Source organism: Gopherus flavomarginatus, chromosome 11 (assembly GCF_025201925.1).
Source record: "Gopherus flavomarginatus isolate rGopFla2 chromosome 11, rGopFla2.mat.asm, whole genome shotgun sequence".
Taxonomy (NCBI): Eukaryota; Metazoa; Chordata; order Testudines; family Testudinidae; genus Gopherus; species Gopherus flavomarginatus.
In genome coordinates this window covers 14,802,122-14,946,300 of record NC_066627.1, presented here as the reverse complement: position 1 = coordinate 14,946,300, position 144,179 = coordinate 14,802,122, and the positions used below count along the sequence as shown (strand labels likewise).

Here is a 144,179-nt window from a genome sequence, read left to right as displayed (position 1 = left end):
GGAGGGTCAAAGTTGTGTGAGTGGAAAGTGGAAGTTTCCTTTGCAGAGTCCGAGAGGCCGAGGGGGGGAGAAAGAAGAAAAGCAGAGAACGGGTTAACTCAACACTGCAGCTAGCAAGCTCAGTCTGAATATAAGAAGCTGACTCCATCCCAAGGCCATTTGCTACCTGACAAGACAGAAGAGGGAAATCTAATCCCCCCCACCTCCCGGACTAGCCGTGGGAAGGAGAGTTGTTGAAAGAAATGCAGGGGTCTGAGAAAGGAAAGCGATGGCAAAGGCCAAACAGGAACAAACAGAACTGTCTCACAGCCCTGAAGCTGATGTATTTTGGGGAAAGCTGAGGAAGCCGTGGAAGGTTGGTTTGAACTGGTACACAGAGCATGGAGAACAAAGGTTCCTGAAGGAGACGCCCCGCGAAAGAACCCAGGACTTAAAAACCCTCCTGAGAGCTGAAGCAAATCGGAGAACACTGCAGATTCTTGGATGACCTGGGCCCAGGACAGCACTCCCATCCACCTTTCCCCCCTTCTTCTTTTCTTCTTACATTACACCCAGGCTTGGCCAGTTTTGGGTTGGGCATATGTGAATATGAAAGTGGGCTAGGACTTGGGGCATTAATGTTTTCTTCCTTCCTCTGAGTGATGTGGAAGCATTTCCAGTGCTCTCCACTGTTATTTTATTATTTTGTCAATAAAGCTTTAAAAATTAGATCCTTGGTGTGTGCTTTGTCATCTCCTCCCCAAAAGATCCTATAGCTCCAGCCTGATCAACTGTGGGCCCTGGGCAGATTAGTAATGAAAATCTGTAACAAGAACACAGACACAGCCAACAACTGACAACACCAGACAGGAAGTCAGGCTATCTGGCTGGCCAGTGTGTCTCCCCCTGGGGTCCTGTCACTCCAGCTGCCAGCCAACCTGCTCCACAACTGCCTGGCTGCCAGGCTCACGAATCCTTAGCAGTCCACCTCACAGGGCATTTGGTAGATGGGGCTTGCCAGGCAACTGCCTCCCCAAGCTAAAGGGGAGACTGCGTGACTGCCCCATGTGTCTCCCCAGTCCCATGACCCCTCCTGTCCCCTGCACCCAGCCCATGGCCACAGCGCTCTCCCCAGCCCATTTTAATTGTGGGAGGATGAGGGAGGGAAGGCTTCTGCCTATGAGAACCTGGTTGGGACACTCGCTTTCACATACACACACACACACACACACTCAACTCACCAGGGAGAGCAGCGAAATGTTCCAGAGGGAGGCATAGGGAGAGAAGAATATAGCCCCTCTTCTTCCCCGCCCATAGCAGGCCAATATCCGGTGGCACTTGACCCCCACTGGCAGGATGGAATTTCTGGAGAAAGAGCCATCAGATCCAACAGCCCAAGTGGTCACAGCTTGGGCTGCTCTGAATTAGGGAAAACAGGGACTCTCACAGGGCCCCCAGCTGTTGGCTACAGAGTCACTATCTTTGTCCCAATGAGGAGTTAATTATTTAGACAAAGTTGAATGGTTCCAACAAGAAAAATGGAGGAAAAGCCCAAGACTTTTTCCATCCTGATGTTTAGGACACTTGTCTGGAAGGAGGGAGAGCCAGGTTCAAGCCCTTGCTTCTGACATCTAGAGAAAGGTCCCTCCTGGGGAGGCTATAGGCATGTTTCTGGTGAGTGAGGGAAGACTGCACAGCTGCTTCCAGAGCTTCTATATGTTCTGTTGAAAAAATTAAGACTTTAGACCCTTGGGCTAATCATCTGGCCATGTAGGCTTAGGATGAGTAATGAAAAATAAAATACCAAGGGGCTTTTAGAAATCTTTCTGAATGAAGGCTGGGATATTTGAAAGGGTCTCCAGGATCTAGGTGGGTCACACGCATTGTTCAGTCAATGGGCACCTGATTCTTTTAAGCCGTTCTGACAACCCTTGTCACAGATCACAGCCTGTAGTAAGAATTCACTGTATTGTTCCAGACTCTGCAGCACCCACATCCCTTTGTTCCCACTCTAATTACACAAGATGCTGCAGGTCCCTCAACTGGGCCAACCTCGTTCCTGGTGCCTTTCCATGAAAATCAATGGATATGAACCTAGGATAACTTTGGCCCATCCTGATAAGATGTTTTCCAATAATTCCCCTTCTAATTCCCAGTGGGGATAATAACAGCTCTGCACTCCCATGGGGTTTTCCTAGGGGATTCTGCTCTCAGTCTGATTGCTTTGGTTGCTATCAGTACCTGAATCCTCAGGCTGATATGTCCCTTGAACACCATTCAGAAGCTTAATGCTGTGTCAAGGCCTGAGACTAGATTGTGCCCCCATAAGAAATCATTAGAAAGCAGGACAATTCCTGGCCTCAGCCCCCACTGGACGTGTGAAAGGACATGATGTCTCAGTTCATATCCCATTTCCATGTAACTGTTACAGACATCTCAGAGCAGGAAGGTACAGGCTGGCTTGGAAGATAAGAGATGAAGCAGCTGCTTTCATTCCTAGACCAACTGTCCCAACCCAACCCCACTGAGCAGTAATCAGATCCACAAAAGGATTTAGATACTTAAGTGGAAAATTTACATGCTCAAAACCTCTGCGCAACTGCTGCCTAACCCTGTAAGTGCCTATGTTTCCCTGGCTACAGACAATTACAGTTTCATGCTACATGAGTTTGCAGATGGTGACACAGTGGCCATATAAACCCAAGGTTTGTTCTATTAGGTTCTTTTGGCAAATCACAGGCTTAATATTTCTGAAATTCAGGAGAACCCCAGGCCTTGGAAGCTAACAAGATACAGACAGAACCAGGATTGCAAAAGGACTTAGGCACCTAACTGTTCTAATAGGTACCCAGTGGGATTTACAATTCACTTAAGCAGACTAGGTGCCTAAGTGCTATTGAAAGTGAACAGGACTTAGCCACCAAGCTCACATAGGAGCTTTGATAAAGCACACTAAGCGCCTGTCTCCACCTTAGGTGCCTAAATGACTTTGTAAACACAGAAGCTGGGCTGGAATCAGGAAACACTGCAGGAGATCCTAAGACTTGTACTATGCAGGGGTCAGACTGGAAGATCACAATGGTCCCTTTTGGCATGGAAATTGATGAATCTGTTAGTATGTAGGCCTGTTAGCCTGATACAGAATTTTGGGTTTTGTTTGCCTGTTTGACTATCGATGCTTTTATATCCTTACTAATATGTGTGAACAAAGAACAAAGACACTGTGTGTTGCATTTCCCACAACCAGATGGGGTTTACAGTACAATGAGAAAAGGTAAGGGATATAGTTAAAGTGATTCTGGGCATAGTGGGAGTGTAATATATGAGCATACTCTGGAAGACTGCCTGGCTCCTCTCTTAAGCCAAGGTCAAGAAACCAATTAGGAGGGACAAGGAGGAATGTTGTGGGGAGGCATAAGAAACATTAAAAGCTAAAGAAATACCTGTTCCTGACCAAAGCACAACCTCACTCCTTACCTCTTCCATGGGATACAAAAGAGGTGGTACTGAAGCCCCCTTACGCAAGACCCTCCAAAATGAAACATGACCATAAATTGTAAGAGGTGGGACTGAGGGCATGCACTGCAGGCATATTTGGGCATGCTAAAAAGGAGGGAACCACTTGATATCCCCATCTACACAAAATACCCCACCCTTTCAAACCCCTCCCCGCAAAAAAAAAAACCAACCCACCTGGAACAAAGAAATAAATCAACCAACCAACCAATGAAACAAAACAAAGAAACCAGAGATAATCAAGGAAACAAACAAAGCCCCTCGTGTCCTAGGTAGAATTCCCCCCACACACACACACTCCAAAAGAGATTCCAGGAAGTCCAACATGATTTAGCTATGGCTACTGGTTTTATCTGCCAGGCACTCTGATTGCCTGGTGGAAGCATAAAACCTATTAGATAGATAGATAGATAGATAGATTCATTCTGATCTTCTTTCCGCTGCTATAATTCTACAGTAACTCTAATAACTTGAGTGGTATTGGTGTAGGTTTTACCACTACCTAACCTGATTTCATGCTATGTTTTCATAGAAAAAGATATTGTCATCAATTGAATATATCCTAGAATATCAGGGTTAGAAGGGGCCTCAGGAGATCATCTAGTCTAATCCCCTGCTTAAAACAGAGCCAAGCCCCAAATGGCTCCCTGAAGGAGTGAACTCACAGCCCTGGGTCTAGCAGGCCAATGTTCAAACCACTGAGCTATCACTGTCCCACAATGTTGTTGAAACACAGCATGAAATCTTGTTCAAGGGAGAAAGGAAGCTGTTTTATTCCTGGTGAATAACCTCCACCTAGTCACTTTACTCAGGGCAGCTTTGGTGTCTTTGTTCCTCATGCTATAGATTCCAGATTTATCATTAGAGGCACCACAGAACACAGAACACCCATCACAAGATCCAGTTCTGATGCTGAGCTGGAGGAGGGTTTCATGTACGCAAAGGCAGCAGGGAAAAATAAGGAGATGACAATGAGGTGAGAAAGGCAAGTGAGGAAGGCTTTATGCTGGCCGTTCTCAGAGGGAATTCTCAGCATCATAGTGAAGAGCTGAACATACAACACAATTATTAAAGCAAAACAGATTAGGAATAGGGATATCCTAAAGAAAATAGCTTGAGTTTCACTGAGGTCTGAGTCAGAGCAGGCGAGCTTGGGTAGCTGGGGGATTTCACAGAAGCACCACTTCATGGTATTAGAGTGTCAGAAGGATAACCTGAGATGTTCCCGGTGTGCAGTGAAGCATAGACAGTACCAGTAATCCAGGCACTGGCTGCCATTTATACACAAACTCTCCTATACATCAGTCACTGATAGTGCAGTGGTTGGCAGATGGCAACATATCAGTCATATGCCATGATGGTGAATAAGGACATATTGGTCACAGCGAAGAAGCCAAAGATAAAGACTTGGACAACACATCTAGAATAAGAAATCAACCTGGTGTTCAGTAGAGAATTGACCATGGACTTGGGGACAGTGACAGAAATGGATCCAAGGTCTAGAATGGAGAAATTCATCAGGAAAAAGTACATGAGGGTGTGAAGGCGGCAGTTAAGGGCTACAATGGTGATTACAAGAAGATTACCTGTCAGGGATGTCAGATACATCACCAGAAACATGACAAAGTGCAAAATCTGCAGCTCAGAGAAACCCGAGAGCAGGAACATGGTCACGGTGGCACAGCTGGACATTTTCATTCTCAGTACATCGTGGAGGGGAGGAAAGGACAAAGGTCGGTCAGGATGGAGCAGTCCTCACCTCTGACAATCACACACCCAGTCAGATGCATTATCACACGAGTGTAAATAGATAGGGTCCTGGTGATAATCAATAACTGATCATTAATAATTTGTCGATATCAACAACCAATGACATGATAACCAATAATTGCTAAACATTTCAACTCTGATTATATACTTAGAGAGAGGGCTTTTCTTGTATTTAGATTCGTTTACTTGTAACAAACCTCGAAAAAGTCAGATTTGATTGGAGGTATTGATTAACAGTTAGTAAGGATAGCACACACAGAGGGAGGCATATAGTTACCAAGAACTGGGGAAGAACTTCTCCATAGTTCTCTGCAGATGGGCTCTACTACCTCCTCATTTTTCAGGGCAGTTATACCTTTGTTACCTTTGTTATACCCTTGTGTATGATTCTGGTCCTTTTCTATTTTTTTCTTTTTCGCACACACTTCTTATCTTAGGCTATTTCCAAGGTTCCCTGCTCCATTGGAACTTTCCAACTGTCTCAACATCTGTTGGTGAGTCAATAAGTATGCCCTTCTAAGAGACGTTGATTCATTTCACATCATGCGGTTAGAACATTGCTAAGATATCTCTATAAAAGTTCTGAAAATATGCTAAGGGTTACTGCTTGGCAAAATTCCACTCTCTAAAGTTAGCTTCCTCTTAACTGTGAAGCATCATAGGACTCTTGCAAGCCTTAAAGTCTTTCTTGGCCTATCTTAAGTGTCAACACTCCCTTAAAGTCAATAGAGTGCCATCTATTTCCACACTCTGGCAATCTGCTTCAAAATATGTTTGATAATATGCAGTATAAATATGGAACAAATTACCATCTCAACCCAACAATCTTGGAACAATAGTTGTTCTATTGCAACGATAGACAGCTTATTTTGTGAGAGGAAACTAAAAGAGTTAAGTTTGTTTAGCCTAGCAAAACACAAGCTGAGGCAAGATATGGTCACTCTCCATAAATACTTCAGAGGGACAAACACCATGGAAGGAGAAGGGCTATTGAAGCTAAAGGACAATATTGTTAGAAGAACAAATGGGGAGAAACTGTCCGTGGGTAAATTCAGTCTGGAGATGAGAAGAAGATTTGCACACATCAGAGGAGGGAGGGTCCATAAGAGCAATGGGTCAAACAACCTAAGTAATTTTAAGATGGAGCTTGATAACTGTATTGCCAGGTTTGTATGATAGAGTTGCCAGTGATATCAGGGGATTGGATTTGATGACTTGGGTCATGTCCAGTTGTATGTTCTTATGGTAAGCAGCAGGCTCACAACTTGGCCAGGAAACTAAAATTCTAAACCACTGGTACAGCCTGATTCCCTCTTCCCATTGAAACAGGACATGGGCGTGCCCAACATCTGAAGTGGTAGCTTGTCTGTGATGATTCCACCCAATGTCACGTCGATGGCCTGCTACTCGGCTGCGCACTGATTTATGGCACCTTCTGCTGCACTTTGCTATCACTGCAATAATGGGCTGATACCATCCCTCCACTACTGCCCTGTTGTATTGTTTCCCTCTGTGCTGAGTGGGTCAGTCACCCTCAGAAGACTTGGGTTCTATTCTTGGCTCTGCCACTGACCTTGGGCCTCTGCTGTGTGACCTTGGGCCTCTGTTTCCTCTCCCTCCATCCCATTTCTCTACCTTGTCTAGGAGGGCTGTGAGCCCTTTGGGGGATGGGCTGTGCCTGATTATGTATATGCTCCATCTTCAGATTTGTGCTCAGCTAACAGCAGTACACAGGATACAGTGCTAGACTAAAGAGCTCAGTTCTAGTTCTGTCAACTCCTTATTTGTCCTTGGGCAGGATACAGACAGACAGAAATTGTCTGCTTGGTTCAAATCTGTCCCTGACTGTAAAGGTGCCAGCATGTACAGAACAAATTCTGTTGTCTCTCAGCTTTGGTGCTCTGTAGTTTTGCCATCCTGCAGCTTCCCTGCAAAACTGAAATTAAAATGGATGCAATAGCATGAATAAGCTTGAAATTGTATTATTGGAAAATATTAGTGATCCCCAATCTTGTGGAAAGCTAAGCTTCCAATTAGGGGTGATCAGAAAAGTTCTGATTAAGCTGTTTTTAAAGGAAAATTGGGGGTTTGATTACATTTCCAGGTAAAGTCTCAGCTATCCTCCCTCTCCTCCGGCAGGGTGTGTGTGTGTGTGTGTGTGTGTGTGCGCGCGTGCGCGAGCGTGTCAGAAAAATTGAAAATTCATTGTGAAGGACATTATAGCTGAAATTTACATTTTCATATGATCCACATTTGGAGTCCTTTAAGCTAGGTGTTGCTGAGACATAAGCTATGAAAAAGGTTTCTAAGTGGTGATTTTTTTTTTAGGGGGGGTGGTATTTTTGGTTTTGTTTTTTCTTTTTGGGGGTCTTTTTGTGCAGAACTAGAGGTCAAATAATTGATGTGATGCAGTTCAAAATGCTCTTGATCTGTTGACTTTTACAAAAGGTAGATCATAACCTCCATAAAAATCTTTGGGGAGACCAAATTGAGAATGGTATTTGAGAAAATGTCCATTTTTAGTGTGCATGCACCAATGCAGAAAAATGGCTAGAAAGTTTCCATTCCCAGCAGTTTATATTCTTTAAAGCTTGACTCTTGTAGGTGTTCTAAAATATGCTTTGCTCTAAAGTTTGGTGAGCCACTTGCAGGCATGGGGTAGCTTTAGTGATCTAAATCTGGGGTCATTTCTCTGCAGGTATCCTGTGTTTCTCCTACCCTTCCCCCCAAAAAATGTTTCCTTCCGCTGTCTTGCACTGTTAAACTGAGAGGTACTAAGGACTAGATGAATCACAGAACATGTTGAGATGGATACCTGTGAACTCACCCTTCAGTTAACATAACTAAGAGTCAATTAATCACAAGTCCCCATCCACCACAAAAGGAGTTTTGGACTTAGTGGCAGGTAGTTACTAAATTTGTGAAGCCTGGGTGGCAATTTTATTTTAGGAGGAAGGCTATAGAAGGAGAAGGTGCTGGTCTTCAGGGGAAAGAGCTGGAGCTTCCATCTCCACCACTGTCCTATCCACCTCCACACACATAAAGGGCTTTCAAAAAGTCCCCTCAATTCCAAATAAATGAAGCAAACTCTAACAAGCCAGAACCTCAGCTGGTGTAAATATGGAGATATACCTACCTCATAGAACTGGAAGGGACCCTGAAAGGCCATCAAGTCCAGCCCCCTGCCTTCACTAGCAGGATCAAGTACTGATTTTGCCCCAGATCCCTAAGTGGTCCCCCTAAGGATTAAATTCACAAGCCTGAGTTTAGCAGACCAATGCTCAAACCACTAAGCTATCCCTCCCCCAGATCTTGACCAAACCTTGATTGAAATCAAAGGGCCAGGTCATCAATTGCATAAATAGCCCTAGCTACCCTGAAATCAATGGCACTATATCAATTTACACCAACTCAGGACCTGATCCTAAGTTTTTAGTCTTTGCCTCTGGATACCTCTTAGTAACCAACTTCAGACACCCAGGGCAGCCTGACCTGTGGGTTCTTTTGGTAGCTGCATCCCAAGAGCTGCTGATGCAGTGGAAGAAAAAGAATTCTCTTCTCCCCTGGTGGTAATCATGTGGAGTTAATGAAGGAATAGGCTGTCCAAGGACAGCTGGGGCTCTGGTGCCACTAGGCTCTTAGCTATTATAGGTCATATGTCTCTGATATATATATGTATTTGATTTGTCAAATACCTTAGCAAAACCTGCCTTGTTTTTAGCCAAGGGTCCTTCTGGGGATGTTGCCATTGTGCATGATCAAGGGCAAGTCATATTCCCACTCTGCGGAGTTAGGTTCGGTTAGGGCAGGTTGTCAGAGTGACTTGTTCAGAGGTCACATCAGAGGTGGGCATACAGCCCTGGAGACCAGATTCAGCTATTTAGCCCCAGAGCAAGGACATACTGGGATGTAGCCGCCTCTGGATGCTGCACAAGCTGGTATCAGCTCTAGAGTTGGGAGGCGCTTTCAGCTCTGATCCCATTTAATCCATCACGTCTCAGCCAAACCTGTCCAAGGAGGGGAGCAGGGAGCGCTCATTTGTGGAGTGGGTCCCTGACCGCTAGGAACTACAGAAAGACCCAGCAACTCAGGAGAACCAGTGACAGAACATGGAAACTGCTGCTGGATAATGAAGTGATGGCTCCATGAGAGAGATAAGGTGATAGACTGTTGTGCATGGAAATATATAGTTACATAGTGGCCAATAGTGTCTAGTACTGGAGGATCAAATGAATCGCAATTAAGGAAAAAAATTGTCCAAAGACCAGCACAGTAAGTTTTCTATTGCAACTAAATATGTTAGACTATTAATGCACAGGACAAATTTAAGAACGTAAATGTGAACTGCAGTTGAAATTCTTTATGATGTTTACTATCAATTCAATCAAACAAATAGAGCCAGTCAGATTTATTTATTTTATTAGAAAATTTTGACTTTTCATAGAAATCCATAAAATCCCTAAATGTTGGGGTTTCTTCTGAAAACTGAAAAATTCCAATCAAAATCCTCCACAAATTAAAAAAATCAGTTTTTGGATTGATAGATAGATAGATCGATAGATAGATCGATAGATAGATAGATGAGACCTTGCATAAAAATTTCTTTAACTGAAAACCCAAATTTTCTTTAAAAAGAGTTAAAGCAGAACATTATTGACCAGGGTGGGAAGTACTAATATTGTCCAATGATACCATAATTTCAAATGCTTTCATTCTGTTACATCCATTTTTATTTCTGTTTCAAAGACATAACTGCAGGATGGCAGAACTAAATAAACAGCAGAGCTGACACCCAGGGAATATGAGCTGTACCTAATAGACATGCTTGAACCTTGAAACTCAGAGTCCGGTTTGAATCAGATAGTCGTAGCCTGTCTACCTGGACCCTGCCCAAGGACATGGAGGGCACATCTACAGCACAGCTGGGAGCGAGTTTCCCAACACACCTAGGCAGACTTCTCCAGCTCTGTGTTAAACATTGAGGGGTAGATGGGGGCAGCGCAGGCAGCAGCTCAGTCTCGCCACTTCAGTGGAAACCCGGCTGGACTCTGAGGCTTCGTAGTCAGCTGATGCCCACGCTACCTCTGGCATTTCGGATGCTCAGCAAGTCTGTCCTATTTCCCTAGAATGTGGGAACTGGGCTGTCTTGGAGTTCTAGTACTTTAGCTTTGTGCCCAAGTTTTTCCTCTGTTGTTTTACAGATTTGAGGGGCCATATTTGCTTGATCTGAGGGTTTGGGTTGTAATTTTTTCCAGTCTTTAATGCATTTGATCAAGTGACGCCTTGGGCCACATCCTCAGATGGTGGAAAGTGATGCAGCCCCATAGCCTGTAAGGGCATTACACCAATTGACACTAGTGGGATAACACACCTGGGTTATGGTCTGATTGCATGCAGCAGTTGTAGCTGTGTTGGTCCCAGGTTATTAGAGAGCCAAGGTGGGTGAGGTAGTCTGTGTGGCTCGAAAGTTTGTCTCTCTCACCCACAGAAGTTGGTACAATAACAGATATTACACCACCCTCCTTGTCTCACCAGCGCTCGGATTGTAGGAGGTGAGAAGCACTCCCTGCTCCTAGTCAATTGAAGTGACAAGTGCTGTGCACCTTTGACATTCAGATCATGGGGTATTACTCAGAAGGAAATAAGAGTAATTCCCTCTGTCTCTCTAATCTTGACCATTGCCCTTCTCCTTCTCTCCACAGCCATCACACAATGTGCTGGGGAAGAAAATGTTCAACCGAACCACTGTGACCGAGTTCCTTCTGCTGGCGTTTTCTGATGTTAGGGAGCTGCAAATTTTGCACTTTGTGGTGTTTCTAATGATTTATCTGGCAGGCCTGATGGGGAATCTTCTCATCATCACAGCCATAGCCTTCGACCAACATCTTCACACTCCCTTGTACTTCTTCCTGGTGAATCTGGCCATCCTAGACCTTGGCTCCATCTCTGTCACCATCCCCAAACCCATGTCCAATTCCCTCATGAACACCAGGGTGATTTCTTATTCTGGATGTGTCGCCCAAGTCTTTCTCTTCATGTTCCTTGGTTCAGCTGATCTCGGCATCCTGACTGTCATGGCATATGATCGATATGTCGCCATCTGCCAACCACTGCACTACGAGAGAGTGATGAACAGGAGAGCTTGTGTCCAAATGGCAGCCAGTGCCTGGATCAGTGGTATTCTTTACTCTGCCCTGCACACTGGGAACACATTTGCAATATCCTTCTGTGGAGGTAACAGAGTGGATCAGTTCTTCTGTGACATCCCCCAGCTACTCAAGCTTGCCTGCTCTGACTCTGACGTCAATGAAAGTGGTGTTATTGCCTTTAGTGCATGCTTAGTCTTAAGCTGCTTTGTTTTAATAATTGTGTCATATGTTCAGATCTTCAAAACTGTGCTGAGAATTCCCTCTGAGCACGGCCGGCATAAAGCCTTCTCCACCTGCCTGCCTCACATCACTGTTGTCTCTTTGTTTATTTTCTCTGGCATCTTTGCCTACCTGAAACCCAACTCCAGCTCAACATCACGTCTGGATCTCGTGGTGGATGTTTTCTATTCCGTGGTGCCTCCAATGATGAACCCGATCATCTACAGCATAAGGAACAAGGAGATCAAAGCTGCCCTGAGGAAACTGATTGGACAGAGGTTATTCATGATCAATAAAATGTTCATCTTTCTCCTTTGATTTTAATTTCCTTCTGTGCTTCCAGGGGTGCTGGAACAATTTTTATAGCAGGGGTGCTGAGAGCCATTGAACCAAACTTTATAAACCCTGCATATAATAGAAACTACTTCAAGCCAAGGGGTACTGCAGCACCCCTCACACCCTTAGTTCCAACACCCATGTGTGTTTCTTTACAAATAAATCAACTGATGACATTTTCGTCTCCATGAGCATAAGATTTGCCATCTCTTTATACACAAAGGGGAATTTACATGGGGAAAATGAAAACACCACTCGAGTCAGTGGAGCTACCATAAATTTATACCAGTATGAATAATATCAGCATCTATTTGTCTGCCTGTCTATCTATCACAGGATTGTATACTGCCATCCATCACCATGCTATCTGAGCACCTTCTGTATAATACCAGTAGCCATATCAAAGTCCTTAGTGGACTTCATGGAGTCCCTGACTCTTCTTTTTGGGAGTACAAAATTGGATTGCAGTATCAGTGCAATAACGGTTGTTTTTTTGCTTCTGTTTCTGATTTTTAGTTTATTTTTTTTACCGAATCGGTAGGTGGGTTTATTTCTTTCATTGTTCCATTGTTTTTAAGGTGGGACTGACTGGGAAGATGGTAAGTGTTCATTGAGACAGCATTGTCAATGTTTTGTTACCTGTTGGGGGTGCCTCTACTTCACCTCTTTGATGGGGTTTTCTACACAAGCTGCAAATTTTCTTTCTACAATGATAAAGGTGTGACAAGTGTGTGCATGGCTGAGTTCCTATTGAAATAATTATATGAATAGAACTGGGTTATTACTGTGTTATTAATGATGTGTTAGGGAACCAAGACCCTTAGGTAGACATCTTTTTATTATTGTAACCTAAATAAATAAATGTATGCTGTGTCATTCGTGCTATGGTGGGAAAGGGTTGTTTGTTTGTTTGTTTGTTTCAGAGGAAGCTGTGGAGTATTTCTATGCATATCCTCCAGGAGGCTCACTACTCCCTGAAATTGTTCTACTCTTTATCTCTGGATCAGAGATCACAGCTGGGGGTCCCTGGCTTGAATGGGAGCTTCAGCTCTCCACTCTGCAGCCTGGAATTCCCAAGAACCCTGGCTCAAGACAGGGCTCTGAGGGCTTCCAGATTCCATGCCATGGAGCTGGGAGCCTGGAATCCCAGTGTCCACAGCTCTGGGCTAACCTTGCCATGCAGACTGTCCTGGGCCAGGAACCCAAAGGCTTCTATATTCCCAGGCCAACTGGCTGCTTGGAATCAATGCTGAGAGGGGAAGCCTGGGGAGCCAGGGTTCCCAAGAGACTGGAAGCCCTGGGGTACCCAGTCTGGGACAGTTGCATGGCTGGCCAGACCCAGAGCAGCAGTCCCTAAGCCCATTCCCTAGGCCCATTCCTGCAGCCATTGTTCAGACACCACTGCCAATGACTGTTGCCAGAACCATGATCAATGGCTGCTGGATCTAGCCCTGATATCCCAAATTCAGCCCTGAACAAGCACAGCTTCTCCAAGATGGAGCAACAGTAGGAGTTGAAAAACTATTTCAGATCCCTGCAATAGGCAGAGAAAGGGCTCTGGGTCCTCAGTGCAGGACACTGTGTCCCCAATCACATGGTCTTTGTCAGCAGGACTCTAGAGGCACAACACAAGACATGTTAGGCAGAGCTCTGTGCCCTTCAGGGGGGTTTGCTGAGCAATGCCCCCCCCACCCCAGGTGGAGCAGCCATTTCTAAGACGCTGCTTCCAAAATGCTTGAGTTTGATTCTCCAACAGGTCACCAGACTTGGTGGACACTGACCTGAGGAACCTCCAGTGACATCCTCAGTTTCCTGCCCCAGGTGAGGAGGTGGCAGTAGTGGCTGGTTGTTGTTTAGCTTGGGCCTTAATTTATGGAAGGTTTATCTGGAGCATGGTCCAAGCACAGGACTTAGAACCAGAACAGAGTTTTTATCAGACTCCTCTCTACCCAGAGCTATAGGATGTTTAGCCCATTCCCGGACGTGTGGTGCATCTCCTGTTGGCCATCTCTGTGATGTAGTTCCGTCACCTACACAGGGACATGGCACACTGAGGACCATCCAACAGCTCCCATTCTGTGGCCACCTCCAGGACTGATGATGAGCCGTAGACATGCCATAGAAGGAGAGGAGAGGGTGGTGGTCCTCAGGAGAAACTGTTGGAACTTCAGTCTCCAACCTCGCCCTATCCCCCCCTCCACACACAAAATCATCTTTCAAAAGATACTCCTAATCCCAACTAAACAAACTAAACTCTGACAGGCCAAATCCTCAGCTGATATAAATCGGTCATAGCACAGTTGAAACCAAAGGGCTAGGCCATCATTTGGCATAATTAGCCCTAGCTACTCTGAAATCAGTGGAACTGTATTAATTTATACCAGCTCAGGAAATGATCGTTCTTTTTTAGAGTTTGTCTCTGGCTACCTCTTAGTGATCAATTTCAAGCAGCCAGGGCAGCCTGGGCTGTGAGTTCCTCTGGAGGATGCATTCCAAGAGCTTCTGATCCAATGCAAGGGCAAAAAAACTCTGTTCCTCCAAAAGTAATTATGTGGCATGAATGAAAGAAGAGGCTATTCCAGGCCAGTAGAGCTTCTGGTGCTCTAAGCTATTGTAGGTCAACTGTCTGTGCTATAAATACATATTTGATTTGGCAAATATCTTGGGACACTCTTTGGGCCTCAGCTTTGCCTTGTTTTTAACCAAGGGTCATTCCAGAGATGTTGCCATTGTGTAAGATCCAGGCTGGGTTGTGTTCTCCCTCTGTGGGGTCAGTTAGAGTATATTGTCAGGGTGGTTTGTTCAGAGGTGAGATCATTGCTGGGCTCACAACCCTGGAGACATCATTCGACTATTTAGCCCCAGAGCAGGGACTTCCTGGGCTGTAGCCATGTCAAGCTGTACAGCGGGGAGGGACTTTCAGTCCCTGATCCTATTTAATCCTTCATCTCTCAGCCAAGCCTGCCCCAGGAGAGGAGCAGGAAGTGCTCATCTGTGGCATGGATCCCTGTCTACTTGGAACTGCAGAGAGACTCAGTAACCCAGAAATCCAGTGACAGAATATGAATATCAGTGCTGGATAATGCAATGATGGGTTTCTGAGAGCGATATATAGACAGTGGTCAATAATTTCTAGCACTGCAGGATCAAATGCTTTGCAAGTTGGGAAAATCTATCCAAAAACCAACACAATAAGTTTGCTATTGTCTTTTTTTCTTTATTAGAAAATGTTCTTTTCATAGAAGTCCCCTAAATTTCCAAACCTTGGAATTTCTGCAACAGGAAACCAATCATTCTCTGCTGAAAACTGAAAAATTCCAACCAAAATCTCCCCCCCTAAGAAAAAAATCAGCTTTTGAATAGATAGATAGATAGATAGATAGATGAGACCTTGCATAAAAATGTGTTTAACTGAAAACACAAATTTTCTTTAAAAAGAGTTAAATCAGAATATTATTGACTAGGGTGGGAAGTACTAATGTTGTCCAGTGATACCATAATTTTCAAAGATGTCATTCTGTTATATCCATTTTTATTTCTGTTTCAAAGACATAACTGCAGGATGACAGAACTGAATAAACAGCAGAGCTGATACCCAGGGAAAATGAGCTGTACCTAACAGACATTCTTGAACCTTGAAACTCAGAGTCTGGGTTGAATCAAGCAGTGACAGGCTGTCTATCTGGACTTTGCCAAAGGACACTAAGGGTTTGTCTACACCACAGCTGGGGGCATGCTTCCAAACTCAGGTAGGCAGACTTCACTAGCTCATAGTGGAGCAGATGGGGCCAGCACAGGGAGCGGCTCAGTCTAGTCACCTCAATACGAACCTGTCTTAACAGCATGGGTTCATAGTTGGATGGAGTCTGAGCTGGTGCCCAGCTACCCCTGGCTACATGGGTATGTTTTGTGCAGTAACTTGAGCAGACATAGCCCATGTCCATCTACTGGAGCTGGGAAGGTGTTCCCCTTTCCTGTGTAGATGGACCACCACAAGGTCAAGGGGACAGGAATCCAAACCTCCTGGTCTATCAATATATCCTGTGTGCAACACTGCTTCCAGCTGAGCACAGAGTCTGTAAATGGGTTCACAGTGCAGATATATGATAAAACACATCCCACCACCACAGAGCTCATAAAAGAAAAGTCAGAGAAAAGGAGGGAAAGGAAATGGAGACATGGAGAGAGGAAGTGACTGTCCCAAGGTTATACAGCAGGTCACTTGCAGAGACAAGAACAAAAGCCAAGTCTCCTGACTGCCTCTGACCCACACAGACCAGATATAAAGTCACAGAGGGAAACGACACAACCTAGCAGTAACTATGCAATGCTATCAGCCCATCTTTACTCCGAGATGGAAGTGCTGCTGGGATTGGTGCCATTAATCAATTTGTAACCAAGTGGCAGGTCATCTATAAACAGAGGTTGGAGAGGAATTGTTACAGAGAAGCTAGCACTTAGGATGCTCAGCGAGTGTGTCACATTTCCCTAGAAAGTGGGAAAGTCTTGGGGTTCTAGTACTTTAGTTTCATGCCAAAGTTTTTCCTCTGTTGCTTGATAGAGTTGAGGGGCCATATTTGCTCAATCTGTGGATTTATTTTGCAATTTGTTCCAGTCTTTAATGCATTTGTTCAAGTGACATCTTGGGCCAGATCCTCAGATGGTGCAAAGTGATGTAGCCCCATGGATTTTATGGGAGTTATGCCAATTGACACCAGTGTGATAACACACCTGAGTAGTGGTCTGATTGTATGCAGTACTTGGAACCATGTTGGTCCCAGAATATTAAATAGACAAGATTGGTGAGGTAGTATGTGAGGCTCGAAAGTTTGTCACTCTCACTCATGGAAGCTGATACAATAACAGCTTATACCTCACTGACCTTCTCTCTCTAATGCTCTGATTGTCAGCAGTGAGATCATGGGACAATTACTGAGAAGGGAATCAAGGCCATTCTCTCTGACAATCGAATCCTGAGTGTGGACCTTCTTCTTCCCTCCACAGCCATCAGATAACATGCTGAGGAAGAAAATGTCCAACGAACCACCGTGACCGAGTTCCTTCTCCTGGGTTTCTCTGACATTCGGGAGCTGTAGATTTTGCACTTTATGGTGTTTCTAATGATTTATCTGGCAGCCCTGATGGAGAATCTTCTTATCATCACAGCCATAGCCCTCAACCCCTATCTTCACAACCCCATGTACTTCTTCCTGGTGAATCTGGCCATCCTAGACCTTAGCTCCATCTCTGTCACCATCCCCAAATCCATGGTTAATTCCCTTATGAACACCAGGGTGATTTCTTAGTCTGGATGTGTCGCCCAAATCTTTTTCTTCATGTTCCTTGGTTCAGCTGATCTCAGCATCCTGACTGCCATGGCGTATGATCGATATGTCACCATCTGCCAACCACTGCACTATGAGAGAGTGATGAACAGGAGAGCTTGTGTCCAAATGGCAGCCAGTGCCTGGATCAGTGGTATTCTTTACTCTGCCCTGCACACTGGGAACAATTTGCATTATCCTTCTGTGGAGGAAATGTGGTGGATCAGTTTTTCTGCGCCATCCCCCAGCTACTCAAGCTTGCCTGCTCTGACTCAGACCTCAGTGAAACTGAGGTTATTGTCTTCTGTGCATGCTTAGCTTTAAGCTGCTTTGTTTTAATAATTGTGACATATGTTCAGATCTTCAGATCAGTGCTAAGAATCCCCAATGAGCAGGGCCGGCAAAAAGCCTTCTCCACCTGCCTGCCTCACATCACTGTTGTATCTTTGTTTGTTTCCATTGGCATCATTGCCTACCTGAAACCCAAGTCCAGGCCCATATCACATCTGGATCTCGTGGTGGATGTTTTCTATTCCATGGTACCTCCAGTGCTGAATCCAATCATCTACAGCATGAGGAACAAGGAGATCAAAGTTGCCCTGAGGAAACTGATTGGATGGAGGTTATTTAAAACAAATAAAAATATCCTAACAGGAACAAACCTGACTCTGTCAAGACCTTCATTGATTGACTTCAACCTTCTGGGACTTCTTCTGTAACTTTGGGCAAATCATTTAATCTCTTTCTTCCTCAGTTCCCCTTCTGTATTACAGGGGCAATGACATTTGTCTACTACACAAAGGTGTTGTGAGGACTAGGGTTGTGAAGTGCTCAGATACTCTGTTATGGAGGACATATAAGTACATAAAATTAAATGACTGAAAATCTTGGCCAACAATTCTATCTCATAGAACAGAGGTGTGCAAACTACAGCCTCTGGGCCACATCTGGCTTGCGTGACTGTCTTTTCTGGCCCTTGAGCTCCCAGCTGGGGAAGCTAGCCCCTAGCTCCTCCCTTATTGTCCTCCCTCCCCTGCAATGAGGATCCAAGGAACAGGGGGGGTTGGATGGGGAATTTCTGAGGGGGGCAGTCAGGAGGCAAGAAGTGGGAGGGGGAAGGGGCTAAGCTTCTTGGGGATGCACAGGTTTCCTACCCAGCCTTCCATACTATTTCACAACCCCAATGTCACCCTTGGGCCAAAAAGTTTGCCTATAATCAGGTTCTTTCATGCGAATCTTCTCCTGAAATTAAAATAAATATAATTTCAGATTGAAAGTTCAGAATCTCAAAGCTGCCTAAGGGTTTAAACATGCCTAAATCCCATGAAAATTAATGGAATTTGAGTATCCAGATAGCCAAGAAAGCTTGGAAGTATTTAGAAAGACAAAACACACAATTGGCCTGCAACACAAATCTGTTTGAAGTTTGCTTTCCTCTTTCAGCACAGGGACCTTTCCATTAACCTCTTGATGGCACTTTTCATCTCAGTGTTCCTCAGGGTGTAGATCATTGGGTTCAGCGTTGGAGTGACCACTGTGTACAGCACAGACACTGCCTTGTCCAGGGTGAATTTCTGGAAAGACCGATCATAGAAGACACAAGGCCCAAAATGCAAACTCACCACTGTGATCTGAGCTGCGCAATTGGACAGGGCTTTGTTTCCCTTCCATGACATGTGTCCTTATCTTGACAAGGATGATGGTGTAGGATATGATCAATGCAATGAAGACTCCTGTAGTGACCAGCCCACTGTTGGAGACCATCAGCAACTCCATTACGTACGTGTCTGTGCAGGCCAGTTTGATGACTTGGGGGACATCGCAGTCGAATCTATTTTGTGTGTTGGGTCCACAGAAGGGCAGCTGCATGATCAGTGAAAGCTGGACAATGGAATGGACAAAGCCACCAGCTGCATGCTCATACTTCTGTTCGTGATAGACAGGTAGTGCAATAGCTTATAGATGGCCACATACCCATCAGCTGCTTTCAATACTAGGAAGAAGACCACAATGCCCCTGATGAAGTGTAAGAAGAACATTTGGGTCAGACACACATTGAATGAGATGATTTGGCACTGGTACAGGTCGTCCTTTAGCATCTTGGGGCAGTCACTGAGGACTCACTGAGGTCCAGGAAAGCCACGTTGGCCAACAGGATGTACATGAGCATATGCAGGTGAGGGTCAGAGATCATGGTGATAATGATGGTGAGGTTCTCAAGACATGTAGTCCTGTAGACTAGGAGGAAGACCAGAAAGAGGAAGTGCTGGACCTCAGTGCTCTGGGAGATGTCCCCCAAAATAAATTCTGTCACAAGTTGTGAAGTTCTCCTGTTCCATTTAGGATCCTTAAAATATACCTGCAGGGATGACATAAATGAGAATGATGAACTCCTTGAGGTTCTTACTGTTAATTACTGGTAACCACTCACAACCTTATTAAAGTTTTTGTTTTGTGCATTATTTTGCTTAGAAATTACATTTCTGATTGAGAAAGCACACAAAAAATAGTATGTACCTGCAGTGGAAAAGAGTAGATGCTTAATTAGGTACCTAGGAAACCCTATTTGTGTTGGCTCACATGCTAGGTGAGTGTATGAACTATTGGGCAGTAGTGTCCCAGGCCCATTGTCTTTCATAATGGCAATTCATAGTGATTCTTAGTATTTGTGGCAGAAAGCTGGTGAGAATGATTCTATAGCCTGGTGGTTAAAGTAGTCATGGGCATACTGAAATCAAATCCTTGCTCCAGTCTACCTTTAATTATTTACACAAAATAGTGGAGTATTAAGAGTAGAGATTGATTAAACCCCTTATCCCAATATCCCATAAAACAGAGCATGCTCCTCTCTTACGGAAGATCTAAATTCAAATTCTTTCTCTGTATTAGGCAAAAAGGGAAACCAAACCCAGTTGTCTCTCCCCACAGGTAAGTCTGCGAACCACTAAGCTACAGCTTATAACAGAGGCACCACCTCCCCTGAAATGTTTGGAAATTTTTGATCCACCACCAACTTCTGAAAAATATGTTCACTTGCTTTTTTAGTATTACTATTTTTAAATTACTGGTAACAACTGTCAATCTTAACTGCAGCTTGGAAACGTTTGCATTTCTTGTTGTCATTATTTCCTTAAGGACTTCCCATCTTTCTCCAAACATTGTGAAGTTGACCGCTCCTGCAAACTCAGGAAGGAGACATAAACCTGTGCACTTTAAGAAGTTACACATTGCTGCATTCCTTTCACCTTTCTCTCTGGTGTTGGTCATAGACAGGAAACTCTACTAAAAGTATAATCATCAGATGATTCCTATATTCTATCTGTATGTAAGTTCAACAGTGCTAGGAGGTTTGTGTGCGTAGAGACACTAGCACTGAATCTAGAAGCATTTGTATAACTTATGGCACATAGAAGGGGTGAGGATCTTGTAATTACCCTCTGACCATTTCATTAATCAGAAATTTTTGATGCATGTCTTTATTTGTGTATACTATGTTTCCTAGTCAGAGTCAACACAACCCCTGTCCAATAAAGAGTAAAGCACAGTGGAGCGCATGAACCCTGATAAATAAATCCCCTATTTATGGATGAGTGAGACTGTGTCTACACTACAAGCTATGCCACTGCAGTGTAGATGCTTACTACAGTCACAGAAGGGGATTTTCCGTCACTGTAGTAAATCTACCCTCTTGAGACTTGGTACCGATATTGATAGAAGAATTCTTCCATCAACCACACTGTGGCTAGAGAGCAGATTGGGTAGATCTAACTATGTTGCAGAGAGCAAGACATTTTCACAGCTCTGAATGATGTAGCTAGGCTGACATCCATTTTAGGTGTATAGCAGGCTAATACTCTCCCAGAATGCATGTTTCATTATTTCAGAATGAAGCCAGAGGGGGATGGTTAAGGTTGTTTGGTTATTTTGAACTGAGCATTTCCATTCTTTCAAATATTGGTTTTCTTTTTAAGTTCAGTCTTAACACTGAATTTCCCTGAATCTCTATGTCCCTTTGTCCACTATGACTTCCATCTGTCAATGACTTTTTTCTTCCTTTCCTTAGGAATTAATGCTGGGACTTACAGAAGAGCTAGATTGTTAAAGTTCTTTAGGTGCCTAGTAGGATTTTCAAAAGAGCCTAGGTGTCTAATATACAATGAAATTGTTGTATTTTATGGACCTAGAGTGGGATTCACGAAGATATTTAGATGCATTTTCATAAGTGCCTAATGGCCAAGTTTTTAAAAGTACTTAGGCATCGAAAAACGCAGATAGGTGCCTAGTGGAACTTTCAGAAACACCTGAACAGATTAGGCATCTAATTCTTTTTTAAATCAATGGAAGTTAGGCATGTATGAATTTTAGGCACTTTAGAAAATCGCACTAAATCCCACTAGGTGCATAAATATTTTGAAAATCTGGCCCTTTTAAATTTTTGAAAATCCCACTTTAGGTCTGATGGAAGAGACTGAGAGCCAGGGTCTGATAACAGACCTGATTCTGTGAAATCAGGATCAAGGTATCTGAGAATGTTTTCATCAATATTTTTAAATGTATGATTAAAAATTGCAAAAGATAAAGTTTGAAATTTCAAAAGTTTTAATGAAACTGCTGTTAGGTTTCTCGGCCAGGTCCAAAGCAAAAATATCATCTCCTAAAGCCACATATGAATGGCCAGATTTTTTTCTGAACTCTTCAGTCTAAGAGATAATGGTATATCATTCCCCTCTATTTGACATTGGTGAGGCCTCACCTGGAGAACTGTGCCCAGTTTTGGGGCCCACACTACAGGAAAGTTGTGGAAAAATTAGAAAAAGTCCAACGGAGGGCAACAAAAATTGTTAGAGGGCTGGGGCACATGACTTAGGAGGAGAGGCTGAGGGAACTGCAATTTTTTATTCTGTAGAAGAGAAGAATGAGGAGGGATTTGATTGCTGCTTTCAGCTACCTGAAAGCAGATTTCAAAGACGATGAATCTAGACTGTTTTCAGTGGTAGCAGATGATGAACAAGGAGTAATGGTTTCCAGTTGCAGTGAGAGAGGTTTAGATTAGATATTAGGAAAAACTTTTTCAGTAGTAGGGTGGTGAAGCACTGGAATGTGTTACTGATGGAGGTGGTGGAATCGCCTTCTTTAGAGTTTTTTAAGGTTAGGCTTGCCAAAGCCCTGGCTGGAATGATTTAATTGGGGTTGGCCCTGCTTTGAGCAGGGGGTTGGACTAGATGACCTCCTGAGGTCCCTTCCAACCCTCATATTCTATGATCATTTCGAGGGGGTTTTCCGAGTGTGCCATAGGTTTGCTTTCCACAATGACCAAAGAGTAGAAAAGAGGTTTCTGTGTAGTTGAGTTCTCCTTGAAATTATGTCAGACTGCAGGGATATTACTGTATTATTGATTATATGCTGAAGTGCCTAGAGTCTTTATCATCATAATCATCATTCTTCTTCTTCTTATTATTATTATTATTACTACTATTATTATTATTATTATCTAATTAAAAATTAAAAAAATAACTAAAAGTTGTGTCATTCGTACTAGATTGGAAGAGGCTATTTTGATGAGGAAGGTTTCCTATTGTTTCCCAAAGTATATCTGACTTGCAATAATGAGGCCAAATCTGCATCCCATTGAAGTCACTAGAGATTAGCCTTCCACTTAAAAGACAGCAGGATTTGGCCAATGGCTTGGAAACAAAAAGACCCATTTTTTCTCTAATGTCACCCTAGAGAAAGTCAGTGTGACAGAGACGTAAGGGTAAAATTTCCCATGTTAGTTATACTAGCACCAAAGCAGAGAAGCTCCATTGACATCACCAATTTAATACCAAAGAAGGTTTGGCCAAAGACTCAGGGCTAAACTCAGTATTGCTATACACATTGATGTATGTGACTTTGATAGCTAGGCTTAGAAGGATCAGATTTTTATTGATAAATGTTGATAAGTTAGTAAGAGGACCAAAACAAATTCACCGTGGCTAAACAGCAAAGTAATATAAGTACTGTACTTAGAGACAAAAAGTCACCCTTTAAACAGTGGAAGTTAAATCCTACTGTGGAAAATCGTAAGGAAAATAAAGCTCTGCAAGTCAAGTGTAAAAGTATAATTAGGTACGCCAAAGAAGAGAACAAGAGTACTTCACAGTTTGAACTCATGGCACAGAGATGGGTGCATAGCTACTGCCACTTAGGAAAGTGGATTAACTACAGTCAGTGTAGAAGCATCTTCACTTAAGCACTACAGGGGTGCAGCTGCATCAGGTCACCTATGCCGATGCAGAGTTTTAAGTGTTGACTTGCACTTAGGTACCTGTTAGAGGGTGTGGCTTAGCACACACCTGTCTGGTCAGTGTTTCCTGCAGTTTAGTTAGGTGCCTCCCTACAAAGCATACTGGCTTCTCTGGATTCCATTTTTCATTGTCTGTCTCTCCCTGTTCATTGTACAGGAGGCTGGGCACCTAACTCACAGTTTGCAAATCACAGTGATTTTCTGGGTACCCAAAGGTTAAGTTCTGAGATGTTCAGAGTTGCAACACAAAATGTTCAACTTTCTAAATGTATTTGGGTGCCTTGTGGGATTTTCAAAAGCTGCTAGATGCCCAACACCCATGAAAACTATGAATTTTAGGTACCTCAGTCCTTTTACAAATCTTTTTGGCATCTAAAAACCTTTGAAATTGTGGCACTCAAATCCTTTTGTGAATCTATCCTTGAATGTCTGAAATCCCCTAAGAGGCTTTGAACATACACATTTCCAATATTGAGGGTTTTGGAAACTTCATCTGGTTTTTACCAATGGTTCCTTTCTTAGTAATGGGCTGAACATAGTCTCCAGTTTCAAATGCACTTGCTTTTAGGGCATTCAAAATTTAGGACAGGAAAGTGTTGGGGAGAATTTCCTGACATAAGTGATGGAGAAACAAACTAGGGGCAGAGTTCTTCTTGACCTGCTGCTCAGAAACAGGGAAGAATTGGTAGGGGAAGCAAAAGTACATAGGAACCTGGGAGGCAGTGACCATGAGATGGTCAAGTTCAGGACCCTGACATAAGGAAGAAAGGAGAGCAGCAAGGTATGGAGCCTGGACTTCAGAAAAGTAGACTTTGATTCCCTCAGGGAACTGATGGGCAGGATCCCCTGGGAAAATAACATAAGGAGGAAAGGAGTCCAGGGGAGCTGGTTGTATTTTATAGAATCCTGATTGAGGTTGCAGGAACAAACCATCCTAATGAGTAGAAAGAATAGTAAATATGGCAGGCAAGCAGCCTGGCTTAACAGTGAAATCCTTGCTGATCTTCTACACAAAAATGAAGCTTACAAGAAGTGGAAGCTTGGATAAATGACCAGGGAGGAGAATAAAAATATTGTTCAGGCATACAGGAGGGAAATCAAGAAGGTCAAATCACACTTGGAGTTGCAGCTAGCAAGAGATGTTAAGAGTAAGAAGAAGAGTTTCTTCAGGTATGTTAGCAATGAGAAGATGGCCAGGGAAAGTGTGGGTCCCTTACTGAACGGGGGAGGCAACCTAGTGAGAGAGGATGTGGAAAAAGCTAATATACTCAGTTCTTTTTTTCCTCTGTCTTCATGAACAAGGTCAGCTCCCAGACTGCTGCACTGGGCAGCACAGTATGGAGAGGAGGTGACCGGCCCTTTGCGGAGAAATAAGAGGTTCAGGACAATTTAAGAAAGCTGCATGAGCACATAGGGCCAGATGTGCTGCATCCGAGGGTGCTGAAGAAGTTAGCGGATGTGACTGTAGAATCATTGGCCATTATCTTTGAAAACTTGTGGTCATCTAGGGAGGTCCCAGATGACTGGAAAAAGGCTACTGTAGTGCCCATCTTTAAAAAAGAGAAGAAGAAGGATCTGGGGAACTACAGATCAGTCAGCGTCACCTCAGTCCCTGGAAAAATCATGGAACAGGTCCTCAAGGAATCAATTCTGAAGCACTTAGAGGACAGGAAAGTGATCAGGAACAGTCAGCATGGATTCACCAAGGGCAAGTCATGCCTGACTAACCTAACTGCCTTCTATGAGGGGATAACTGGGTCTATGGATGAGGGGAAAGCAGTGGATGTGTTATTCCTTGACTTTAGCAAAACTTTTGATATGGTCTCCCACAGTATTCTTGCCAGTAAGTTAAAGAAGCATGGAATGGATGGAAGGACTATAAGGTGAATAGAAAGCTGGGTAGATTGTCAGGTTCAACGGGTAGTAATCAATGGCTCCTTGTCTAATTGGCAGCCCTGGATACCCCTCCATTTTGTCTTCAGCTGGCTAAAGAGAGAGCCTCCTCACTGCCCAAGATACGTGGAAGCAACTGGAACAAAGGGCAGTGACTTCAAGGGGTGTGAGTGATTGCTGGACCCAGGCTAAAAGTTAGTCTATAAAAGGGAGCATTCTGGAACTGGTGAGGTTTATATCTGTATTCACTTTGATTAGACAAAGATTTGCACATTTTATTTTATTTTGCTCTGTGACTTACTGTGACTTTGCTCTGTCTGTTATTACAGGGAACCACTTAAATCCTACTTTCTGTATTTAATAAAATCAGAGTATGTATTAATACCTGGGGGAGGAAACAACTGTGCATATCTCTCTGTCAGTGTTATAGATGGCTAACAATTTATTAAACTGATTTACTTACATTTAGACCACCGTTGGGAGTTGGATGTCTGAGTGTTAAAGACAGGAACAATTATGTTAGCTACTTTCAGGTAAACCTCTAGCTTTGGAGCAAGTAATTCAGCCCCTGGGTCTTTGTTGGGGCAGATGGGAGTCTCTGGCTCCGGCAGGACAGGATGCTGGGTCCCCGAGTTGACAGGGAAGGCAGGGGTAAAAGTAGTCTTGGCAGTTCCCAAGGCTGTTTCTGTGATCCAACCCATCACAACTATGAACTAGACCAACTGAGTAGATTTGTTTTTAAGAAAATTCATTGTATCTAATCAGGCAAAGAAAGAGAGTATGTTATAATGTATTAATTTAAAATGGCTCAAAGCTCCCAGGCAGTGCATGTAATGAAGTTCTTGTAAAAGAGTAATGGAGTAAGAAAGATTCAAAGAAATAACAAGAAATAATGAATAGTCACAGGAAAACATTGAGTTGGACATCAACAGTCACAGACAGAAAAAAAGGCACAATAAATTGGCATTGATTTTTCATGATCTATCTACCTATCTATCTATCTATTAGTCTATATGATCTTATTTTATCTATTGTATATGTAATACACACAACCATGCACACGCATGGTTTAATAAATATTAATTAATAATAATAACAGCAACCAGCTTTGGAGAGCTAGACACATATGGATACTTGTGTGGTTGAGAGTCGAATGGCTCTATACAGAGCTACACATTGAAGTGAATGGCTGTATCCCAAATGTTATGATTAAAAGGTTAGTTCAACCTCTTCTCCCTGCTCTGGTCTCTAACTTCAAACCTTTTGGTCTAAGCTTTGTGCCTATCCCTGTCTTAGGGTGGAATCATGTGATTCTCCATCTCTCAAACTGGGTCCCAACCGTGATTTCTCCAACTGTGTTTGGTATCTGCAGTTCTTCCCACAGGAGCAGTGACCAGTAGTATGTTGAGTGACTAGAACGTCTTCACCATGCAAAGTGTGATTTATTTACCACAGTGGGAACAGAGCATAACATAAGAGAAAATATGAGCACTGCCAGATGGAGCACTGCAGTAGTTTGGTGGAATCAAAATTTGGCCTTATTTTTCAGACTTAGTTTGTCTTTAAGAACCATTTTAATACCTTTCTCTTCCAAATACCTTTCCACCATAGGAAGAATAAAACAGTATTTATTTATTTTAATAAATTTAAATAAATAACAATAATACATACAGTTATATAAGGCTCTAGGTGCCCTAATACATTATACACAACACAATAAAAACCCATCAGCATTATAATCATCACTTGAACAGACACCTGTAGAAACTATTTTTCAATTCTACATCAATGGGGAAAGCAAAACTTCAAGTCTCTCAGAAAACCCCCTCAAGGTGATTCTGACATTAACACCTTGAATAGATGACAAAATAAATGGATACCACCATTTAGTAAAACATACTCCACCCTCCCAAACTCCTCACTCCCCCAAAAAAGCTACCTGAAACAAAGAAACAAGTGAACAAATAAATCAACAAAATCAAACAAAATGAAAAAGAAACAAGCAAACACACAAGTCAAAACTCTCATATCCCAGGTTATAGGTGTCAGAAACCCTATAAATCCTTATGACAGATAGGTAGGTGCATATGTAGATAGATTCTGATCTTACGTACACTGATGTAATCTTATTCTAATTCATTTGACTTCAGTGAAGCTAGTCCAGATTTTATGATTTCATCAACAGATTGCACCCTATGCTCTCAGAGAGACAATTTTGTCATCAGTTGATTATAGCTACAAAGAAACTCCGAATGAAATCACAGTCAAGTTGCAGGGATGGACATTTTAATTCTTGGTGAATAACCTCCAGACAATCAATTCCTTCAATACAGCTTTGATCTCCTTGTTCCTCATGCTGTAGATGATCGGATTCATCACTGGAGGCACCAGGGGATAGAGAACACCCACCACAAGGTCCAGACCTGATGCTGAGCTGGAGGTGGGTTTCAGGTAGTCAAAGATGGCAGTGAAAAGCAACAAAGAGACCCCAGTGATGCGAGGAAGGCAGGTGGAGAAGGCTTTACGCCGGCCCTGCTCAGAGGGGATTCTCAGCACTGTTTAGAAGATCTGAACATAATACACAATTATAAAAACAAAGTAGTTTAAACCTAAAAACACATCAAAGGCAATAGCCCCAATTTCACTGAGGTACGAGTCAGAGCAGGTGAGCTTGAGTAGTTGGGGGATTTCACAGAAGGACTGGTTGATGACATTGGACTGGCAGAAGGGTAACCTGAAGGTGTTGCCAGTGTGCAGGGCAGAGAGGACGATACTAGTAATCTAGGCACTGGATGCCATTTGGACACAAGCTCTCCTGTTCATCACTCTCTCATAGTGCAGTGGTTGGCAGATGGTGACATATCGGTCGTATGCCATGATGGTGAGTAAGGCAAGATCAGCTGCAGAAAAAAAGAAAAAGAGAAAGACTTGGGTGACACATCCAGGATCAGAAATCACCCTGGTGTTCATGAGGGAGTTGGCCATGGATTTGGGGATGGTAACTGAGATGGAGCTGAGGTCTAGGATGGACAGATTCACCAGGAAGAAGAACATGGGGGTTTGAAGATGGGAGTTGAGGGCTACAGCTGTGATGATGAAATGATTCCCCATCCGGCCTGCCAGGTAAATCACCAGAAACACCACAAAGTGCAGAATCTGCAGCTCCCGAATGTCAGAGAATTCCAGGAGAAGGAACTTGGTCTGGGTGGTTTGGTTGGACATTTTCTTTCTCAGTTCATTGTGTGATGGCTGTGGAGGGAAAGACAAAGACAATGGGGGAATAACTGTGACAGAGGAAGTGGCCTGATTTCCTGCAACAATATGATGTGAGTGTCAAGAATGCACAGTACTCGTCACTGCTATTAACTACGAGTGGTGAATTATCACATGAATGTATGTTATCACACCTCCCTTAAAGTCAATGGATCTTCATCAGTTTGCCCCATTTGAAGATCTGGCTCATGATGTAATGTAATAAAATGCTGTGTGAAGGATGGAGCAAAGTCCAATCCCAATGCAACAATTCTAGCAAAGATGGAACCCCTACTGCTACAAAGAGCAGGGTCTGTACTTGGGCAAGAAACTAAGATGCTAAAATGTCAATGCTGCCTGATATCCTCTTTTCGTGGAAATATGAGATGGACATGGCATTTTGTATGACAGCTAGCCTTTAACGATTTCACTGCAACACCACGTAGATGGCCTGCTGCCTGAAAATGTATTGATTTATGATGCCAAATCCTGACTTCATTTCCATCTCTGTGTACCGATGGGCTAGCAACATCGCTCTGCTACCTCCTTGCTGTGTCATTTGGCTCTGTCACTTTCAAGGTGTGCAGGTCAGTGGCCTCCAGGAGACTTGGGTTCTGTTCTTGGCTCTGCCACTGACCTGCTCTGTAACTTTGGGCCAGTCACTTCCCCTCCCTGTGCCTCTGTTTCCCCTCCATCCATTCTCTGCCTTATCTTTATGGACTGTGAGTTCTGTGGGGGAAGATTTGTGTCTTATTATATGTATGTTCACTGCCCCCATTTACAACATTTCTGTTTAGCAGGCAGTACTGTAGGACAAAGGATATGGTGCTAGAGCAGAATATCTCAGTTCTAATCCCATTGACATGCTCTATGTCCTTGGGCAGGGATAAGAGAGACAGGCTTTCCATGGGGACTTCAATTCATTGTTCTCTATTTAAGGCTCTAGTATGTTTAATACCCATGCTCTTGGCTGCCAACTTTGCTGTTAACTCAGTTTTACCGTTCGACAAGTGTCCCTTTGAAACAGAAATAAACACAGTTGCAATAGAGTGACTGGGTTCAAACTGTACTATTATTGGACTATATCAGTTTTCCTACACCCTTTGAAATCTACAGGTCCAATCTGAGGTATTCAGACATTTTCAGTTTACATTATTTCAAAGGAAAACTGGATTTTAAACTGAGACATGTTCCAAGGAAGTCTCTGCTATTCTTGAAAAATAACCTATGTATTGGAAAAGTCAAAACTTTTTTTTTTAAATTCACTGACAATGTTTCAGTTTTAAGCAGGTTGCCTGAAATTGTCCGGTTCTCAATGAACAAAAAGAAAAAAAGTTTTGGTTTTCACAATTTTTATGAAAAGTCAACTGTTATCTCCTGGATGGAAAAGAAAAGACTCTATGGAGCCTTAAATATATTTAAATATAATGATATTTAATTGCACATAGCAAACTTACTGTTTTGTCTCTGTAGAATATTCTTTAATTTGTGATGCATTTGACACTCCACCACGGGGATTCTTAAATCATTCCTTTTTTGTGTACCTGTCAATAATGCCTCATTACTGATTTATCCAGCTGCTGTTTCTCTGCCCCTTCACCATATTTCCTGTGATGCTGGGTCTTTCTGCAGTTCCCAGAAGACAGGGACCTACTCCACAAATGGGAGCTCCCTGCTCCCCTCCTCAGACAGTCTTGGCTGAGGGGGTGAAGACTCTCCAAGCTGTATAACAAATCACAGCTTCTGCATTCTTCAAACATGGATACAACTCAGCATATGGTTGTTGGGTGCTGATCTCTCATTGGAAGTCTCTCAGAGTTTCATGTCAAACATGATCACAGCTCAGTATTTGCTTGTTCTGCAGCTAAAGTGCTGAACCCAAAATTCAGGGCTGTGAGTCCAGCTTTGATCTAATCTTAGGAGCAAACCACCCTGACATTCTACACTAGTTGACCCTAACCCCACAGAGGGGGAACAGCACCTGCCCTGGATCTCACATGTTTGTCGCATGCCTGGAAGGACCCTTGGCTAAAGAAAGGCATGGCTGATGCCCCACATGAGTGCCAAGGAGATTGAAGAATAGAGTATATATTTGTAACACAGACATGCTCACAATAGCTCAGAACCCAGTGGCTTCAGCTCCCCAGCCAGCTTGGAATAGCCTGTTCCGTCATTAATGCCACATTATCAACTCTGAGAGAGCAGAAATGTTTTCCCCTCTATGTTGCATCAGGGGCTTTTGGGATGCAGCCATCAGTGAAACCCACAGCTCAGGCTGCTGGGGCTGTTTGATGTTGGTCACAAAGAAGCAGCCAGAGGCAAACCCTAAAAGCAGAGTGAAACGTCCTCAACCCTTGTAAACTGATACAATTTCAAATAATTTGGACTCTTTAAGCCAAGTGGAGATGTGGCCTTTTGATTTCAAAGGAGCTTCTTTAATTTACATTAGCTGGGGATCTGACTCTAAGACGTCCATGGAAATATGTCCATTTTCACCAGCTGGGGAATCTGGATTCATTAACTCTGCTGGTGCTACTGCAGATCTACACCAGCTGGAGATTGGATCGATAAACAGTTTCAAATCCATATTCTTTGCCTGCGAATCTGATCTGAGGAGACCAAAGTTCCAAACTCGTCTGCACCTTCTTTGGTCTTTGACGCAGGGGATAAATTTGCAAGGATGGCACTTTTAATGGTTACAGAGTGGTTAATTCCTACTGGGACAGAACTGTGGAGGAATTCAGTGTTGCAGAGAGCTTCTCTATCTGATATTCAGCTTATCTGAAAATCTGGCTCAGGATGTGGCATGATAAAATACAGTAAGAAGGATGGACAAAGCACACCCAAACCTACGAATTCTAGCCAAGATGTTCCCCCTCTTAGTCAGACAGAAGGCTGAAAACTTGAATGTGGAGGTAACATGCTAAAATGCTAATGGTGCAAGATCTCCACATTCCAGGGAAATATGATATGGACTCACAAAGCATCCAATGAGACAGCTCAGTTGTAAGGATTCCACTGCAACATCACACAGACAGCCTACTGCCTAAACTGATTTTTGGCACCAGACTCCAGCTGCATTTCCATCTCTCTGTGATGATGGGCTAATAGCATTACTCAGCTAATTGTCTCTTGTGTTATGTGCCCCTGTGACCTTCTGTCTGTCCTGTGTGGGTCAGTGGCCATCAGGAAATTTGATTTCTATTCCTGGTTCTGCCACTGACCTACTGTGTGACATTGGGTTGGTCACTTCTTCTGCCTAAGCCTCTGTTTCCCCTCCATCCCTTTCTCTGCTCTGTCTACTGTGGGTTTAAAATCTCTTGGGCGTTAGCTGCGTCTTACTATGGGGGTGTGCTGTCTGTTTAGCAGGCATCAGTGTGGGAAAGAGGATATGGTGGTACAGCAGGAGAGCTGGGGTCTAGTCTCGCTGCCCTCCTCAATGTCCTTCGGTAGAGACAGGCTTTGGTTGGGGGCTCCAGCTGTCTGTGCCTAAGTCTAAAGATGCCTGCATGTGTAATGCATATTCTGTGGGTATCAACTTTGCTCTGCTCTTTACTTTACGATTGCAATAGAGTGAACAGGTTTGTAATTTTGGTGTTATTGGAAAATATTAATGTTAGCATCCTGGCTTAATTATAGATTTAGAATATGGTCTAAATTTTCATTCTGTTTCCAATCTGTTTGTTTTAAATCTAAGTTTTCAATCCATTTAAATTATTCCAAAGGAAAACTGGATTATCTATTGAAAATATTTTCCTGCAAAGTCTTTGTGATCCATAAAAACAACATATGTAATGGCAAAATCAAAACTGTTTCTTTTTTCAATAAGTTCAGGGATTTGTTTCCAGATTTCAGTAGTTTTTAACAGCAATTGTTTGGTTCACAATGCCCAAAACCAAAAAAAACCTTTTGATTTCCAAGTCTATAAAAATTGAATATTTTTCTGCTAAGCAAAAATGAGCTCTAGATGTTTTCTGAAATGATTGTAAAAGTTTTAGCGTTTCAATGTAATTCATAGTTCTATTATTACATTTCCTTCAGTGTATTAAAACCCAACCATGTTAAATGAAATAGCAAACGTACAGTGTTGGTCTTTTTGGAATGTTTCCCAACCTGAGAAGCATTTGATAGTCCATTGCCAGGATTCTCAGTCATTTTCTGTCTCTATATCTCTCAATAATGCCCCCACCACTGTGTTATCCAGCAGCTGTTTCCCTGCCCGTCAACATATTCCCTTAATGGCTGGGTCTCTGCGGTTCCCGACAGACAGGGACCCACTCCAAGCATGACCACTCACTACTCCCCTCCTGGGTCAGGTTTCATTGAGAGGTGAAGGACTAAATAGAATGGGGTATTGAAAGCCCATCCCAACTCTGGAGCTGATTCTGAGTTGTGTGGGATTCAGCTTTGAACACAGCCCAGGATGTACCTGCCCTGGAGTTAAATAGCTGAATCTGGTCTCCAGGACTGTAAGTTCAGCTCTGATCTCACCTTGGGAAGAAACCACCTTGAAAACTGTCCCTGACCAAACGTAACCCCCCAGAGGAGGGAATGGCCCACTCTGAATCTCATATGATGGCAGCATCCCTGGAAGGACTCTTGGACAGAAACAAGGCAGGGCTGAAGGACAAGTGGCATCCCAGGGAGACTGCAGAATAGAATAGAATATGTATTTGAAGCACAAACATGTGACCCACAATAGCTCAAAGCCCAGTGGCACCAGATCCCCAGCTGGCCTGGAATAGTCCTTCAATAACGCCACATAAACAGCTCTTGTAGAGCAGAGATGTTTTTCTCGGCATTTCACCAGCAGCTCTTGGGATGCAGCCACCAGAGGAACCCACAGCTCATGCTACCTTGTCTGTTTAATGTTGGTCACTAAGATGCAGCCAGAGGCAAATACTAAAAGATCCTAGCTAAGTCCTAAACTGGTGTAATTTGATATAGTTCCATTGAGTTCTGAGTAGTTAGGGCTGTTTACGCCAAGTGGAGATGTGACCCTTTGATTTCCACAGAACTCATTTCATTTACACTAGCCGGGGGATGAAATGCTGATGGACTATGTGGTTTTCACCAGCTGGGGAATTAAGCCTCATTAACTCCAGTGGAGCTACTGGGGATTTACACCAGCTGGCGATCTGGCCCATTCTTCAGTTTCAAATACATATTCTTTGCCTGAGAATCTGAAGAGGACACAAAAGTTCCTAATGAGCGTGCATGTTCTTAACTCTTTGCCCCCATGGGATTAATTTCAAGAATAGAACTTTTAATGGCTAAGGAGCATTTCATTCCCACTGGGGAGAGAACTTTGGAGGAATTCAGTGTTGTTTGATTTTCTGTATCTGATTTTCAATTTCTATTTGGATGAATGGACCCACTTTCTTTCTTTCTTTCTTTCTTCCTCAGCAATTATATGCTTTCTTTCTGAAGATATCACTAAAATAAAAGAGTCATTAGCCTGAAGCTTTAATGCTATATGACACCTTTAAAATGTTTGTTTCACACTGATTGTAGGTATGACAGAGAGACTGAACAATGACGAAGGGTCAGACCCTCATCTGATGTAAATCAATTGTAGCTCCATTGACATTAAGGGGTCAAATCCACCCCCCCCCACAAAACTTGTGTAAATCTGCCATCATACAGTTACAGTCAATCTCTGGATGCTGTAAATTAGCATAGTGGTATGGAGCTATTCCAGTGGACTGATCTCAGTATCTGTACCATGATGCCTGGTTTTATGTTTGTTCCAATATGAGATTCTTATTGCTTAGATAAGGGATACTATTCAGGAAAATCTGAACCACCTTGTAAACTGGAGTAATAGAAATAGGATGAAATACAATAGTGAAAAGTGCAAGGTCATGCATTTAGGAATTAATAATAAGAATTTTGGATATACGTTGGGGGCGCATCAGTTGGAAGCGACGGAGGAAGAGAAGGACCTTGGGGTACTGGTTGATAGCAGGATGACTATGAGTCGCCAATGTGATACGGCTGTTAAAAAAGCAAATGCGATTTTGGGATGCATCAGGCGGGGTATTTCCTGCAAGGATAAGGAGGTGTTAGTACCGTTGTATACGGCGTTGGTGAGACCCCATCTGGAATACTGTGTGCAGTTCTGGTGTCCCATGTTCAAGAAGGATGAATTCAAACTGGAACAGGTTCAGAGACGGGCTACGAGGATGATCCGAGGAATGGAAAAACTGCCTTATGAAAGGAGACTCAAAGAGCTTGGCTTGTTTAGCCTGGCCAAAAGAAGGCTGAGGGGGGATATGCTCGCCCTATATAAATATATCAAGGGGGTTAACGTTAGGGAGGGAGAGGAATTATTTAAGTTTAGTACTAATGTAGCCACGAGGACGAATGGGTATAAACTGGATATTAGGAAGTTTAGACTTGAAATTAGACGAAGGTTTCTGACCATTAGGGGAGTGAAGTTCTGGAATAGCCTTCCGAGGGAAGTAGTAGGGGCAAAAGACTTTCCTGGCTTTAAGACAAAGCTTGATAAGTATATGGAGGGGATGTTATGATAGGATCGTTAATTTGGGCAATTGATCTTGAATTACCACCAGACAGGTCTGCTCAATGGTCTGCGGGGAGATGTTGTATGCGATGGGTACTGAGTTGTCTATGAGTCTATGAGTCTATAACCTCTATCCCATTTTAATAAACATAAAATATTCTAAAATCTCGAGATTATAGTTCACAGGCAGAAATCTGTGAGATGTGCTCCCTGCTGTTTAATTGACTGCTAAATATATAGATACGAGGTCTGGGGCCCCAAGGTAAAATGACAGTGATGGTGAGAGATCAGAGACCGGGAAAATGCCCAGTTTGAAATACCCAGCCAGAGGAAGGAGCTACTGCGGCAGGAGGAGGGCCACCTTAGAGGCACCCCCGGAAAGAGTGGGGAGAATTGATGCCATGTTTGTAAAAAAGTGGGTTCTGTTTCCCCATATTGTCTCATCTGTCCAGCAATGCTGAGAGCAATCCTGGAGCAGCAGCCTTCCCCTCAACCTTATGTAGTTATCTTTGTGACTGGTTCAGGGTCTCTGCACATTCAGGCAGATGTAGCTGCATCAGTCAAACCCAAAGCAGTTTCCCCTCTCGGAGCTATTGTCTCAAGTTTTCTGTGGATTCTGGGAGTTAGGGTCAACATAGAGGTCATTGGGTGGTACTTAATGACCTGTGATAAACAGAAGGTCTGATTGTCTAATTGTCTGGTTAGGAACTCCAATATGTAAAATGATGATGCACTGAGGGAAAATGAAAACATTAAACAATTTTATTAGAATATTTAATCAACATACACAGACTTCAAATTACATAAAAAGACAGCAGTAATGTGAAATTAAGCTGAACTTTTGCATCATCTCTTACATAGAATCACACCCTTTCTTGGGGTTCTGGTGGCCAGAGAGAAAAAGGATGTGAAAGGGTGTGAAAGATGTGAAAGGATCAGTTTAGGGAACTTTTATAGGACATATTCCTTCATTCTCCCACTTCCCTGGCTGCCTCTGCTACTTAGCCAAAGGCCTTAGCCTAAGAACCAGGCCTCAGACTATCCTAGTGAGTGAAGGCCCATACACAGGCGGATTGTGATATTGATTCTTAATTTTATACCCCTATAACTAGCTATGTGATAAAAATACACCTAAGTTCTTAAAGTATATGCCTTTACAGAAATGCCTGAATATCTATATCCTAACAGGAACAAACCTGACACTGTCAAGACCTTCATTGATTGACTTCAATCTTCTGAGACTTCTTCTGTAACTTTGGGCAAATCATTTAATCTCTTCTTTCCTCTCTTCCCCTTCTGTATAACAGGGACAATGGAATTTGTCTACTATGCAAGGGTGTTGTGAGGACTAAGGGTTGTGAAGCGCTCAGATATTCTGTTATGGAAGCCATATAAGCACATCACATTGTACAACTGAAAATCGTGGCCAACAATTCTATCTCATAGAGCAGAGGTGGGCAAACTATGGCCTGCGGGCCACATCTGGTCCTCAGGACCATGCCTGGCCCTTGGGCTCTGTAAAATGAATGGAGGTGGAGGTTCACCTCCTTGAGCTGGCTTTGAAAATCTCAGCCAAAATAACGATGAGTCTGACCTGGAGAGTTAACCTCCTTGTTTCTGTCCATTTATAGCCATTCCTGTGCCTAAGCACATGGGTAATATCCCCAGCCTGAATCCCAGTGTCTGAGAATGTTTTCATCAATATTTTAAAATGTATGATTAAAAATTGCAACAAATGAAGTTTGAAATTTCTGAAATTTTAATGAAACTGCACTTAGGTTCCTCGGCCAGCTCCAAAGCTAAAATATGATTTGCTGAAACCAGATATGAATGGCCAGATTTTTTTCTACACTCTTCAGTCTAACAGATGTCATGAGCCAATGGCTAGAAGTTGAAGCTAGACACATTCAGACTGGAAATAAGGCATACATTTTTCAAAGTGAGCACAATTAAGAACTAGAACAATGTACCCAAGGTCATGGTGGATTCTCTATCACTGGAATTATTTTGAGGACATTCTCTGATCTGTGGTGTACAAGAGGTCAGGCTAAATTACCACTATGATCCCTTCTGGACTTGGAATCTATGGGCTCTACGAATTTATGGGGAGATATATGAGTTAGGTAATTTATATTTTGTAAGAATGCTATACATGGAAATGCTCTGGAAGCATCAAGGGCCAAATTTTTAAATGTCTTTCAGTGCCTAAAGATGCAGAGAGGTACCTATTGGGATTTTCAAAGGCACTGAGGTGCCCAACTCCCATTGATATCAATGGGTGTTAGACACCTACATTATTTTGAAAATGCCACTTGGCACCTATCTGTAAGTATAAGTGTCCAAGTACCTTTGAAAATCAGGTAGTGAGCATTAAACTCTACTCAAAATATTATATCCTTATCTGAGCATTTCCCCCCTCTCGATAACACAAATGCATAAAAACTGGTCAGAACATTTCCAAGTAAATGTATTTTCATTAAAATATGCTGCTGTTTCACTGAAGCAGAGATGCTTGCCAGAGATGTATTGATTCAATTAAGTTTCTGATGGGAAGACTTCTGAGTTCCAGGGCTCTCAGATCACTTCTGAGGATAGATAGATAGATAGATAGATAGATAGATAGATAGATAGATAGATAGATAGATAGATAGATCAAAGAAACTGAAAACCTGACCTTTTTACTCCAATACCAGAAAGTTCAGCCAATTCCATTTCATGAAAATGTTCCAAGTGTTTTAGTTTTGTTCCATTGCAGAAGAAAAACAAATTTTGAAACTTTGAAACTTGTCACAAAACAGAATTGTCATAGAACAGTTTCAAATTCTTGGTATTACAGTTAACATTTTCCATAGATTATGTCTAAATTCTCAACCCTTCACTCTGCCATGTCTGTGATCTCAGGGCCAGCTGACTTTAAGCAATGAAGAATGCCACTGGGAATTCACATCTCAGAGTTGTTCACCACTCTCATGGTGAAGAAAACACATCTAGGTTCAAAGAAGTATCAGCCCCAGAAATCTCATTATATTATTTCTGACCTTTCCACTAACACTGGTATAAGATAAAACAGCTCTGAAATCCCTCAAGTTTCACTAGACGAGACCAAAAAAATTCTACTTTGGGGATTTGGGCATTAGGCACCTGGTATTTTTGATTCCAAGGGAGATTATTGAGAAATATATGGAGTTTTCAGATTTGGGATTTACATATTGCAAGTGTTTTCCTCATGTGTTGAGCTGGCTGAGCTTTGAGTTACTGGAAAGTATGTGAGACTCAGGGAAAATGTGGACATTTGATTGGCTTTTGAATCACAAAAAATCCCAGGACTCTTGAGTTTAGATTGCTGTGTCACTTAGCTGTTTATTTAAAAACTATATAGATGGAAATATAGAATCTTAGAAGATTAGGGTTGGAAGACACCTCAGGAGGTCCAATCCCTTGCACAAAACAGGACCAGTCCCAACTAAATCATCCCAGCCAGGGCTTTCTCAAGCCAGGACTTAAAAAAAATCTAAGGATGGAGATACCACCACCTCCCTAGGTAACCCATTCCACCCATTCCATCTATAACATTTTTCCTAATATCCATCCAGACCTCTCCCACTCCAACTTGAGACCATTGTTTCTTGTTGTATCATCTGCCAACACTGAGAACAGCCTATCTCCATCCAGTGCTTGCTCCAGCTTTTCTGCCGCCCCAAGCAGCAAAGAAAAGAAAAAAAGAAGAACCCAATTGAGCTGCCGCCGAACTGCTGCAAAAGAGGAAGAAAGAGAGTGAAGGACCTGCCGCTGAATTGTCGTCGATTTGATGCAGGCCAATTGAGCTGCCGCTGAAGTGCTGCCATTGCCGATCTGAATGTGCCGCCCCAACAACAGACACACTACCGAGCCTTTCTATTGGCTGCCCCAGGAACCTGCTTCCTTTTCTGGTACCTGGAGCCAGCCCTGTCTCCATCCTCTTTGAAACCCCCTTCAGGTAGTTGAAGGCTGCTATCAAATCCCCTCTCCCTTTTCTTTTCTGCTTACTAAATAATGCCAGTTCCTTCTGCCTTTCCCCATAAGTCATGTGCCTCAGCCCCCTAATCATTTTTGTTCCCTTCCACTGGTGTCTTCAATTTGTCCACATCCCTTCTGTAGTGGGGGGACCAAAACTGGATGCAGTGTTCCAGATGTGGCATCAATAGTGCTGAATAGAGGGAAATGATCACTTCCCTCTATCTGCTGGCAATGCTCCTACTCATGCAGCCCAATATGCCTTCTTGGCAACAAGGGCACACTCTTGACTCATATCCAGTTTCTCATCCACTGTAATTTCCAGGTTCTTTTCTGCAGAACTGCCATTTATCCAGATAAATGGCATCCATCCCCAGCCTGTAGCAGTGCATGAGATTCTTCCATCCTATGTGCAGGACTTCACTTGTCCTTGTTGAGCCTTATCAGATTTCTTTTGGCTCAAGCCTCCAATTTGTCTAGCTCAAGCCTCCAATTTGTCTAGCTCACTCTGGACCCTGTTCCTACCCTCCAACATATCTACCTCTCCCTCCAGCTTAGTGTCGTTCACAAACTTGCTGAGGATGCAGTTCATCCCATCATCCAGATTATTAATGAAGATGTTGAATTAACCCAGCCCCTGAGGTACTCTTGCTTGATACCAGCTGTCAACTAGACATCGAGCCATTGATCACTACCTGTTGAGCCCAACGATGTAGTCAGCTTTCTGTTCATGTTATAGTCCATTTATCCAATCCATGCTTCTTTAACTTGTTAGCAAGAATACTTTGGGAAACCATATCAAAAGCTTCTCTAAAGTTAAGGTATATCACTTCCATGGCTTTTCCCATATCTACAAAGCCAGTTATCTCATCATAGAAGGCAATCATGTTGGTGAGGCATGATTTTCCTTTGGTGAATCCATATTGACTCTTTCTGATCACCTTCTTCTCCTGCAATTGCTTCAAAATTGATTCCTTTAGGATTTGCTTCATAATTTTTCCAGGGACTGAGATGAGGCTGACTGATCTGTAGATCCCTGGATTCTCCTTTCCTTTTTAAAAAAAAATTGGACACTATATTTGCCTTTTTCCAGTTGTCCGGGATCTCCCCTGAACACCACGAGTTTGCAAAGATAAGAGATTAGGAGTGAAGGCTCCTGATATTTTCCCCTGGCTCCAGGAGTGGAGTGGGATTTTAGCAAGAGGAGTCTATGAATCCAGATTCCTGGGCTAGATCCTCAAATCTGGGAGGAGAGTAGCATATGATGAGTTAGAAACAGGTGTGGAGGAAGCTGGATTAATAGATTTCATAAAATTAAACGCGAAAAAGAACAATTAGATCATCTAGTCTGACTCCTGTATATCGCATGCCATTAAATTTCACCCAGGTAGCCCTATACTGACCCAGTGACTTGAGTTTGGCTAAAGAAGCGTGAGGGAGCCCAACTTCATCCTATTCAGAAGCAGTTGTTTTCAGAGTTGATTGACTGCTAGAGAAGGGAAGGATCCCAAACCATCTTCTGGTGGAGATTCAAGGGCTCCCATCCACCGTAGCATCTTCTAGGAAGGCATCCAGTCTGGATTTGAAGTCATCGAGAGATGAAGAACTCACCACTTCCCTTGGTAGCTTCTTCCAGTGGTGAATGAAAAAAAAATTGTGTCTAATTTGCATTTATCTGGCTTCTGCTTCCAACCATTGGTGGTTGTTCTGCCTTTCTTCTCTAGATCAAAGTGCTCTTTAGCACCTTCATTCCTCTCTCAATCATATTGCATATGGCTGTGTTAAAACACCTTTCGTTTGAATGAGCCCCACTTCCCAAGCAATCCAGATCACTCTGTGTCACCACCCTGTCCTCATCATCCTGTCCTCCAGTCTTTGGTCATCTGCAAGTTATGTCAGAAGTTATATATCTACTTCAGATCATTGATGAAAATGTTGAATGGCATCAGTACTGCAGAACCTCACTAGAAATATCTGCTTTAGGTGATGAGTCCTCATTAGTGACTTTTTTAAAAAATCAGTCTGTTCACCAGTTCTTAATCTGATTAGTATGTGCTGTGCTAAATTTGTATCAGAAAATCTTTTGGTACTAAGCCAACACCTTACAAAAGTCTAAGGGTTAGATCAACATAGGCAGTTAGGAGCTCAGATCTACTTTTGATGCCTGAATCCAATATTTAGATACTTAAAATCCCTGCTCAGATTTCAGAATTGTGCACTAACCCCCTAGATTATACAGTCATTCTGTCTCTCCTTCTGGCATAATATTTAAGTAAAATGCTTAAATATTTTATATAGCATAGAATAGCTTCCAGAGTACAGACTGAAAGAAACACATCTCAATATACCCTATAGACTAGGTTGGTTAGGACAGTCACCTAGCAGATGGGTGACCTGGATTCAAGTTGTTGCTCTGAATGAGGCAGAGGTGAGGTTTAAACTGGGGTGTTGATTGTGGCTGGTGACTGTTTAAAACACTGAGTGATTGGGCAAGATGACAAACCCTTTCCTTTTCTGCAAGAAATTCCTGACCTACCTTAAATGTCTGAGTTCAGGAGAGTGAAGATAAGAACATAATGTAAGAATGCCCACACCAGGTCAGACCAAAGGTCCATCTAGTTCAGTGTCCTGACTTCCACCAGTGGCCAGATGCTTCAAAGGGAACAAACAGAACCTGGCAATTATTCAGTGAGTCATCCCTTGTTGTTGCATCATAGCATCTAGCACCAGAGATTTAGGGACACCCAGAGCATGGGATTGTGAGGCTGGTGATCATGGACTAATCACCAGTGATGGAACTGTCCTCCATGCACTTATTTAAGTCTTTGCTTGAGCTAGTTATATTTTTAGCCTACACAACATCCCCTGGCAATGAGTTCCATAGGCTGACTGTGCATTGTGCGAAGTACTTCTTTTTGTTTGTTTGTTTTTTAACCTGCTGCCTATTAATTAATCAATTAATTAACCAATTAATTAATTAGCCAATTAACCTAGTTCTTGCTTTATGTGAAGAGATAAAGAACACTTTCTTAATCATTTTCTCTATGCCATTCATGAGTTTATAGACTGCTAGCCTATCACTCCTTACTCATCTCTTTTCTCTCCTCATATGGAAGCTGTTCAATCCCTTTTGTCATTTTATTGTGAGTCTGCACCTTTTCCAATTCTAATATACATATTTTTGGATGGAACGACCAGAACTATATGCAGTGCTCAAGTTGTAGGCGTACAAGGAATTTATATGTTGGAATTATGATATTTACTGTTTTAGTATCTATCTCTTTTCTTATGATTTGTAACGTTCTGCTAGATATTTTGACTGCGGCTGCAGATTGAGCAGTTGTTTTCAGAGGACTATTCATAGAATCATAGAATATCAGAGTTGGGAGGGACCTCAAGAGGTCATCCAGTTCAACCCCCTGCTCAAAGCAGGACCAATTCCCAACTAAATCATCCCAGCCAGGGCTTTCTCAAGCCTGACCTTAAAAACTTTTAAGGAAGGAGATTCCACCACCTTCCTAGGTAGCCCATTCCAGTGCTTCACAACCCTCCTAGTGAAAAAGATTTTTTCCTAATATCCAACCTAAACCTCCCCCACTGCAAATTGAGACCATTACTCCTTGTTCTGTTATCAGATACCACTGAGAAGAGTCTAGATCCATCCTCTTTGGAACCCCCTTTCAGCTAGTTGAAAGCAGCTATCAAATTCCCCCTCACTCTTCTCTTCTGCAGACTAAACAATGCCAGTTCCCTCAGCCTCTCCTCGTAAGTCATGTGCTCCAGCCCCCTAACCATCTTTGTTACCCTCCACAGGACTCTTTCCAATTTATCCACATCCTTCTCGTAGTGTGGGGTTCAAAACTGGACACAGTACTCCAGAGGAGGCCTCATCAATGTCGAATAGAGGGGAATGATCACGTCCCTCGATCTGCTGGCAATGCACCTAATTATACAGCCCAATATGCCATTAGCCTTCTTGGCAACAAGAACACACTGTTGACTCATATCCAGCTTCTCATCCACTGTAACCCGTAGATCCTTTTCTGCCAAACTGCTCCTAGCCATCCAGTCTGTAGTCTGTAACAGTGAATGGGATTCTTCCATCCTAAGTGCAGGACTCTGCACTTGTCCTTGTTGAACCTCATCAGGTTTCTTTTGGCTCAATCCTCTAATTTGTCTAGGTCCCTCTGTATCCTATCCCTACCCTCCAGCGTATCTACACTCCACCAAGTTTAGTGTCATCTGCAATCTTGGTGAGAGTGCAATGCATCCCATCAACCAGATCATTAATGAAGATATTGAACAAGACCGGGCCCAGGAACAACCCTTGGGGCACTCCGCTTGAAACCGGCTGCCAACTAGACATGGAGTTGTTGATCACTACCCTTTGAACCCGACGATCTAGCCAGCTTTCTATCCACCTTGTAAAGTCCATTCATCCAGCCCATAATTCTTTAACTTGCTGGCAAGAATACTGTGGGAAACCCATCAAAAGCTTTGCTAAGTCAAGGAATAACACAACCATTGCTTTCCCCTCATTCACAGACCCAGTTATCTCCTCATAGAAGGCAATTAGGTTAGTCAGGCATGACTTGCCCTTGTTGAATCCATGCTAACTGTTCCTGATCACTTTCCTCTCCTCAGCGTGCTTCAGAACTGATTTCTTGAGAACCCGCTCCATCATTTTTCCATAGACTGAGGTGAGTCTGACTGGCTTGTAGTTCCCTGGATCCTCCTTCTTCCCTTTTTTTAAAGATGAGCACTCCATTAGCCTTTTTCCTGTCATCTGAGACCTCCCCAGTTCGCCATGAGTTTTCAAAGATAATGGACAATGGCTCTGCAATCACATCCACCAACCCCTTTAGCACCCTCGGATGCAGAGCATCCGGCACCATGGACTTGTGCTCGTCCAGTTTTTCTAAATAGTCCAGAACCACTTTTTACTCCACAGAGGCCTGGTCACCTTCTCCCCATACTGTGCTACCCAGTGCAGTAGTCTGGGAGCTGACCTTGTTTGTGAGGATAAAGGCAAAAAATCATTGAATACATTAGCTTTTTCCACATCCTCTGTCACTAGGTTGCCTCCCTCATTCAGTAAGGGGCTCATACTTTCCTTGACTTTCTTCTTGTTGTTAACATACCTGAAGAAACCCATCTTGTTACTCTTAACATCTCCTGCTAGCTGCAACTCCAAGTGTGATTTGGCCTTCCTGATTTAACTCCTGCATACCTGAGCAATATTTTTATACTCCTCCCTGGTCATTTATTCAATCTTCCACTTCTTTTTTAAGTAGTAACAGCTAATTTAGTCCCCATCATTTTGTATGTATAGTTGGGATTGTGTTTTTCCAATGTGCATTACTTCGCACATATCAATACTGAATTTTATCTACAATTTGGTTGTGCAGTCACCCAGCTTGTGATATCCCTTTGTAACTCTTCGCAGTCAGCTTCAAATTGAAGTATCTTGAGTAATTTGGTAACTTTCACAAATTTTGCCTCCTGTTTACAGATCATTTAAGAATATGTTGAACAATACTGGTCCTAGTGTAGTTTCTTGTGGGACCCTGCTATTTACTTTTCTCCACTGTGAAAAGTAACCATTTACTACTATACTTTGTGTCTTATCATTTAGCCAGTTACTGACCCATGATAGTACCTTTCCATGCATCCTGTGACTGCTGAGTTTGCTGAAAAGCATTTGAGGCGGGACTAGGTTGGTCACACACACATTCCCGGAATACTAGAGATCCCTGTACTTCCAGGAACAGCGTGGGGGCCCCCTACTACCAATGTCACCTTGTCATGCTGCATGGCGGACGCCATGTTAAAGGAAGTGCTGCCCTGCTCCCGCAGGTTGGGTGACAAACCAGCCAAAAAGAAGACTGTCTGGTATAAAACTGGTCAAGTGAGCCCCCACTCCATCTTCCCTCCCTCAAAGCTTGGCCCCTCACTTCCATTCAGATCGGAACCCTTATTACTCCCACTCCATTGAGATCTCCCTCACTCCGACGTCCCTCTCAATCACTTCAGCCAACCCCACTGAGATTACCCTGTTTAGTTTGGTGAAAATTGGAAAGGCCTGATTTTAGTGGCCAGTTTTTACAGTTTTCCAATATTCACCCTTATCCATTGGGTTCTGACCAGAGTGGGCCAGCAGCTGGCCATAGAGGGGACCCAGCCCATCTGGGTGAACAGCTTGGCCTAGAGAAACTAGGGAGTATGTGACATTCTAGTTAATTAATGATAATGATTAATGAGATACTGGCAGAGTATGAGGCCCACACAATGGGGACCAGATAGGATTTTGCTCTTCCCCTGGCTTGGTAAAAGAGAAACACATCATCCCCCAGCAGCATGAGGTCTAAACTTGGCCCGTGGACTCCATGTGCACAGCACACCTCAAATGCAGTCAGCTCTGGGGTGGGGCAGCTGGGTAATGACTCCACAGTGGCACCACATGAGGAAAGCTCACCCAGCACTGAGATTGAGCAAGCTCTGAGGCGGAGGAGCAGCCACAAAGTGACATCACATGGGGATGGCTAACCCAGCACTGATGTGTGTGGGGGGGTGAGTGTCCTAGCTTCAGGGAATGGACCTTGTTCAATGGATGGACAGAGAGAGAGATCTCAGCACCTCTTAGAGAACACAGCACTGCCTTAGTATTGCCAGCCACTGGCTGGGATTTACCATGTGCCCAAGGGGTGCTGTGGTGGCTTTCAATGTGGCCTCATCTTGAAACCTTACCTGTTGAGTTTGAGGGGGTGATCTCTGTGTGTGTGTTTGTTGGGGGGGGGGGTTAGAAGACTGGAGGGCACTGAAGGGAAGAAGGAGGGGTCTCCCTGGCCCTGTTGTGGGTGTCCACAGATCATTGAGGGTTCAAATCCAGATGTCGCTACTCTCACCCGCTCCAGAGACCAAGTCCCAGAGAGACAGTGGCTAACAGAGCAGATATCAGCCACCCTCTTCTTCACAAAACCACAAAACAATGCCACACTGGGATGGCTAACCCAGCGCTGAGGGGTGTGTGTGTGTGTGTGTGTCCCTGCTTCAGGGAATGAGGCCTGAGTAGTGGGTGGAGAGAGCAAGACAACCCAGCACCTCCTGGAAGACAAAGCACTGCCTGAGTACTGCCAACCCCTGGCTGGGATTAGCCATGTGCCTAGGGGGCTGGCACTGCAGGCTTTCAGTGTGGCCTCATCTTGACACCCACCGTGTTTTGTTTGAGAGGGTGAGCTGTGTGTGTGGGATGGGAGGGCAGAAGGCTGGGGGGTGGGAGGCAGGGACATCTCCCTGGCACTGTTCTGGGTGTCCACAGATCGTTCAGGGATCAAATCCAGATCTGGCAGTTCCTACACACCCCAGAGACGAAGTCCCAGGGACCCAGTGGCTCAGAGAGCAGATATCAGGCCTCTCTCACTCAGCTCCCTTCACAGAGGAGGCAGAGAGAGGAGGATGCTGAGACCTCACATCCAGCTTCCTTCTTGCTTTGATTCTTCCCTGGCTGCTGCATTGTTCTGCCAGCTACCCCTCCCTGCTCCAACCACGAACCAGACCAGGCACAAAGTCAGTCTGGAAATTAGTAGAAGGTTTCTAATCATCAGAAGGAGGAGGTTCGGCAGCAGCCCCACAAGAGGAGTTTTGGGGGCACACAACTTTGTTCGTTTTAACACAGAGGTAGAGAAATGTATGAGTGTGATTGTATGATGGAGCTGCTTGTGAAGGATGGAGACAGGGCTGAGCAGCCCATGGGCTCACTTCCAGTTAATGTCCTGTGTTCCGAAAACTCATGCTCAAAGTTTCATCTGGCCACCAGCAGGGGTCAGGAAGGGATCCCCCCCCCACCAATATCTTCTGAGAGGGTTTATTTTATTTTGTTTTACTCTCCTTCCTCTGCAGTTCTGGCAAAGACCACAGCTGGAGATGGGGGCCTAGGGCGGGGCCAGGCTCTGAAGTGGCACAGAGCATTGTCTGTCTCTCTCGAGTCGTTGGCTGGCTCATTCTTGCTCAGATACTCGGGCTCTCATTGATCACCATATGTGGGGTGGGGAAGGATTTTTCCCTCAGTTCAGATGAGCAGTCACTTTGTCATGGAAGGGGCAGGGGGTCGCCTTCCTTTGCAGCATGTGGGTGCGGGTCACTCACCAGGACTATCTGGATGGGACTCTTTTAACCATTTCCCTGCGACAGCTGAGGTCTCAGGCATTGGTGCACTTTAGTCCCACCTGCTCTGCCTGTGGCAAATAATAATCTAGTCTCGTGAAGGTGCTAATTCTGTGTTCTCATTTCAGGTGCTCTCAGTGGCCTGTGCTATACATGGGGAAGAAATAGGTGACTGGGTGTCCTTTCTGGCTGCCCCCAGGGCTCAGAACTTCCTGACTTCCTGACCTATTGTTCAGTGGCAGAGCCAGGTGGAGGGAGGAGGGAGAGTGGAAAAATAAAAAAGGCGCCACCTGCTTCAGTGCTTTTACTGACGGGGCAGCACTCCAGGTCTTCAGCAGCACCTCAGCAGAGTGACCTTCACTCGCTCCACAGGTCTTCGGCAGCATTTCGGCGATGAAGCTTCAGTGCTGCCTCCTGCATAGCACAGACCCTGAGCACAGCCCCGTCAGTAAAAGCACCGCAGTGGGTGGCGCCTTTTTTTTTCACTCTCAGGTGAATAAAATTAAAGAAGTTCCACTTGTGCTTGGTGAGAGAGCAGCTGCTGTTTTGCTTCTCCCCTAGCTACGCTACTGCCAATGTTTTATCCCTCTGTCCCCACTTCCCTACCAGAGCTGGGGACAGAACACATGAGTCCTGACTCTCAGCCTCACCCACACTGACCACTACAGCTGACTATCCTTCTTCCATGGAGCTCTGCTGATTTACAGTAGCTGGGGATCTGGGACATTGTTTTTCCACTAACACCCATTCAATTCCAATGACTAATTGACATGGTGGAGAAAGGTACTCGAATTTCAGTTCTAATCCCTTCACCTCTTCAATGCAGGTGTTAGTGCTCCCAGGATACATCTCCCAGTCCTCCCTGTAATATCCTAATAAAACCAGGAAAGACCATATCCATTTCAGCCTCATCCAGTTTAATTTACACTGTGAATTTAAACTGATATAGTTAAATGAATGCCAAAGGGGATGTGGATGTTCTTAATTATGTTGAAAACTGACTATTCTGGTTTAGTTTAAATTAATTAAGAATAGGTTTAAACTACACTGAAATCAGCTTCTTTGTGACCAAAGTATGTCCGCACAGTGGTGTAACTACACCAGTTTAAAAGCCAATTCAAGTTATACAAATTGCTAAGGCTTAAATTATTGATAGCGTCCAGTAAATATTATTGTACTGGCTAATAGTTCTTCAGAAAAGAGCACATTTTCATTTTAGACTGACAGGCAGACAGCTAGATAAACAAAAAAGTAATTGTGAGAATAGATAGGCAGTTAGACAGATATGTCTCAGTTTAAAAGAAATAGAAAAGCGCTTTAAAATGTTTTGGATGGATTTTTTTTCCCCTCTCTTTCCTAAAGTAGTAAGAAAAAAACAAAATACAATTCATTTTTGTAAACCCCCTTCCAGTGATATTCTGATCTGTTGTATATTCTCTGCTCTGAGATAATCAGAGCAGATACTTCTCTGGGTTTGTCTGGATCCCGGAATTGACACAGGAATTTTTACATCAAATTTGGAAAAATATAAAAATATATTTATTGATTTAACATTTCCCATCTATCTATTTTAATTTTACCAATCTAATATATGAATTAATAAAATACATATTTACCACTTTAATATTTGACTTTAACCTGGGAATTAGCATAATATAGCATTCATAACCCAATATTTCAACCAATTCTGGAAATTTGTCCTGCACAGAATTATCAACTCGATATTTTAATTGGCTCTGGAGGTTAAAAAAATCAGAATTATAAATGTAATATTTTAACCAAATCTAAAAACATATGTAGTTTTCAGTTTTTGGGTTTTTTTTCATAAAAACTAGACATTTATATACATATTAGCTTAAAATTATAACCATGTCTGTGAAGTACCATTTATCATTAATACAATTTTAATGAGATCTGGAAAATAGTATAAAATATACTTACTAATGTAATATTTAATCAAATCTAGACAATAGTAATGTATAATTCTTAATTCACTATTTTAATGAAAATAAGAATATATCATTATTAAATATGTTAATAATAATAGGAATTCTTATTCAATACAATTATTAATGCAACATGTTTAACAAATGTGGAAATCAACACAGTATATAGTTATGAATTTAAGATTTTAATCAAAAATCTAGAAATTAACATAGTATGTAAATATTAATTTAACATGTGAAATGAATCTGGAAATCAATAATATATGGACTTATAATTAATGAGTAATGAATACAATATCTAGTTCTTAATTTATTATATTAGTTAAAATGGTAATTCATGATATACATAATTATTCATTTGTTATTTAAATGGAAAGTAGAAATTGATAACATATATTTTTATAAAATTATTTTAAATATAGGAATTGAAATCTTAGGTAGTTATTTATTTTAATCAAAATTCTGAATACTTTTCATTTTAAACAAATTTTTGAATTAATATAGCATGCTGTTTTTTAATTTTACAGTCTGAGTCTCAAAATTAATATATACTGTAACTCTTAATTTACCAGTATAATCTATTTTGGAAAATATAATGTGTAAAATGCTTGGGGCAGAGACATTTTTTAAAATAAACACTAATATAAACCATAAATAATATAATTCTCATTTGACTCTATACATTCATTTCAAGGACAACAATAATTTGTAGAGTTTAATCATATTGATACTTTTATATAGATTTTTATATATTTGATCTAGATTTTCCTTCAGCAGAGCCTTTTGGGCCAATCCATAATTAATGTCATCCTTGGAGCTGTCCAGACTCAAGGTAAGGAATTTTTAAAGGTCCTCTCGATTCAGTTCTGTGCCACTCATTAGCTAGATGAGGAGAATGTTTGGGGTACATTTGCCCAAGGTGCTTTACTGGTTTAGGATTCCAATCCCATTTACCAAAGCAATTTAGGGCCAGACACTCAAGTGGATTTAGGTGCCCAAATGTGCAGCCCCAGCCCAGTCAATTCCATGTTAGTCTTGAAGAATAGGGAGGAGGGGACATTAAAGCAGCTCATTCTGCTTCTGTGACATCATCCACTGGTTTGACCAGCACAGATGGGGCTTGGGATCCTAGACAGGTCCATAGGAGCTGATCAAGCTACGGAAGCAGGAGCAAGAGTTCACTGGCCAGGCAGGACAGCTGGCTCAATACCTCAGTGCAGGATCTTTATCCAGTGCGGAGGGTTTCCAAAGGCAGAATAAACCCAGCTTCAGTGTCAGATCCCAGGCAAAATTTGAAATATGATATGCAGGAGAGAGAGAGAAAGTGGTTATGATTGTGTGTGTGTGAGTTCCTACTACTGTAACCACTAGACCCCTCTCCCCTCCCAGCGCTCTGGGTAGAACCTGTGAATCCTCTTGATTGTTTTCTTTCATCTCCAGGACCCCCTGATACATCCGGCCAACGACACCATCCCAGTGACCAAGTTCATCCTGCTGGGTTTCGCCTCCATGGACTGGGAGAGCCGCACTTTCCTCTGTGCCCTTCTCTCCTCTGCCTACACTGGGACACTGGCAGGCAACCTGTGCATTGTGTGGACCGTGCTGCGGGACTCCCACCTCCAACGCTTGCCCATGTACATCCTGCTGGGGAACTTCTCCTGGCTGGAGATCTCCTATGTCACAACCACAGTGCCAAAGTTGCTCTCTGACCTGGTGTCCCCCGGCCTCCCCATCTCTTTCCCTGCCTGCTTTATGCAGTTCTATTTCTTCTTGTCCATGGGGGCTACCGAGTGCCTCTTCCTCGCTGCCATGGCCTTGGATAGGTACCTGGCCATCTGCCACCCCCTGCGCTACCCCGTCCTCATGTCCTCACACAGCTGTTGGGTGCTGGCCTCCTTCTGCTGGCTTATCGGCTTCCTGTGGTTCATAGTGCCTGTTACCCTCATCTCCCAACTCTCCTTCTGTGGCACCAACACCCTCGATCATTTTGTCTGTGACCCAGCCCCATTGCTGGCTGCTTCCTGCACTCCAGCTCCCCAGGCTGAACATTCCTGCTATGCCCTGAGCTCCCTCATAATCTTCATCACCATCCTCTTCATCCTGGCATCCTATGGGCTAGTCATCAGAGCTGTGCTGAGGCTGCCAGCTGGGGCTGGGCGGCACAAGGCCTTCTCCACCTGCTCCTCACACCTGGCTGTTGTGGGCCTGTTCTACGGCTCTGGTATGGTCAACTATGTCAACCCAGCAGCCTCGGGGGCCAGTGGGAAGGTGGTGACTCTCTTCTACACAGTGGGGACCCCCCTGCTCAACCCACTGATCTACAGCCTGAGGAACAAGGAGATGAAGCAGGCTCTGAAGAGGACCCTGCTGGGGGAGCAGTAGGGGGTTCTGCTCTATCCGCAGTCTGCAGAGACTGGCTGGTCAGGGTAGTGGGCAATGGGATATGGGGACTTTTCCTTCTGGGGGCTCAGACTCCAATGAAGCAAGGGGAGCACACCCAGCATTTTGCATTACCTCTAGGTCATACTAGAAAAATTCTCATTTGACAATGTACTCAGAACACAATTGTGAACTGGAAGAGAGGGTGGAACTGTCTGTGTGTGTGTATGTCTTTGCTGGAGGAAATATGCCCTGCTCAGTGTGTGTATGTAGAAGATAGGAGACTGAAATGAGTGTGTGTGCAAGGAGGCTGGCTTGTATATCTGCCCTTTTTGTCTGGTGACATTTGAATACAGTTATCTGGATAAATGTGTCACCACATTCACATCCCAAATGTTTTTAATATTATTTCCAACTTTTGGTAAAAAGCTACTGTTAAATAAATTTCTATTAAAAAAAAAGATTGACCAGTTCTGTTTATAAATGTATTTTTATGTTTTTTATGTCAAGATTAGTGGAAAAGGAAACCAAAGAGAATTCTAGTTTAAACTTTATGGACAAAAATAGAACTAGAAATGTTGTATAAAAGAATTAACTCTAATTATCTGTGAAAGTAAAGAATGCATTTTATTAAATCACACTGCTTACTAATCAGATGAGAAACACTAATATTCAACAACTGTGTATAAGGAGAAAAGAATAACCATATAATATAATATCTATATTGCTAATTTGGAACATTCTATAATAATATTATGGTATTTAGAAAATTACTTATGATACATAAAATATTCTTCTTTTAAAAGATTTTCCTGAAAAGACTTTGATTTCCCTGATTTTTTTTCCTATTTTTGAAATTATTCATAGATTTTCAGCAAAAATTATCAGACTCAGATCCTCAGCTGATGGAAGACTTTCAGGGAGTGAAGTCAAATTTCATTAGCTATGGATCTGGCCCACATAGCCTATGGTACTTTGCTGATTTACACCACCTGGGATTCTGGTCCATTGACTCCAATGGAGTTGCATTTATTTAAACCAGCTGGAGATTTTGCTTATTGACTGCAATGGACCTATGAACATTTACACTGGCTAGGGATCTTGCTTTCTAAGCTCAGGCAGCTAGGCTGATTTACACCAGCTGGCCTCAGAGACCTCATTGATGATTCAGGTCCTTGGCTCTGACTTATTTCTGAACATAAATTTTCATGACTGAGCAGCATTTGATCTCTTTTCACACGACAAGTATATATATATCTCCTGTATGACATATTGAGATCTGGTTTCTAATAGCAATGACCCTTCAAGAATAAATCATGTCTTTTTTTTTTCTGGCATCACCATTCTATTCATCAGTCTATGATAATGGTCTTTTTTATCTTGGTGTTTCTCAGCGTGTAGATCATCAGGTTTAGCATGGGGATGACTAGAGTGTACAGGACTGAGACCATCTTGCCCATGGGGAGTTTCTTGAAGGGCTGAGCATAGACAACAATGCCTGGAATGAAAATTAAGCTCACAACGATGATCTGGGCTCCACAGGTGGTCAAAGCCTTAAGATTTCCTTCTGTGACATGTGTCTTTATCTTGACTAAGATGACAGTGTACGAAGTGAGTAGAATGATGAAGACTATGATGGGGGGCAGCCCAAAATTGCAGTCCATCAGTATTTCAATCAAGTAAGTTTTGGTGCAGGCCAGTTTGATGACTTGAGGGACATCACAATAGAAATTGTCTAGGACATTAGGACCACAGAATGGTAACTGGAGTATCAGTTCAATCTGTACAATAGAGTGAGCAAATCCACCTAGCCATGCCCTTGTCACCAGCCCCCCACCACACACACACACCCTGATTCATGATAGTCAAGTATTGCTGTGGTTTATAGATGGCCACATATCTATCCACTGCCGTAATCACAAGACAAAACATTGTTACAGCCTCCATTAAGTGGAAGAAGAACATCTGGAGCAGGCACTCACTGAATGAGATGATATTGCATTGAGAGAGGAGACATGACAGCAGTTTTTGGGGCATTAACTGAGGAGTAATTGACCTCTAGATAATATTTAGTCCTGCCATGAGTGCAGGGGACTGGACTAGGTAACCTCTCAAGGTGCCTTCTAATCCTACAATTCTAGGATTTTATCCCACTTTTTCAACTGTAGAACTGGGGGCTGAGAATGTGAAAAAGTGTGAAAAAAATACAGCACTCTCTCATATTTGAAGTAGAAGAAACAACAATACTGAATACAAAAGAAATTAAAATTTTATTTTATTTTGACATTTTCTAATGAAAAATTAAGATTGTCCACCCAGAAAAAGTGATTTTCCAATCAAAAAATTTTGTTTCCAACAAATCCTCTTTTATGAGACAGATTTTTTTTTGCAGATGAATGTTAACCACTGCTAATAATCTCGTGTATAGAGGACAGTGCCGTGTCACTGCAAGTGTGAGTAGTGGTGCAGGGATGGTTTGGGGAAATCAGGGAGGGAGAGCATAGCTGTATCACTATTCAGGGTTATTCAAAATGTCCAGACTGAATCATTATTACCTTCTTACAGCATGAGACAGGCTTGTACCCAACAGGGTAAACCCTCCCAAAACACCAGCTTTAGGCAACACGAGCTCTCCACTTTGAGTTTCACATGTGCCACTCTGTCCCAATGCAAACTAGCAATTTATACATCCCACTTTGTCACACTTTAGTGCCCAGTCCCCTCTCTTCTGGACACCTGCATTGCACACCAAATCCCTGCCTCTGCAGAAGTCGTGCACCCCAGCTCAATGATTTCATTGCAATTCTATACTCTTCTTGCCACAAAGCACTTAGCTCTGTCTGTGATGAAGTGGAAATTTTCTTAATTTTTTTTATGAATTCAATGCGTGCCTCAGTTTCCTCTGTGCATTGCACAAATATCTAGGTGGTAGGACAAGGTTGTGTGATGGTGGCAGAGATCCTTAGAGGGTAGGTGTGACTGCCATCTATTTCTCTGGACTCAGACAATGGCCGGAAACTCTGTATCCTGGCAACTGATGGCCTGGGCCCACCCTGCAAGAGCCAGCCAGAGGAGTTGGAGAACGAAGAGAGATGTGGAGGTCAGGTGACAGGTTTGCCCAGGAAACAGCACAAAGGATGCAGGAGGGGCAACTGGGAGTAACTGACGGGGGCTTCAGTGATCTCATTATGTTTGTATTTGGGCATGGTAGGCTGTCCTCTTCACACCCTGCTCTCAGTGACCTCTGTGCAGACCAATCTGTCACATCCTGGAGCGCAATCCAGACTAGTGAGGAGCTGTTTCACCACCTGCCCTGTTAACCTGGGTGCCTTAATTGCTCTGTTGTTATGATTCTCTTCTCTGGGCACCAGCAGCCAGTGTAGAACTTGCTGGAGGTCAAGGCATGGCTATTATATGAACCGAAGTAGGTAGTGAACCAAAGAATGCCTTGCTAGAATAGTAACCACTAACATTCCTGGGAGGATGCTACAGGAAAACACAGACCCCCTGTAATGTAAGGAGGAATGACAGGATAATGGAAGAGGATGTTTTGTTCAACCTATCGGGTACAAGGTACAAGTACAATAACGAATAACATCTGGAGTGTAATACATAACTTGTTTGTCTCAATGTATAAAAGAAGAGTTCTAAATGAATTGACAATGGCTTATCAATATTCCTTAACTTCAGGGTACATGTCCTTACTATATCAGACCCAAAGTGTGCACAGAGGTGATAGAACACAGTTTCCATCCTGCATCCTCTGTGTATACAAAAAATCCTCATGGTCCCCAGATTGCACCCTTTCCTCATTGGAAGTAGAGTTGTAGGAAGGGCAACATTGTATTGGCCATGGGGACAAAACTATGTGATGAGCAAACATGTGCTATTGAACCTATAGCTTGGTATGTGGGTTACTGATATTGTGCTTTGTTGACAGTAACCCTGGTTGACCTTTCATCACCAAATTGAGCCTTTGGTCTTTCTTTATGATTAACATTGAGGTCTGCTGAATCAGCCAGCTACATTGGTGCAGTTAACACTGGCTTTTGGAAACAACAGAAGAGTAATCCAAGGAGAGCAGTGCACAGAACAGCAGGCTGCAGACAAGTATTCAGGTCACACCCCGCATGTCTGTGCATCCCTGGACCAGCAACTGTGACTCCAGAAGCCTACTAGCAACACCCTAGTCACATTCCCTGGTCTCCACCAGCCTTGGTGGCTACTCTTAAGGTGACCTTTATACACTCCCAGTCCTGAATTTTCCCCAAACTATGTGCCCTGAAGTATCCAGCCCTCTCCTGCAACATTCAGAGAAATAATAAAGTTTGTTTCCTCCTTTAAAGAGAAAAAAACACACTACAGGTTATTAACTTAGCTAGGGTGCATACATGCCTTCCTGCAAACACAGCACTGAGACTAACATGGCTGCTACTCTGAAACCTGAGCACTGAGACAGTTTATTGTAAAAATAAAACAAATTTATTAACTAAGGGACATAGGTTAAGTGATGCCCAGTAAAACCTATTAAAAGCAGAGATGATTCAAAGCAAATAAAATTGAAAACACACACCTAAAAGCCTAAAGCTTAATCTAGCAAGGTACAAGCTTTGTTCAAGAAGCTGTTTTCCTCATTTGGTTATTTCTCTGGCTGTCCAACACACTATCTCTCTCTCTCTCTCACACACACACACACACACACACACACACACACACACACACACACACATCTTTTTCTCCCTCTATTGTTAACTACCATCAAAATTACCAGGAGGGAAAATTTAATAAAATAAACTAAAGTACCATTTGTGCGATAAAAATATGTAATGTGTATGAACATTTGTGTGTAGGGCTTAAGAGTGTGGGAGAAAGAGTTAGTTCTTTGGGATAGGTGTTCATTTGTCAGTGAGTATATGTGTGCAAAGTTTGTTTGGAGGTGTTATGGAGAATGAGATGTGGGGTATGTACAATGGATATCTGTGGAGAAGGTTCAGTGTATTGAGAGATGTAAGATGGAGATTGCTGAAGAGTGTGTGTGTGTGTGCGCGACTTTGTGTGTGTGAGAGAGAAAGAGAAAGCAGTGAGATATATGTGGGGTTGGAATATGTTGGGAGATGAACTTCTTAGTGGGAGGCTCTGAATTTCAAAGAGAAGTGGGACATCTTTGTGTGTGAGGTTAGGGTCTTTGTTGGGCTAGTGTGTAGTATCTGAAGATGTGGGTGTCCAATGTGTGGGTGTAGCTGCAAGGGATGGGGTTACAAATGGGGCATGGGGTGCTTTTGATAGGGGATGACATGATTATATATATGAGGTGATTATATGTGTGTGCATAAGGGGTACAGGTATGTGTTGGCTCAAGTTATGTCGGGGTGCTGGGGCTGTGAGGAGAGAGTTGAGGCTGGTGGAAGCTTTGCAATGTTAATATGTGGGAATGTAGCTGTCGGGTATGTGTTTACTCATATTCAGGTTTGGATGTGTGTGGGGGTGTTGGCTGGAGGTTTGTGTTGGATATCTGTGGAGAGTTAGGAATGTTGGGATATCTGACACAGAGTTATGTGGGTGTTTAGGTACTTGAGATGTGTGTGTAGATGTATGTGTGTTTGCTTGTATGCTTGGTATGAAGTACAGAGAGGGAGTTGGTGTGATCTGAATGAGAGTTAGGAACCTCACCCACTTAGGAATGTTTGAAAATCCCACTAGGCACCTATCTGCATCTGTAGACATTTAAATACCTGTGAAAATCTGGTCCTATTAATCAGATGTCAGGGGTATTCTGTATCCCCAATTCCCTCCTCTGGTTTCCCCCAAATCAATAGGGTTCTGCCCACTGGAGCCTAGAACAATCCATGAAAATGCTGTTCTGGGCATTCAAACATTAGCATTTGCAGAGAAACAGAGAAATACCATCAGGTTGAGTTTAGGGCCTCACTTTGCTCAGCCAATAAACCACTTAAGAGACTTATTTTCTTCCAAAAAAGTGTGTTTCACAATGATGAGTAAGGCCTGTTACCTTGCTTCATATCACACAGGGGATCAGGAGCACAGCAAGTAATAGACTCCATGAATCCTGAATCTGAGGCAAGTAGTTGAAGAACCGACAAGAAAGGATGCCGTTTTAGATTTGGTTTTGGTGAGCAGTGAGGACCTCATAGAAGAAATGGTTGTAGGGGACAACCTTGGTTCGAGCGATCATGAGCTAATTCAGTTCAAACTAGATGGAAGGATAAACAAAAATAGATCTGGGACTAGGGTTTTTTATTTCAAAAGGGCTAACTTTAAAGAATTAAGGAAATTAGTTAGGGAAGAGGATTGGACTGAAGAACTTGTGGATCTAAATGCGGAAGAGGCCTGAAATTACTTTAAGTCGCAGCTGCAGAAACTATCGGAAACCTGCATCCCAAGAAAGGGGAAAAAAAAACATAGGCAGGAGTTGTAGACCAAGCTGGATAAGCAAGCATCTCAGAGAGGTGATTAAGAAAAAGCAGAAAGCCTACAAGGAGTGGAAGAAGGGTGGGATTAGCAAGGAAAGCTATCTTAGTGAGGTCAGAATATGTAGGGATAAAGTGAGAAAGGCTAAAAGCCAAGTAGAGTTGAACCTTGGAAAGGGAATTAAAACCAATAGTAAAAGGTTCTATAGTCATATAAATAAGAAGAAAACAAAGAAAGAAGTGGGACCGCTACACACTGAGGATGGAAAGGAGGTTAAGGATAACCTAGGCATGGCCCAATATCTAAATAAGTACTTTGCCTCAGTCTTTAATAAGGCTAATGGGGAGCTTAGGGGTAATGGAAGGATGACAAATGGGAATGAGGATATGGAGGTGGATATTACCACATCTGAGGTAGAAGCCATACTTGAACAGCTTAATGGGACAAAATCTGAGGGCCCGGACAATCTTCATCCAAGAATATTAAAGGAACTGGGGCATGAAATTGCAAGCCCTTTAGCGAGAATTTTTAATGAATCAGTAAACTCAGAGGTTGTACCATATGACTGGAGAATTGCTAACGTAGTTCCTATCTTTAAGAAAGGGAGAAAGAGTGATCTGAGTAACTATAGACCTGTTAGTTTGACATCTGTAGTATGTAAGGTCTTGGAAAAAGTTTTGAAGGAGAAAGTAGTTAAGGACATTGAGGTCAATGGTAATTGGGACAAAGTACAACATGGTTTTACTAAAGGTAGATCCTACCAGACCAACCTGATCTCCTTCTTTGAGAAGGCGACAGACTATTTAGACAAAGGAAATGCGGTAGACCTAATTTACCTCGATTTCAGTAAGGCATTTCACACGGTTCCACATGAGGAATTATTAGTCAAATTGGAAAAGATGGGGATCAATATGAGAATTGAAAGGTGGATAAGGAACTGGTTAAAGGGGAGACTCCAACGGGTCGTACTGAAGGGTGAACTGTCAGGCTGGAAGGAGGTTACTAGTGGAGTTCCTCAAGGATCGGTTCTGGGACCAATCTTATTTAACCTTTTTATTACCAACCTTGGCACAAAAAGCGGGAATGTGCTAATAAAGTTTGCGGATGACACAAAGCTGGGGGGTATTGCTAACACGGAGAAGGACCAGGATATCACACAGGAAGATCTGGATGATCTTGTAAAGTGGAGTAATAGTAATAGGATGAAATTTAATAGTGAAAAGTGCAAGGTCATGCACTTAGGATTAATAATAAGAACTTTAGATATAGATTGGGGATGCATCAGTTGGAAGCAACAGAGGAGGAGAAGTACCTTGGGGTAGATCACAGGATGACTATGAGCCACCAATGTGATATGGCCGTTAAAAAAGCTAATGCGGTTTTAGGATGCATCAGGTGAGGTATTTCCACAAAGATAAGGAGGTGTTAGTACCGTTATATAAGGCGCTGGTGAGACCCCACCTGGAATACTGTGTGCAGTTCTGGTATCTCATGTTTAAGAAGGATGAATTCAAACTGGAACAAGTTCAGAGATGGGCTAGTAGGATGGGCTAGTAGGATGATCCGAGGAATGGAAAGCCTGTCATACGAAAGGATACTCAAAGAGCTTGGCTTGTTTAGTCTAGCCAAAGGAAGGCTGAGGGGGGATATGCTTGCTCTTTATAAATATATCAGAAGGATCAATATTAGGGAGGGAGAGGAATTATTTAAGCTTAGTACCAATGTAGATACAAAAACGAATGGGTATAAATTGGACACTAGGAAGTTTAGACTTGAAATTAGAGGAAGGTTTCTAACCATTAGAGAAGTGAAGTTCTGGAACAGCCTTCCAAGGGGAGTAGTGGGGGCAAAAGACATATCTGGCTTTAAGATTAAGCTTGATAAGTTTATGGAAGGGATGGTATGATGGGAGAACCTAATTTTGGCAATTGATCTTTGATTATCGCCAGATAAGTATGCCCAGTGGTTGGTGATGGGATGTTGGATGGGATGGGATCTGAGTTACTGCAGAGAATTCTTTCCTGAGTGCTGGCTGGTGAGTCTTGCCCACATGCTCAGGGTTTAGCTGATCGCCATATTTGGGGTCGGGAGGGAATTTTCCTCCAGGGCAGATTGGCAGAGGCCCTGGAGGTTTTTCGCCTTCCCCTGCAGCGTGGGACATAGGTCACTTGCTGGTGGATTCTCTGCAGCTTGAGGTCTTCAAATCACAATTTGAAGGCTTCAATAACTCAGGCATAGGTTAGGGGTTTGTTATAGAAATGGATGGGTAGGGTTCTGTGGCCTGCTTTGTGCAGGGGGTCGGACTAGATGATCACATTGGTCCCTTCTGACCCTAGAATCTATGAATCTATGACACATTCCTCTCTCATAGCCAGGTGTACAGCCCAGGAGTCCTAAATCCCATCTCTCACCTGCTTTAACCCACTAGATCAGTAGACCACACTCCTCTGAAAGAGCCAGGGATAAAACCCAGAGTCCTGACTCCCTGCCCCCTGCCCTCCAGTCTAATCCATTAAACCCCACAATTCTCCAAGATCTGAGAATAGAACACAGAAGTCCTGACCTCCCCCACACAGGTATTTCTTTCTCTAACTGCAATGCAGAAATGGGAATAGCACCCTAGTATAAATTGCTGACCAATAGCTTCCATCATCATTTAAACTGTTGGCCTTGGTGGACAGGACAGGCTAACATTGAAGTCATCCACAAACCCTCTCTTTTTCACTTAACTATCTCAGCCAATGAGTCCAATCTTCTTCCAATTCAGCCTTCTTCTGCTGCACAGCACTCCCCTCAACGCCTCCTTCACTTTCTTGTTCCTCAGGTTGTAGATAACAGGGTTGAGGAGCAAGGTGACTACACAGTAGAAGACAAGAGACTACCTTGTCTGCCTGGAAGGTGTAGCTCATCATGGGCCAAACATACATGAAGGTGATAGTGCTGTAGAAAATGGAGACCATGATGAGGTGGGAGGCGTGGGTGGAAAAGGCCCATTGTCTGCCAATGGTGGAGGGCATCCTGCAGATGGTGGAGATGATGTAGCAATAGGACACTATAGTGAGCAGGAAGGAGCAGAGGATGATGACCCAGGCAAAGATGAAGAATACCATCTCACTGACTGAGGTTTCTGTGCATGAGAGGTTCAGCACTGGTGCCAGGTCACAGAAGAAGTGGTTGATCTTGTTGGGGCCGCGGAAGAAGAACTGAGTGCTAGAGATGGTGAGGGGCAAATGGCCAATGAAACCACTCACCCAAGAGCCAACAGCTAGCCGGGTGCAGACCTTTTTGTTCATCAGAGTGCTGTAGCGCAGTGGGTAGCAGATGGCAATGTAGCGATCATAAGCCATTACACCCAGGAACATGCACTCGGTGGTTCCCAAGCAGAAGAAGACATAGAATTGGATGATGCAGCCTGCCACAGATATGGTGGTCCTATCCACCATGAAGCTAGACAGCATTTTGGGCACGGTAACTGTGGTGTACCAGATCTCCATGAAAGAGAAGTTGCTCAGGAAGAAGTACATGGGTGTGTGAAGGTAGTTGTCCTTCCACACTATGGCAATGATGGTGGCATTGGCTGTTATAGTCAAAGCATAAGCAAGGAGGAAGAAGGTAAAGAAAAGAAAGGCCTGTCATCTTCGTAGGCTATTGAACCCTAAGAGGATGAATTCAGCAACAGCACTCTGGTTTCTGGCATCCATCCTTCACTGTGTTTAGAATTGGAGAAGGAGTAAGAAGAATATGAAATTATAATAATAATAATAATTAATAATAATGGTGAAATATAATGTAAATGTTACTGATCTGAAAGATTTTAAATGAAGTTACCATTGTGGAAACAGGACAAACTGAGGGTCTTTCGGTCTCTCTCTCTTTTTGTATTATGCCCATCATAGATTCCAAGATTCTAAGGCCACAAATAATCATTCTGGTCTTTTAGTTTGATGTCTTTTACAGCACAGGCTATAGAACTTCCCCAAAATTATTCCTAGAACATTTTTTTTTAGGAAAAAAAAGCATCCAATCTTAATTTTAAAATTGTCAGTAGTGGAGAATCCACCCCAGCACTTAGAAAATTGTTCCGATGGTTAATTACTTTCATTAATAAAACAATATCCCTTATTTACAGTCTGAATTTCTCTAGCTTCAACTTCTGGCCATTGAATATTGCTATACTTTTCCCTCCTAGATTGACTAGCCCTTTAAATATTTTTTTCTCTGTACATGCTTATAGACTGTATTCAAGTCACTCCTTAACCGTCTCTTTCTTAAACTAAACAGATTGAGTTCCTTGAGTCTATCACTATAAGGCAGGTTTTCTTACCATTTAATTGCTGTGTCTATTCTCTGAAACCTCTCCAATTTATCATTATCCTTCTTAAACTGTGAGCATCAGAAATTGACACAGCAGCGGTTGCATCAGTGCCAAATACAGAAGTTAAATTGTTTCTCTATTACTACTCAATATTCCCGTTTATGCAGGGAATAATTCTCAGAATCCCATTAGCTCATTTTCAGAGGATTATCCACCATGATCCCCAAATCTTTTTCACAGTCACTGTTCCCCAGGATACAGTCTCTCATCTTGTAACTATGGATGACATTCTTTATTCCGAGATGTATATATTAATATTTAGCCATATTGTTTGATTGTCCCCAGTTTACCAAGTTATCCAGATCATTCTGTATCAGTGACCTGTCCTCTTCATTGTTTACCACTCCCCCAACTTGTGTCATCTGCAAACTTGATCAGTGATAATTTTATGTTTTATTCACACGATTATTGATAAAGATGTTAAAGAGCGTAGGGCCAAGAAATGGGTCATCATCCTCTGCTCCTTCCTGCTCACTATAGTGTCCTATTGCTGCATCATCTCCACCAGGGGTGGGTCAGAGGGCTCAGTGGAACCCCAATTCCAGGTGGCACCCCGGGGATCTCCATGTCTCATTTCAACATGGTCCAAAATGGTTTGAGTTTCCCTACATACTGGCATATATAAACAAATAAAGTATGTATCACCCTCTAACGGGTTGATCCCCGGAGTGCCACCTGGAATTGGGGTTCCACTGAGCCCTCTGACCCACCAGTCTCGGCTCCCTCTCACACTGTGCTGCTGTAACAAGCTGAAAAGCCCTCCAAATTTGTATTTTTACCAGCATTCACACAGGTAGGGATACATCCAGCTGCAGTTACACACAGCCTCTCTAATCATCAGCCTCAGACACCAGAGCACTACTGTCATGCCTTGGTCAAAATCTGGCCAGTATATGGTTTTAACACCTGAACCGCCTCTCCCTCAATGAGTACCATACACACTTGTGGCAACCAAGCTGAGATTTTTCCCAGACACCTTAGCCAAACTCACACCTCGTAGAGTCTTCCAGGTGCTATTTCCAAGAGCAGGAGCACATCAGGGTCAGCAATGTCATCAGATGTTTGGCTCTGCGTGTGTGTTCTTTGTGTGCTGTCCCAGCTCTACACCGACAGCTGGCACAGTAGACCTCAATCAAAGTCCCGAATGACCACAAGACTTGGGTAAGTAGAGAAGGCACCTGGCCAGGTTTATTGTTGACAAAGCACGGTAATAGCACCTGGCAGACTCTAAGAGGATACTAAGCCATGTATGCATGTGACAATCGATGCAGCTCAGTCAGCGGCAGGACTTTCCACAACCTCCTAGGATGGACAAAGGGTTAAGGAGAGGTATTCCAACATCTATAGACTGAAGTAAACAACCTAGGATAAACTTCTTATGTACCACTGTATGCATTTCATGACATGTTTGTTACCTCTCCTTGTACTTTCCTCCTGATGTTTCAGACAAAATATCATTATTCATTACTTTTGTCAAACCATTTTATTATGTGCTATGTTGGGGTGTTCTTCTGTTGGCTTGCTGGAATGTGTTTGCATATTCGTTGTTTTAGCAATGCTAGCAGCACTGGTGCCGAATTTGTGTACTGGATATGGGCTTGCAGGTAAGCATCTGCTTTTAAAAGGGCCTTACTGTTGCTCATAAAATAACTTGCATTGACTTTGGTTCAAGCTTTAAGCCTTGCCCCAGACTCATGCTTCAGGCTCTTTCTTTCTACTACACACATTTTCTGGGGTAAACGTTGTGTTTGTGTGCATTTTCTGAATAAGCCATTAACATTGTTTGGCCTTTTTACTGTTGTCCCTGAAAGGCTGCTTGTGGGTGTTTTCAACCTCACATTTCAGTAACACATACATAGCCAAAGTTCATATCTTCACATATGATGATAGCACATACAATCCAATGAGATATTAATGTATAGCAGATCAAGACTTTTAGAATGATTCATCACAAGGCATACTTTGTACAAAATATATCCTAATTATATGACAGTGACAAAGAAGGGTGTCACACACCCCACTTCCTTTGGGACACAGGTTTTATTTAATGAACTTTACACAACATAATTTGGGGTGAAAGAAAAGCTATTATATACAATTGTAATTCCAACTAGAATTTATTTTGTCCATAATTTAAATTAAGAGAGGGGAAGGGAATTAATATTTTTGACCCCAGTGATAATAATAACAATACTTCTCACTTGCATAGCACATTTCTTCTAAAGATCTCAAAGTACATCTGGTCTGTAGAACTGATTCCAGGTCACCTAACTACTCATTCACTGCTCTTCCCGTTATTCCACATTGCCTGCACAAAAAATATCCTTACTACAGTGTGCCATATTCTTAGCCCTAGAGTTCTGAAGAAATACTCCCAACTCTGATAAAAATTCCCCTTTTTTGATTACTCTCAAAATTTTCAGAACATCTCATGCAATTTTATGGCAAAGTCTGTCTCCCTTATTAGGTGTGTTCCACAGAAGAATAAAATATTTAAGACTGGATACTCTACTGTGAAGAATTATCAATGGGTCAGTTGCAGCTACATTTAGAGACTGCATCTCACTCTATGAACAAAGAAGGCATCTGTGGTCCTCTGAGCCAAGGCAGGTCAGATATCCCAGAGAGAAACTCATGAAGATTATGGTTCATCTCTTCAGCTGATGGAGGTATTCAGAGCTACACTAGCCTAAGATCTGGGTCAAGCTTCCTCAGTTCAGTACATCTGATTGTAGAATCAGTTTCCAAAGAAGATTAGGCTAATCAGGTCACGTTATAAGGTAATTCTTTAGAAAGGCTTCTCACCATAACCAGAATGTCATTTACCATCTTTAAACTAAAAAGAGAACTTTTCCCAAAGAGACTTTTAACTGAAGAAGGGACAAGAGCCCAGGATTATAGAAGAGCTTGGTAGCTGAATCCGTTTAGCCAGGGAGGTGATCTGATATTACATGAATGAAAAAACAGTAGGCAGAGAGAACATAGAAAAATACCTCAAACATATTAGACCAATTCCAGTGGTTCAGGATCTTTGGTCCTTTCAGAAGATTCAGTGTTGTCCTGATCTGCAACCTTTCTTTTTATGATAAGTTCTCTAATGCTTTCCAGGAAGAACTAGCATTTTAGCTGATGGGTTTGGGGTAATTATGAGAGCACCTGTGTGCATCTATTGGGATTTGTCCCAGCTCAGGGATGAGAAGAGCTTGTTATGGAGGCTCAAAAGTGTTGCATTAATTAGGTACCAAATTGTAATTTTAACCAGTTTTGAGCAAACATCTGAAGGTAATGATGTCTTCTGGCTAGTGCACGAGTATGGCAGTCAATGGATGATTTCATCTGGAGACTATTCCATATCCTACCAAAGGAAGTATTTGATGGATTAAAATTCCTTGATTCTACCCTGGTCAAATGTTAAGAACATAAGTACAGCCATATTGGGTCAGAACAAAGGTCCATTTAGCTCAGTATCCTGTCTTCTGACAGTGGCAAATGCCAGGTGCTTCAGAGGGAATGAACAGAACAAGTAATCATCATGTGATCCATTCCTTGTTGCCCATTCCCAGCTCCTAGTGAACAGAGGCCAGGAACACCTTCCCTGCCCATCCTGTTAATAACCATTGATGGACATATCCTCCAAAGAACTTATCCATTTCTTTTTTTTTGAACCCTGTTACAGTCTTGGACTTCAAAACATCCTCTGGAAAAGAGTTCCACAGTTTGACCGTGAGTTGTATGAAGAAATATTTCCCTTTGTTTGTTTTAAACCTGTTGCTTATTAATTTCATTTAGTGATCCCTAGTTCTTGTGTTATAAGAAGGACTAAATAACACTTTCTTATTTAATTTCTCCACATCAGTCATGATTTTATAGACCTGGATCATATACCCCTGTAGACGAGGAGACTCACCCCTGCAGCACCTCCTGCTGGCAACTTCTGGGAATTAGCTCATTCCAGCTCTGGAGCACCCTCTGCAGGCCAGTGATCCACTGCCTCTTGGCCTTCGAGGTCCTCCCAGGACCCGGTGCCCCTTTATCTGTGGTGCTGCCCCCTAGCAGTAATTCCTTTCTCTCAGGGTCTCCCCTCCCCAGGGAACCCCCACCCACTAGCCCCACCTCACCTCAGTGTCAGGCTACTGCCAGTCATCATCTAGCCCCTAAGCCTTGGGGCAGACTGCAGTATCAGTCTATTCATCACTGGCAAGGTTGGGTTTGGACCTGCTGCTTTTGCCTACCCCTAGGCTGCCCTCTGCAACCCCCAGTACCTGTTGGCCTTATGCTAGGCCACAACCTGGGGCTTTTCAGGCTGGAGCTCCCCAGATCCTCTGCCTTTCCCCAGCCCTGATCCAATCAGGTACCCTGTCTCTAGATCCCTGCAGCCAGGCCCTTCTCCCTCTACAAACCGAGAGACTCCTGAGCTCCTGGCTCACAGCCTCTTTATACAGGCCAGCTATGGCCTGATTGGGGCATGGCCCAGCTGCAGTCACTTCCCAATCAGCCCAGCTTAGCAGCTCTCAGCCGCAACCTTCCCCCAGGGTTGTTTAAAGCCCTTTAGGATAGGAGCAGGGTAGCCACCCTGCTACACCCCCCTTACTCGTCTCTTTTCCAAGCTGAAAAGAACCACTCTTATTATCTCTCCTCATATAGAAGCTGTTCAATACCCCTAAATTTTTGTTGCTCTTTTCCAATCTGTCTTTTTTGAGATGATGCAACCAGATCTTCACACAGTAATCAAGATGTGGGCATACCCTGGAATTATATAGAAGCAATATGATATATTTTGTCTTACAATCTTTCCATTTCCTAATGTTTCCCAGCATTCTGTTAGCTTTTTTGACTGCCTCTGTACATTGAGTGGATGTTTTCAGAGAACTTATCCACAATGACTCCAATATCACTTTCCTCAGTGGTAACAGCTAATTTAAATCTAATAAATTTGTATGTATAGATGGGATTATTTTTTTCCAATGTGCATTACTTTGCATGTATCAATACTGAATTTCATCTGCCATTATGTTACCCCAGTCACTCAGTTTTGTGAGGTCCTTTGTAACTCTTCTCAGTCTGCTTTGGAGATAACTATCTTGAGTAGTTTTGTATCTGCAAATTTTGCCATTTCACTGTTTACCCATTTTCCCAGATATTTTATGAATATGTTGAATATTACTGGTCCCAGTACAGACTCCTGGAGGACACCATTATTTACCTTTCTCCATTCTCAGAACTGACCATCTGTTCCTACCCTTTGTTTCCTCTCTTTTAACCAGTTACTGATGAGAGGACCTTCCCTCTTATCCCATGACAACTTATTTTGCTTATGAGCTATTGGTGAAGGATTTTGTCAAAGGCTTTATGAAAATTTAAGTACACTATATCCACTGGATCACCCTTGTTCACATGCTTGTTGACACCCTCAAAGCAGGACTGGCCTTTGGGGTGGGCTGTACGCCCCCTTTCCCTCCCTCCAAGGCAGCCTGCCCAAGCGGGTACTGTGCACAGGATTTGGATTCCCACCTGACCAGCTGCTGAGAGCCATCTGGGCTGATGGAGACTGCATGGCTGGCAGACATTGGAGCAGCAGCCTACGGCGGGGGAGAAACCCGAGCTGCAAGAGGCAGTTGGACAACCAGCCCTCAGAGCCAGGTGACTCCTCCAGAGCCCCTCCTCTGTCCTGCTCCGTGTGTGCAGCTGCTTCTGTTCCTGTCCCCCGATCACACCATTCCTGTTGGTTCATCCCTGGAGTTACTCTTGACCACTTCAGACTAGGAGTGTCCTCCAGTCTGCTCTGCAGGGGGGTAGAGGGTGTTGGTGGGTTATCCTCCTCCCTCACACCTATATACCCTATTTCCACTGAGCTGGAGTGACAGGACGGGGAAGGGGGGATCTGTGTGTGCTGCTGCCTTTTGAGTCTGGAGCTGCTGGCAGTTGCTTGTGTCTGAACATGTCTAATTCAGGCTCCTGACCCTGAGTGCTGTCTTAAAGAGAGAGCGCACTCACTCACTCAGGCACACACACAGTCCCCTCAACACACACACACACAGTCCTTCACACAGTCCCCCTCAACACACACAGCAGGGCTCACTGCATCCAGGTCACTTCTCCACTTGGGCTGTTGTTGGGACTGACCGCAAGTTACCTCGGCCTGTTATTACAGGATGGCCTGGGTGGAGCTAGTAGTGCACTGGCTTTGACCGGCCAGGTCGGCTTGCAGCCACTGCGACTGGATAAAGTGAAGAGATAAGGCAGGCCTGAGAGTGTTATGTGTGGGAATAGAAAGCAGTAGTGTTTCCTGCCAAAGCCTGCTTGTGGATGTAAACATCTCCTGAGAAAGAGAAGATGATAAGAATGAGCATGAGAATTTCTTTAGACAAGCAGTCTAACCTGCAGTCCTTGGCCTTCTAGGTGCCCAGGAATTCTCCATGCTGGAGCAGCTCTGCTACGAACACTCGTGGACAAGGTTGGAGTCTCTAGGACTGTTCGTAGGAGAAGGGGCCTAAGCATTGATTCTTGCTTGCCTGCTTGGTTGCTGCAAATCACGTATTTAGTAAAGCGTGAAGGCTGGAAAGCTTATTATGCTTTGGCAATAAAACCTGTTATACTTCTACGCCTGCTGTGGCTTCACTGAGTGCACCCGAGCTCCCTCTTTGGAGCAATAGATGTGCTTAGGCATCAGGAGCTGCTGGTCTCCTGCCCGCCCCTTACACAGCCCACAGGGAAAGTGACTTGGATGTAGGAAGCCCTGACATTGCTCCTTGATCCCCTCCTCACAGCCCCCTAGAGCTGCGGGGTGCAGAGGAGCAGCAGTCCAGCGGGGGAGCGAGCAGCAATGCCAGCTGCTTTGTGCATCCAGGTCAATTTCCTCACATGGATGCAGGAGGGGGATGCAGAGGTTAGGGGCAAAGGAGGCACTGTGCAGGGGCTGGGGCATAGGATGGTGCAGGTATTGGGGTGTAGAAGAGGGGAAGGGATTGGTAGTGAAGGGGGTGTAGGGATTAGGAGTGCAGGAGGGAGAGCAGGCATTAGAGATGAAGGGGGCACAGTGCAGAGGTTAGGGGAGATAAATAACTTAATTTTGTGAGAACTAAGAAGTCCTACTGCTGCCCAAGAGCTTCCTCAGAGCCTTCTTGACTTCTTTGTTACTCAGACTGTATATGATTGGGTTGAACATTGGAGTAATGACCGTGTAGAGCAAAGAGATTGCTCGGTTGGTGTCCACAGAACCACTGGAACCGGGCCTCATGTAGGTGATAAAGCCGCTGCCAAAGAACAAGGTGACTGTGATGAGGTGCGAGGAGCAGGTGGAGAAAGCTTTGTGTCTCCCCTCAGCTGAGCGCATCTTCAGGATGGTGGAGAGGATGCAGATGTAGGAGGTGATGATCAGGGTAAAGGGGAACATTATGAACACTACAGTGAGTACGGTGTTGATAACATCATTCAGGGATGTGTCTGTACTTGCCAGCTTAAGCACTGGAATAACATCACAAAAAAAGTGCTCAATTTTATTTGACCCATGGAAGGATAACATGAATATAGTGACCGTTTGCTCAAATGCCACCACATTGCCTGCAATCCACACCACAGATGCCAGTCTAATGGTGACTTTTCTGCTCAAGATGAACGAGTAACGCATGGGGTTGCATATGGCGATATATCGGTCGTAGGACATTACAGTCAGCAGGCAGCACTCCGAGTTGCCAAAGAGGAGGAAGAAATACATCTGGGTTGCACATCCAAGGAAGGAGATGGTCTGACGCTCTGATAGGAGGTTGGACAAGGTCTTGGGGATGATGACCGAGGTGTAGCAGATCTCCAGGACTGACAAGTTCCTGAGGAAGAAATACATGGGGCTTTGGAGCTTCAGGTCAGTCACTGTGACAGCAACGATGAGGCTATTTGCTATCAGGATGATGAGGTAGATGAGTAAGACCGGGATAAAGAGAAGAAGCTGCAGATGCTGGAGGTCTGAGAAGCCCAGAAAGATAAACTCAGTCACTGTACTTATGTTTCCCTCCATATCTCTGTCCTGATGAGATCACATATGGATTCCAACACCTCAGAGACTAGGATGGCATAATTAGATAGAGCCACTGTTACAGGATCAGTCACATCCCTCTCCCGTTTCTCATCTCTCTGAGTGCCCCCAAATCAAGTGTTTGGTATCTTCACCTTACTCAGCTCTGGGTGGAATCTTGTCACCCTTCCATTCTTAGACAAGAACCCGGACACACGGCTCCATGTACTGACCCCTTATCACCCTGCAGGGTTTGGTTTTGACCACCTGTGTCTCCTCTCTTTGGGAAGCTTGGAAGAAAGCACTGGAAAAAAAAAAGGCTTTTAAAACAACAAGCAGCTGCACACAGATTTAGTCTCATCCATTCCTTTGCATCTCTACAAGGAAAGATAGAGCAGGGTTACCTTATCCTAGCTATTCCAGATTCCCCTGTGTGTCTGTGCAACTCTGAACCTGGTTCTCAGACAGACTCACTCTGTTCAAACTGGACTGGGTGCTCCTCACAAGTGTGAGCTATAACCATTATAGCTACTCGCTCTGACGTTGTCTCCGAATGAAACTTAAGTGTAAGCTCCTAAGCAATTGTTAGCCAGGGTCTCCTCTCTCTGTCCCTAGATGGGCAGGCTGGATCTGCTACCAGTTTGCTACCTAAGGCCTTATCTACAGCTAAAATGTTGGTCAACTTAGGTACACATAAAACTTAACTATATTGCTCAGGGATGTGAACTATTCACACCACTGGGAGACTAGTTAAGCCATCTTCAACCCCAGTATAGACACTGCTTGGCCAGTGGAGGAATTCTTCTGTCCTCCTAGTGACTATCTCTCAAGAGGGTGGTTTTACTACAACAAAAGAAAACCCCCTTCTGTCTCTGTGACCAGTATTAGCACTACAGCAGCGTAGCTACAGCACTGTAGCTGTGCTCTTGTAGTCTGAGACTGGCTGATACAGGTACAATATTAATAATTATTACAGAGCACTCAAATATTTGTCACAGCTTCCCTACCTCCCTCAGTCTTATTCCATTAATGACAATGAGATATTACACTGCTGAGGTACAAAATAATGGTGAGAAATAGATTTTAAAATAACAAACAGTTTAGAGGCAAAGTTTGTCTCGTCTACTATTATATTTCACTATGAGCTAATTTATATTGGCTTTCCTCTTAAATTACCAGAACATAATGAGACCAAATTTATTTTCTCCTAAACTCTGAAGTCTGGGTTAGATGAGAGACAATCCTGTAGATTCAAGCATGACAGGTGTCTTTGAAAGTCACAGCCTTAATAGACAGTCGATAGGGCGATAAGAGTCATTCCTTCAGATTAGTTAGCTTAGTAGAGACACATGATGCACAATACCTTTGAGAAGACAGAGAGAAAGAGAGATGAGGGACCATTCTGCAGATTAGATAGATAAGAGTAAATTAGAAGGAATGATTAGATGAGAAGGAAAAAGAGACAGAAAGAGAGAGATAGATTGATCATTTTTCCTTTCAATTCTGGAGATCATTTAGCTGAGAACTGCTCGGGATGATCCACATGTGGATGCAACAATAAAGAAGAAAAACATCACAATCTGCCTCATAAACCTTCCCAGCTGTGGCAAATCCACTGTTTCTGAAAGTCACTTACCTCTGGAAGAGAGGCTTGTCTGTTAGTGACCCTCAGTGGCAGGTCCTTTTTGTACTGTGCAGTGACCATTGGGATTAAATCTATAGGGTTCTGTCTGACTCTGAGCACCCTGGACAATTAGCAATTACATTTCTGTTTTTTAAGCACCCTGAACAATGAAATTGTGTCAGCAATATAGAACTGTCTTTAAACTTCAGAGATGGGCTGACCCAGATAACAATCTCACTTGCACTTGTTGATTAAGATCAAGAATATGGGTTTACTGTGCATTGTGCAAACACTGACAGAGACATCAACTTTATTAAGATGTGTATATTGCAATAACATCCTGATCCCTTAAAGACTGTACAATTTATTTCAGCTTCTCAATAATAAGTTCTTGTAGGACATGGAATAAGGATGTAATAATTTCATCATGAAATTTCCAAATGAGTACAATTGGTCTCTAGGCAAAAAGGTTATAGAAATAGCTACCAGTGATGACAAGAGATTAGATCATGGTGGAGCTGGGAGTCATGTCATGCTACTCTGTGATGGGACATGGTCTCCACTTCACCACAATTGCACCATCTCTCTGAACACTAATTGCCCCACCGTTCCGGCACTCTCAGAATAAATCTTAGAATGCCCGGGACCCCTCTCATCCCTAGAGGACAGAGTTCAGGCACATTGGCAAGGTGTGCATGTAAAGAAAATTCACAGCCATTTTCAGGTTGTAGCTGACCTGTTGAAAGCCAAGGACAGCATTCTTCAGGGATGTCAGCTCTTCACATCATGAATTTCTAGGTCTCCAGTTCAGATCTATCCCATGGTAGGAGTGACTCCAGTTCGTTACATTTACATGGCTGCTTCTGGGTCTTATATGTAATGAGTTTAGTGGGTCTCAGTCCAGCTCCCAGTGGACAAGTGTCCACAGGGGTGGTCCTAGACTAGCTGCCATCAACTGGCACCCTAGGGGAACCATGCAATGAGAGCCTCCAAACCCCAGGGCAGATCTAGGCTCAGGTTTTTGGTAAACTGAGAAACATTTTGCCCCTTTTCTCCTTTTAACGTTTTTTTAAAAAAAATTATTTATTTATTTTTTAAACAGAGTCTTAATTATTTAGTTTGTCTGTCCCTCTGTCCAACCAATGTTTTTGAGATCAGATAAAATAGAGACACAAAATTTTCAGAATATATTTGTACATGACAGTTAGATGACATTTCAGTCCGATTTCAAATAAAAATGCATTAAAAATGTTAATTATCTTTTACTATTACAAATCCCAAACCATCCATTATGCTATCCTGCTTAAACTGCCACTGCCAGCACATCCAATATAGAAAGAAATAAGAAAACTCTTCAATGAACTTTAACCTGTATTTACAAAACACTGAATAAAAAACACTGTGCTCTTAAAACATGACTTTTCTTGCTTTAAGTTTTGAAAATTCAGTCATTAGTTCTTTTAGATCCAGTTTTCCAGCTATTTCATGCTCTATTGACATTGTGGCAAGTCCAACAAGTCTCTCTGGCACCATTGTTGAACTCAGATATGCTTTTTATCAATTTTAACTTTGAGAAGCTACATTCCCTACTAGCTAAGGAAACTGGCAAAGTTAAAAGACTACATAGAACTATAAAAATGTTTGGAAAACTGTCTGTGAGTTTATTTTCACAAACAAACTTCAGTACTTCTTCAGGAGTGGAATGTTTCTTAAGTCGTCTTGAAAAAGCCTGAAGCTCCCTAAAGAAATCTGTAGCATCAATGTCTTTTGAATTTTCATGAGTCAATGCTGAATCCAGTGTTATACAAAATTTTCTTATCTGTTTTGCTGTTTTCTTTTGCAAGCTGTGGATATCATATAGAAAGCTAAATATTGACTCTAGCTGCTGCATCTGCTGAAATCTTTTGCAACCAAGTGAATAGCAGTATCAAGAACTGTGAAGCAGAAATTCACTTTGAACCTTCATTTTGGGTTCTGAATAGGTGTGTCTCATCCTTCATATGAAAACTGCTGTTTCCTTTGCCGAATGCAAACTGGTTCTGGTTCAAATTCTGCCAGAAAGTCTATTTCTTCAGCAAGCTCAAGAGAATCTCCCAGTGTTCTGTCGAACCCTTCATCACTTCTGAATTCCTCCAGAAGAGTTTTAGTTTGCTTCAGTTTTTGAATAGCAAAATGTATGTTTAAGTTCTTTTCCTGAAGCTGCTTACTAGTGAGGTTAATCTTGAAAAGGATATTACACCACAAAATGAGTGAAGTCACACATTTGAACTTGGAAAGGCCATTTGCAAGAGCTTCTGCTTCTGAATGTGTCACCTTGCCAGATGATCCAGTAAAGGTAGTATCATCAGAAATTTCAGTTATGGCATCATAAATGTTTCCAAGTTCATACCGAAGAGGCTTCAAAGCATCAGTGTGACTCTCCCATCTTGTCTGAGTAAGTGGTTTTATAGTTAGAGAACTCACATGGTAAGTCAGAATCTTCCAGTGGTGTGTTGAGTCTGAGAAAAACACATAAACACCTTGCACCATGTCAAAGAAACTGCTTGCTTCCAAACAGGATCTAGCAGCAGCAGCAGAGGAAGTGCAAGGAATGAAAAAGGCCCTAGGATTGATTTCCATCATTCTCCTTTGCACACCATTGTCTTCACTCTTCATATCACTACCATTATCATAGCCTTGGCCTCCTAAGTTTTCAACAGATAATGACATAGTTTCAAGCTCTTATAGAATAGTTTCAGTCATAAATGCTCCAGTCATCAACGTCAGTGGTATAAAAACCCCAAAAATTTTCCTTTATGAGCACTTAAACATTATCTTTATCTGCAGACTTTTCCATATCCACAAAATGAATGATCATCATTTGTTCAACATGACTCACATCTGATGCACAGATGAATATTATTGAAAAATATTTTGCAGAATGGGCAGCTTCTACAAATTTCTTTTTAATGGCATTTGCTAGGATTTGAATCAGTTCATTCTGCATATTGTTTCCTAAGTAATGAACCTGTGTTTTATGATCAGTTGATAACATTTATGTAGATGCTCCTTCATGACTGGATCAAACAAAGGTAGGTATTTAACAAATATTAAAAAAGTTTCCACTACCTGGAGTGTATAATTTTTCATTTCTATCACACCTGTGGAAGGCTAACTTTTGCCCGCTGAGAACTCTCACTGAAGCAATCAGAGGCACTAATATTTGTTGCCAATATTTTTCTTTTTCCTTGATCACACGTAAGTTTTCTTCATTGATAGTTTTTCTTTTTTTTCAATCATAATTCAAGTTCTTTCCAATTTTGAAAGCATTTCAAATGTTCTGTACCTTTCGTGTGAAGAGAGAATTGAAGATTTGTTTTTCCAGTGCTTCAAACCATTTTCAGTCAGTGATGTACCAATTGCTTGATTTTTAAAATTTGTAGCAAAAGCAAAACACAGAGTCCTTTGGTACTGAATATTGTAACGAGTTTTGATGAATTTCTTCCCCATTAGTGAGTTTTCTCTTGTAATGCTGAGCAGATAATTTTCTTTTATTTGAAATTCAATAATGGCAAGTGCAAAGTACAACACTTAGGAAAATTAAAATGCACAACCACAAAATTGGGAAAACTAGGTAGGTGAATGGTACTGCTCAAAAGAATCTTGGGGTTATAGAGGATCACAAACTGAATATGAGTCAGCAATGTGATGCATTTAAAAAAAGGCTAATATCATTCTGAGGTTTATTAACATGATAGGCATTTATTAGACATGGGAGGTAATTGTTCTGCTCCACTCAGCACTGGTGAGACCCCAGCTGGAGTACTGTGTCCAGTTCTGCATACCACATTTCAGAAAAGATGTGGATAAATTGGAGAGTTCAGAGGAAAGCAACAAAATATGAAAAAAAAAAGTTTTAGAAAACCTGTCGCATGAGGAAAAGTTTAAAAATCTGGTCATGTTTAGTCTTGAGAAAAGAAAGACAGGGTCAGAGGAAGAGGTGTGTCTGAAAACAATCTTTAAATATGTTGAGGGTTGTTATTGAAGAAGATGGTGAACAAGAGTTCTTCATAGCCATTGAAAGTAGGACAAGAAGAAGCAGGCTTAATCTGCAGCAAAGGAGATTTAGGGTAGAAGTTAGGAAAAGCTTTCTAACTCTCAGGGTAGTTAAGCTCTGGAAGAGGCTTCCAAGAGAGGTTGTGGGATTCCCATCACTGGAGGATTCTAAGAACAGGCTGGACAAAAGGATGGCCTGAATATTCCTTCCAGACCTACATTTCTAATACTCTTAGCCTCCTTTCAAAAGCCTGATGTTACCTGTGCTGTTCCAGAAGCAGATCAAGGACCTACTGCAACCTAGAGAGTCCCATTCTGGCATCTAGTTCCCTTCATGCTTCCTGAAGGGACTAATTAGCACCAACTCTGTAGCTGTCCCAGATTACTTAACCCTCCAAACCAGTTTATCTCTGCTGTTTAGCATTTTGGTGTCTCCATTGTGCTTGTCACAAAATTGGCCAGAATTTCAATGTCCCCTGCTTCAGCAGGACCTCCCTGAACACAAATGATGATTCAGGGCCCTTCTTGGAACCCCATCTAGTGTGTCTATGTCATTCTGGTAAGACAGTATGCAGCCTTGTTACAGACAAGAAATGGAGGCAGATAAAATATGAATTTATTTGCCTCAAGCCCCCACAGTGATGGAGCAGGGAATAGATCTCTTCTGAAAGCAAACCTAATGCATTACCCACAAGCCTATTTCAAGTTTTACCACATTGAAGGAAGGAATGATGTATCATTTTAGATTTTTGGCATAATTGATATCCTGCCCGCATTTTGGGGCTTTATCACACATTGCATCCTTTGTTTAGACTTGGAGAAATACAATATGCTATTGGATTAAGCAATTGATGGATCTATGCCATATACCAGTATATGCTTTGAGGGAAGAATAGCTCAGTGGTTTGAACACTGGCTTACTAAACCAAGAACTGTGAGCTCAACCCTTGAGGGGGCCACTTAGGGATCTGAGGCTGAATCAGTACTTGGTCCTGCTAGTGAAAGCAGGGGGCTGGATTTGATGACCTTTCAGGGTCCCTTCCAACTCTATGAGATAGGTATATATCAATTTATTATTAAGTTGCATGTGTGAGTGTTTAAATTGCTCCATGACCTAGAAGAATTTCCTGACCAGGACTGTAAAAACATGTTTTGCACTTCGCTGCTTTCAACAATACAGAACTCTTTAATGTAACAGTGTAATTATCACACCAATCCTTTCAAATGCATCTGATAGCTGTATTTACCATAGAATATCAAGGTTAGAAGGAACCTCAGGAAGTCATCTAGTCCAACCCCCTGCTCAAAGCAGGACTTACTCCCAGACAGATTTTTGCCCCAGATCCCTTAATGCCCCTATCAAGGTTCCTTCCCCACTCTGAACTCTAGGGTACAGATGTGGGAACCTTCATGAGAACCGCTAAGCTTAATTACCATCTTAGATTTGTTTTTCTGCCACCATACAAATTATTTATGAGTCATAACTCTGTTTACCTTCCCTTCTCAGAATATCTCCCTCCCAAGTATTTTAACCCTTCCCTGGGTAGCCTTGAGAGACTTCTCCACCAATTTCCTGGTCAACACCGATCCAAACCCTTGGATTTTAAAACAAGGAGAAATTTTGAATCTGCTGCATATTAAATTCATTGGCTGACCCCTGGTTCTTCTGTTATGTGAAGGGGTAAATAACATTTCCTTATTCACTTTCTCCACACCAGTCATGCTTTTATAAACTTCTATCATAAGCCCCCTTACTCGTATCTTTCCTAAATTGAACAGTCCTAGACTTTTTAGTCTCTACTCATATGGAACGTGTTCCATACCCTAACAATTTTGTTGCCCTTATCTGTACTTTTCCAAATTCTGATATATATTTTCTAAGATAGGGTGACCAGAACTGCATGCACTGTTCAAGGTATGGGCATACCATGCATTTATATAATAGAATTTTGATATTTTCTGTCTTATTTCTATCCCTTTCTTAATGGTCCCAATATTGTGTTAACTTTTTTGACTGCCACTGCACATTGAGTGGATGTTCTCAGAGAACTATCCACAATGATTCCAAGATCTTTTGCTTGAGTAGTAAGAGCTAATTTAGACCCTATCATTTTGTATGCACATTTGGGATTATGTTTTCCAATGTGCATTACTTTGCACTTATCAACACTGAATTTAATCTGTTATTTTGTTGCCCAGCCATCCAGTTTTGTGAGATCCCTTTGAAACTCTTCTCAGTTGGCTTTGGACTTACCTATCCTGAATAATTTTATATCATCTGCAGACTTGGCCACCTCACTGTTTACTTTTTTCTAGATCATTCATGAATATGTTGAAAAGCAATGATTTTAGTGCAGGTCCTTGGAAGACTCCACAACTTACCTCTCTTCACTGTGAAAAATGACCATTTATTCATAAGAATATAAGGACATAAGAACAGACAAAAGGTCCATCTAGCCCAGTATCGTGTCTTCCGACAGTGATGAATGCCATGTGTCCCAGAGGGTGTCATAAACAGATAGCTAAGGGTTAATGTCTCTTTCACCTGAAAAAAAGTAACCTGAAGCACCTGAGCAGAGGACCAATCAGGAAACAGGATTTTTTCAACTCTGGGTGGAGGGAAGTTTGTGTCTGAGTTCTTTGTCTTCTGCCTGAATCTCTCTCAGCTAGAGAAGGATTTTTCTATTTCCTGCTTTTCTAATCTTGTGTTTCCAAGTTGTGAGTACAAAAATGGTTTGTTGTTTTGTATTTACATGTCTATAGTTGCTGGAGTGCTTTGAATTGTATTCTTTTTGAATAAGGTTGTTTATTCAATATTCTTTTAAGCAATTGACCCTGTATTTGTCACCTTAATACAGACAGACCAGTTTTATGTATTTTTCTTTCTTTTTTATATAATGCTTTCTTTTAAGACCTGTTGGAGTTTTTCTTTAGTGAGGAACTCCAGGGAATTGAGTCTGCAGCTCACCAGGGAATTGGTGGGAGGAAGAAGTCAGGAGGAAATCTGTGTGTGTTAGATTTACTAGCCTGACTTTGCATTCCCTCTGGGTGAAGAGGGAAGTGCTTTTGTTTCCAGGACTGGAATTAGAGAGGGTGGACTCCCTCTGCTTAGATTCAAGGAGGTTGCTTCTGTGTATCTCTCCAGGAGCACCTGGAGGGGGGGGAAGGGAAAAGGTTTATTTCATTTTGTTGTGAGTCTCAAGGGATTTGGGTCTTGGGGTCCCCAGGGATGGTTTTTGGGGGGACCAGAGTGCCCCAAAACACTCTAATTTTTTGGGTGGTGGCAGCAGTACCAGGTCCAAGCTGGTAACTAAGCTTGGAGGTTTTCATGCTAACCCCCATATTTTGGACGCTAAGGTCCAAATCTGGGATTAGGTTATTGACAGAGGGAATAAACAGAACAGGTTATCATCAAGTGATCATCCCCTGTTGCTCATTACCAGCTTCTGGGAAACAGAGACTATGGACAACATCTCTGCCCATCCAGGCTAATAGTCATTGATGGACCTATCCTCCATGAACTTATGTAGTTCTTCTTTGAACCTTTTCCAATTCCAATATATCTGTTTTGAGATGGGGCAACCAAATCAGCACACATTATTCAAGATGTGGGTGTACTACGGTTTTATACAGAGGCAAAACAATATGTTTTGTCTTATTACCTTTCCCTTTCCTAATAATTCTTGACATTCTGTTAGCTTTTTTGATTGCCTCTGCACATTGATTAGATGTTCTCAGATAACTTATCCATTACTCCAATATCTCTTTCTTGAGTGGTAACAGCTAATTTAAATCTAATCAATTTTTATATATAGTAAGGATTATATTTTTCCAATGTGCATTACTTTGCATTTATCAATATTGAATTTCATCTGCCATTTTGTTGCCCAGTCACTACGTTTTGTGAGGTCCTTTGTAACTCTTCTCAGTCTGCTTTGGACTTAACTATTTTGAGTGGTTTTGTATCATCTGCAAGTTTTTCCACCCCACTGTTTACTCCTTTTTCCAGATCATTTACGAATATGTTGAATAGGACTGGTCCCACTACAGACCCCTGGGGGCACCACTATTTACCTTTCTCCATCCTGAAAACTGACCATTTATTCTTATCTTTTTTTCTATCTTTTAACCAGTTACCAACTGATGAAAGAACCTTCCTTTTTATCCCATGACAGATTACTTTGCTTAAGAGCCTTTAGTGAGGGACTTTGTCAAAGGCTTTCTGAAATTCTAAGTACACTATATCTACTGGATCCCTTTGGTCCACATACTTGTTGACCACCTCAAAGAATTCTACTAGTTTGGTGAGGTATGATTTCCCTTTACAAAAAAAATGTTAATTTTCCCCTAACAAATAGTGTTCAACCCATGTGTCTGACAATTTTGTCCTTTAGTTTCAACCAATTTGCTCAGTACTGAAGTCAGGCTTACCTACCTGTAATTGCCAGGATCACCTCTAGAGAAGTTTTTAAAAATTAGTGTCATATTAGCTATCATCCAGTCATGTGATACAGAAGCTTATTGAAATGATAGGTTATAGACGACAGTTCGTAGTTCTCAATTTCACAATGGAGTTCCTTTAAAACTCTTTGGTGAATACCATCTGGTTCTGGGGAATTATTACTCTTTAGTTTATCAATTTGTTCCAAAACCTCCTCTAATGACACCTTTATTTGAGACAGTTCCTCAGATATGTCACCTAAAAAGAATGGCTCTGATTTGGGAATCTGCCTCACATCCTCTGCTGTGAAGACTGATGGAAAAAATGAATTTAATTTTTCTGCAATGGCCATATCATCCTTCAGTGCTTCTTTAGAATCTCGAATGCTCAGTGGGCCCACTGGTTATTTAGCAGGCTTCCTGCTTCTGATGTACTTAAAAAAATTGCTATTACTTTTTGAGTCTTTGCCTAGTTCTTCAAATTCTTTTTTGGCCTTTCTAATTAAATTCTTGCACTTCATTTATCAGAGTTTATGCTGCTTTCTATTTTCCTCACTGAGATTTAGGTTCCACTTTTTAAAGGATGCATTTTTGCCTCTCACTGATTCTTTTACTTTGTTTCTTAGCTGCACATAATTCTGTTCTTTTTTCCAGTTCCAGTTATCATACCACACATAACTCAGGAAGCCTCTAATAAACATTCCTCGATGTTTACTTCTCCTGTGAAAAGTGGCTTTCTGCAAGTGACGCTGTGGAGTTCCAATCTTATTGTCTCTTAGCTACTTCAGAGAAAACTTGCATACGTAAAAATAAAAAGAAGCTGCTGATTCTCACAAAAAAACTCTTTCCCCTCCCCATTACCATCCCTAAAATTTCATCTCGGGATTTCATAGACTTAATGACCAAAGAAACAAAAATGTGCAAGCTTCCTGCATAAATGGCCTGAAGTTGGTGATTACCTACAGATCACTGACAATGACTTGACTACAGTTCTTATGGGCAAACAGAGGATGGTCCCAACCAATAATATATTTATACACACACACATCCCTGGTGCTTTTAAAAGCCTAATTAAATAAAGCTGAGGAAAAATCTGAGCAAAATTTATTGTGATGAAAAATTCAGACAGAAAAAAATGTTATTTAGAACTAGCAGTTGTTTTAAAAAAAGGTTTAAAAGGTGGCCCAAAAGCCACCATTCCACATTTTTGAGAAAAGAAAATGTTGGTAAGAGCCCATCCTGGTGAAGGAGAGAAGTTAAAATAGCAGTTAAAATAGAAACAAAATTATAATGAATGAAAATAAGGGGAAGTAGATAGTGATGAATACATATTAGAAGCTATGAAGTGTTAAACATTGATAATGGAAGCTAAAGACATCAGGGAAAAATCCCATCAATGGTAGAGCTAAGGAAAATAAAAAAGACATTTTCAAGACAATCTAGATAAAAGAAATCATAACAATGGTACAGACCTGTTGCTAAATGGAGAGGCTAAAACTGCTGATCATGTAAAAAATGAAAAAAATATTCAATAGATATCTATGTTGTCTATTTGAAAAAGACCCACGTTTACCATTATGTACAGAAAAAAAAAACATTGAGTGACATATTTTGACCAACCCTACGGAGTTTTATCGCCATTGTTCAGGAATTTATTGTGTTAGGTACAGTATAAACATACAGACACTATCCTAAACAACTGGAAACCTAAGAAAGGGGCAGCATATGCTGTCAAATAGGTTGAGGAGGTGAACAAGGAAGATGGTGGTGATGGTATTCTGAGCCAAACATTAAATAAGACAAACTGTATTTTTTTCCATTATTTTCCTCAGGGCTGTTTTCACTTTCCAAGTGAGATTTTCAAAGGCACCAAGTGGATTTAGATGTCCAAATTCTAATTCCATACTCCAAGTGTAATGAAAATTGGGTTTGTCTTATTACATGAGGGTTTCCATTAGTATTTTCGTTAATTACAAAGGCCTCAACACCTTCTCCAAGGTATTTCTCATATCGTGCCCCATAAAACCGAGATCCTCTTGTGGACACCTTCTGTACAACCCATTTTCTAAACCAGATCTTATATCATCCATTCCATAACTAACTGTGTTGAAGCTGATAAAGTTAAGGAAATATTAAAAGACAATTTGCAAATAACCTTCTGATCAGTGCGGTTGTATTTGGTCAGATAACTTCATAAGAATAGCATAACAAATGTCTGCCCGTTGTCTGTGAATGATTTCCATAGATAGGTGAGATTCACCCAAGTATTGCTCCATCGTTATGACAACATAAGTACAATGACTTCAGTAGTATTATCCCAGTAAAAAAAAGAATCACATCACTGCTGAATTATGACTCATTTGGGACCGGTTTGCAAATCAAAGATGTTTTTCATTAGTTTCCAGCCCCTATGTTAAATATGGGATGTGGAAATCATGATGTGTTCTCTCCATCTAGTATAATGTTATAGGCCAAGATTTGCCAAAGTGGGTGGTGCATTTGATTTTTTTCATTTTTGTATGGTTGACTTGGGAACCCTTAAAGGGGGGTTATTTTCTGAAATTGCTGAGCACTCTCTGTATAAAACCAGACCTCATTAAGGTGTCTTCAACCTGAGGCACCCAAATCTGCCCATCAGCAATACAGGTTCACCAGGCCAAATTCTGAAACCTATTTGACCCCATTGTTTGCACTCCTGCCCTCAGTCAAATCTGTACAAAACCATTGATTTTATGAAGCTCTTAAAACAATTTACTAGGCAAGTTGGTTCATGATGCACAAGAAAGAACAGAATCTGCCTCAAACTCCCCTAGTTTTATTGGCTTTTTATCCCATTTTTTAGTTGTAAACCTCAACAGATGTTACTCTGGATTCTACTGAAGAAGGGGTTTGAAACAATAGTGTCATTCTTAGAACACCTCTCAAAATAGAACATCACTTCAAAACCCAGATCATGGAAGTGGAGCTGCATGTCTAGACCCCATGCTGAGCCCCAGTGAAGTAAGTGGGGTTCCACACAGGTGCTATTCCCAGACCTGATTCAGGATGTGAGCCAAAATCTTTTCTTCTGTGACCAGTGCCCTTCAACACCCTATTTCTGTTTAACTGATTGCTCACAAAAGCCTCAACACACACACAAACATTATGAACAAAACAAAAATGTTTTCTTCCTGTTACAACCATTATCTTCCCCAGGATTTCCAAATGATGTTTCCATCTTTCATCTTGAAACAATAGACAGCAAGCTGTTCAGAACAGTGCTATTGCCTTTTGAATAGTCTTTACGTCACAATGGATGACACTGCACAAATAGAACATTAATACCTAGTTCTTATAAGAACATAAGAACAGCCATATAGGGTCAGACCAAAGGTCCATCTAGCCCAATGTCCTGTCTTCCAACAGTGGCTAATGCCGGGTCCCCAGAGAGAATGAACAAAATCTATAATCATCACATCATGCATCACCTGTCGCCCATTCCCAGCTTCTGGCACACAGGCTTAGGACACCATCCCTGCCCATTCTGGCTAATAGTGGATCTACTCTACATGAATTTATCTTGTTCTTTTTTTTTTAACCCTGTTATAGTCTTGGCCTTCACAACATCCTGTGGCAAAGAGTTCCACAGGTTGACTTATATAGCATTTGTCATCAATAGATCACAAAGCACTTTGAAAAGGATGTCAGCATCCTCACCTCCATTTTACAAATTAGGAAGCTAGGACACAGAGAGATGTAGGGCTGGATTTTTGAAGGCATTTAAGCACCTAAATGCTTTTAAAATCTTTCCTATAGACACCCAGCAGTACTAGGACTAAAACATATGTTTCCTGCAGCCCCATTCAGGAATCCATTATGCTTCATTGTTAGCAATTTTAAAATGTTGGCTAAAACATTTCAACTCAGATGGTTACACTTAGGCACTGGAAGCCATAGATAGGTATCACAGTAATTGGCCTGAACTTCAGAGATGCTAAACCCTCCCAGATTCAGACAGATGTCAATGGGAGCTCATGACGCTGCTCATCTCTGACAAGCAGGCTATTCATTTAGAGTGAAGGTGTATTGATTTAATGGGGGAAATATTTTTTTAATTCAAAATTTTCCTTTTGTTCAATAGAAATTCAACAGCCCTCAAAATAAATATATAAATAGTTTCAAAAACCCTAAACTGATATTTTTTTCTAGCTTTTAAAATACAAAATGAAAAGAAAAACATTACAATGTTGCTTTTTTTGTTAAACTATTTAGTTTTCAGATTTCTAAAACCAAACATTTTTCAAGGGGTGGGATTCTTTAATTGCAAATAATAAAAATAAATAAAACAGAAAACAAAACAAACAAATCTTTAGAAACAATGTTTTGCAAAATTTCCTATGAAAAACAGGTGACATCCAGGACTAACTTTTATCACTCATGCTAATGGTAGCAATTTGGTAACTCTGCCTTGTTTTTCAGTTGTTGAAATATATAGATATTCTAGGAGCAAGATTTATATGGTGCTATTGACATCAACAACAGAACTCCCATTGTCTGAAACAGAACAGGGATCTGCCATGGTTCAAACAAACCAGCCTCATTCTACCTTCTTCTCTACAAACAAATGGGCCTGATTCTACACTGCTTTGCATCTTGTGATCTGTGCCTATATAAAATGTATGTAAGACACAACCACACTGGAATGCTAACATCTGATTTATATATAGTTTACATCACTGCCCCTCCCCTGTTGCAAATAAATACCTTTTATTCTCTGATGCTAAGACCAAGAATAATTATTTCTGAGGAGTCTAAACATGTTCTGTTTACCTCTGGGACATGTATCACCTGTTTAACACACTAACAGTGTGCTGGATCAGTAATGAATGGATAATTTAGAATGCATAATATGGCAGAGTTAGAAAGATCTATATGCTTTGACCTATTTTGTTTATTGATTCATCTATAGATGCTCATATAATGTAAATCACTGCAGCCCCAGTGAAGTCAATGACACCGCACTAGTCATACCAGATGAATAACTGACCTGTTATTTCAACTGAATAGTATATATTATGATAGTGAATTTGTTCTGGGGAGTGGACACTGAATGTTAGATTTGGCTTCTTTCTGTCTAGCATAGACACTATATGCCTCCCCCCCTTTCCACATAGAATCAGAGCGTCTCACTCTCATTACTATAGTTATCCTCAGCACATCCCTGCAAAGTAGGGCAGTGCTATCATCCCAATTTACAGATGGGGAACTGAGGAACACAGAGACTAAATGACTTGCTCTAGGTCACATAGGAAGAATTGGCAGAGCAGGGATTTGAGCTCAAGTCTCCTAAGTCATAAACCAGAACCTGAACCTCTGGATCACCCTTCTGTGGAGTCTTGCCCCACTACATTCCAGTTACTAATAATGTGAAATATGTTCTTGTTACCTTGTAAAGAAAATCAGCTAGATCCAGACTGAGATCTTTCCTTTATTGTAAGCACTGTAATTGAAGCAGGGACTTAATCTTAAAACCAGCATGCATTAAGGTTTAAACCAACCCATAGATGTGGGGGAATGTTCATTACATAATGTCCCATTGCAGGTGCTCTTACACCTTCCTCAGCTGCTGACCACTCCTGGAGACAGGACAGTGAATTGCAGAGTGCACCCAGCATTAGCTTCCTTGCTGGCTGCTGCTTGGGAGCCGGCCTGTGTCGCTCACTGATGGGTTGGAAGTGTGGAGAGAATTGCTTCTCAGATTTGAGTCCAGGCTGCTCCTGGCTGGCCGAGGCCAGAAGGAAAGCGATTGTGTGAAAGTCGATAGTGTGAAAGTTTGGCTAAGGCTCCATTAAGCAGGGAAGTGGTATGTGACCAGAATGTCGGCCTTGGCTCTCTAAGAACAACTTGTCCCACAGTAGCAGGACTCTGGGGAAGACTTTTTGCAAAAACTAAGCTTCAATTAGCTTCTGTGTTAAGGGCTTAAGAAGGTGTAGGTGGCCACATATGGGTGAATTACACCTTTTAAGAGGGAGTCAGCTTATGAGACTAAGGCCAGATTCTGCCAGACTAACTCACATGGAGTAACACCTGAGCCCACATCCACAAAGGGACATAGGCCTTTAAAGTCCAGATTTAGGCATCACTGTGATCCACAAAACCCTTCTAAACTGCCACATAATCCTGTAGGTGCCTAAACTCACTCAGCTCCTAATTGTTTGCTGTTCACGTTACCGAGGTGCCTGTGTTTTTGCCTCTGGGTATATGCCCTGCTGCATCAAGCAGGCACCCTGGTGCCCTTTTTATACCTAAGCTGCAGGGTGGTCCTCCAGCCAGCTGAAGACAGTGATTCCTCTGCCTGTTTAATCTGTGTGTCCAATGCAGTAATTGTGCTCAGATCCTGCCTGACTCCACACATGATACCCTCTAGGAGAGCAGGCAGACAGGTCTCCTCTGATATTTAGCCTAGTAGCTAACGTACTCACCCAGGATATGAGGGATCCTGGTTCAAGACCCCCTCTGCCTGATGGGAACAGCTCTGCACAGGGGTGTCTCATAGATCTGGTGAGGGCCTGAGTCACTGTTCTCAGGGATATTCAGTGGTGGGTTCCTTTCATTCTCCTGGTGAAGCTGTTCCACTGTGTACAAATGATTACATTTCCATGGGCCCAGAGAGAGCCTGTGAATGACTCTGTAAAGTCCAGAGGGTTGGGCATGGAGGTGGGAAAATCCTGTTCAAAGACTTTGCCAGGCAGATAGGGAAATGAACTGGGGTCCCTTGGGCTAAAGAGTAACATCAGCTCTCCCTCCCACCTATCTTCACTTTGTTTGAGAATCACACTGGGCCTGAGGGGACCTGAGGCCTAAAACATAGGCCTTGAGGGAGCTCTTACAGTGGAAATGGAGGTTCCAAGCAAGTTGAGGCACCTACAGAGTTTGGTTGCAGCAGAGCATGGGGTGTGTGGGTCACATTAGTGCCAACATCTGGGACTTAAGTGCCAAAGGACCACATTTACAAAGGTACTGAGGCATCTAGTGGTGTATCCAAAAGCATCTGGATGCTTAGCACCCATTGATTTCACAATAAAGCCTCTAGCATGGGGGTGAGGGATGAATGTGGGGTCTCAGTGGCCCCAGCATAGGAGGCTGTGACCCAGGACCCATCATTACCACCTGGAAAGGGGGTTATAAGAATCTCCTGACTCTGGTATGTATATTCTGGGTCACCAAAAAATGTCAAGTGAGAGATGTGAAGCCAACAGGGAGGAGACCACAGGGAAAACAAGTAAAGGGGGTGACACTGCCTATGAGTACAAACCATGATTTTTGGGAGTATGAGGAGAAGATGGAGGGGAAACTCCCTTCTTCTTGCATATAGGAAGCAAGCAGGTAATGTGTTTACTTTCAAGAAAACAGGATCACAACCAAGCTTGATGGAATCACTGCAAAGGGTGTTTTGAGAAGGATACACTTTTTTAGACACAAGGTTAGCCCATTAAGTTTAGACCCCACAATGAATGGCATGATTTTGTTTCATATGTAAGCTTTTTTCCCCATTATACTGACCTATTATCTCTTGAATCTTTGGTAATAAAGATATCCTTGTTTTCAGTGGAGAAGAATCCCATGCACTGCTATAGGTTGTGGATTGACTGGATAAGTGGCAGTTCTGCAGAAAAGGGCTTGGAGATTACAGTGGACAAGAAGCTGGATATGAGTCAGCAGTGTGCCCTCGTTCCCAAGAAGGCTAACAGCATATTGGGCTGCTTTAGTACAGTAACTCCTTGCTTAACGTTGTAGTTATGTTCCTGAAAAACATGACTTTAAGCAAAAAGATGTTAAGTGAATCCACTTTCTCCATAAGTATTACTGTAAATGGGGGGCTTAGGTTCCAGGGAAATTATTTTCACCAGACAAAATACTACATATTGTATTGATATACACACCTGCTGCTAACTTGTAAAGCAAAGTGAGGCCTAGCATTGCCAAGAAAAGAAAATGTTTGGGTGGATGACTGGTGATAGTGGCAGGGAACTGATACCCAGAGAAGCAAGGCAAGTCTCCCTCTGGCTAGAGGTGTGGTGTGTGTGTTTTTTGAGGGGGTAACATTGTGATTCATAATCCTGTGTATGCCAAGAATCATCACATATGTGTGTGTGGCGGTGTGGGGAATCGGGAACCTTGGTATGAGGGAAAGAGGAAATGGGGCCACAGAGAATCCCTGAAATTATGGGAAGAATGTGTAACCATGGTATTCGGAGGGGAGGAAAAAAGAGTGAATACAGTGCTCTTGGCCTGAGGCATAAGAGGGTAATGGTGATGGACACAGATCCTCCGGCATAGGAGGACAATAAGAGACAATGGTATGAGAAAAGAAGAGAATGAAGGTGTCATGGGGAGAAAGAAGGTCACACAGGAACCTCTGGCTTGGGGGTAAAAACTGGGGACCCTGGATTGTGGGGAGGAAGAACAAACAGAATCATTGACAAAAGTCCATGGTTGTTGCAGGCAATCCTTGAAATACAGGGAGATGGGAGAGTGACACACAGGGAACTAGTGAGAGTGCAGGTAAGTTGCAAAGGAAGGCTACTAGAGTGATCCAAGGAAAGGAAAACCTACTTTATGAGAGAACACTCAAAGAGTCTGGTTTGTTTAGCCGAACCAAACGAAGGCTGAGGGGAGATATTATTGTTCTATATAAATACATCACAGGGATAAATATCAGAGAGGGAGAGGAATTATTTAAATTAAGCACCAATGTGGACACAAGAACAAATGGATATAAACAGGCCATCAACAAGCCTAGGCTTGAAATTAGACAAAGGTTTCTAACCATCAGAGTGAAGTTCTGGGAGATCCTTCCACAGGGAGCAGTGTGGGCAAAAAACAACTTGTTTCAAGATTGAGCTTGATAAGTAAATGGAAGGGATGGTAAGATAGGACTGTCTTTAATCATTCTTGTGGCTCTTCTCTGTAATTGCTCGAGTTTATCAAACATCCTTCTTGAATTGTGGACAGCAGAACTGATTGGATATAAAAACATAAAAACTGCCATAAGGATCAGACCAATGATCCATTTAACCTAGAATTCTGTCTCCAACAGTGGCCAGTTTCAGAGCTTCAGGAACAGTGTACAGAATAGGACTACTGTGGAGAGACTCACCCCTGTCTTTCCTTCCTGGCTTGTGGCAGTGAGAGGTTAAGGTTGCCACAAGCATGAGTTTACATGCCTTGACCATCTTGTCTAATAACCATTGATGGACTCACAGTACAACCCTCCATTATCCAACTCTCCATATTAACTGAACAACCAGTGCACACAGGTCCAGAAGTGGGCAATATCTCCTGTGTCTGCTGGATGGTGCTGCAGCCCAGGAGTACTGGAACAATTTTTATAGTGGGGGTACTGAGAGTCATTGAACCAAACTGTAAACCCTGTATAGCATGGAAACCACTTCAAGGCAGGAGATGCAGTAGCACCCCCATTACCCCTACTTCCAGCACCTATTTTTCATTATCCAATCTGGCCCGGTCCCAATTAGATCAGAAAAATAGGGTGATGTTATGTTTTCTATAAACGTAACTTGTTCTTTTTTTGTCCACAGTTACACTTTTGGCCATCACAATACCCTCTGGCAATGAATTCCATGGGTTGATTATATGCTGTATCAAAAATATTTTCTCTTGTTTGTATTAAATGTGTTGCATATTAATTCCATTGGGTAACCTGTGCTTTTTGTATTGTGGGAAATAGTAAACAACATTTCACTATCCACTTTTTCCACATCATTCATAACCTTATAGATCTCTATCATCTCCCCTTTAATTGTCTTTTCCTAAAATAAGCTGCCTTAATCTTTTCAGTTTCTCTTGATATGGAAGCCATTCCATACCATTGATTATCTTTATTTCCCTTTTCCAAACCTTCTCCAGTTCCACTATGTCTTTTCTGACATGAGATGACCAGAACTAGACAAAATATTCCTGCAGCAGTTGCACCAATGCCAAATACAGAAGTAAAATAATCTTTATACTCCTACTAAAAATTCCCCTGATTATGCTGTCCACAAACAAATTAGATATTTGGCCAGTGTCACACTCAGACTTAATGTTCAGATGATTATCCACCATGATCCCCAAATCTTTTGGGGGGGGTCTAATAGAATAGAATTAGAATCTGGTCCACAATTTCATAAATAATACAGATAAGATTTTCACAACCACCTACAAAATGAAGAAGTCTGTTCCTCTTTAATTACCCCATCTTTTCTGAATGTGAACTCTGAAGACTCAGTCATAGACATTTCATTGCTCCTTCAATAAACATTTTTATGTTACATGAGAAACATATGCTTTTTTCAACATATTCACCATGGCTCTTTTCACCTCCTTGTTTTTCAGGCTGTAGATAATGGGGTTTAACATGGGGGTCAAGATGCTGTACTGGATGGAGACCAAAATATCCAGACCCTCAGAGGAGACTGAGCTGGGTCTCACATATCGAAAGGAACCTGTCCCAAAGTATAAAATGACAATGAGAAGGTGGGAGCTGCAGGTGGAGAAGGCTTTACGCCTGCCCTCCATGGAGTGTATTCTCAAGATGGTGGCAATTATGTGAATGTAGGAAACCAGTGTGAGCAGGAAGGAGCTGGATCCAAATATTGCAATGGAGGAAAGGAGCACCACTTCATTGCTGAAGGTCTCAGTGCAGGACAAGACCAAGAGTGAAGGGAGCTCACAGGTGAAATGGTTGATTTCACTGGGACCACAGAAGTGTAATTTTAGCAGAGGAATAGTATTTACCAGAGCATCTATAAATCCAATGGTCCATGCACCTATCACTAGCTGTTGGCAGAGTCGTTTCTTCATTGTTTCCATGTAATGCAGTGGGTCACATATGGCAGCATATCTGTCATAAGCCATAGCTGCAAGAGTGAAAATTTCAGCACCAGATGACAAAATAATAAAGAACATTTGGGTAATGCAGCCATTGGCAGAAATGGTTTTCTTCTCTGCTAGGAAGTTTTCCAGCATCTTGGGGACAATAGTGGAGGAATAGCAGATGTCAACAAAGGATAAATGGGACAGAAAGAAGTGCATGGGTGATTGAAGATGAAGATGGATCTTTATCACCAACATGATAAGCATGTTTCCCAGTAAAGTTATTACATAAATAACTAAAAATACCAAGAACAGGAAAACCTGGAGCTGTGGGTCACTGGAAATTCCTAAGAGAATAAATTTGGCCACATTGGTTTGATTCTCCATTATTCTTCAGCAAAACAGTGTCCTGTGAGAACAGAAAAAAGAAATGAAACAGTAATGCAAACCTAATTTATATACACAGAAATGCAGTGAGTAGATAAACTCTAATAAATAGGTAATCTAGACACAGAGACAGATGGATCCAAGAAAGGCAGAATGTATTTTTAACTATTTTAGTTTTTTGACCTTTGTCCAATTTCCAAAGTAAAGTTCTCAACATATTGATAGGGGAAAAATAGGGGAATAGTGAACTTCTTAAGCAGAAAGTTGAATGTTGATAGATTGAGCTTTTCATTTGCCCGGTAGTGTGAGATAGATAGATAGATAGATAGACAGATAGATAGATAGATAGATAGATAGATAGATAATATATATGAACAGATAGATAAATCTTTATTAGAGCTGTTTAATTAAATGGGAAGAGATCACAAAATTGTGAACATTTTCAAATGATTTTCATTACATTAATTTTCAAAAATCTGGGAGTCTGAGTCTATAGGAATATATTTTAAAATTTTCCCATAGAAATTCTGCATCAGTTTTTTCATTTGTCATTTTCCCTTCGAAACAAAAAAGTCTTTTTTTTTTAAATTTCAACAGAGCCCATATATCTAGGATGATCAATAAAAATTGACGCTGCAAAAGAAAGCATAAACTAACAAAACTACCAAAGAGAATTGCAAAATCCTAAAGAGAGAAGAAGAAGAAGAAGAAGAAGAAGAAATGTAAAAGAAAAATTCAATAATCACAACATCAAGAACTGTAAAAATGGATTTTTAAAAAAAAACAAACAAAAAACCCCCAAATTTCTCAATTTTCTGGAAGCTTACATTTTCAAATTAAAGAATATTTTCAAAAGGAAGTTTGTGCAGATAATTTGGCTTTCAAAAATGTAAAGAATATATAGGCTAACAGGAATAAAATGAAAAAAAACATGCACAAACGAACAAACAAAACCTCACCCAGTTCTATACATAGGTCAGACTAAGTGGGTATTTACTCACGAAAGCTCATGCACCAAAATGTCTATTAGTCTATAAGGTGCCACAGGATTCTTTGTTGCTTTTACAGATCCAGACTGACACAGCTACCCCTCTGATACTAAACAGAGATCCAAGGTTATGTGAAATTTTAACTCTTCTCCTCCAGCATACCTATTTATGTGGGTGTAGGTAATACAAATCATTTGTTTACGACTTGAAACTGTTTAAATATGTTCTTGTTGCCTCTGGGACAAGGTCCCTGGCGTTTCTCATGCTGGCACTTTTCTCATTCAGTAGTCAATCAAAGCTTTATGGCCCTTAAGTTAGGAAGCATTAAATGAAGTTATATAACTTGCCTTTTATTTGATATATTTGTTTAGAAAATGGGTCCTATTCCCAGTGTAGCTCCACTGAAGGGAATAGACCAGAATACCAGTAGTGTAAACAGATGCAACTCTACTGAAATCAACTGAGGCTAAAGTCAATGCTTATCATGGCTTTAATGAATTAAACAGATCACCCTTACACCAGCTGAAGACCTCACCCTATAATTGCAATGTTTATTATATATAGAGATTGTGATTTTTAAAGTGACCAAAGGGATTTAGACATACAACTCTCATTAACAGTTATTGGAATTTTAGTCTCTAACTCCTATAGGGTTCCTATAAAAACTCCTAGTAGAAGAACCAGATTTTTAAAGGTATTGAGGCCCCTAATGGATTATCAGAAGCATGTAGGTTCTTAACTTCTATTGCAATCAATATATTTTAGATACTTAGGTGCTTTTTTTTACTTCTCTCTAGGTGCCTAAATATCTTTGAAAATCTGGCCTTAAGCATCCAATGAAAATGAAATCTCTCTTGAATGCTGAAATTTGAACATCACAATGGGCTACAGACCAAGTATTAGTCACTAAATATTTTCGTGTGTCTTTAGCACTTTGTTGTTTGTTTGTTTGTTTGTTTGATAATAATCAAACACAGGTCATAGGACCCAATTTGGTGCTAATATTTGTGGCTTCATTTATCTAGAGCCCACATTCCAAGGGTAAAAGTTAGACACAGCTTGATACCCTGTTCACAGTTCTGCACTGATCTGAATTACGGGTCCCTTACTCCTGCTGTGTAGTAGTTAGTCACCATCCTGAAGTTACGAAGGCTCATCAATGTGAGTAAGGGTTTTTCAACCATCATTAAGAAAATGCATACACATAAGGGGGAAAATTAAAGTGTGCAAGTCAATCATAATATTTGAGTGCTCTCCAATACTCTAACATTTTTCCCCACGGAATTTCCAAACAGGGAGTGTGGATATAGACAGACAGATGGATGGACAGACAGACAGACAGACACACAAACATATGAGAAGAGTACATGTTTTCAGTATTGGTATAGAAGGGAACAACTTGCTCAGGAAGGACAGGAAGGGAAAAAGGGAGGAGGTGTTGCATTGTATATCAATGATATATACACTTGCACTGAGGTTGAGATGGAATAGGACACAGACTGGTTGAAAGTCTCTGGGTGAGGATAAAAGCCCTAAAAACAAAGGTGCTGTTATGGTAAGTGCTTATTTTAGATCATCTGAAGAGGAGGAAGAAATGGATGAAATCTTTTCTAAACAACTAACAAAATCATCCAAAGCACAGGACTTGGTGATGATGGGGACTTCAACTACCCAGACATCTGTTGGGAAAATAATACAACAGGACGCAGATTGGAGGCAATTTTCTTTATTTCAGAAGATGGAAAAAGCCAGTAGGGGAGAAGCTGTTCTAGATTTGATGTTGACAATTAGAGAGCAACTGGTTGAGAATTTGAAAGTGGAAGGCAGCTTGGGTGAAAGTGGTAATGAAATGATAGAGTTCAGGATTCCAAGGAATGTAGGCAGGAAAACAGCAGAATATAGTTAATGGATTTCAAGAAGGTAGACTTTAGCAAACTCAGGGAATTTGTAGGTAATATCCTATGGGAAGCAAGTCTAAAAGGGGAAACAGTTCAAAAGAATTGGTAGTTTTTTAAAGAGACATTATTAAGGACACATGAGCAAACTATCCCATTGCATAGGAAATATAGGAAGTATGGCAAGAGACCGCTCTAGCTTAACCAGGAGATGTTCAGTGATCTGAAACTCAGAAAAGAGTCCTACAAAAAGTGAAAACTAGATCAAATTACAAAAAATTAATATAAAAAAACAACACAAGCATGTAGGGACAACATTAGAAAGCCCAAGGCACAAATCACTCAGAAGGCAAATCATATTTCTTCTTTTTTTTTTTTTTTTACTTTGGTAATATAAACACATGACATAGAATGTGTGTGTGTATGTATACATCACAACACAATTTCTTCCTGGAGAGAGGAAAGAAGAAATATATGACATATGCTAGTCATGTCACTTAGTATCTTTCTACATACTACCGTGATGAGGGCTGCATGAGAACTTGAATAGAATAGAATAGAATAGAATAGAATTTAGGTGTATTTGAGCACAAATCACAAGGCCTTGGAGAATCAGATTCTCTGTGTTCATATCACCAAGTGATTCAGTTTGGGTCATATCACAAGAACGTTTGGATTAGAAGGGTCATTAAAATGGGATAGTCAAAGAAAACTAAGGTAGCTAGGAGCTCAGCTCCCATTGACTTGGAAAATTCCAGTCTCATCCATCTTTTGTCAAAGGGAACGTACAATAGTTGATAAAGGCGTTATCTAAAGCCCAATGAAGTCTTTACTTTTTCTTTTAGGGATTTAGGATCAGGCCATAAACAAAGGAGCCAGAAATACTTGCTGAATTAGTCATTTGGAACTAGTGGCTGATGTGACAAATTTCACCTGCTTGTCCATAACTTTCAAATAAAAATGTGCATTGTGATAGTGTCAGGCCAGATGGCTACAAGAGAATGGTTGAAGTTAGATACATTAGCTCCAGGTTAAGCAGGTCCCTTTTCCTTGGGTAAGATAACAGGGACTATTCCAGAACACTTAGGAACTTTCAAGAACTAATTAAGGCAGGCAGGCTAATTAGGATACCTGTAGCCAATTGGGAAGTTACTAGAATTAATTAAGGCTAATCAGGACACCTGGTTTAAAAAAGCTCTCACTCCAGTTAGTGAGTTGTGTGTAAGGAGCCGGGAGTGAGAGGACATGCTGCTGGAGGACTGAGGAATACAAGCATTAATAGACATCAGGAGGAAGATCCAGTGGTGATGACAAAGAAGGTGATGGGAAGGGGCCATGGGGAAGTAGCCCAGGGGATTGTAGCTGTCTTATAGCTGTTCCAGAAGGCATTCTAGACAGCTGCAATCCACAGAGCCCTGGGCTGGAACCCAGGGTAGAGAGTGGGCCTGGGTTCCCCACTAACACCTCCCAACTCCTGGTCCAACACAGGAAGATCTCTGAGGCTAGCAAAATCTGCCAATAAGCGCAGGACCTACCAATGTAGAGGAGGCACTTTATCACAGTATTCATTGTTCAAAGATAATTCATGAGAAATTTGATTGGACTGCACACTGTATGCTTTGTTGCGTATGTCTACTGAGCTGTACACACAATGAGAGAATAGAAGAATAAGTTTCTGCCTATGTTATGTCTAGGCCGCAGGAGGGGGCACCAGAAAGCTACTGCTGCTGGCAGCACCAAATGAACACATTGTGGGCCTGATTTTCCTTCTGCTTGCACCAGTGGAAATCAGGCTTTGACAGTTTTCAGTTTTCAACAAAATCCATAGGCTTCTGCCCACTGATGCTGAGAACATGCCTGGAAAATTTGGAATTGATCTTACATGATTTTCAAAAGTTATCACATTACAGACAGACTGACAGATGAGAAATGCCATGGAGGGATCGGTTTTGGGACCGATCTTATTTAACCTTTTTATTACTGACCTTGGCACAAAGAGCGGGAATGTGCTAATAAAGTTCGCGGATGACACGAAGCTGGGGGGTATTGCTAACACGGAGAAGGACAGGGATACTATTCAAGAAGATCTGAACCACCTTGTAAACTGGAGTAATAGGAATAGGATGAAATACAACAGTGAAAAGTGCAAGGTCATGCACTTAGGAATTAATAATAAGAATTTTGGATATACGTTGGGGGCGCATCAGTTGGAAGCGACGGAGGAGGAGAAGGACCTTGGGGTACTGGTTGATAGCAGGATGACTATGAGTCGCCAATGTGATACGGCTGTTAAAAAAGCAAATGCGATTTTGGGATGCATCAGGCGGGGTATTTCCTGCAAGGATAAGGAGGTGTTAGTACCGTTGTATACGGCGTTGGTGAGACCCCATCTGGAATACTGTGTGCAGTTCTGGTGTCCCATGTTCAAGAAGGATGAATTCAAACTGGAACAGGTTCAGAGACGGGCTACGAGGATGATCCGAGGAATGGAAAAACTGCCTTATGAAAGGAGACTCAAAGAGCTTGGCTTGTTTAGCCTGGCCAAAAGAAGGCTGAGGGGGGATATGCTCGCACTATATAAATATATCAAGGGGGTTAACGTTAGGGAGGGAGAGGAATTATTTAAGCTTAGTACTAATGTAGCCACGAGGACGAATGGGTATAAACTGGATATTAGGAAGTTTAGACTTGAAATTAGACGAAGGTTTCTGACCATTAGGGGAGTGAAGTTCTGGAATAGCCTTCCGAGGGAAGTAGTAGGGGCAAAAGACTTTCCTGGCTTTAAGACAAAGCTTGATAAGTATATGGAGGGGATGTTATGATAGGATCGTTAATTTGGGCAATTGATCTTGAATTACCACCAGACAGGTCTGCTCAGTGGTCTGCGGGGAGATGTTGCATGCGATGGGTACTGAGTTGCTGCGGAGAACTCCTTCTTGGGTGCTGGCTGGTGACTCTTGCCCACATGCTCAGGGTTTAGCTGATCGCCATATTTGGGGTCGGGAAGGAATTTTCCTCCAGGGCGGATTGGCAGGTGCCCTGGAGGTTTTTCGCCTTCCCCTGCAGCGTGGGGCACGGGTCGCTTGCTGGTGGTGTCTCTGCAGCTTGAGGTCTTCAAACCATTTTTGAGGATTTCAATAACTCGGTCCTGGGATAGGAGTTGTATAAAATTGGATGGGTGGGGTTCTGTGGCCTGCCTTGTGCAGGAGGTCAGACTAGATGATCAGATTGGTCCCTTCTGACCTATGAGTCTATGAGTCTATGAGTCTATTCTGTAAGATGCATGTTACCTAACACCTAGAATGAGTTTTTTCCCCAGTGTAAAGACTCTATATTTCATGTTCAAAATTCCTCTGCCATGAACATGCTCCAAGATTTACTTCAAACTTACTTTTTGTTGAAAATATCTGCTAGTGAGAGATCTAGTTCAGTTATTTCTCTTGTTCTTATTGGCTAGCATTTTCAAATAAATCTAAGGATATGTCTACAGTACAAAATTAGGTTGAATTTATAGAAGTTGTTTTTCAGAAATCATTTTTATACAGTTGATTATGTGTGTCCCCACACAACGTGCTCTAAGTGCATTAAGTCGGTGGACTGCATCCACAGTACCGAGGCTAGCGTCAACTTCCGGAGCGTTGCACTGTGGGTAGCTTTGGGTAGCTATCCCACAGTTCCCGCAGTCTCCGCTGCCCATTGGAATTCTGGCTTGAGATACCAGTACCTGATGGGGCAAAAATAGTGTCAAAGGTGGTTCTGGGTACATGTTGTCAGGCCCTCCTCTCCCTCCCTTCGTGAAAGCAATGGTAGACAATGGTTTCACACCTTTTTTCATGGATTACCTGAGCAGACGCCATACCACGTCAAGCATGGAGCCCGCTCAGCTCACCATCACCGTACATCTCCTGGGTGCTGGCAGACATGGGACTGCTTTTGGTGGCAGATGGTGCATTACAATTGGTAGCAATCGTTGTCATATACCTGGGTGCTCTTTTAGCCGACCTTGGTGAGGGCAGTCAGGGGCGCCTGGGCAGACATGGGAGTGACTCAGCCAGGTCATTCTCTGGCTGAGCACCCAGGAAGTGACGATGGCTAGCACTCGTACTGCACCATCTTCTGACGAGCAGCCAGCAGATGACGATGGCTAGCCGTCAAACTGCACTGTCTGCTGCCAGCCTAAGATGTAAAAGATAGATGGAGCAAAACAAGAAATTGACCCGATTTGTTTTGTGAAATCAACATCCTGCTAAACTCAGGGTTTTGAGTTCAGTCCTTGAGGGGGCCATTCTGTATAACAATTGTTTGTGTTTCTCCTTGATGTAAAGCCACCTCTTTTGTTGATTTTAATTCCCTGTAAGCCATGTCATCAGTTGCCCCTCCCTCCATCAAAGCAATGGCAGACAATTATTTTGCACAAAACTGGGCAAGGAGCCAACAGTAGCATGGTGAAGAGAGGGACATGGTCATAGACTTCTCACAAGGTACGGGCCGGGCAATGTGCCCCGGCAATATGCACACCATGCCGATGAGTTCTGCATGAGCTCTTCAAACACACTGGTCAAACAGAAAATGAAATTCAAAAGTTCATGGGCCTTTTCCTGTCTACCTGGCCAGTGCATCTGAGTTGAGGGTGCTGTCCAGAGCGGTCACAATGGAGCACTCTGGGATAGCTCCCAGAGGCCAATATTGTCAAATTGAGTCCACGTTATCCCAAATTCAAGCCGGCAAGGCTGATTTCAGTGCTAATCCCCTTGTCTGAAGTGGACTAAAGAAATTAATTTAAAAAGCCCTTTAAGTAAAAAAAAAGGGCTTCGTTGTGTGGATGGGTCCAGGGTTAAATCAAGGTAATGCTGCTAAATTTGAGCTAAAGTCATAGTGTAGACCAGGCCCAAGACACCTCTAGACCCAAAATCCTAACATCTAATACCCTTGTAAATTCCAACCATTAGCCTTACCATAATTCATGCACCGTTGCACTTGTATTTATTGTTATTATTTGGAATGTTGATTTGGTTTTTCAGATGAGGCTAGAGGAAATAAGTACTCAACTTCAATTGAATTTCACTGGGATCTGGGCACCTAGTGACAGATTTTTAAAAGCGCTTTGCTGCCTACATGGAAACTAGGAACATAGATACTTTTGAAAACCTACTATGAAATATTAGCTCCAAGTCCTTTATTGTCCTTTGAAAAGCCCAGTCAGTATCATTCTCTTTTAATATTTGTAGACCTGATAGCATCGAGAGTCCCGATCATATTTGAGGTCAGTTTGTTCTTGATGTTGAATATCTATGAAGATAGACGTGGTCATGGCAATTGAACATAAACAGATTGGAAGTAAATTTATCACAAATATCTTGTAGGAATTTTTTTTTTAGTTCAAACTGCAAAATTCATGAAAAGTCTCATACTCTAGCTGTTCTATCACCCATTTTTCCTCTACAAGCTTTATATAAAACTGGAGGCAATGATCTATTCTGATTAGAGCAGAAAACAATCTACTTGTTCACTTTTATGTAATTTCTCTCAAATTAAACTAATAGGATGGAAAGATGACGTTCGGAGACCATGTCCCAAAAGAAACAAACATACTCCAAATAAATTGGTTGGGAGCATTTGTCTCAGCTAGATCTGCCCCCCTGTTCAGATGTGAGATATATATACAAATTAGATCCATTTCCACTAAAATACCTTAATGTCTTTTCAAGGAAACGAGTTTCTCAGATAGATAGATAGATAGATAGATAGATAGATAGATAGATAGATAGATATAAAGAATGTATATTTGTGATAGAATTTGTTTCTTTATCTCTCATTCAACATTTCAGAATACTGAAGGACAAGCATTAACATTTCACTTCCTGTTGTTAACAGGTGAGTTCCTTTTATGTTTTAGATCTATTTATTGTTTTACATTCCTTTTGCCTGGCAGTGAGCATAAACTTGAGAGGTCTTGAATCCATAATTGTTCCACCCCTGACCTGGCAGATCTTCAGTGCAGTCATTAAGAACAAAGAAGCCCATCTTTGTTGATAAAGTGTATTCAACAGAAGGTTAAATGTTTAGCCGCCTTGTAAAGGACTATGTATCTATCTATCTATCTATTGATTTATCTATTTCTTTCTTGCTCACCTTCTCAGCCAGGATGAAATTTCACAAAGTGCTCAAAGGCCAGATTTGTAAAGATATGTAGGTTCCTAGTGGAATTTTCAAGTTATCTAGGCACCCAAAGTTGTAGGTACCGAGGTGCTTTCAAAACTCTCACTTGGCATCTATATACCTTTAAAAATATGGCCCTAAGTTATTTAGGAGTATAAGTCCCTTCAAAATTTCAAAATTCCACCCCCGATTAATTAGTGATCTAATCTGCAACCAGTCGTCCATAGTCACATATCCCAGATTCTTTTAAAACCTCATTTTAGGTACAATGGTTTATTTCCATTCACCTGATACCCAGCATAGCTCTTTCACATATCCCATCACTGTAACCTTTCTCGTGGGACTCTATCTTTATATATCATGAGGTTTTATTTTAAAGCTTGCTTGTCTGAAAGGCATAATGGTCTTGTGAATCAGGCATTAGACTGTGAGCCAGAAGACCTGATTCTTATTCCTTCCACTGTGCTTCGTAGTAGTGATTTACCCTTACACTCTGCCTCTCCCTTTGTTATCAGTATAGACTGTAAGGAATTCAGGGCATGGATTGTCTCTCACTCAGTGTATGTATAGTGCCTGACACCACGGGACCCTGAGCTCATCTGTGGCCGTTAGAAATAGGGAAATAATAATAGCAAATGTCACTTGCTCCTTCATTTCCAGGCAGAATGGTGGAGCAGTATTGGCCCAGAGACTTGAAGCTATAGCTGGCAACAGAATTATGGGGGGTTCCAGTTCTATCAGTGGATAAAGTGAGTGAAATTCATATTCTGATGTGTCCAAGCGAATCAATAAAGTCTTTGATTCAAGTTCTAAAACATAAAATAAATGTCTCCATGTTCTTCAATTTGCACATTTTCAGGTTTGAAAATAAATACCATTATATATATAGACTCTACCTGATAAACCAGGCACATTCCCCATAATAATAATAATAAGAAGAAGAAGAAGAAGAAGAAGAAAAATAATAAGAAAAACAACGAGGAGTCCTGTCACACCTTAAAGACTAACAGATTTATTTGGGCATAAGCTTTCCTGGGTAAAAATCCCACTTCTTCAGATGCATGGAGTGAAAATTACAGATTCAGGCATTATTATACTGACACATGAAGGGATGGGAGATACCTAACAAGTGGAGAACCAGTGCTGAAGGGGCCAATTCAATCATTGTGGATGTAGTCCACTCCCAATAACTGATGAGGAGTGGACTACATCCACTATATCCACATCAATGCCAAGAGAGGGAATGTAGCAAAGAGTCCTGTGGCACCTTATAGACTAACAGACATATTGGAGCATGAGCTTTCATGGATGAATATCCACTTTGTCGGATGCATGTAGTGGAAATTTCCAGAGGTAGATATAGGCAGGATAGGGAAAGTTGCTTTTGTAGCAAGCCAGCCACTCCCAGTCCTTATTCAAGCGCAAAATAATGGCGTTAAATTTGCAAATGAATTTTAGCTCTGTAGTTTCTCTTTGAAGTCTGTTTTTAAAAGTTTTTTTTTTTGTTCAAGTCTGGCTACTTTTAAATCTGTCATAGAATGTCCAGGGACATTGAAGTGTCCTTCTGGCTTTTGTATGTTATCATTCCTGATGTCAGATTTGTGTCCATTTATTCTTTTATGTAGAGACTGTCCAGTATGGCCAATGCATATGGCAGAGGGGTATTGCTGACACATGATGGCATATATCATGTTCGCAGATGTGCAGGTGAATGACCCCCTGATGGTGTGGCTGCTGTGGTTGGTTCCTATGATGGTGTCGCTAGAGTAGATATTGGGACAACGTAGGCAATGAGGTTTGTTACAGGAATTGGTTCCTGGGTTAGTGTTTCTCTGGTGTGGTGTGCAGTTGCTGGTGAGTATCTGCTTCAGGTCGGAGAGCTGTCTGTATGTGAGGACTGGTCTGCCTCCCAGGGTCTGTGAGAGTGAGGGATCATTTTCCAGGATAGGTTGTAAATCATTGATGATGTGCTGGAGAGGTTTTACCTGGTGGCTGTATGTGATGTCCAGTGTGTTATCAGTTATTTTTCTTGTTTGGCCTGTCGTGTAGTAGCTGACTTCTGGGTACCCATCTGGCTCTGTCAACCTGTTTCCTCAGTTCCCCAGGTGGGTATTGTAGTTTTAAGAATACTTGATAAAGATCTTGTAGTGTTTGTCTCTGTCTGAGGGATTGGAGCAAATTCAGTTGTATCTTAGGGTTTGGCTGTAGACAATGGATCGTGTAATGTATCCTGGATGGAAGATGGAGGCATGTAGATAAGGATAGCGGTCAGTAGGTTTCAGGCATAGGGTGGTGTTTATGTGACCATCACTTATTTGCACTGTAGTGTCCAGGAAGTGGATCTCTTGTGTGGACTGGTCCAGGCAGAGGTTAATGGTGGGATGGAAAATGTTGAAATCCAGGTGGAATTCTTCAAGGGCCTTCTTCCCGTGGCTCCATATGATAAAGATGTCATCAGTATAGCACAAGTAGAGGAGGGGAGCTAGGGGATGAGAGCTGAGGAAGAATTGTTCTAAGTCAGCCATAAAAATGTTGACATACTGTGGGGTCATACGAGTACTCATAGCAGTGCCACTGACGTGAAGGTATAAGTTGTCCCTAACTCTGAAATGGTTGTGGGTGAGGACAAAGTCACAAAGCTCAGCCACTAGGTGTGCTGTGGCCTCATCAAGGATACTGTTCATGACAGCTTGTAGTGCATCCTCATGTGGAATATTGGTGTAAAGAGCTTCTACATCCATGGTGGTTAGGATGGAGTTTTCAGGAAGATCACTAATGCATTTTAGTTTCCTCAGGAAGTGGGTGGTGTCTCTAAGATAGCTAGGATTGCTGGTAGCATAGGGCCTGAGGAGTGAGTCCAAATAGCCAGATAATCCTGCTGTAAGAGTGCCAATGTCTGAGATGATGGGAGATCCCGGGTTTCCAGGTTTATGGATCTTGGGTAGCAGAATACCCCTGGTCGGGGCTCAAGGGGTATGTCCATATAGATTTGTTACTGAGCAGATAGTGTAGGTTTTTTTGGTACTCCTCAGTGCAATCGGAGGATAGTGGCCTGTAGAATGTGGTATTGGAGAGTTGCCTGGCACCCTCCGTTTCATAATCCCTCCAGTTCACTATGACTACAGCACCTCCTTTGTCAGCCCCTTTGATTATAATGCCAGAGTTGTTTCTGAGGCTGTGGATGGCATGACTTTCTGTACAGCTGAGGTTATGAAGTAAGTGATGCTGTTTGTTCACAATTTCAGCCTGTGCATGTCTGCGGAAGCATTCTGTGTAGAAGTCCAGTCTGTCATTTCGACCATCAGGAGGAGTACATGCAGAATTTGCCTTCTTGTGGTGTTGGTAGGAGTCCTGTGGGTCAGTGCACTGTTCGGTAGAGTGTTGAAAATATTTCTTGAGTCAGAGAAGATGAAAATAGGCTCTAAATCACTGCAGAAATCATGTTCGTAGGGGTGATGGGGCAGAAAGAGAGTCCCCAAGAGAGGACAGAATCTTCTGCCGGGCTAAGTATGTGGTTGGATAGATTAACAATACTGTTGGGTGAGGTAAGGGTACCGCTACTGTAGCCCCCGTAGCATGTAGGAGTTTATATAGTTTACTGTGCTTTTTCCTCTGTAGAGAAGTAAAGTATGTATTGTAAATAGCTTGTCTCGTTCTTGTAAAGTCCAGCCACATGGAAGTTTGTGTGGAAGGTTGGTTTTGTATGAGAGTCTCCAGTTTTGAGAGCTCATTCTTGATCTTCTCCTATCTGCTGTACAGGATGCTGATCAAGTGGTTCCTCAGTTTCTTTTAAAGTGCATGGCACAGTCTCTCACCATAGTCAGTATAGTGTGTCGATTGCAATGGATATTTTATCTTCAGTCCATTTGATATGATGTCCTTCTGTTGCATTTGGAGAGGAAGATGATGTCTGTCTATATCTGTGTGAGTTTTTTGATAAGGTTGATGAATTTCTGCTTCATATGGCTAAATTCAGTGCCTTGCAGAAATAAAATCCATTTGCAAATGTAACACCATTAATTTGGGCTTGAATAGGGACTGGGAGTTATTGATTCACTACAAAAGCAGCTTTCCCTCTCCTGGCATTGACACCTCCTCATCTATTATTGGGAGTGGACTACATCCATTCTGAATAAATTGGCCCTGTCAACGCTGGTTCTCCACTTGTTAGGTATCTCCCTTCTCATCATGCATCAGTGGAATAATGTCTGCATCTGTAATTTTCACTCCATGCATCTGAAGAAGTAGCTTTTTACCCAGAAAAGCTCGTGCCCAAATAAATCTGTTAGTCCTTAAAGTACCATCTGACTCCTTGTTGTTTTTGTGGATACAGACTAACATGGCTACCCCTGATACTTGACACTATGCAAGGCACTGAATTTAGCTATATGATATATTAAAAAAACAGTACAGTATCTTGAATTGCACCTCAAAGTGCAGATTGTACACAGTATGTGCAAGGACAGATCTTCAGTTGGTGTAAAGCAGCATGGCTCCATTCATTTCAGTGGAGTTATCATGATTTACGTCAGGTGAGGAACTGGCCCAGTGACATAAGTAGGCTTTTGCTGCTTTGCACCAGATGTGCATCTGCCCATGAGTGGTTTACACTGGCAGAACTACCAAGGAGATGATAAATTCTTCGCTAGCATTGATTTCCAAAAGTAATCTCTGGAAAACACCTTGTGCCAATCCAGATATAGATAGATAGATAGATGTGCAGTCCATTGGCTTCTTCATTGCCAAGAGTTTATGCCCCTATAGCATTTCCATTTAATCATATTACATTTGTTAATCTCTGTTTCTATTTTTACAGCTCACATATTTGAGGAATAAATGTCAATGGAAAATCAAAGTGCTCTGAACTACTTTATTCTCTCGGGACTCTCCAGTGATCCACAATTCCAAATTTTCCTCTTCCTAGTGTTTTTAGCTATTTATTTTATCACCTTAGTGGGGAACATGGTGATCATGCTGGGGGGGCTGATCCTTGCCTCAGCACACCCATGTACTTTTTTTTGTTCCATTTATCCCTCTCAGATATCTCTTATTCCTCAGCCACAGTCCCTATGATGCTTGTGAATTTCCTAGTAGAGGTGAAAAGAATTTCTGTCAGTGGCTGCATTGCCAAGATCTTCTTCAGTCTCATGGCTGGTTGTAGTGAAATATTCATTCTGGCAGCAGTGGCTCATGACTGTTATGAGGCTATATGTAATCCACTGCATTATATGAGGATTATGAACAAATATGTCTGCAGTCAGCTAGTGATTGGTGCATGGATTGTGGGGTTTATATGTGCATTGATAAACACTCTTCCCTTATTAAATGCACATTTCTGTGGGCCCAAAAAAATCAACCATTTCAGCTGTGAGCCTCCTCCAGTATTAGACCTATCATGCACTGACACCTTCACCAATAAACTGTTGCTTCATACCTCTGCAATGTTGGTAGGACTCATCACCTTCTCTGTTAAGCTAGTCTCTTACATTCATATCATCTCCACCATTGTGAGGATACGCTCTGCAGAGGGCAGGCATAAAGCCTTCTCCACCTGCAGCTCCCACCTGATTGTTGTTGTTTTATTCTACAGCACTGGCTTGTTCCGGTATCTGAGCCCCAACTCAGCATCCTCAGAGGTTTTGGACAGACTGTTTTCCATCCAGTACAGCATCTTAACGCTCATGTTAAACCCCATCATCTACAGCCTGAAAAACAGGGAAGTGAAGGCAGCTCTGGGGAAAATATTAGAGAAATTCAGATTCCTCAAGTAACATTAGTCTTGATAATTGAATCTATGATACAGATCAATGAAAGAAATGTCAGCCAGTGGTTAGCAATGTTCTGACTTCTTGCAATACATAATGATGTAGCAGCAATGGGGCTTATCTGTAATGATTTATTAATACTGTATGTTGACCTGGTTATTGGAATGCCTACTATGTGACTTTTCTGGGTTTATCCAAGAGTGTTACTGCGAAAGAAGCAGAAAGGCAAAACAATGACCAATTATAAGACTACTTTCAGCAAACGCTTAGGGGTTATTGGGAACATTGGACCTCAGGATACAGGTTCAATATTCTGTTGAGCCCACCAAACTGGGTTTGGACTAGCAGGGCCCCCAGTCTCCAGGAACTGATAAGACAAAGGAATGCTGCTGGATATAAAAGCACTTTTTCTATCTCTAAAGAAGTAAATATTCAAGTTTCTACTAGTGAGTGTGAAGAAAGTGGACGTTCCTAAGCTTCCTTTGGGGTTGGTGAGGTTGTTTGTTGTTTTACAATCCCTTTTTGTTTCTCTTATGTTATGTTTATTCCTAATGTTAAGATAAAAAACTACTTTGTTTTAATAGGGTTGTCTGGTCCCTGCATTGTCTCTGTTCACAAGATCCCAAAAGGAAGAACACAAGCATTGAACCCTGTTGGACCTGTTGGGTAAAGACTGCTAATACACAGAGTGCTGTTGCCCAGGGATTGGTCTAAGAGTCAGAAAGCTGAATGATTCCATCCCAGCAGAGGTAAATGCACAAGGCCTGGCTCCTGAAGTAGTGTACTCAAAGAAACCAGAAAGGGGGCAGAGCTAAAGCTAATCATGTAATCATGTAATCATGACACTTGGAATTTGTGCTTATATGATTTTGTCCAGAATTGTGTTTTCTTTCTTTCTTTCTTTCTTTCTTTCTTTCTTTCTTTCTTTCTTTCTTTCTTTCTTTCTTTCTTTCTTTCTTTCTTTCTTTCTTTCTTATTTGAACTGGAAGAAAAATGCCATCCTACCCAAAATCTTGTTCCTGGCTCTCAGTCATGTATGGATGTGACAGGCTGTATCCCTATATTCACTCTTTTTATAGATTTTGTAGAAAGTATGCCTTATGAGATATCATTTCAAAATTCATAATTTGCAGATCATTATTGTCCTGGTAAAATATGTGTGAAAACATTTTATATAAAGTTGTAATATTCTACTGTATAACATTACTGAGATACGTTCTAAGTTCAGAAAAGCAAGCACAAACCAGTTCCTCAAAGGCAAAAGACAAACTGATGCCTCAGCCTAGTGTCAACAACATTAAATAGACTCTCACCTGGTTAACTGGCCATTCTTTGGCAGGAAAAAAGATCTGAGGAGAAATCAACATTTTGATAAAGAGACATCTGGAGGTTCCCATTCCCACAGACCTTCTGTCCACTGAAGCTCAGATGGAGATGATTTTCAAAGAAAAAGAGAACTATAAGAAAGGGGAATAGATGCCCCAAAAATGCCCTTTCTCTCTGCCCATGGTATTAACAAACACCTGAAGGACAAGGAATTTAACACTGAACTGGAATTCCAGCCAGTGAGACCCCTGAAGCATGTGGTGAGAGAGACCTTTGCTTTGAATTCATTTAGCTAGTTAGGTTAGGTGTTAGTTGTGTTTTAACTCTTATTTTCATGTAACCGATTCTGACTTTTATGCCTCATTACGTGTAATCACTAAAAATCTATCTGTAGTTAATAAACTTGTTCTATGTTTTATCAAATCCAGTGTGTGTTTGGACTGAAGTATTTGGGGAACTCCATTTGAGATAAGAAGATTTGTGCAGATCATTTTCTATTAATGAAATGACAGATTTTACATGTGCTTGTATTGTCCAGGTGGGTGCTGGGCAGTACAAGATGCACATTTCTGGGGGAAAGTCTGGGATTGGGAGTTTGCTTGTTTTGCCTTGCAATGTAATTCATGAGTTGCTGGGTATAGCACTCATGCAGGATAGCTGGGATGCTAGACATGTTGAAGGCTGTGTGTGAGCAGACCAGGAGTAGTTGATCTCAGAGCAAAGTTGTGTAAAAGGCACACCAGGATGGAAATTTGAGGGGACACAGCTGTCCCTCGGTCCAGACCGCATTTTGGGTAATGTCACAATGGGATTTACCTAGTATATCATTTTTGCAGTGAGCATAAAGTAAATAAATCACCTACATGATATCACATGGACCTCAAATATCTATAAAGGACATAGTTCTTGAAATGTGCCCTCAAGGCCAACAGATATTTTTGTTAAAGGGGAAGGATTAAGAATGGGGAAGGATTAAGATTAGGAGTTCAGTTACGGGAGACAAATCAGTGAGATTTTCTTTTCTCTCAAATGGGCTGCAACTTGGATGTTTCTGATGACAAAAGCAAAGCAGAAATAAAAATAGAGCTGGTCAGACTGGTCTTTTTTTCCCATGAAAAATTTTAATTAAAAATGTTTTATTGAAATTTTCCATGAAAAGATTAACTTTTTTTTACTGAAAAGGCAAAATAACTAACTAAATAAATAAATAAAAACCTTCCTGCAAAATGTCTGGGCTGAAAAAGGAAATATTTCAGTCAAAATACAAAATTATCCAACCAAAAATTAAAATATTTTGGCTGAAAATCCACATGAAATTTTTCATTCTGGTGCCTCATGCTTCAATTATTCTCCAGGGACCAGGCTTTCTTGTCAAACTTCATCTCCCATGATGCACCACATCTCCCCTCATGGAGACTGGAGGAGTTTGCATCATAGGGGTCCCATATCATGATGCCATCATTGGGGTCCCATATCATGATGCCTCATTGGAGATGTTGTCCAGATGGGGTACCCAGCCTGTAAAGAATAATGGTGCCATGAGGAAATGTAACTACAACTACCATGAGGTACTATGGAAGGATATCCAAATTGAAATATTTGCATTTTTTTGTTTGTAGGCCTTTGGTTTTTCAACAAAAAGTGAAAATTTCTATGGACAGGAGACATTTTTCATGAACAATTTGTTTTAATTGAAAACTTAATTTTCCACTGAATACAAATGTTAATTAAAAATGTTTAACCAACTCTAGAAGTCTTTAGAAATCTTGATAGACTCCAAGCCATATGGGGATTTATATGGCTAAACAAACAGTAGGCAGCTGGAGCAATTTGTGGAGCACTGGCATCATCTAACTGCAGTGAGATGTCCTACTAAAGCGATATCATATGGTGCCAGATAAAGACCACACTACTCACAAGATGCACCTTTTTCAATCTCTCTTCTTGGGAATTGAACTGTGGGGTCAGGGAGGGCAGGAATTAGGATACACTGTGTTCATGGTATAAATCCCCACTCTGAACCTTAGCATCCAAAAGATGGAGTACCAGCATGAATTCCTCTAAGCTTAATTACCAGCTTAGAATCTGTAGCGCTGCCACCAATTTCAGTGCCTGCTACACTCTGGTCCCCCCAAAACCTTGCCCGGGGAACCCCAAGACCCAGACCCTCTGGATCTTAACACAAGGAAAGAAAACGTTTTCCCCCACTGTTGCCTCTCCCAGGCTTCCCCTCCCTGGGTTACCCTGGAAGTTCACTGTGATTCAAACTCCTTGAATCTAAAAACGGAGAGGAAAATTCACCTTCCCCCCTTCTTATCTCTCGCCTTCCCAGACTCTCCCTGAGAGAGACAGTAATCCTAACACAGAGGGAAATTAGCCTTTCTCTCCCCCATCCCTCCTTTCTCCTCACCAATTCGCTGGTGAATTCAGACCCCGTCCCCTGGGGTCTCACACCAGAATAAAAAAACAATCAGGTTCTTAAACAAGAAAAGCTTTTAATTAAAGAAGGGTGAGTAAAAATTATCTTTGTAAATTTAAGATGGAATATGTTACAGGGTCTTTCAGCTATAGACACTGGGAATACCCTCCCAGCCTAAGTATACAAATACAAAGTAAAATCCTTTCAGCAAAATACAAATTTGAACTCCTTCCAGCCAAATATACATTTGCAAATAAAGAAAACAACCATAAGCCTAACTCGCTTTATCTACCTAGTACTTACTATTCCAGACATATAAGAGACTGTATCAGAGAGATTGGAGAGAAACCTGTTGCACATCTGGTCCCTCTGAGCCCTCAGAGTGAACAACAACCAAGAACTAACAGCACACACAAAAACTTCCCTCCCTCAAGATTTGAAAGTATCCTGTCCCCTGATTGGTCCTCTGGTCAGGTGACAGCCAGGCTCACTGAATTTGTTAACCCTTTACAGGCAAAAAAGACATGAAGTACTCCTGTTCTATTAACTTTTAACTATCTGTTTATGACACATTGACTTACATTTTTGTAAGGAGAGTTGAATTTGGCTGCCATGAAAGAATGTAGGTTGTGATTCCAGCACCCTTACTCATGGTTAGTAGATCTCTATTCCACAAACAGTCCCACTGATTCCACAGACCTACTTACAGAGTCAGTAGTTATTCAATATGAGTAAAGATACCATAATTGGGCTTATCTCACCCACACACTGGATGAAATGAGTTTGGACATTGATTTCAGCAGAACTAGGATTTCAACCACTAACTTTCAAATGCTTAATTATAAGTAAGTCATTTTTCTTTGTACACAGTGTATAAAATATTTAGATTTCTCTTGAGTTTGTGTCCCCAGGGCTTGTGTCTAATTATAAATGCTACCTATCAACTCTACTAATTAGTTCATCTGAGTTAAATCACATTTTGTACAAAAACTACGGAACATGCATGGCCGGTAACTCAAACTCACTCTCTAATATCCTCACCTGTTCTATAGATTTTTCTCACAGATATATAGCCAAGTCCAGAAAACCAGCCTATTTGAAAACTTCCAGCATTTCGTGAAGAAGCTCCAACCACGGCCAAGATCTGACAGATGTCCCCAGCTTAGTGCCAGAAAGGGTGAGTGTCTTTTAAAATGGAGATGATTAAATTTAAACAAGAAGTGAATTTTTGAGTATCAGCCAGACTATTCCACAAACACTCACAAAAATCAGGATTACTCCAGGAAAGGTCTGCTAGAAAAGGGACTAATGGCTAGATTCTTATACTGCTTTTGCACCACTGATATCAGTAGAGTGACACTTGATTTACACCAGTGGGGGTGGAAGGAAAACTGGCTCACTGATTCCAGTGGAGTTACTCCTGGCTTACACCGGGGTACATGAGAGTAGAATTAAGACTAGGGTGAGTGAAAATGTCAACATCATATCCACCATGTATATTCCATTGTCCAGATGGATATTAAAAGGAAAGTGAATATTTAATTATGTTTTTATTTTTGCTCCCTGACCATCTGGATAGTATGTCCCACAGTTAAAGTAAATATAGAAACATAGGAGGAAATATGATATATCTACAACATAAGAACATGTGCCACTTCTAGGTCTCTTATGGGTATGTTCCATCCTCAAAGTGCTCTACAAAGACCTCTTTAATGGATGGAGCACAGAGCAGGGACATGTCTGGAGCTTTCAAGGTAACCTAGGTCCTCTGACACACAGTTTGGTGCCTTATCCATTAGACAAATTTGACCATTCAATAGCCAGTGATGGAACAGTAGCATTTTGTTTTGTTTCTTATGCATTCAGTGGCACATAATGAATCTGTGTAGGAAATGTTATAATATCCCAGCTCAGCTGGAATAGGTCTGATTCTTCAAGGGGGAGAGCGAACACCTTTTAAAATCCATGCAATAATTTCAACCAGGAGAAGGCTGTGTTCAGTTTGAAGTCTCCAGTGAAAAGAAAGGAAAATGATGTCTGATTAGCAATTCTACTCATCTGATTTTAGGTTCTCCAAGCCCCACTCCCTCCCCAAAAAGTCCACAAATATGTTGGTGGGGAGAGCTGTTTCAAAAATCCAAATGTAGTTTAATGTTAAATTTTGAAACTTTGAACTTGCTTGATATGGAACAAATTTCCAATTTTATGACATTTTTCACAATATTTTTCTTGGATGTTTACTAGATCCCTATAGTTCTGAAGGGACCATTAGATCATCTAGTCTGACCTCCTGCATATCACAGGTCATTTAATTTCACCCAGTTACCCAACAACTTGTGTTTGGCTAAAGCTCAACCTCTGGAAAGACATCTACTCTGAATTTGAAGACTCAAGACACCTAGGCTGTGTCTACACTAGAAACATGACAGTGATATGGTGGACGAGCTGCAGCTGAGCTGCTGTAATGATGTAGTGTACACGCTTACAAAGCAATGGCAAGGAGTCTTCCATCACTGTAGTGAACTTGCCACTCCGAGAGGCAGTATCTAGGTCTGTGGAAGAATCCTTCTGACCTAGCAGTATCTATACTGGGATGAATTAACTGCATTCAGGGGTGGATCTAGGCACCAGCTAAACAAGCAGGTGCTTGGTGTGGCAAAATACATGGGGTGGCATAATGCTGGGGCTCCAGCTCAAACCTCAAGCAGCATCCTGGACTGGATTGTGACAGCCCTGGGGTGCAGTAAACAGCTTGTTGTTCTGCCACCGGGTTGCGGCGGGACAGGGAGCTGACTAAGTGAGGAGCGTGTCCCTGCCATCCCCCGTGGGCAGCGGTCACCCTAAACCCTTCAGGAGGGAGCCAGTAGTGGGGCCCTGCTCCGGCTGTGGAGGATGGGCCACTCCTCCTCGGCTTGTCCCTGTCACTGAAAGCCAAGGAGAAGTGGCCCGTCCTCTATAGCCGGGACAGGGCTGTGCTACTGGCTTCCGCCTGAGGAGAGTGGTGGCGGGAGAGGGTGGCCCTGTCCCAGCTGCAGAGGATGGGACACTCCTCCTCAACTTGTCCCTGCCTCTGCTTCCTCCCGCTCCTCCCCTCTGCGCCACCTCCTGCAGGAGGAGGGGAAAGGGCAGCGGAGAGGCCACCTGGGCTGAGCCGAAACTTGTGCCAGGGCCAAGGCGAAGACCGAGGATGAGCAGGGCTGGGATTCAGCGGCAACACCAACCCCAAGCCACTGGAGCAGCAGCGATGGGAGATGAATCCACCTCAGGCCAGATCCACAGTAAGGTAAGAGTCAGGCTGGGCAGGAGGGTCCCTGGGACCCCTGGGGAGCTTCTGCCTGCTGGAGACCCAGAGGCTGCTGCCTCCCACCCCAGCCCCGCACAGTGCACCAGTGCCTGGAGTCTCCTTCTGCCTCCCGCACTGCAGGGGGCAAGCGACTTGGCACAGAGGGGCAGTTTCTGTCCAGAAAGCCCAGCACGTCTTCCTTGGCTCCTCCAGCCCCAGAGCTCTTGCCATTGCGTGCTCCTTGGGTTCCCAGCTTGGCAGCCTCAGTGCTGGGAAACACCAGCAGGGCTGGGTCCAGTGTGTATCTGAGCTCGTGTGGAGCTCTCTTGCTCCATTGACTAGCACCTTACCTATGGCAAGTACAGTATTGCAATAGGAGAGTGACATGAAAAATATTGCGTCACAATGTGACACGGTCACTCAAATCATAATTATGTGTGTATACTGTGCTGCTCTATCAGTGCCATTCGCGCTAATTTCTGTTTCACATTGGTGCCAGTGATTATAGGGCTAAAATGCCGGGACAAAATGAAAATGACTTTCTATTGCTGCCTACTGGCAACAAAGAGAGAAACAGCAACAAGAATTCAAAAAACTATCTCATACTTCAAAAAAGTATTTCAAAAAAGTCGACAATCAAGGAGAAAGCTCTAAGCAATGCATTTAAGGTGATTGTTCATCAACTGATGAAGACCAATCAAGCCAAAGATTACCTTTATTAACTGATAAAGATGAACAACAATCTGCAGAGATTGGAACACTGTGGAATACCTTTAGAAAATATGACAGTCAAGAGTATGAGGATGACATGCAGGTGTACAGCAAAAAATAGTGAATTTAAACAATCAAACTTTTTTCATTCCTTTCAATGCACATTCGCTCAATCTGGTTGTCAGTGATGCCGCCAAATCATCAAAAGATGCTGTTTCATATTTTAACACAATGCAAACGATTTACAACTTTTTTAGTGCTCCCACACACTGTTGGGCAGTCTTGAAGAAGCATCTTGAACAAAAACTCACACTTAAATGTCTAAGTCAAACTAGATGAGAAAGCAGGATAGATGCTATTAGACCATTTGATATTCATCAGGAGAGATTTACGATGCATTATTAGAAATAAGCCAGGACTTGTCGTATGTTCCTTCATTTCAACATGAAGCTGAAACATTGGCTCAGAAAATGACACAGTTTCAATTTTTATATTGCATGGTTGTTTGGCATAATATTCTAAATCAAATTAATTTGACCAGCAAAGTTATGCGGAACATAACCATAGACATATCCAAGGCAAAGACGATTTTGAATAAAGTGCTGGAATATTTTAAAAAATACCATTCAGATGAAGGATGTGAAGAAACTTTTAACATTACCAGTATCAATGGCTTCTGGTGAGAGCAGTTTCTCAAAACTGAAATTATAAAAAAATGATTTGAGGTCCACCATGTCTCAAAATCATTTGTCAGGACTTGCATTAATTTCAATTGAAAGTGCTATTGCAAAAAAATTTAGATTTCACTGACTTATTAAAAGACTATGCAAGTGTAAAATACAGAAAAATTCAGTTCATATACATTCTTTTAATTTATAAGAAACTGGAAGACATTAACGTTTTTCATTACAGTGTACAGTTAAGTTCAAATTGTTTGAATTGTGTTTTTGTTAAAATTAAATGACTACACACGTATAAAAACCAGAAAAATTCAGTTCATATAAATTCTTTTAATTTATGAGAAACGGAAGACACTGAATGTTTTTCATTAAAGTGTACAATTGAACTCAAATTGTTTGTGTTTTTGTTAAAATTAAATGTTAAAATTACACCAGTAGGAAATTGTTTTATTTCACTAACTAAAAATTCTCTGTTTTGATTTTTTTAAAATTTTAAACAGTCAAAACAAAACTGCAAAGTGCAAACATATGTAAGAGCCAAAAAAAAAAAGGGAGTGTGTTGGAGGGGGGGGGAGCCATAGTTTTTTTTGCTTGAGGCAGCAAAAAAACTAGAGCTGACCCTGACTGTGTTGCACAGGAGTGACATTTTTCAAAGCTCTGAGCAATGTAGATAGTTCAACCTAACCCTTTAATGTAGACTAGCTCAAAGAATTCACCATTTCCTTAGATAGTGTTTTGTTCCTCCAGTGGTTAATCAGCCTCTCTGGCCGACACCCTGTTTATACATCCAAAGCTGACATTTATCCTGTTTTTCTTCTACCACAGCATCACACTGGCAGCTCATGTTTGATAGTTTGTCCACTATGCCCACTATATCCTTTTCAGTCATAGCTTTCCATGATATAGTCCTCAGATCTGTAGGTCCAGCCTGCAATCCTTTTTCCAAGATGTATAGCATTACTTTGCCTGTATTAAAACACACTTTGTTTGAATTATGTCTATTTTAATTATATTCCTATCCTCTAATTCTTTATCAGTTTAAATCTTTACTGGCCTTTCATTTATTTTGCCCAGGATTTATGTTAGACTAACCAACCTGTGGTTGCCTGGCTCAACATAGCCTTTTATTCATAATATGTATGTACAGTATTTGATCATTTTCATTTACCATTGCCCCATTTTTCAGTAAACAAAAAAATCAGTTACAACTCTGATACTGTTTTCAATCATGTTATCTATAAAAATATTGAAACCAGAATCATGGCATCTCTCTCTCTCTCCTTCTCCTCCTCCTCTCCCTACATTTCCTATAACTTCCAGCTGAGATAGTATTTGAACCACCAAATGTCTAACTTCTGTGATTCTATGCATCTCTCAGATTTCAAGACTAGTAGAGACATGGAACAGAACAACCAGACCGTGGTGAGAGAATTCATGTTACTGGGATTCACTAGTCAATGGATGGTGAAGATGTCCCTATTCCTGGTCTTTCTAATCATCTACAACACATCCCTGGTTGTGAATTCCCTCATTGTTGCATTGACACTGCTGGATCCTCAACTCCACACACCTATGTACTTTTTCCTCTGCAACTTGTCCTGTCTGGAGGTCTTCTACACTTCGGTCACTGTTCCAAAGATGCTTTCCAATTTCCTGTCCAGGAGACCCAGCATTACTGTGGGTGACTGTATTACTCAATATTACTTCTTCTTCTCTCTAGGGGCCACTGAATGCTTCCTTTTGGCCACCATGGCCTATGACCGATATTTGGCCATATGTAATCCATTGCAGTACAGTGGTGTCATGAACCACAGGCTCTCTCTCAATCTGGCCATTGCCTGTTGGGTCTGTGGCTTCCTCTCCCCCTTGCTGCCTACACTCATGATTTCCAAGCTCCCCTTCTGTGGCCCTGACCAAATAGACCATTTCTTTTGTGATGCAGACCCACTCTTCCAGCTGTCTTGCGCTGACACCTATATCCAGCAAGTGGCCGGATACATGCTTACCTCTGTTGTGATCCTGTGCTCCTTCGCATTCACCATAGCTTCTTATGTGCACATTGTGGGTGCGCTCCTCAAGATGACTTCAGGCAAGGAGTGGAAGAAGCCCTTCTCCACCTGTGCATCCCACCTCACTGTGGTTTCCATCTATTATGGGACCATTATTTTCATGTATGTCCGGCCAGGGGTCAATCAGTCATTCAACCTAGGCAAAGTAGTGTGAGTGTTTTACACAGTGGTCACCCCCTTGATAAATCCCATGATTTACAGTCTCAGGAACAGGGAGATGAAAAAGGCTCTGAGAAAAGCCCTAATTACCATAAGGAAGCACTAGGGGGCACTGTGCTGCAGTGAGCAGAGTGGGTGGCTCAGTAGACTGCGCTTTCCGCTATCCAACAGGTTTTACTCCAATGCCCAGAGTAGTATTAAGGGACATTGTACTGCAGTGAGTGGTATGGATGGCTCAGTAGGGAGGGTCCTTCCCCTGGAATAAGTACAGATCTAAATGGCTGTTAGGAGGTGACATTTTTTTTCAGGTAAACATGTGGTCTTGTCTCCATTGTTCATTCAAGTTTCCATTGTAATTTTTTGCACGATGTGAAGCTTTACTCTGGGCATCCTAACCAAATTATTGTATCTGCAATTACATTTCACTGAGAATTTCATTTGCACAAAGTTCATCAAGGCTTCATCTTTGACCCTTCTCTGGTCTCCCAGGCTGTACCCCTCTAGTTTACGGCCCTCTTGCCATCACCAGTCCTGCAATGGGATCCTGTGTGTTAGTATATTGGCCTGTTTGTGAGTCTAGGATAGAATTTTGGATTGACTTTTTGATACTCTTATATCTTATACTATCAAGTGTGAACAAAAGACAAAGGCACTGTGTGTGTTGCTTCTGTCCAGCCAGATGGGTTTGTTAGTATAAGGAAAGCAGATAATAACAGTTGAAAGTGTTACAGGGTATAGTGGGAATGTAATTATGAGAATACACTGGAAGGTTGCCTGCCTTCACTCTCAAGCCAAGGTCTAACAGCCAGTTAGGAAGGGCAAGAGGGTTGGAATGAGGGAGGCATAAGACACATTAAAAGCCAAAGAAAAGCCTAGCCTTGGCCAGAACACAACATCACTCCTTACTCCTCCTATGGGTTACAAAAGAGGTGGGACAAAGACCCCAGACTCACAACACTCCAAAATGGAATGACCAAACATCGTAAGAGATGGGACCAAGGGCATACATTGCAGATATAATTATGTTAGCTAAGATGCAGAGCAGATGAAACACTGGAAAACAGCTTTTTCCAAACAAAATGTTGTTGAAGATTTGCTCTAGTTGAGAAAGAATTATTCTGGGGAAGTTCTCTGTACTGCATTGATAACCGGGTCAGACTAGAAGGCCACAATGGTCCCTTCTGGGCCATGGAATCTATCTGTCTATGAATCTTAGGCCTAGTCTACACTAAAAAGTTAGGTCAGCTTAACTACATCTTTCAGGGATGTGAAAAATTTCATTCCCTATGCCATGTCGTTAAGACAACCTAACCCTAATGTGGACACTGCTAGGTCGAAAGAAGAATCCTTCCATTAACCTGGCTACTGCCTCTTGGAGAGGTGGATTTTCTACAGCAATGGAAGATCCATTCCTTAACTGTAATAAGTGTCTACATGACACAGCTGCAACACTATAGCATTTCTAATGTAGACATACCCAGAATCTCTACAGTAGGAACACAACATAACAAGAGAAAATGATGGTAACACAATAAAAGGCCTGTACATATCTCTAATGGCTAAGGTAGGTCTAACTCAGGGTTTCTCAAACAGGGATCGCTACTTGTGTAGGGAAAGCCTCTGGTGGGCCTGACCAGTGTGTTTACATGCCCCGTCTGCAGGTCCGGCTGATCGCGCCTCCCACTAACCGCGGATCACTGCTCCAGGCCAATGGTAGCTGCTGAAAGCGGTGGCCATCACATCCCTCAGCCCGAGCCACTTCCAGCAACACCCATTGGCCCAGAGCAGTGATCCGTGGCCAGTAGGAGCCGCAATCGGCCGGACCTGCAGATGGGGCAGGTAAACACACCAGCCTGGCCCACCAGGGGCTTTCCCTACAGAAGCGGCAACCCCTGTTTGAGAAACTCTGGTCTAACTTATGTCAGAGCCTTTTTCCCTTGAGGACTGGGGTTCAGTCTGCTCCCAGTTGTTCCTCATTCACACTCCCTTGGCCTTCAGAGACTGTTCCTTTATTCACCCAAAGATTTTTGCTCCAATTTTTCCATCTTGAATACCTCATGTGTTTGGTCTCCCATCTCCTCTGCCAAAACAAACAAGATCAACCGAAGTAAAACTTCAAAGTGAATTATACCTGTATTGTCTTATAAGTATGAGTAAATCGGGGAGGATTTCTAAAACTTTGCCCCCTTTCTTGCATACATGCAACTAACCCCTGCTTGAATTAACTACTTGTAATCATATTGTCTGTTGGGTTAGTGTGTAGGTGGATGGTTGGGATTGATGACTTTTGATATTCAGGAAGTCAGGCCAGATGATGTGGTGGTCCCTTCTGACTCTAAACTCTATGACAATAACTCTCAGAGAAACTGATGGAACAAATAATATTAATAACATATTACAAGTAGCCCCATGTCCTACACAAACTGCATATTACTTCCTTCCCTGGACCCTTGTGTAGTATTGTTCTGTGCCTGTAGAACTGGTAAAGCAACCTGAGGAGAAATGTATTAGCATAAACATATTCATTTAACAACACCAGCTATAGCTGAAAATTATCTGGGCAATTGTGGTTTTTTCCTCAGAAGTGGCTACGTTTCAGTGGAGGGTAAAACAAATCTCATATAATATACAGCTCTTCGTATGAATTGCATTATACAAACATAACTCAGTATGAAAATGTAAGAAATTAAATAAAAAGCAAACATAAGCACTGTCAGTTATAATGATTTTCCATCATTCTATCATGAATAAGTTCATTAATGATCATAGTTAAAACCTAACCCTGAAGAGAACAATTATTTGTCCTGGTTCAGATGTTCAGCTGGTGTAACTCAGTGTAGCACCATTGAAATCAGTGGGACAGCGTTAACATTTTTCCCAGATTTGGACCTTAGTGTCCAAAATATGGGTGTTAGCATGAAAACCTCCAAGCTTAGTTACCTACTTGGACCTGGTAAAGCTGCCACCACCCAAAAAATTAGAGTGTTTTGGGGCACTCTGGTCCCCCCAACAACCTTCCCTGGGGACCCCAAGACCCAAATTCTTTGAGTCTTACCACAAAGGGTAATAAACCATTTCCCCCTCCTTCTCCCTTCCAGGTGTTCCCTCCCTGGGTTCCTGGAGAGATACACAGAACCAAGCTCCGTGAATCTAAACAGAGGGACTCCACCCTCCCTGTTTCCAGTCCTGGAAAACACAAGTACCGAGATAGCTAATCTCTTTCCCGCCCTCACGCAGAGGGTATGCAAAGTCAGGCTTAGTAAATCTAACACACAGAGATTTTCCCCCTGACTTCTTCCTCCCACCAATTCCCTGGTGAGCTGCAGACTCAATTTCCTGGTGTTCCCACTAAAGAAAAACTCCAACAGGTCTTAAAAAGAAAGGCTTATATAAAAAGAAAGAAAAAATACATAAAAATGGTCTCTCTGTATTAATGTGACAAATACAGGGTCATTTGCTTAAAAGAAAAAAATGAATAAACAGTCTTATCCAAAAAGAATACAATTTAAACATTCCAGCAACCACACACATGTAAATACAAAAAGAAAACAATATAAACCTTATTGTCTTACTATCTTGTACTTACAACTTGGAAACAGAAGATTAGAAAGCCAGGAGACAGAAAAATCACTCTCATAGCCGAGAGGGTACAGACACAAGACAAAGAACAAAGAACTCAGACAGAAACTTCTCTCCACCCAGATTTGAAAAAGTCTTGTTTCCTGATTGATCCTCTGGTCAGGTGTTTCAGATTACTCCTTTCTAGGTGAAAGAGACATTAACCCTTAACTATCTGTTTATGACAGACAGATTCTGTTGGAGTCAATGGGAACAGCTGACAAAATATATTCAAAAGGGTTTGGTCTCTGTGACTCGCATGAGATCACACAAGGATTCTGTGGCAGAGCCAGAAATTTACATGGGACTCCCCAAGTTCCTGCCCAGCTTTTTAAGATAACACCATCCTTCCTGACTAGTGTGACTTCTCTCAAAGCAAATGTATCTGTTGCTTGACATTTAAACTGATACGTTAATGTAAATATCGGTCACACTAGTGTTTGCCTAATTAAACTATCTATATATTTGTATCTATGTCTTTTACAAATTCTGTATTCAGACAGAGCTCAGATTCCCAAGGGTTTCCTCTAATAAACTGGAATAAATGCCAGATCTTCGCTTGTATAGTTAGATCTCAGAAAGCAAGAGCTGCCTGTTGAAGATACATGCAAAAGCAAAATCTAAGGTGCAGAAAGGTAGGGTATTGCACACACACTCATGCAAAATCACAAAAAGGAAGAAGAATATTCAGATGTCATGTCATGGATATTGATGTGGTAGAAGGCCTAGAATAGAAAAGAACAGAAGATACCTTTTGAGTCAACCATCAGTAGATGTAAATGGATTCACTTCCTTTTACTGCAATGAAGTTATGTTCTTTCAGTTTGCCATACATATGAGGGAAAGGGATTGAAATGTAGGATGGAGACCAATTACACCACAAAATTGATAAATTCTATCTATCTATCTATCTATCTAGTTTCTGTTAGTTTCAAAGTTGCCTATCATTCAATCAAGCCTAGATTGATAGTTATTGACCTCCATGGCAGTCTGAAGGCTATAGGGTGTGTGTTTGTGTGTGTTTGTGTTCTATGGTCTCCGTCCATTTCCTCCTAGACCGTTATCCTGTCATCATAATCGATATCTTTGGATTTCGGTCGACAAATTGATTTAATTAAATACTTTACACTCATGTAAATATCATTGAGAAAGACAAAGGTTCTCAGAGGTTGTAGACTTCAGACTTCAGTGGTTGTTTGGAGCCTAAATACTTTGAGACTCTGGACCAAATTACTCATTTCAGGTTTGGGTTGCGAGGGCTGGTTGGAAAACAATAATTCAGTTTTGTGGGGAAAAAAGCACATTGAGATGAAACCAAGACCCTTCAAAGAATGTTATGAGAGAGAGAAAGAGAGAGAGAGAGAGAGACTGATTCTATAGCCCAATGGTTTGTTTATATCTGTATGTCTGGGTTTGTTTATCAGTTTGCAAATGTCTATTTGTGTATATGCTAATTTATGTATTTCTATGTATGTATGTTTCTGAGATATTTATGCACTGAATGGTATAGATAAGTGCCAAGTGAGATTTTCACAAGTGCCTAAATGAGTTAGTCATCTAACTCCCAGAATGTTAATTGGAGTTAGGTGCCTAAATCATTTAGGCACTTTTGTAAATTCCACTTGGCATTGATCTGCAGCTTTTGGCACCTAAATACCATTGTCAGTAAAGTTTTGAGTAAGGTCTGAGTGATGACTTCACGAATCAGATCCAAAACATGTTTATTGAATTGTGGTACCTCACACTGATGCTTACATTAGAAATTGACTTAAAATGCCAAAATGCTGAACTGTGAATCTCCTTATCACAGGAGTGAGCAGTATTTACATGAGGTCAATGGTTACATTCAGATAAGCCAATGTTTCCCAATGTAAATAAAGAGTCCTGCAACCTGGCATGGTGTTCCGATCTACAATGGATTCAGAGTTTGAAAGTAACCCTATCTGGGATCTTTATCGTATAGACTGAAGAGCCAAACACAATATTCAGATCAAGATATCAATTTCTGGTTAGTCTGACAGTGGTTGGACCTGGGGCTCTGGTCCATCTCTATTTTATATTCATATGAATATTCTTTTTACTACCCAGTGTTTGCTAGTGTTGAATCACTCCATTGATCTCATCTCCTATACCCAGATCAATCACTACGCAGCAATGGAAAAAGCAGACCAAACCACAGTGAAGGAATTCATCTTCCTGGGATTTAGCAGCCTTCAGAATCTCCAGGTTCTCCTCTTTGTGTTCATCTTGTCCATTTACATGCTGTCACTCATGGGAAATTTTCTCATCATAGTCATTGTCCTGGCAGAACTTCTCCTCCATACTCCCATGTACTTCTTCCTGGGGAAGAACTCCTTCCTAGATATCTGGTACACATCAGTCACTGTGCCCAAACTGCTGGCCAACTTCTTGTCCAGGAGCATCACCATCACAGTAAACGAATGTGTGACTCAGTATTACTTCTTCCTTTCTCTAGGAGCCACTGAATGCTTCCTCCTGGCCGTCATGGCCTTCGACCGCTACTTAGCAATCTGCAGCCCACTGTGTTACACTACCATCATGAACCACAGGTTATGCTTCCACCTCTCCGCCAGTTCCTGGGTTGGTGGATTCCTCTCCCTACTCTTGCCCACAATTCTAATCTCCCAGCTCTCATTCTGTGGCCCTCAGAAAACCAACCACTTCTTCTGCGACTCAGACCCAATCTTCAAACTGTTTTGCTCTGACGTTTACCTTAAGGATGCTATTGCATACATCTGCAGCTCTGTGGTCATCCTGAGCTCCTTCTTGATCATCAGGTCTTCTTACATCAACATCATAGCCAACATCGTGAAGCTGACATCTGCCAAAGCTCGGAAAAAGCCCTTCTCCACTTGTGCCTCTCACCTCACCGTGGTGACCATCTACTATGGGACCATCAACTTCACCTATGTCAGGCCCCCAGCATATATTACTTTGGTTTAGGCAAAAAGGTGTCTGTGTTCTATTGTGTCATTACCCAACTGCTAAACCCTCTGATCTGTGAAAAAAGCCATATGGAAATCTTTTACTAGAATGAGACGGTAATATGGAAGAACCACAGTGCCATCTATGAGGGTGTTAAGTGGAATATGAAATTGGAGTAGATTTTCAAAATTGCCAGAGTGACTTTTAGGATACCATGGCCAATGGCCAATGTTCACTGATTTTCAGTTGGAGTCATTCTTCTAATTTATTTAAGCATTGTTGGGGATTAACCAATATATTTTCAATTGGATTTATGTTCCTAAATCACTGATGTTCTTTTGAAAATCCCAACATTTTATCTTTCAATGAGATAGAAACCATAGTTAGGATTTTGAATGGATCTTACGAGAACTAACTCCATTAGGCTCCTTTGAAAATTCCAGGCAGAACTTGACTACTATTTGACAAATGTTTGCTGTTTACTTTGCCAGCTATCTCTCACTCTTATTCATGTTGAGTGGGAACTTACACCAGGAGTGGCTCATTGTAACTGAAGGGACTTAGAGATAAGTTGCTATTCATTGTGAATATGTCAGTATATAGATCCATAGGGATTACCTAGAGACATTCCCCCCATCCTTACTCGAGTAAATGTATGGTTGTAGTCATGTCAAAATCTTTCCTTTCTTCTTCTCTTGCTCTCTCAATCAAAATATAGACACATCTATCTATCTGTCTATCAATCTCTTCAGAAAGTGTTCATTGTTCAGAAGCGAATCAATATTTTGATGGAGAAATAAAATGTCATTATTTTTAATCATCATCATCATCATCAGCAGCAGCAGCAGCAGCAGCGATATAGACTGCATAGAGAAGCGGGTTTCATTTCTCTCAAAGCAAATTGTTGATGGCAGTTTTGACAGGCCACTTAGATAAACAAGTTGGGTGAAAAGTATTTTCCTCCACATACAGCTCAGAATGTTTTCTAAATAGTAAAATACCCTAATAAGAAACAAATGCATGAGATCCTGGGACTGCTGCCACATGTCAATTCTGCAATGGGTTTAAAATTTGGTCAAGAACATTATGGTCAGGCATCTATCTCTAGCAGTGACAAATCAAGCAAGCAAGCAAGGCTCTACCTACTAGACAACAATGAACTCTACAGCTGACCCTGCAAAATCACTCATGATCCAGCTCTCACTGAAGTCACTTAGAGTAAATTGAACCTGGATCAGGGTCTTTGTGGGAGTATACAAAAGGACATAAATGATTTAGGAGGACAAATGCAATTGGAAGTAGGAGAGATTGTGCCCATTACTGGCATAGAGACTTAAGAAAAATCTCACCCCATCTCAATTCCCCCATATGTAAAATAGAGATAATAGCACTTCCCAACCTTACAGGTGGGTTTGGAGAATAAATAAGTTATAGATTGTGAGACACCCATATACTACAATAATACCATAGATAGAAAAGACAGACTTATGTGGTCCATAGACTTTGTGCTGGTCCTTTACAATGTGCTGAAAGTCATATACAGACCTTGTGCTCCTCTGCTACAAAGTACGATTCACACATTGTTATAGTTAACAACGCGATGCTGTTGCAAAAAAAAATTAAATTCAATTGCATTAACCAAGGCATAGTGTGCAAGTCATGGGAAGTTAAGTACTGCTCTACTCGGCACTGGTTAAGCCTCAACTGGAGTACTGTGTCCAATTCTGATCACTACTGTATAGAAGGGAAGTAAAAAAACTGGAAAGGGTCCAGAGGTAAGCAACAAAAATGATCAAAGGGATGGAAAGCAAGCTATATGGGCAAAGGCTGAAAGAACTGGGTATGTTTAGTCTGGAAAAGAAGAGGTTAAGGGAGACATGATAGCAGTCTTCAAATACTTGAATAGCTGCCATAAAAAAAGGATGGAGAAAAATTGTTCTTTCTTGCCACAGAGGGCAGGACAAGAGGCAATGAGTTCAAATTATAGTATAGTAGGTTTAGCTTAAATCTCAGGAAAAAATTCCTAACTGTAACAAGGGAGGACAATGGAACAACTGTCTATAGAGGCTGTGGAAACGCCTTCACTGAAGGTTTTCAAAAGGAGTCTGGATAGCCATCTCTCTTGGATGGTTTAGACACAACCAATCCCGAATTTTGGCAAGGGGTTATATGAGATGACCTTTGCGGTCCCTTCTAACCCTATGGTTCTATGATTCTATTTCAAGAGCAAAGATATGCTTCAACTGAAATGCCATAAAAAATATTTCATCCCCATATACCCTCCTGAGAATGAGGCCGTCGGCCTTTACTTCTGCTGTATAGTTGTACGATGTTGTCAGCAGGGACGGAACCCTGGATTTATGAATCTAAGAACATTATGCTCTCTTGACTGAGCTGAAGAATGATCATGTGAGTTGAGAAGTAGACTCATACATGTCATTCTGCCACAAAAGGGGGACAAAGAGCTGCATCAAGCTGATGTGATTTACAGTACTCTTTTCACAGCCCTCGTTTTAATTGGGGTTTTCTTAGCCCTCTTTTTAATTGGGGAAACAAATGAGAAATTTGAAGAATATATATATATATATACAAAATGAACAGTGTTTGTGGCAATGACTGCAAAGTCAATAATCATACTTCATCACCCAAAATAGCATGTTTGATGTATTAAGTGTTTCAGTGGTTTTCCTACTCAGGGGCCCATAAGTTGGGGGAGCAGGACTGAGGGATGGAGCACATGGCAAGAAGACAGGTATCCTACAGTTACAGCCCACAGCATCTGTACCTGTATTCCACCTCTGTGGTCCAGTAATGGAACCAACTTTTAGGTTTCTGGCTTCTCAGCTCCTGACTGGAGTTTTTTTCAGGCTGCTATTCCCTGTGTACGTTGTGGCTAGGTCTACACTGCGTGGGGGTGGGGGGATTAGACCTAAGATAAGCAACTTCAGCTATGCTGCGCTTCTCCGTCCACTCCGCTTCCTCCTCTTGTGCACAGTTGAGTTCTGGAGTCGACTGCAGAGCAATAGGGAATCGATTTTATCGCGTCTACACTAGACATGATAAATTGAACCCCAATAGATCAATCACTACCTGCTGATCCGGCAAGTAGTGTTGATATCCTCTGTGTTATTCACAGAAAGTACTAAAAGGCTTGTGTCTGCACTCTGCTCTCTCTCCAGAGGCTATAAATAGTGTAATTGCCCATAGTTATAAGTTACCACACAGCCATTTCACATTTATAGTTCAGGTGAAAGCATTATAGAGGAAATGTCTTAAAACAATAAAAGAACCTATACACATATTAATGAGCTTACCAGAGATCACCCCAGCTAAACCTCTTCGTGAGGTAGGAGTCAGCCCTTGAAAGACCACTCAGGGTTTTTTTCTATGGTTACAATTTCATAACAGCTTTAACAAGGGGTGAAAATAATATTAAACTCTTACTGGTACAGGGGCCTGGCTCCAGACCCCCAGAAGGGGTGGGGCTGGGGGTTAGCCTTTCCCAGCCAGCCCATTCGTGCTGCCTGGCCTACACTGCTTGGGGCTTTTGTAGCAATTTAAAGGGGTCTGGGACTCTAGCCACTGCCATGGTAGCGGAAGAGGTGGCTGTGAGCCTTGGGCTCTTTTAAATCACTGGTCCCAGTGCAGCTGCCCCTTTTGCCTACCCTGTCAATGGCCTAGCGGGGAAAGAGGGAAGGGGCAATGATGTGCAGGCTGGTACCGGCTTCTTACCGGCTTACTTTCATCCCTAGCTTTTGCTCAGAACAAGAACCTGCATGTGTAGGTCAGTCTTTCCTTTATACAGCATAGGATTCTAGGAAGAAGTAATCAGCAGACAATGCTCCCTTCTTCAGGAAGTAAGAACATAAGAACATAAGAACAGCTGTACAGGGTCAGACCAAAGGTCCATCTAGCCAGTATCTGTCTACTGACAGTGGCCGATGCCAGATGCCCCAAAGGGAGTGAAGCTAACAGGCAATGATCAAGTGATCTCTCTCCTGCCATCCATCTCCATCCTCTGATGAACAGAGGCTAAGGACACAATTCTTTACCCTTCCTGGCTAATAGCCATTTATGGACTTAGCCACCATGAATTTATCTAGTTCCCTTTTAAAAATTGTTATAGTCCCAGCCTTCACAACCTCCTCAGGTAAGGAGTTCCACAAGTTGACTGTGCACTGTGTGAAGAAGAACTTCCTTTTATTTGTTTTAAACCTGCTACCTATTAATTTCATTTGGTGACCCATAGTTCTTGTATTATGGGAATAAGTAAATAACTTTTCCTTATCCACTTTCTCCACATCACTCATGATTTTATATGCCTCTATCATATCCCCCCTTAGTCTCCTCTTTTCCAAGCTGAAGAGGCCTAGCCTCTTTAATCTTTCCTCATATCGGACCCTCTCCAAACCCCTAATCATTTTAGTTGCCCTTTTCTGAACCTTTTCTAGTGCTAGAATATCTTTTTTGAGGTGAGGAGACCACATCTGTACACAGTATTCGAGATGTAGGCATACCATGGATTTATATAAAGGCAATAATATATTTTCAGTCTTATTCTCTATCCCCCAGCTTCAAAAGGCTGGGGGGGTTGCACCAGTACAGGAGGAAATTTGCAATCACTTCCCCCTAGAAAAGTGGTTCTCAGACTTTTGTACTGGTGACCCCTTTCACAAAGCAAGCCTCTGAATGCGACCCCACCCCTTATAAGTTAAATTTTTTTATACAGTCAAACCTTGCAATAACGTGCCCTGCCATAACGCGAAATCGCATATAACGCAATCTTAAGTTAGCTCTCCTTTAAGGCCTAATACTAGTGATCCCTGTGGAAATAGAGAAAGAACTGACAGGGATTTGTAGGGGATCTTAATGCAAGACAGTCTCTGTTAGCAAGAGTCAGGCTAGTTGTAACCCTAATAATGGGAGATTTGTAGAAGTGAGGATTGTGTGAGGCGAGTGGAAAAGAACTGTGTGAGAAGTTGTTTCGACCTTGTGTAGATAATGCGTAGATAATACGAAATGGACACTGGAGTCTCTTAAGTGAGAAAAACAAGATATCAGGATGACCTATGTACAAAAAAAAGGCAGCTGTTGCGTATTATTGTCTGTAACAAAAGTATAAATGATTGCTGTAATTGTTTATCTGTTGAGAGACCTGTCTAGGAAGGGGAGACCCTATGTCCTAGTGCACTCTCTCCCTGCTGTAGCTGCTAAACAGAACAAAGTATCTGACTTTGCTGTACCCAACAAAAAAGTAAGAACTAAGTTTTTCTCCAACATCCCCAATACCATGGCGTCCGCCAGGACATTGATGTGCCCCCGCCTAGTGTCCAGCAGGGGATAGAATCTGTGGCTCCTCTTGAAGCTGGAGAGAAGCCACGGCCCCGCGCCTGCTGGGGACAGAGAGCACCAGCAGAGTTCTCTGCCCCCGGCAGGCACAGAGCCGCAGCTTCTCTGTCCTGCTGGGCACTAAGCACTAAGCGGCACACATCAATGCACCGTGTTGGGGACCACTGACTTAAACTGACTGGCTTGAAACCCCGCTATCCTGTGACCCTGCATTTATCGCAATGGAATTTTTTGGACCTCAAACATTGCTTTATAGTGGAGTTTCACTGTATCTAACACCATTATAAATCCTGGAGGCAAAGTCAGGTTTGGGGTGGAGGCTGACAGCTCGCGACCCCTATGTAATAACCTCGCAACCCTCTGAGGGGTCCCAACCCCCAGTTTGAGAATCCCTGCCCTAGAGATTCCCCCAGCAAACCACTTGAAACTGTTTGTTCAAAAATCCATTCTTGCCTTCCTCATTTTTCAGTATTGTCCTTTGAAGTTCATAATACTTCCCAAGGTTCACAATCATCCATCAGCTTTGCATTTAATGCAATGGATGCCAAACATAATTTAATCAGGTTTTCAAGGATAGTGCAAGAAATTGACGTATCTATAACACCCACATAGGAACTACACACTATTCTGATTGAGGATCTGACTATGATCACATCTAAGAAGGAAGAGAAGAAGAGATAAGGCAAGAGGGACTGTGCCTAGGCTCAGTTACTCACAAACCTCAGACTCCCAGAGGCAGTGAGACCAGACTAGGGTCTTTTTTATTAGAAATATTGAGGGATTTTTAAGAGTAAAGTGAGTCTGATTTGGGAAATCCTGCTGCTAGGCATTGCATTCCTACAATCTGTAACCAACAGGTTTAAACTAGAAGCTCAGAGAGACCATGAAACACATGGGATCCACTGGTTGTGTCTACTTGTAGCAGATCGATTGCTAGGCAGGGTGATATGGCACCAAGTTGTAACACAGGGCTATCATTAAAACCTTAACTTCACTGCTTTCAGAGATTGCATGCAGTGACCCCTGTCTAGCTCCATTTAGTCCTCAACTGTTGTAAAAGAGAACAAAATTAATGGAGCTGTGCTTGTTTACAGCATTGACTCTGAAGGGGTTATGTTGATTTACACCTGTTGGGTATCTGGAGCAAAGCTGATTCATGCCAGCTGAAGATCTGTCCCAACGACTTGACAGGAGCAATGGAGACATAAGATGCTACTCAGTGATACCAGAAGCTGGTCTATTAATTGTATTACCAAAGACACTGGAGGCATTTTACCTTGAAAAGCCAGCTCATATAATTTGTTGTGCATTAAGGATCATTGATAGTAAAAGAAGCCTGAGAGTAACACCCAGACCTTACTGAAGCAAAGGTCAACATTCCTATTGACATCCATTAATGGGGCCAGGATTTCACCCTGAGAGTTTATCCGCTAATTAATATGATATCTATGTCTCTTGGTAGCACTATATTCAGAAATATATATGTGTGTGTGTGTGTGTGTGTGTGTGTGTGTGTGTGTGTTTTTCTTGGAAAATGAAGACAAATCTACATTTGGACCTAATATCAAGAGGAATTGTGTTAGCTTAATGTAGAAAGTTGTACTATTTTAGGTGACTCTCATTTACATTCTCCTTTGGGACCTTGTTTGAGAGTTAAATGTTCACCAGATTCACAAGGGATCCAAGATCTCCCTACAGAAGGTCACTATATAGCAAAGACAATCACCTTCAACAAGTCATATCTCACTAGAAGTCCGTTTTTAAATTACTGATTGTTTTATTGCATTTGAAGTTTGAATGAGAGGTAAGAATATTCCTCTTGCTTACTTGATTGATTTCCCTGTTCCTTTCTTTATTTCTTGCTTGCTTTCTCAGATAGGCACCAGCTCCCTATGAAATTAAATGAGAGTTAAAGGATTGATTCCTTTATGCTCTTTGGAAAGTCAAGCAACATTTAATTTATGTGTTGTGTTATACTCTTTGTCATTTGGCTAAATGTGCTTTGCAGGAATATACATTACCACAACTATGTTCATGAATTTTGGATTTAATTGTAACATACATTAATGCAATTCTTTTGGATTTAATTGTTGTCAAGACCAAAGTAAAGGAACTAAAAAGTAACATTGATAGGAAGGGAAGAAAATTCATGACCTATTTTCTGTCCCCTCAAAAGTTTGCAATCAAATTTGAAATGTAATGCAAAGGTGTTTTTTTTTTTTTTTACAAAATACTATACTATGAAATATGCCCCAATAGTCTTCTCTGTTTCATCATTTTTACAATTGAGTAACCTTACTGATTTCAAAGAAGATAATCCTGATTTACTCCTGCAGGAATGAGAGTAAAATCAGAATAAGCAGTATTAAAACTAGACATGTTTGAAGACAATGGAGGGAAACTTTTCTGCTTGTCATATCAGGCTAATACTATTCCAAATAATGAAGCTATATATATATATATATATATACACCTCTACCTCGATGTAATGCTGTCCTCGGGAGCCAAAAAATCTTACCACATTATAGGTGAAATCACGTTATATCAAACTTGTTTTGATCCACTGGAGTGTGCAGCTGTGCCTCTCCGGAACACTGCTTTACTACATTATATCCGAATTTGTGTTATATTGGGTCGTGTTATATCAGGGCAGAGGTATAGCTTATCATAAAAACGAAATTTGGGAAGCTCAAATCCCCTCTCATTTTCACTAATTGTGTACCAGTATCAGAGGGGTAGCTGTGTTAGTCTGGATCTGTAAAAGCAGCAAAGAGTCCTGTGGCACGTTATAGACTAACAGATGTATTGGAGCATGAGCTTTCATGGGTGAATGCCCACTTCGTCGGATGTTCCCACGAAAGCTCATGCTCCAATTAGTTTGTTAGTCTATAAGATGCCACAGAACTCTTTGCTGTATATCAGTGCATCTCCAGTGAATGGAGAATTAGCCCCCTTGATTGCAAGGGGGTTAAACCTGATTTAAGCCTGTGTGAGTAAAAGGGTTATCAAGTCCTTTATTTTTTGCTTCTTGATTCCACCTAAATATACATTTATTATGTCATGTTTGGGATTATATATATTCTATATATTATATATACTGTAAATGTCCTACACTGCAATAGATACATTTCGCAAAATTAGTGCAGAGAGTGGAATCTTGGTTACTAATAAGACTTCTGGTGTATGAAAGAAGTTTGAGATCATACTGTTAAATCCTAATTCATGTAGTTTATAAAAATATTCTAACAAACTTCATGTGCCTCTGTTTGAGAACATCCAGGATGTTATTTTTTCCCTTCTACAATCAAATGTTGGGAGAATATAGACCAATTATCTCAGACAGTTTATTGTGCTAATATATTTTAATGTAGCTCAGTTTGAATACATGCTGTGTGAAAGGTCTAGAATATCACAAAGATCTCTCTCTCTCTCTGTCAGTCAGTCTAGATTCTTCAGTTGCCGTGTTGCTAGTTTTTGCAATACCTGACAAAAAATTCAATCTTTATTCCTACAGAAGGAACACTCAAGCAATGGAACCCAGTAACCACACCAGGGTGACTGAATTCATCATGCAGGGTCTCTTTGACCATCCTCAACACCAACGGCTGATCTTTGGCCTATTCCTTTGCCTTTATGTGACTGCCATCATGGGTAATTCATTGATCATTGGGGCTATTGCCATCCACCCACCTCTCCACACTCCCATGTACTTCTTCATTGCCAATTTAGCCCTGGTTGACATTTTGTGCTCTTCCTCAGTCCTACCAAAAATGCTGAAAAACCTGTTGCAGGAGAAGAAAACCATCTCCTTTGATGGCTGCATGGCCCAGCTTTTTGCCTTTACTTTGTCATCAGGGACAGAGCTTGTGCTTCTCACTGCTATGTCATATGACAGGTATGTTGCCATCTGCCACCCCTTGCGCTATGTCAATCTCATGAGTAAGGACATTTGCATCAGTTTAGCAGCTGGTGTCTGGGCTGTTGGTACCATCAATTCATTGGTGCACACATTACTCATGGTGCTCCTGGATTTCTGCGGACCCAACCTAATCCAGCATTTCTTCTGTGAGATCCCACCAGTGTTGGCACTGTCTTGCAGCTCCACTTATCTCAATGAAATAATGATCTTCATGGCTGACATCTTCTTGGCAATGGTGAACTTCCTGCTGACCACCGTGTCATATAGCTTCATCATCATCGCCATCTTTAAAATCCAGAGCTCCAAAGGGAAGCAGAGAGCCTTCTCCACCTGCTCCTCCCACCTGCTCGTGGTCTCCTTGTACTACTCCACCATAATCTACACCTACATCCGGCCCACTTCAAGTTACTCACTAGATAAAGACAAGATGGTGGCCATAATGTACACTCTAGTCACTCCCACCCTGAACCCTGTGATCTACAGTCTGCGCAATAACGAGATCAAAGTGGCCATAAGGAAAATCCTTCCCTTCAACACAAAATAGCAATTTTTCCAAGAGTGAATCTGATTGTCACCTGCTTTGTCCCTTGTAGGCCATGTCTAAATGTGATGTAAATTTTCATAGAACTAAGGATTTCAATACACATACATTTGCGCTCTGGTACATTCACTATAATGGAAATACAAAAATTTATACCAGCTGAGGATGTGCTTCACTGACTGCAGTAAGGTTAGGCTGAGGATCAGACCCCACTGACACTGGTGGAATTATGTTGAGTCACACTAGCTGGACTGTGGCACATGGGACACTAGCTGGACTATGGCACACGGGGTACCTGCTGGGATTTTCAAAAGCACCTGGGCACCTAAAATTCATTAATTTTAAAGCAATTGAGGTGCCTAGATGTGCCGGGAAAACATTTTAGGTGCCTAAATACCTATAAAAATCTGTCCCATTGTGTAGCACATTATTTTGTATGCAGTCTTGCTGAATCAGAGTATTCTATTCTATTCCATTCTATTCTATTCTATTCTATTCCTGAGTCAGTAAGTATAATAACAAAATAAAACTATCTCTTTGTTCATGAATTTCTTTTGAGACATTAAAAACCCAGAATTTTTCAACCACATTTCTATTGAGATCTAGAGGTTAAGCTAGAGTCAAACTGAATTACTGATTGAAGAGTTCTCCCAGAACTACATGAGGTGTTCTGGATAAGGAGAATGAGAAAGGCCTTGGAGGGAATCCCCAGGAAGGAAAATGGCACATAGGGGAGGGAATGACAGCAGGAACTGAGAGTTCAATTCCAGTATTATGTGGGATTTAAGGAGCACCACTGGAGAAGTCAGAGGATGTAATTTCTTTTCTCTCTCTATGGCCAGTTTTGGTCAGGACATCTTTCAGAATCTCAACAAACAAGGCCTAATGTTATCATAGTGGAGCGATGGCCTCAGGAATTGATGGGGGTGTCCACCCACCTGCTTCTGATCCCATGGAGTGATTGTAGAGAAGTAATATTTCAAATGGCCTCATCCCATCAACATTCACCAGTCAGTCTGGTGATTTCAACTGTAAACATTTTCACTCATTTCTAGAATCTTGCTATCATTTCCATGGCAATCCCAGAAGTTACCAGGAACCTTAGAGATCACTTATCACAGTTCCGTTCACTTAAACGAGCCAGGTTGTACCAATCTATTTGTGTCCCACTTTTTCTGACTTAAAAAATAAAATAAAATAAAATAAAATAAAATAAAAGAAGGAGTTCAGCTTTTGTTCATTGCAAAGCTTACAGTACATGCCTCTGCACCACAAGACCTGGTTCACTGCTACTTTACACCAATGTGGATCTGGTCCAAGTTAATCAGTGTTTGGTGGATTCTCCCTCACTGGCAATTTTAAAATCCAGATTGGATGTTGTTGTTTTTATTTCTAAAATATCTTCTCTAGTTCAAAGAAAAAATAATTCAGGTATTTCCTATGGCCTGTGCCATGCAGGAGGTCAGAATAGAAGATGCCAATAGTCCTTCTTAGGCGAATGCACTAAATGCTGGCCTAGGGAATATGTTGATGTTGGACTCTGTCAGTTTCTCCTGTTGAAACTCTTCTATAGTGAATAAAAATATTTTTTAAAAATTCACTGGAGCATAGGAAGAGGATCCTAGTTCTGTCACATCCTAGGGGCATGCTCTAACCACTTGGATCTAAAGTCATTCTCATACTTGTATGCTCGCTCTCGCTCTCTCTTTTTTTTTCTGGTCCAATGGCTCTTGAAGTATTTGTCCAAAGTGAAACAGCTTCAGCAGGAGAGATTGAAGGAGCCCCATCAACATACTATCATCATGGCTACAGCACTCACCTGAGTGGTGCAGATTTCTTGGTCACATCTCCTCAGGCAGAGGAGAGACATGAATCAGGGTCTCCCCCATACCAGATGAGTGCTTTCACCACAGAGCTGAGAGTTATGAGGGAGCTCCTACCCCATGACCTCTAAGTGAAGGCCCACAGCTGAGAATCCCAAGCAGAGGTAGGTGTCTCCCTCTGGCCTGGGTTTAGGTGGTAAAGTCCTAAGGGGGGCTGGGCTTAGTACACAACTCTTTCTTTGACATCTCCTATTGGGGAGCTTAGGCACGCAGCCACGTAACATGCCACCTTTTCTGGATCCTATTCTTAGGCATCTATCATGCCTGACTCTGGCTTTGTGTATTGCAGTGATTTTCTAGGTGCCCAAAAGATAGGTGTGATGACTCAGAGAGAAGATCTACCCTTAAAATGCTGTCCCTTCTGCATAGTTAATCCACCTTCCTGAGCGGCAGTAGCTATGTTGGTGGGAGAAATTCCCCTGTCGACATAGCACTGTCTACACATTAGGTTAGGTCAGTGTAAATACATTGCTCAGGGATGTGGATTTTTCACACCCATGAATGACATAGTTATACCAATATAGGTCTGTAGTGTAGACCAGACATTAGCGTTGCAATGTCTAAATCCCTTTGTGATTCTAGCCCTTAGTGTAAATGGGAAACAAGAGCATTAAATCAGAATTCCACATTCGTTTTCACCTTTTCACATATCACATCCACTTTGCTTTCCTGATTTTATTTTCTTCACACTTACAGTGGTTTGAATCTGAAACAACTGCAAAGAAAGCAATGGACCTGATTGTCCAACAGCTTATACCTTGTGCTGGTGAGCACTTCTGACCTACTCTTGTGTAAAGCTGCTGTAGGTGAGAGGAGAATGTCAGGGACTTTGCACAAAGGTAAATGGCTACACAAGATGCAAATCAGTGGTGAAACATACTCACTGAATGATGGGGAAGTTCATTTCCAAATGGTCCATCTATAAACATATCTGGACTTGTACTAACCGTGGCTACATCTGCATGAAATATTGTCCAGCCCTTAGCTATTCTAATTCACAATAGCTCCAATGAAACCAATGGGGTTATGAGATTTGCTCCAGTCGAGGATCTGGATCATTTGACAGTGGTGAACCTGTGAATATCCAATGTACCAAGGGATGGACACTGCAGAGGGATGCTTGGAGATCTCAGCAAAACTGGGTCTCAAATAGACTGGTAAAAACTGGCTTGTTTAAGTGAATGGAACTGTGCTAATTAGTCTCCAGAGCTCCTGGGAAATTCACAGATTGTTTTGGAAATGAGCCAAAAGAGTCTAGAAATGGGTGGAAATGTTTACAGATGAAATCATCAGAATGATTGATGAATTGTGATTGGGTGAGGCTAAGAACGTAAGAATGACCATTCTGGGTCAGACCAAAGGTCTATCTAGACCAGTATCCTATCTTCTGATGGTGGCCAATGCTAGTTGCTTGGCTGCACCATCTGGAATATTACTTATCTGAGGGTCACTCCATGGGATTACAGAGGGATGGATGAAGTGGAAGGAGAGAGCTTTATCATTTTGGTGTTTAACCCCACCAACACCCAAGACCCTGGCTCCACCAGGACCTCTTTAGACCTTCTTTGTTCAGCTTCTGAAAGATGCCTGGACCACACCTGGGCAGACAGAGAGAACCGACTGACATCACCCTCACCTCTCTGGTTTTGGCTGAATCCCCCAAAACACAAGAAAAGGAGCCTCTGACTCCTGCTGTCACTGCCTCTTGTGTCATTTTCCTTCCTTGCTTTGTGTCTCTTCTTTCTAATCCCTCTCCATTTGTCTTCTATCTAGTAAGAGTCTGACTTAGAGGCCACAGGAGTTCAAACCTACATTACAGAGCTGTAGGCATGTTACCAGAAAGACAGCTAAAAGCAACCCCTTGAACATCCAGAGCCTGACAAGCATTTGCCAGGTCTCAGAATGGCTGATCAGACCATGTGCTGGGCCTATGTTTCCCTAGCCATGTGTGAGTCAGCACAAGAGACAGAAGTTGACATTCTTTATCTTTGGTGTTCTTTTTCTGATGTGTGTTTCTCTCATGCTAGGTTTGGACTCCAGCAACAACAAAAGCTCATGACCATCAAAACTATTTTTTTTTCTATTTTCTACCCAAAAAGGACAGTTAAGCCATCTTTAATACCCTACAAAACCCTCTGTAAACAGATGTTTTCCACAGAAAAGACTATATGGCTAAAAGGAAGGGAATAAGGGAAATTGTTGCCATGAAATCATTACTTAATGCTTTATTTTACATAGAGCTAAACTGTTTGTGCTTGTATGTTGGTTTTTGAGGGGACTTTAATAAAAGAATTTAAAAAGATATTCAATGATGGAGATAATGATATGACTCAGCAGCATTAACTGGATGTGAAATCCACTACCTCAGTAAATGGTTTATTGATGCATGATTTAAGTGTGCATTAAATATATCGGCGTATGATTTAACCATATCCTGCCAGCCATGCTTTTTGAATAGCAGAAAGTATTGGCCTAATGGGCCATTGGTAGAGATGCGTCAGCCAGAATCTGTATCTGGGCTTATTCAATGCAGTAACAGACCTTTTAGGGTCACCACTTTATTGTAGGTTTAGCATTTTAAAATAAGTAAGAGAATGCCAGGATTGTTTTTCTTTTGCATTGCAACTTGATGTTTCTGTTAAAATGTTCTGTTTTGTTTGTGCATGAGGAATGTGTGTGTTAGAAGATAAGTCTGAAGGCCATCACCAAACCAGATGTTCTAGGGAGGAACCAAGGACAGATTCAAGGGCACCAGAAGATTACAACACACCCCTGTTAAAATGTCTGAAGAGGGCAGATTGATGACTCTAAAGATGAGTCAGGCACTTATAAATGGGGACAAGATAGCTGTGATCAAAACCAGTATGGGGAGAGTCCCCGAGAGCCTTGATGAATGAACAAGATAAAGGACAATTTAGGAAAACAGGCACTCGTCAAACAATTGATTACAGCATGACAGTGCAAAACTTATTGGTCTCAGTGAAGGAAAATCACTATATAAACAGAGTGCCCTGCCAAGAAACTTTGGCTTCATCCTGCCAAGACTTCCCCGGAGCATCATGTCACAACCAATAGAACCCGGCTCCTCCCTACCTGTGATCAACTTAGCTGGCCACTAGTTTGATTCAACTCTGGACTGGTAACTACAACATCGACTGGCAGGACAGTGTGTGCGTGTCATACAATCATAGAATCATAGAAGATTAGGGTTGGAAGAGACCTCAGAAGATCATCTAGTCCAGGGGTTGGCAACCTATGGCACGTGTGCCAAAGACAGCACACGAGCCGATTTTTGATGGCATGCTGCTGCCTGCTGGGGTCCTGGCTGCTGGCCCCTGGGCTGAGCAGGGCTGGTGGCCGGGACCCCAGGAGGCAGCAGCGTGCCATTAAAAATACTGCCCTGCCCAGCCTGATCTTCTCCGTTCCCCGCCCACCGCTCTCTCCTGTGGGGGGCAGAGGGCAGAAGCTTGGTCCTGCCGACTGCTGCTGCAGGGCAGCCTCCACTGGCAGCCAAGTTCCCTCCCCCCCAACTCTTCCGCCAGTGTGATGGGTTCCTGCCCCTCCTCTGCACCTGCCCAGTGGCAGAACAGCAGATGGCCTTGGAGAGGGAGAGGGAGAAGCAGGGCCGGAACCGTAGGGACAGCCGTGCTCTCTGATCCGGAGAAGAGGCAGAAGTGGGGCAGGGCCTTGGGGAAGGAGGAAAGAATCAGGACATATCTCTGCCAGTCTTCTGCTGTGAACTGCTCAGGGCAGGGGGCTGGGAACACCACCACCTCCGATCTCAGCCCACTCCCCAGCCCCCTGTCCTGACTCATGAAGTCCCCATGCCCTCCAGCCCTCTGCCCTGCACCCTGCACCCTCCACACTCCCCAGACCCCTGTAATGACCCCTGCACCCCCTTCACACACACCCAGTCCCCAGCCCTGATGCCTGCATCTTCCCACAACCCCAGCCCTGACTCCTGCACCCCCTCAGACACACCCATCCCCCACCCTGACTCCTGCATCCCCTCACACACACCCATCCACATGCCCTGACTCCTGCACCTCCCCACATATCCAGCTCCCCACACTCCATGCCCTGACTCCTGCATCCCCCTCACACACACCCATCTCCCTACCTTGACTCCAGCACCCCCACACATACCCATCTCCCCCACACTCCATGCCCTGACTCCTGCACCCCCCATGACCGCAGCCCTGACTCTGGCACTCCCCAGACATACTCAACTCCCCTACACTCCATGTCGCAACTCCTGCATCCCCCTCATTCAACCCCATGCCCCTTCTCTGACTCCTGCATCCCCCACATATACCCAGCCCCCCCAAACCTGTGCCCTCACTCTTGCACCCCCCACATCCCCACCTCCACCCTGAGCACCAAACGGAAGCTTCTCCACATCCCCCACTACATTCCCATCTGAACTTCTTGCACCAAATGGGAGCTGCCCAGGTAAGCATTCCACACTCAAGCCTCCTGCTCCAACCCTGAGCCCCTTCCCTCATTCTAGCTCCTGGCCAGACCCTACACACCAACCCCCAGCCCTGTGCTCTGTGCACTCGCACCCTCAGCTCTGTGCAGAAAGAGAGGAAGAGAATGGTCTAAAACCAGGGAGAAGGTAGGTACCAACTCTGTGTGGGCAGGGCCGGGACCCCAGACCAGCAGTGGGCTGAGTGGGGCAGGAAGCCGGGATCCTGACTGGCAGGAGCCAGAAGATGGAACCACAGACTGGCAGCAGCATGAGCAGCAGCGGGATGAGCCGCTCAGCCCACTGCTGGTCTGGGGTTCTGGCTACCGGCCCCTTGCCAGCCGGGGTCCTGGTTGCAGGCCCCGCTCAGCCTGCTGCCAGGTTAGATGAACGGAACCCCAGGCCAGCAGCAGGCTGAGTGGGCCGGTGGTGTAAGATCAGCATTTTAATTTAATTTTAAAAGAAGCTTCTTAAACATTTTGAAAACCTTGTTTACTTTATACACGACAATAGTTTAGTTCTATAAGGTATAGACTTATAGGAAGAAATCTTCTAAAAAACATTAAAAGGTATTACTGGCACATGAAACCTTAAATTAAAGTGAATAAATGAAGACTTGGCACATCACTTCTGAAAGGTTGCCGACCCCTGAGCTAGTCCAACCTTCTGCTCAAAGCAGGACCAACACCAGCTAAATCATCCCAGCCAGGGTGTTCTCAAGTCAGGCCTTAAAAACCTCTATGGATAGAGATTCCACCTGCTCCCTAGGTAACCCATTCCTGTGCTTCACCACGCTCCTAGTGAAATAGTGTTTCCTAATATCCAACCTAGACCTCCCCCACTGCAATATGAGACAATTGCTCCTTGTTCTGTCATCTGCCACCACAGAGAACAGCTGAGCTCCATCCTTTTTGGAACCCACATTCAGGTAGTTGAAGGCTGCTATCAAATCCCCCCTCCCTTTTATCTTCTGCAGATTAAACAAGCCCAGTTCCCTCAGCCTTTCCTCATAACTCATGTGCCTCAGCCCCCTGATAATTGTCATTGCCCTTTGCTGGACTTTCTCCAATTTGTCCACATCCTTTCTGCACTGGGGGCCCCCAAATTGGACACAATACTGCAGATGTGGCCTCACCAGTGCTGAATAGAGGGGAATAATCACTTCCCTAAATTTACTAGCAATGCTCCTACTAATGCAGCCCAATATGCCATTTGCCTTCTTGGCAACAAAGGCACACTGCTGACTCATACCCAGCTTCTCATCCAGAGTAATCCCCAGGTCCTTTTCTCCAGAACTGCTGCTTAGCCAGTTGGTAACCAGCCTCTAGTGGTGAATGGGATTTTTCCGTCCTAAATCCAGGACTCTGCACTTGTCCTTGTTGAACCTCATCAAATTTCTTTTGGCCCAATCCTCCAATTTGTCTAGGTCACTCTGGAACCTATCCCTTCCCTCCAGCGTATTTACCTCTCCCTCTGGTTAGTGTCATCTGCACTTTTTCTGAGGGTCCAATCCATTCCATCATCAAGATCATTATTAAAGATGTTGAACAAAACTGGCCCCAGGACTGTTTGATACTAAATGCCAGCTAGATATTGAGTGTTGGTCACTAACTATTGTTGGTCCAACAATCTAGCCAGCTTTCTATTCACCTTATAGCCTATTTATCCAATCCATACTTTTTTAATTTACTGGCAAATATACTGTGGGAGACTGCAGCAAAAGCTTTGTTAAAGTCCAGATAGATCACATCCACTGTTTTCCCCATATCCACAGAACCAGTTATTTTATCATAGAAGGCAATCCGGTTGGTCAGACTCATAGACTCATAGACTCTAGGACTGGAAGGGACCTCGAGAGGTCATCGAGTCCAGTCCCCTGCCCTCATGGCAGGACCAAATACTGGCATGACGTGCCCTTGGTGAATCCATGTTGACTGTTCCTGGTCACCTTCCTCTCCTCCAAGTGCTTCCAAATGGTTTCCTTGAGGACCTGCTCCATGATTTTTCCAGTGACTCAGGTGAGGCTGACTGGTCTGTGGCTCCCCAGGTTCTCCTTCTTCCCTTTTTTTAAAGATGAGCACTATATTTTCCAATCATCCAGGATCTCTCATGATCACCATTAGTTTTTAGAGATAATGGCTAATGGCTCTGCAATCACACCAGCCAATTTTCTCAGCACCTCAGATACATTAGATCTGGACCCATGGACGTATTCATGTCCAGCTTTTCTAAATAGTCCCTAACCTGTTATTTCACCACGAAGGGTTGCTCCCCTTCTCCCCATACTGTGTTGCCCAGGAAAGCAGTCTGGGAGCTGACCTTGTCTGTGAAGGCTGAGGCAAAAAGAGCATTGAATACCTCAGCTTTTTCCACATCCTCTGTCACTAGGTTGCCTCCCCCATTCATTAAAGGTCCCACACTTTCCCTGACCTTTTTCTTGTTGCCAACATACCTGTAGAAATCCTTCTTGTTACCTTTCACTTCCCTTGCTAGCTGCAACTCCAGTTGTGTTTTGGCCTTCCTGATTACACCCCTGCATGCTCAAGCAATATTTTTATACACCTCACTAGTCATCTGTCCAAGTTTCCACTTCTTATAAGCTTTCTTTTTGTGTTTAACCTCACTGAAGATTTCACTGTTAAGCCAAGCTGGTCACCTGCCATATTTGCTATTCTTTCTGTATATCAGGATGGTTTGTTCCTGGACCTGCAATAAGGCTTGTTTAAAATGCAGCCCACTTTCCTTGACTACTTTCCCCCTCATATTAGCCTCCCAGGGGATTCTGCCCATTAGATCCCTAAGGGAGTCAAAGTCTGATTTTCTGAAGTCCACGGTCTATATTTTGCTATTCTCCTGTCTTCCTTTTGTGTGTGTGTGTGTTTGACTCAATGCACATGCTAATTGTTTATCGTCAATAAACATGGTGTATTGCCTTTCCTCCCAAAAAAGATCCAGTGTGCTTCTTAGAAGCATAACATTTGTGGTGGAGAATAGCAAAATGGGGAAGACATACCCTTTGATTGTAGAAAATCCTGCTAAAAGGTATACTATACGTATAAAGTGATCGATCATTCAGGTGTGCACCCCTCTGGTTTATTGGTCCTGGGCAATAGAGGGAGGATTAGAGTCCTCCCTCTGACCCGTCTGTTGGGGAAAATTATACAGGTAAGATATATGTGTAAACTGTTTGTACAAACTGTCTAGGTATATAAACCCCCAATCGCAGAGATACTGGGGCCTAATGGGGAGAATTAGAGTCCTTGCTCCTTCCTGTCTGTTGGGGAAAAATTGCCTAGGTGAATATACCCTCGGTCGTAGCAGGGTCGAACCCAAAAGGTAGGGGACTTTGCATTCCCCCCTCCTGCTCTGTCAGGCAGATTTTTTAGTAGATATAGATTTTTTGTGCTTTGTAAGTTCCAGCACAAGTGTGGGCACAGAAAAGTTATAAAGATAAAAGAGATTCATAAAGAAAATATGTTCAGGCAAAAAGAGTCCCTTAAGAACAAAGCTCAATAAGAGCAGAAGAAATTGTAATTCATACAGGAAATTACTCCTTTTTTAGACAATTTTGCAAAAGTTTGGGCACAGCCCATGGACTAAACAAGCATTAGCCAATGTGCACACTGTAACTGATTTGGCAGATGGATTCACAATATATCTGTTGGTCTACAGGCCATTGACCTCGATAAAAAGAGGCTCGGCTGCAATTTGGCTATTGTGGGAAGCATGCAATGAGGCATTCCTTTGCTTGGCTAGCTGCCAAGAGGAGAATGCCACACTGCATGAGAAACTTGGTGTATCTGAACAAGAAACTGTTAAATGGAAAATACCGACCACTGGGGTACGAAGCCAATAGACATTCTCAAAGATACCCTAAGAGAAGTTAAAATAAAAGAGAAGAGATTATCTGAACAGGTAGAGGAAAAAGAGAAAACACAAAAAGAGGATCAGATTTTACAGAGAATGGTAAAGAAATTAACTTTAGAACAAGGAAATCTCCTGTCAATCACAACTGCTGTGAATCTATTGTTAAATATCTCAAAACAAAACTGGGGTTTTTAACCTGCCAAGTAGTGGCTGTGATGGCAGGAGAATGGGATCAAGCCCAATACGG

General features: G+C 42.2%; 6 protein-coding genes and 5 pseudogenes across 6 annotated transcripts; 6 read left to right on the top strand and 5 right to left on the bottom strand.

Annotated features, from left to right (window-relative positions):
* Positions 1–10,970: 10,970 nt before the first annotated feature.
* Positions 10,971–11,951, top strand: LOC127031320 (olfactory receptor 14A16-like). The gene has a single exon (XM_050918068.1). It carries the CDS (start codon positions 10,995–10,997, stop codon positions 11,949–11,951), a length of 957 nt encoding a protein of 318 aa, XP_050774025.1. The 5' UTR covers positions 10,971–10,994.
* A 3,914-nt stretch (positions 11,952–15,865) lies between these two features.
* On the top strand, positions 15,866–18,012 carry LOC127030856 (olfactory receptor 14A16-like; annotated as a pseudogene).
* Positions 18,013–18,198: 186 nt separating this feature from the next.
* Positions 18,199–19,667, bottom strand: LOC127030855 (olfactory receptor 4D1-like; annotated as a pseudogene).
* Positions 19,668–27,758: 8,091 nt separating this feature from the next.
* On the bottom strand, positions 27,759–32,848 carry LOC127031137 (olfactory receptor 14C36-like; annotated as a pseudogene).
* A 12,207-nt stretch (positions 32,849–45,055) lies between these two features.
* LOC127030854 (olfactory receptor 11H4-like) lies at positions 45,056–59,636 on the top strand (the record flags this gene model as incomplete). Its single annotated transcript, XM_050917569.1, has 4 exons — positions 45,056–45,151; positions 50,793–51,730; positions 52,242–52,311; positions 59,586–59,636. Coding segments are annotated over exons 1-4 (1,155 nt in total), but the record flags the coding sequence as incomplete, so codon positions are not given.
* A 1,253-nt stretch (positions 59,637–60,889) lies between these two features.
* On the bottom strand, positions 60,890–61,684 carry LOC127030853 (olfactory receptor 6B1-like). The gene has a single exon (XM_050917568.1). It carries the CDS (start codon positions 61,682–61,684, stop codon positions 60,890–60,892), a length of 795 nt encoding a protein of 264 aa, XP_050773525.1.
* Positions 61,685–69,613: 7,929 nt separating this feature from the next.
* Positions 69,614–70,570, bottom strand: LOC127031162 (olfactory receptor 10A7-like; annotated as a pseudogene).
* Positions 70,571–90,947: 20,377 nt separating this feature from the next.
* Positions 90,948–91,886, bottom strand: LOC127030852 (olfactory receptor 1440-like). Its single transcript, XM_050917567.1, has one exon. It carries the CDS (start codon positions 91,884–91,886, stop codon positions 90,948–90,950), a length of 939 nt encoding a protein of 312 aa, XP_050773524.1.
* Positions 91,887–116,511: 24,625 nt separating this feature from the next.
* LOC127031282 (olfactory receptor 6N2-like) lies at positions 116,512–117,336 on the top strand. Its single transcript, XM_050918030.1, has one exon. It carries the CDS (start codon positions 116,512–116,514, stop codon positions 117,334–117,336), a length of 825 nt encoding a protein of 274 aa, XP_050773987.1.
* Positions 117,337–123,113: 5,777 nt separating this feature from the next.
* Positions 123,114–124,012, top strand: LOC127030851 (olfactory receptor 11L1-like; annotated as a pseudogene).
* An 8,772-nt stretch (positions 124,013–132,784) lies between these two features.
* On the top strand, positions 132,785–133,717 carry LOC127031234 (olfactory receptor 13A1-like). Its single transcript, XM_050917994.1, has one exon. The coding sequence runs from the start codon at positions 132,785–132,787 to the stop codon at positions 133,715–133,717; it is 933 nt and encodes a 310-aa protein (XP_050773951.1).
* The last annotated feature ends 10,462 nt before the right edge of the window (positions 133,718–144,179 follow it).

Coding starts and splice junctions, on each gene's coding strand:
- LOC127031320 (XM_050918068.1), top strand. CDS start 10,995: ATGTTCAACCGAACCACTGTGACCGAGTTCCTTCTGCTGGCGTTTTCT.
- LOC127030853 (XM_050917568.1), bottom strand. CDS start 61,684: ATGTACTTCTTCCTGAGCAACTTCTCTTTCATGGAGATCTGGTACACC.
- LOC127030852 (XM_050917567.1), bottom strand. CDS start 91,886: ATGGAGAATCAAACCAATGTGGCCAAATTTATTCTCTTAGGAATTTCC.
- LOC127031282 (XM_050918030.1), top strand. CDS start 116,512: ATGGAACAGAACAACCAGACCGTGGTGAGAGAATTCATGTTACTGGGA.
- LOC127031234 (XM_050917994.1), top strand. CDS start 132,785: ATGGAACCCAGTAACCACACCAGGGTGACTGAATTCATCATGCAGGGT.